Here is a 143,468-nt window from a genome sequence, read left to right on the forward strand (position 1 = left end):
ATTTGTAATGTTTAACTAACTTATAATCCTTATTTATCTTATTTTGCTATGATCATAACAGCCATACTGATGGGACAGCAGTTGAAAGGCAACAAATACACAATATTTTCTTATTATAGCTGTCACAAAATACCAAAAAAACAAATAAGACATCACCAAATGAGAAGAGAAATAAGGAGCTTGTGAGGTGACACATGAGATAGCCCCTCTTATGATATCTTTGTTACAGGGGCTGTAGCCTCCAATTTCCTCCCACAGTCCAGGTACATGCATGTTAGGTTAGCTGGTGATTGGCTGCATTAGCCCTGTGATAGACTAGCAACCTGTCCAGGGTGTACACCGCCTCTCGCCCTCAGCTGTAACAGCTTGTATCATTATACCACTCAAGCTGATGTAACGATCTATTAGAAGACACCTATTTCATGTAAAATAAGTAATGTTACTGTAGTTTCTACTAACACATTGACAATTAACCAGGCATAAAACAGTGCTGCAGACGCTATAGAGCAACACATATACATGGTGTACAGTATATACAGAGAACATGAGGCAACCTTTACCCTCTGCCTCAGCTGAGACAGGGGTCAGCTTCTTGGAGAATGTCAGGCCACCAGACAAGATTAATATTGTCTTGCTGTTATAGACACACACACACACAGTGTACATAGAGACACACACCTCAGCACCAAGGTGTAACTCAAATTCTCTGGCTTAATTAAGAGCAGCCCACTTTGGAGCTGCCATCTCATTTAGCTAATTAGTCATGAATATGAAATGCCAGGATTTTAATTAGCTTGCCATTGTCAGAGAGGGAGAGGGAGGAATATCAGACTAATTTTCCTTTCCTCGCTTGGCCACGCTTCATATTATGAAGACCTAGTAGTACGGCTGTGATTTGATCCCTTTGTAGCCATCAGGAAGTTGGATGAGCACATGAAAGCTCATTTTCACTCTCTAACTGTTTCTAACAAGGCCTGCGTGTTCAAAATTAATGCTAATATTTGTTAAATGGTCTCATTTAGAATTTAATTTAATTGGTTTATTTATAATTGACTGAATCCACTAAAAGAGAGCACTTCACAACAAAAAGAAACATGTGACGATGGCAGTTTGCGTGTTTATTAGTGATATCACTGGGCTGTGCATAAATAGTAAACAATAAAAGAAAAAAAAACATCTGATACTCGTTGAGCGATTCAGCAGGGTGGGGCTGTCTGGGCCCAAAGCAAGCACGGAGACAGCCTGGACAGACATAGGTGGACAGGTAGATGGGTCTGGGGTCTATTCTGCGGTTGGTAATTAGATTGATTAAGGCTGAGCTGGCGCTGGAAGAACGACGACAGGGAGCGGGAAATGGAGATGGATGAGCCCGTGAGGCTGCAGCTACGAGATAGGAATGGCGAATAGGGCTCATCTCGGCTGGCTGCTGTGGAGCAAAGAATAGGCCGTCTGGGTATAATCCTCCCCTCCGTCCTCGCTCTGCGTCTGAATGCAGCCGGGGCACACACTCATTCCCACCTGGACGGTGTGGATGCCAGTTTGCCCTTTTTGATTGGTGGGTGGATTTGTTTTGCGTGTGTGTGTTTTCTGTCCTCTTATCACTGTTATTTCTCTTACTGCCTCTATGGCAGAGGCAAGCTGGGGTTGTGCATGGTTTCAAACACGCACAAACAGGGCCGACGAGAACAGGTGGGCTCAGCGTGTGCCTGTCACTCCCTGCGGAGTTAATGTTTGATCAGGGACAGACTGAGAGAGAGTAACAGAGAGCGAGAGATGATTGCTTTCTGTCTACAGGCAGAGCTGTGACCAAACCACAACTTCCTCAGGCGATATCAGGTTTCACGGCTGCGACTGCTAGGTGTTTTCCAGACATTTTCGAGCTCACTGGGGAAATTCATATCCCACACATGACATTTCACACAGCCAACGCTGTCAACTATCAAACACTGTTAGCCGTCAGGCAGCATAGATTAAAGTCTCCCCCCCACAAAAAAGGATATATTGTGTACCTAATGTAAAGTTACCTGGGAAATGGCTATTTGGTATGCAGTCTCCATTGTGGTGACAAAATGAAATGGCAATTAACAGTGAAGTGACTGCGGCAGAGTGTACCCTTGGTAAAGAGTCTGCTGATTGGTGCAGATTAAAAAGGGGGTTGGAGGCAAGTCCTTATACCCAACAGAAATAAGAAATCATCTCTGAAAGTAGATTATGCAAGTTAATAAATAGACTCGGTGCTCTTTTCATTTGTGAGACACTTAGCAAGACTGGCATCTAGGGCCGTGAATGCAACTTTAAGAGGCGAAATACTAACGTCGGCATGCATGAAGGTAATGTTCACTTCATTTACTATCTTAGTTTCATCATATTAGTTTGCTACCAAAAAGCAATTAGCACTAACAACAATTTTGTACGCTTTATGTGGCCCAAGGATAAACAGTGGATTATAAAAGAGGATGTGAATGTGTTAATGTGCACTAGTCTGATTGAAATTGCAAACTTAATGGTTGTGCTAGGGCAGGGATGTCAGATATAGCCCGCTTTTATTTTAAGTTGGCTGAACGAGCGAAACCCCACTTTGTCGTTGTAAAGTGTGTAATACATATTTAATACCATTTAGTATACGAAAAAGAAGTGTTATTTCAACAGCATGTCTCGGTTTTTCTACATGATAACAAATGCTGCCATAGCAAATAGTGTAAATTCACATTTACACAATTTTTTCTCCCTCGTGGATCCACTTTAAAAAAATTAAAATTCTCTATTACATTGTGGAAAAAACAGGAACTTGTCTTTGTTTGTGGGAGAAGTCTTTATGAGTAGGAAAAGCTGTAAAATCTATGCCCTCCTTTACATTTTCCAAATCCGTTCAGTAGTCCAGATTGGAGTCTTCGCTGGGCCAATTCTGAGCCCTGAGCCTTATGTTTTGTTACCTGTGTGCTAGAGGATCACAAGGTCAAGAGGTTTTTTTTCATTCTATTGTAATCATCAAACTGTCCCGTGGATGACCCCTCTGTAAACTAGATCACTAAGTCACAGTTAAGTCAAGTTATCTGGACACAGCTCACGTCTAAACCGCCAAGTTTAATAGAAGACCCTGCAATACCACGAGTACCACAAACAAGCAAGCAGTTCATCAGGTCTGTGGGATCCGTGAATGTCTTAATAAAAATCAGTCCCTTGGAGTCTTTTGGCTTGTGGCTCACCTGTTCAATCTGGCAAAATGTTGGGCCAACAGAATGGTGCTGCATGAACTGCTCACAACCAGGTGTTTCTAATGAAGACATATGACAGGTGTACACGGTGTTTATGGATTCAGAGGATCTTTATGGGAGTTCACATTTGTAAAGTGAGAAGAAATAGTTTAGAGAAATGTTAAATGGTGTCTTCGGTGTACAGGCAGCATGTTTTGCTCTCGCTGCTCTAACAGAAGAAAAAAGATATCCATCTAAATCTCTCCCAGGAACTCTTATTCAATCATCTGAGAGAGAACTGATTTAATAGCAAGACCTCAACCTTCCATTTATCACCAGAATGAAAGGCTCTGCAGAACTGAAAATTAACACAAGCGTGTGTGTGTGTGCGTGTGTGTGTGCGTATGCTGTCTGAAGGGAGTAATGGTCTAAATATTCTCCCCTTCCCCCGTCTTGCCCTTTAACACATAGACATGCGTGTGCCAAACCCTGTTGTGGTGAAATTAGAAATGTAATGATTATTGATCTGCGGCTTATAAATAATCCCCTTATTCACCGCCCCCTCGACACTCTCTCTTCTTTTTCATTCTTCTGTTTTTACCGTTAAATTAAAAGAGTCTTTTGAACTGCACATGTACTCAATGGTTGCCTGGGCTGTGAAATGGCAAGATAAAAATGTTTACGGTGTAAATTCCAGGAATGTGCTTTGTCTTTGGGAGTGGCTGACGCTTATAGGGCAGTCATACTGGTCACTGAAAAGCAGAAGCAGAAGGTTATAATGTCACAGGTCATTCCTGATGTAGTCTGAAACCCTGACCTCTGAACTCTCCTTGGAGTTCCCAGGGGAGTTTACAGCTGTGAGGATGAAAAATTGATTTTATTGGCTTGTGTGTATCATTATAAAAAGAATTACTGAACGTTTTTATGACTCTGTTTATTTGGTTTAGATGTGAAGATTGGTACTACTCTGTGAAGTAGGCTGACATTTATATAATGATTCTCTAGTTAAACTAGTTGACCACTCAAAGCAACATTTAATCATTTTAACTACCTTACATCCATAGCCACTTTAGGACCACTGATTAACTTCACAAGCATGTTTATCGACTATGGAAGAAAGCTGAGGAACCTGGAGAGAACCCATGTGGGGAGAACGTGCAATCTCCACAGAAAGGCCTCAGCCGGGGTTTGAAGCAGGAGTCTTCTCGCTGTGAGGCAACGCCCCCTGTCTGTTAAATATAAAGCTACAGTTCAACAGCATGTCTACTTATCCTCTTAATTTTGATGAACCTCAACAGTGGTGGCTAAGTGGCTAGTTTAAGTCTGTGTCAGCTCAAGGCTCAAACATATTTTCAGCTCTTAACAGCTGGGAGATTTGTTCAAAAATTGCTCAGGGAGCCCCTGGTTTAAACGGTTCTGACGTGCCAGAACCACTAGTAATAAAAACTAAAGCTCCTGTTTGGTTTTTGTGCAGCTAACAGGAAGCCAGCTATCTGGGATTAGCGTTGAGAACCAGTGTCTTTTGCTAGCTAGCCTGCAGTTACTGTCTTTACAGTTAGCATTTGGCATTTAGCATATTTCCCAAAACGATTACTTATTCCCTGAAATTAGATGGTTAAATCAATCTTTAAGATGATCAAGGACACTGAAGATGTGATATTGCAGATATTGCAACAAGAATCCCTACTGAAGACCAAATGCTGTTTACATGCAGCTATTTTTTTCTGTAGAGTAAGTCTGTTTCATAAATTTTAACTCCTCTTTCTCTCTCGCTCATTCAAACATGTTTATTTGCCTTCCGCACTGTGGGGGAATGTGATAAGAGAGCATCCTAGTTACGTATGCAACCTGTGCTCTTTGTTAATTCCTGGTCCTGCGACTTATGGGTCATGTCATCAAATAAAGCTCCCTAAAGCAGATAACAGTGAAATGAGTATAGACTGAGGAACAAAGAGCAGTCCCGTCTCCCCTGGCCCTTTTCTTTTTCTTCTTCTGTCTCCTCCACTCTTTATCTGCTAATGAAGCACAATCCTCTCGAGCGCAAGTGCTGGGATTTGTCAAGTTATCGCAGGCTTGGTTTGACTTCCCAGCTCGACACGGTGCTACTCTTAAATATTACAGCTTCTGTCTGTCTTCACATCTTATTAGAATGTTATTTCTCCATTACTTTCCTCTACTTTAAACCACATTTTATTGTTGTTCTAAAACTGCTTCTCTTTTTTTTTCTGCAACGATGCTACTCGTGAGTATCAGAGTGAACGGTGGAGAGTCCGCTACCAGGCCCAATTTCAGTCTTAGTTTACAGTCATCAGTTGGAGTCTCATACCTATTTTTTCCCCCAGAATGTATTGTTTGCAAAAATCTGTCCCCAGGAAAACTGACTGTACAAGATTATGCATGCAAACAACGCATAATATTTGCAACTAAAAGTATTAACTCTGCTGTGGGAGATGTCTAATCACAGAAATGTGATTTTCATGGGCTGATTTCCATAAATATAATCTACTCTGTCACTGCGTCTCACACACCTCATGAATATGATTGAAGCTGGAACGGTGTAATTTCCAACAGATATTAAAAGATGCAAAATTGCGTAATTGCATTGCCTCTATAACAATAGCTTTGGTCTGAAATTATGGTATTATGAGCAGCACAATCCACCTCAGGTCTCCCCTCACCCATCTGCAATACTGTATGCTAATGATGCTATGCTAACAGCCACAATAAAAGTAATGATGATTACCAGAGGGATTGGGGTAGTAACAATAACAGACCCTGTGATGTAGAGTAAATTATAAACATCCTCCCTGCTGTAATTTCACAGCTAATCTGTATTTTTTTTTCCAGGGTAAGGAGAACTCACTCCCTGAGCTCTAAATAAGCTCTCAGCCTCACTCTCAGCTGCAGCTTCCCTTCTTTAGAGGGCATTTATATTAGGGTATTGAGCATCATGAGGGACCTCTCACACCCAGCCCATGGATTGTTTAACCCCTCTATCTGTTCTAAGTGTTCATTAATGCACCTATCCAATCAGCCAGTCATATGGCTGTAACTCAGTATATGTAAGCATGTAGATGTGGTCAAGCCAGCCAGTGAAAGTTCAAACTGATCATCAGAAAGGGAAAGAAAGGTGGCTTGAAACGTGGCATGGTTGTTGGTGCCAGGTGGGCTGTACTAGTATTTCAGAAACTGCTTATCTGCTGAGATTATCCTGCATATCCATGTTTAGCTTACAGGGGATAGTACGAAAGAAAGAATCCAGTGAGCTGCAGTTCTTTGGGTTAAAATTATGTTTGGGTGAGAATGACCAGACTGCTTCAAGCAGATTGGAAGGCGAACTCAAATAACCACTCATTACAACCAAGGTATGCAGACGAGCATCTCTGTATGTAAAACACACCAAACCTTGAAGCAGATGGGCTGCAGCTGACCAGTCTTGATGTCTTCTGCTACGTTTAGACGGTAGAATCAAAAGTTGTCATAAACATCGTGAAAGCATGGCTCCATCCTGCCTTGCATCGATGTTTCAGGCTGCTGTTGGTTCTGTAATGTAATGTCAATATAGACCAAAGCTCTGAAGAATCTGTACTGTGATGAATTAAGGCAGTTCTGCAGACAAAAAAAGAGGGTCTGGTGAGTGCATGTGGTCCTCAGTTGGGTGTCCCCTGTCACTGGCACACCTGCAGGTGGCAGTGTATCTCACTGTGCGTGTGTCTATACAAATCAATACACTGCGTGACACTCATTTAGTATAAATCTGCATCTGCAGTTTTTTGCAACTGTGCATTTATGCACAAGGCGTGTGTTCATGACTGATGGTAGTGTGTGCTGTGCTGCAGCTTCTCTCTGGTTGGAGCCTCAGCAGCTCTGTCTGATCACTTATGCAGCACAGCAACTGTTTTGTCATGTTAAATGTTCACAGTGTCTCGAGAGGGGAACCTCGCATGACAGCAACCAAGAGCTGTCCAGCGGACTGATTTGTGATGAGACACACACACACACACACACACACACACACACACACACACACACACTTTACACACACTATGCTGTCATGAGATATGTTTGTGTGTGTACACATGCACAGCTTGTCTGAGGGTGTGTCACGGTTCCCCAGAGAGGCTGCGACGTCTGGTTTTATTGCCTGTATTGATTGTGACTCAAGCCGAGTAAAAGGATCAATATGTGGATTACAGAGGGGAGTTGACTCCTCAGTGCTGCCCCAGACACCCCCCACCCCACCCAAACCCGATCTCTGACACCCTTCACAGTTGGACTCAGCACCTTATCACTGCTGCGTAAAAGGGAGAAATGAAGAGGGAGAGGCACGTTTGTGTCTGAGTGTGTGTGTGTGTCCGCGTGTGTGTGTGTGAGAGAGAGAGAGAGAAAGAGAGAGACAGTGGGTAGAGACAGATAGGAATGCGTGCTGTGCTCAGAAGACGTCTACCCCACACTCCCGGCCTGTATCTACATATCTACAGTAATTGACAGTTTCCATTTGGCAGGTTCTGTATTTTCTTCCCGTTATTTCTATGGCAACCAGCGGTGGGGGCCTTAGCTGAGTGAGTTAGCTGCTCCCCTTGGGCCAAGGCGTCTAGCCAGCTGCCTGCTTCGAAAAAGCCTACAAAAGAGCACAGGGGACTTTTTTTTTTTTTTTTAATAATAATTTTGCTGCCCATTTAATGAGGTGAATACTCAGACACTTTAATAAAAACTAAAACCTATTTAGTCCTCTGTTTGTAAGCCAATTATTCTAACACTAGTTTCAACACCTGGACGCATCTACTTTACTCAGATTTCCAGCAGTGCTAATCCACCAAATATCATTAAAGCTGTATGGTTTGTTGCAAGGAAGTACACAAGCATCTTTGAGTGTGCAGGCAGTTTATTCTTGGTATGAAGATTAACCTCTTTTGCTTGGAGTAAAAGTCATCCTTTAGGTGACTTCTTTTTTATCCTGTTTATGCGATGATACCACGTACGTAGCATACCAAGATAACTAGTCGAGTGGATTTCAAATTTCCCCCCAGGCTGATATGAAAACGTGTGTTTAAATTGAGGGCATGCACGCGCTTTTACGATGACGTTAATCATCGTAAAAGCATTGGGGCAATAATTACTTCCATCACTTACATGTCTCACAGATTTTCTTTTTTGTGCATATTTCAATATCAATCTTCTTCTCTGTCCTCTCACATTTTTCTTCTCTTGGATTTTCCCACATGAGGCTCGTTACTTCTGCCTCTTACACCTTGCATCAGTACCTTCATTCTCCCTCCTTACTTCAGTGTCTCCACCTCTCTCTCTCTTTTTCTTTCCCACTTCTATTTGAAAGAGTGAAGATGGGGTGAGGGTTTAGAGCGTCTGTCCCCACAGCCCCTGTTTTAGCGCGGCAATTAGGAGCTGAAGAGGTACTACCAAGATAACAGTGGCACTGATGTGCACATACAAAACACACACACTGTACCCCCAGACTTCCAATGAAGACATCAAATGCATTTGCACGTAAGAGAAGGGAAAGCAGGAGAGGAAGGATTGAGCTCTCGGTGAGTCGGTGCATTATCAGACAAACACTCGGGCTCCTTGAGATGGAAAAATAAGCTCCCGCATAGGTTGGAGGGGTGAGAGGATAATGGAACAGCAGAACAGCGACTGTTCCTTCTGATATCTGCGAGGTTTGTCATCTTGTGGCCTTTTGTGGCTTAATGGCGTAATTTGTTACTGTGGGTTTCACTTTTCGGTCGCTCTCCATGAGATATGATTTAACAGGGCACACATTTCTCTGCAGCAACACGATGAGCAACCATAAAAAACTAAACAAAAAAGCTGTTAAATTTTGTATCAGTGGGAATATAATGGACGGCATGCAAAAAGCCATGACTGAAATGGCTTCAGGGTGCTCCAAAAGAAAAGCTATTTGTCACTGCCATCAATGGCACATACTTTGCTCTACCCTTGTAACTCTCTGGTACTTTCCAGCACTCATCAGGTCCTGCATGCCACGCAAGCTACTGGATTTCCCTAGCAGCCAATGTCATGCACTTTAATATGAATGCCTCATATGATATACATATGCTGCTGATTGCGAGCGTATTTGTTTTCCTGCTGTGGCACAGCCATAATTGAGTGTTTTGTACAGCGATAACTGACATACCTCATATAGTGTTTTTTAATTTTTACATCATTTTGTGCTTTCATGTGTGCATATTCAGTGATTTATAAGGATATCTTACAGTATCATGACCCACAAGGGGTTTTCTTTCCTACCAAACACTTCGGCAGCTGCTGAATTGATAAAGCATTCGTGCTATTTCATTTTTTTTTTACTGTTTATTAAACAGGGGTAAGGGAGGTGGGGTGAGGTGTAGAGGAGAAACTGAGTATTTAGCTTTCTCTCAAATCAAGCCTGTCTCATAAACTGCATAACTAAAGCCTCAGTACAGACTAAATGATAACCAAACAATAATTACAAAGAGGAAAATTAGCTATAGTAAGCATGATTATGTCTGCACCAAAAGCACACATTTTAAACCGAGGATTGACTCCCTTTTTTAACCAGCCTCAAGTGGCCACTTTAGGAACAGCAGTTTTTGGCATTTTTCTGTTGGATTAATTTTTTTTTTAGATGTCCTGGTTTTCATAGCGGAGAAGTGGAAAGTCCGCACAGAGCTGATGAACGAAGGTTGACTTAAAAAATCTTTTATCCAATCCTCCCTGTCTGGCTCGAGTTTCCAACTGCTGCTTATATTATCAGAGTTCCCCTGAAAACAAAACAAAGACCTCCCTGTGAGCATGTGTGTCTGTGGTCATTCTGTCAGTACATACTTGTGTGTTGTTTCACTCAGCTCTTGCACCACACAGCCACAGGGAACAATGAATGCATTACTAGTGATTCATGTGTGATCGAGAGACTTGCTGACCAGAGTTAAGGTCTTATAAGGCTTATAAGCCAGCAGATTTCGACCTTTTTCAGAAACATCAAACTTTTGCACCGACATGGGGATTCCCAAAGAGCTATTAGCTGAAAACTTGTCATATCTCAGCAAGTTGTGCAGTTTTTCCTCAAAATATTCGAAGAAACTGGACAAATGGTAGACAAAAGATGTAGTGACGGGCCTAAATAAGTATTTACAGTACATGAATATTATTTTAAAGTCATGTCCCTATGAAATAGGAAAAATTCAGATCTGTCGCAGGATCTGAGAGATGCAACTGGCCCTTCAGATGAGTCATCCGCTGTTCACTGAAGCCTCACCAGAAATGGTCTCAGTGGAAGTATGGTTGTCAGGATGCAACTTTTAAGGAAAAGAAACAGGGAGAAAAGGCTGGGGTATGCCAAATTTCACAAGAAATGGACTGAAAATCTGGTTTGAGTATTTGGTTTGGGACCTGGATTTCGGCCAGTGGTTTTGGGGATCTGGTCGAAATTGGTGGAATTATGAATGCAGAAAAGTACCATCAGATTTTGATCCACTGCGCAACACCATCTGGAAAGCATTTGATCGGCAATAGCTTCATTTTTTAGCTCGACAGTAATCCCAAACACACTGTCAGAAAAAGTGACAGAAAAACACACAGTTGAACACTATCAGTCATGGATTGGCCTCCCCAGAGCCCTGGACATCAACATTATTGAACTAGTATGGGATCAGCTCACCTAAGAGAGCTCACATTGTGACTGTGAGAATCCTACAAACTCTCTTTTTGCCTTATATACAGTATTTCCAAGTATGTTTGCAGAAGTTTCAATAAATCGCAGCACCTTTTTCTCATTTTCTCATTAAAATACAAAGAAATAAGATGTGGCTCAAGACTTTTTCACAGTACTTACTTGTTATGAAACAATATAAATAAATAATAAATAAGTCATGGATAAACAGAGACATACAATGTCAACTCCTGGACCTCATATCAAACATACCTTGCCAGATATGGATACCACTCAAGCTACAGATAAATCTCAAGGATATTTAAAGAAGAATGCTTCTATTACTTTAAAACTACATTTAATAAATATATTTCATTAATATGAACTTTTAAAAACACCTTCCTGGTTTTGAACATTAGTTGGTCTTTTTAAAATAAAATTTACATTAAATAAAGTGTTTTATCTTTTTAGAAGTGCGGTGTTCTGAACATTTTCTAAATGCCTTGAACAAAATGATTTATTCATATATTTCATATGAAAACGGCGGACTCAGCATGTTTGACTAATTAGTAGTTCCTTCCTCCGTAACCTCTTTCCCTTAACCAGAACACTGAAGATGGGTTGTAAATAGATATTTCATCATTGCAGTGATCCATGAGACACCACCAACACAACAAAGGAGTGGCTAAAGAAGAAGCACAGTAAGGTCATGGAGGGGTTTAGCCCGTCTCCAGACCTCAGTGGAGGGAACTGAAGATTCAAGCTGCCAAACAGCAGCCAAGAAACCTTAAGAATTTAGAGAGTTTATGTAAAGAGGAGTGGGCCAAAATCCCTCCTGAGATCTGTAAGCCTGGTGACCAACTACAAGAAACATCTTACGGCAAGTCATGTTTTGCTTTGAGATCAAATAGCTATTCCACTCAATGGCATGAAAATCAATTTAATACTTTATGTAACACACATTTTTCTATAATTTTGTTTGTTATTCTGTCTCTTCATTAGAATGAAACTACTATAAATGTTAGAGACTCTTCATTTCTTTGTAAGTGAGGAAATTTTCAGCAGGGGATAACATCATTATTCCCCTGCACATCTTTTTTGTTTTACTGTCTTTATTCAATGTGGTCCCTCTTTGACTTACAAAGTGCTGGAGCTCTGTGATCAAACGACTTCGCACTTACTCTGTTCATGAACACTGTAGCTACATAAGCAGACAGACACGTCAATTAAGTAGAAAAGGAAAAGTGCTTTAGTCCAGATATGATTAAAAATACATGAAAGAAAAAATGTCTTATACACCCTATGAAAATCATCCATATCAGTCAGTCAGAGCTTATTAAATTGTCAAATGTCTTAACCGGCCTCCCAATAACATGCTTTTAATCTAATCCATCTGCTTAATCTATCGCACACTGTATTGTCTTACATCTTAACCCATTTCATTTCCAGCTTCACTCTCATAATCCTCTTCTCCCACTGTCTCTCTGTCTGCCCTCCCCTCTCTCTCTGTCTCTGGCGAGAGGGCTGAGGGCATTATGTGCTCCTATGAATGATTCATCGTCTTCTGTGGTGTGTGTGTGCTTTGACTAGAAAACAAGGAGGGAAGGAGAGGGTAAGGTAGGCGTCTGCAGGAGGAGGGGAGATGAGGTGACAGGAGTGAGAACATGGCCAGAGCTGGTGGACAGCAGCGTTGACTTTGAAAGGGGAAGCACATGAAGAAGCGATGAGGTTTTGATTACAGCAGTACAAAGAGAGGTAAATTTTTTAGGCTCCCTCTGTACACTCCGTTTATAGTCTCTACAATAGGTGACAGGAGATCTTTGAAATTAATGGTCTCATTATCACGCACTCCTCAGGGTGCTAATTGCAATACATCATCCTTTTTAAAAACTACTTCTTATTGCCCCATCAATCTAAATACATCTCAGACTATTTCACCTCTCTGACTCTCCTGCTTTATCCCTCTTTTCCCCCCAATTTTACCAATAATGCTCCCAAAACTCCTTTAATGCACCCATCATAAAAACCACTCGAGTGGAAAGCTCTCCACACTCGCACTAAAGATGGTTAGAGCCTAGCAACAACGTTATCTTTCCTTATCTAATTTCCCACGACCTGGAATAGATTATCTGCCGGATAATTAAGACCTGATGAATAATTAAGTGGACAATAATGCTAATTCATGAATAATATATGTGTTTATGATGGCGAGGCACAGATAGCGGCTGCAGCGGCTGCTGACAGGAAGATTGATGCTGTGGCCTAGATAATATATCTCCAGTGAGGGGATGCTACCGACTGCAAAGCTGCCTGTATTCATTAGGCCACTATCGCTGGCTCTGTGCACGATGGCATTCTTGTGTTTCATTTACAGGCAGAGGTGGCACAAGTGAGCCACGTGTTTTGCTTTGCAGTGCTCTGATATGTTCCCGCTGCTTGTGATCGATCAGCGTGCTGCCTGCGTCAATAACGGGACAGGTGTTACGGCTCTGTGTGCACCTTACACCGGCATGCATACTCTTTGTTCCATCAGAAGACTACAGAGAGCGTGCTCCAGCTTCAAAAACATCCCTCCCTGTTTTTTCAGCTCAGCCCACCCCACCCGGGCGCAGTCCAGCCTAGCTCAGCAGAGCCTGCAGAGTCCCAGCCAGTTTGATTACATTTGCGATTAGAGCAGCGGCCAAGCGATGGTGAATTATGCCTGAGCTGTTACCTTGCTGTTGCTGCCGGGAGGGAAATGGGCCGCATTTTTTCCCCCCCACCGCAACTGCTGACCTTGGAGGTCACTCGCAGGAAGGAGACATTCATCACTCTGACGTGTGGATGCTGCGGGGAGAAGAGGAGATGATGCGTGCGCGTGTGTACAGTATTAATCCACCAAACTAAACACTTTCGTGGTCCCAGTAGTAATAAAGCAGAAACTGAAGTAATGGATAATGTGTTTACATCATTGTTTCGTGTAATACTTTTGTTAATTGGAAGTTAGTTTACGATATGACAGCTTTAAAAACAAGACTGGTTGTCCCTTCCCTTCTCCTTTCCTCACTCTCTAAGCCTGTAGTCTCTCTTTTCTGTGCATACAATCATGAGTGGCGGACAGATATCGACCGTGGCCACTGTTGGCCCGAGCGTCTGTTTGCTCACTAAAGAAGACTCATTAAGTTACAACAGATTGATACCCCCACCTCCCAAGGACTTTAATCTCATCTCAAATGAAAATAGAAGTAATCATAGCTTTGTTGGTGGGGTAATGGTCTTTATGAGTCTCTCCGCCCCCACCACCACCACCTGAAACATCAGCAGAGTGACCTTGGCAGGTGAAGGCAGCAATGGGACGCGCTGACTTTGAAGGATGACGAACTGACAAGCTTTCATATCGCTGTGCCATCTTCTCCTCCCCCTCTATCTTTCCCCAATGTGAGACAGAGAGCCTGCGCGCCATATTCGTGGGCTCGAGTGAATACAGAAACTGCCATGTTGGGGGGGGGGTTAGAAGAAAGACAGCAAAGACAAACAGCACTGAGAAAGCAAATTAATGTTTACCAGAGATTAATTGTTCAGCTGAATCATTTGAATCCATAAAGACACACAATTATGTTTACGCACGCCATAAATCTGATTAACGCCGAGCTGCAAAAGGAATACAGTCTGTACGGGGGGTTAATGCCCACCCACACAGCACACATCTGATTAGCTGCATAGCACAATCACTTGTCTCTCGTTCAATTACAGTCTATGAAATGCAGTATAGAGATACCCCCCGTAAATTAATCGCAGCCTTTTCTTATTTGGGACACAAGCATCAGTGACAGAAGTGTTAAAACGACAGCGACTCTTAAAGAGAGACCTTCATTCTGTCAACAAACTGATTTGCCATGCTTGTCTGAACAAGCTTTGGTTCAAGCTGCGTTTGCGGTATTTTTCTAATGATAATGTACAAAATAAATTCTGAGAAAATATCCCTTCATTAGAGTCATCTAATTCTCCTTTATTGGATGCAGAAAGCACTGGGGAGAAGCACAGAATAAAAACATAAAAAACAAATGGCTGTCTTACACAATCGTGAAGAAAACATGTAATATTGTTGTGCATGAAATGTGCAGTTGTTTAGAAGTTGCTGTGCTAACATGCAAATACGTGAATAAGGCTTTTATGACAGCACACCGACCCATCTGTATGTGACTATACCTTAGGTTGTGTTTTTAATTCAAGTAAAACCTCTAACCCCTGCTCCCTGGAGGTCTCAAAGTCCCGCTTCTTCCCATAGTTTAAAAATGACACCTTGATTGACCCCTCCGCCTTTCCCACAGGGGCAGGCTGGTAACAGTCTAACCATTGAACTTCAGTCGCACCCAGACAGGCCATCTCAGCTGGCCGAGGTGATAATTGAATTTCTCACATACACACTGCCTGTCTGTGTGTATTGATCAGTGCTGTTAATGCAGAGACAGCAAGGTCAGATTCTCTTGTATGGATCACAACATACTGAGATGCATTTGTTGTTTTTCTTTTCTTTGTATTCTGCTAATTGCATAACAGCACATATAGTACTGTGTAAAAATATTTTGAGTAGGGAAATGGGAAACGGGCAAAAATAAATAGAAATACGTTACATTAGGCAAAAACGGAGTTTGTACAATGAACTTGAAAATCATTGTACAAACTCTATTTTGTTAGGGATAGGTGTGGGCATGGACCCAAATGCAAAATGCAACAATGAGAAGTCTGAAAACAAATCCAAGAATCCAAAGTAACAAACAGCAGGGGAAATACATTAGCAGACAACACTACAATGTGACAAAGAGCTATGGGAAACTGAGGCTTTAAATGGATACATGAGGTAATCAGGGATATGGGAAACACCAGGGAAACGAGACACAGCTGAAAGTAATACAAGATGATGAGACAGGGGACACAAAACTGAAAACAAGACACAAGAGACAGAAGATACCAAAGTAAAACAGGAAGTATCAAAAACAAATGAACCCCCAACACGGAAAAGGAGATTAGACAACAACAGCACAGGTGAGCAGAAAAACTAAGATTCGGGGAGTTAACAATAAACAATAATGATAATCTAAAACTGAGAATGAAATCATAGGAGATTTTAGGTGGAATACAAAACTCAAAATGACATGACAAAAACAAGCTAAGCTGAAAACAGGCAGTGGTACACGAGCTCATAATGCAGGACTGTGTGTTTCTATCCAAGTATGATTTTACTGCATTGGCAGTGTGTTTGGGGTCATCGTCCATTGTCATGCTGCCAATCAGATGCATTCCATGATGGATCACAATATGACTGTACTTTTCTGCATTCATTCTTCCATCAGTTTTGACAAGATACTCAATACCACTGGGTTAAATACAGCCCCAAATCATGGTAGAGCCTCCACTGTGTTTCGTAGATGGCTGTATACACACACTGTTGAACCTCTCTCCTGACCTCCTGACGACAGATACTGACAACAGTTTGAACCAAAACTTTCAAATTTGTTGTATTTCTTAAGGATATGACTTTAAGATACTCTTTATCTAGTATAGAAATTTAGTGGTGTGTCACTCCTTCTTTTTTCCTTTGCTTGTCCAGTTCACTCACATTTCTTTAAGGACACACTGCACGCCACGCTGAGATATGCCAAGTTTATACTGGTTCATGCTTGAAGTATTCAAATGTCAGAGTAAAGTGACTTTGCAGCCTGCCTCACTGTAGAAGCTGAAAAAAAAGCTTGCCCCCAATTTCCCGAAACTTTTTAGCAATTATTACCAATTAATAAAGGATGAGGCATGAATTCTGCTCAAAGGTGCACCAAAGTATTTTTTTTACTTCTTATTTTTCATAACCTCCATCCATGTACACTTTTGGAACCACTGCCCTGAGCAATGCTCAAGGTTTCCGCCCCTTTCTGAGGATTCCTGATTAATTATTAGCACTCCTGCTGATTCTGCAGTTATGCTAGCAGTTCTGCAAATCTACTTAGATGCTACTTTAAACTAACATGTTCAAAAAGGCAATGATCACATGCTCGCTTTTAGTAGCCATCGTGTTTACGGCCGCCATCTTAATTTGCATTGGTTTAGTAAGCAACTAAAGGGATTGCATGAATCTATGATCTACAATACTTTAGTGGTTAAGACATTTCATAACAAATCGCAGATGTCGACTTCATGGCACTGTGCTGAAATTTCGGAAGTAGTACGAGGAACAAGCATGGCATAAAAGCAGGATCACAGTATACTGTTAGAGAAATCGTTCAGTCATTTTAAATGTAATAATTGGTGAGAATATCTTCCCACAGGGAGCATAAACTTTTTTTTTTGTGGCAGCTGTTCAAGGAGATCTCCCCTCTTCACATGCATACATGCTCACACACACACACACACACACACCACGCACAAACTCGGAAAAGGATTCAGGCGATGGATTATTATCTACTGCCATGACACACAGAAGATTCATCACCATGGCGTGTGATTAGTGTCTCCCTCTCCACATACTCCCCTTGCACTCGATCATCTTGTAGACTGACTAATTGTGTTTTGCCACCGTCACTGTAATGCATTTTTCTGCGATTATCCAGATGTGGGTGACACCGTAATCTATATGGCTCTGACAGCAAGTACAGATGGTGCTGTAATTGTGAGCACACGGTGGCGATCAACCTGCTTTGTAGTCAGAATTATGGTTAGTTCATGTGGGCGTTCTCCATTTGATGTTTTCAGACTCTTTTCAGATGCCACAGATACTCAAGCGGAGTGGTCTTTTGTGGCTGCAAGTGAGATAGGAGGGCATTTATTCAGGCCCGGAACTGACTCACTGAGTGGAGACGAATTGACTCAGAAGGCACTCCAGTCATATTTGTTTCTCTTCAGTTTGATGGAAAACATAAGATTTCCTTTGAGTCACGCGCACGGGGAATTTCTCACACTAAATGACCAAAATCCTGGCTGTGTATTAGAAAAACATTCAAAATTGGCAACATAAACATGCTAGATCTATATTCTAGTGCATTTGTATTATCAATCATCACTGTCATTCAACTCAAAAATAATGTCTATAATAAACTTTCCAAGTTCTCCTGATTTACGCATTACAACTATATATTTAATCAAAGCCTTACTTAATATTTTGATGTTTTCATGTAGCCAAATTAAACCACAATTGTTTTATTTCCCTAAAAATGAAACGCACATTTTCAGTGCTGCTGAATTTATCCCAAAGAGGAAAGCAAATCATGCTGTAATTTTAGAAATAGAGTAAATAAAAACATCTCATGTAACTGCACATTGTAGTTTAATCACTTTATTTTAACTGCGTCAATCAGTATTGACTTGAAACAATTATTATTATTAATCTTATAATTATTTCTTAAAAACGGGTACTGTCAGTCTGCACAGTCTACACAGATTAAAACCTCCCTTTACAACATGCTGTTTATCTCATTGAGTGTCTTGCAAGGTCAATTTTCTCATCATTACAGGTTGTTAAGTACCAAAGTTATTGTATTAAGTGTGAAAAAAAAGATTATACCTAACTGAGATGAGACTAAAAGACAGACAGAAAATATGGAAGATTGATTCCTGAGCACCAAAGAAACAAACAAACAGACAAAAAAACAAAACAAATAAATTGCCATCAAGTCAAAATTTCAAGTTAGATATCTCAGCTTTTCAACTTACAGATTCAAACTTTTGAGAAAATAACTCAAAATTGAGAAAATGGCTTAAAATTCTAAGTTATTGTGTTAAAAGTTTGAGATAGCAACCCCAAATTTCAAGTTATGGATGGCTTTTTTTCCAGTGGGGAAAAGCTTCCATAGGAAAGGAATGCATGACTGCATTTAGTGCACATGTTTATTCGGACAGAGATGTCTACATGCCTCTATAACAATGTTATCTTAACTCTTCTTATGACCTTCTTATGACCCCCTGATGAATACACCCATCTTCTCTGGAAACTTACTAACGAAAAACAAACCTGAAATGCACATAAAAAACCATAATTCATAAAGAGATTTTGCATATTTTCACAAACCTATTACAAGCTTAAATCTTAAAGCTCTCAGATAAATGCTGTGATGCACAGTGTTTCTCTCTTTGGTTGCTTAAACTGGACACATCCATTCCTATATCATTTGTACTGCATGTTCTGTTACGTTTCCCTGCTGAACTGGTTTTAACAGCAGAAAGATTAAAATATATAAATAAATAAAACTCTCACCGCTTCATAGTGCGAATGTATATTATGATTATGACGAGGCTATCTGGTTTGTAAAACAAACTGTGCCCTCTGTTGGCGTTAAAACACAGCGCAGGTGCCAGCGCTGCTGAAACGCTGTTATGTTTCTTATTATCCCCCCAAACAGTTCACGTTTTACACGGAGCTTACTGACTTTTATACGTGCGTACTTTCTTCGTTGAATCTACACCGTATACCGTGAGGAAAAGGGGAGGTAGGAGAGGTGGGGGAGGTGAAGGGAGGCGAGTCCACGCACGGCTGCGAGCTGAAGCGTATTAGCAGCACAGAGAGGGGAGTGATGGAGGAGCTGCAGTTGTCATGGAAACGCCTGGGCGGAGCGATGTGAAGTGGGACCAGTTTGTTTTGTTGTTGAAGGTCACATGGCAAGGTGGAGCTCCGCCCCCCTTCCCCGTTACCACCGATTCAACCGTCTCGAGCTCCTGCTCCGGTCAGTTACTACAAAATGGCTGCAGAGGCTCCGCCGCTGCTGAGAACCGACTGAACGCTTCACGGTAGGATTTATCACCGAGTCCGTGAGGTTTACCGCGACGGAGATGTGCCTTGTCGCGTTTTTGTTTCTTGTTGGGGGGGAAATGTGGCGAGTTTCGATAGCAAACATGGCAGCTGGGAATCAAAATATTTTCAGCTCAGCCCACTTTGACATCAGTGCTGTCTTCTCCGTGAGTGCTGCTTAACCCCCCTTTTTGTATATTTCGCATTTGTCGAGTGCACACTGGAGCTTATTTTAACTTCTAGCGCGGTCGCTGAGGTTAGCACGGAGGTTTTCTTCATAGTATGTTCCTAACTTGAGCTAGCTCGTCATTAAAACACCGTGGCTGCACAGCTGCGGTGATTCAAGGGCGCCCTGTGTTGTCGCTTGTCGAGTTGTCGTATGTGTAGCAGCTTGGCAGACATTGGTGGGACGCTTGTTGTTGCGCTGCCGTGCAAGAGAGTTGACACGAGCATTAAAGCCGAAATATCCTCGGTGCTGCACAGAGAGGTGGCTGGATCTAGCTTGCATCACCTGACTGGGTTTAAACGCATTAGCCACCAGGGTTTTACCTATTGTACTCATGCCCTCGTACGGCCGCTCTCTGTTTCATTTACTAGGACTGCTGCTTGCACCTCATGCATCCTCATCCGCTCGGCTTTTTTTAAATAGTTGGTAACTGCTGGTCCTCACTTTCTGCCTACTTTTAGATGCAAAAACTCTCCCCCTTTCAATGCTTTGATTATAACCCCGGCGCTGTGGTTGAAATTGCTCCCAGACTGCTCAATAATTTATACAGTATATGTGTTGGAAATCGCTTCTCAGTTCTTTGTTTCCCATCAGAGACCAGTGTAACCCTTAAGATGCACCAGTTATCTGTACCTGGCTTTTTCCTGCAGCTTGACATCCTGTAGGGACACACACACACACACTCTCCATTAGAAGACACCAGTACCCCGATGCATGTAGAGGGCAGATTGATGCAAGCTTTGAGGCCCGCTTGTTTTACTAATGCGTTGGAGTCCTTAATTTGTGTGTGTGTGTTTGGACCTGGCAAAGGGTTAAGAGAAGCGGGCTGGAGGTCTTTTCTGTCCCTGCCAGGTTTGGGGCCCCCGGTCAGCACCCAGTCCTCCTGAAAGAGGCAGTGTGTATTCACAGAGAGGCGCCAAAGGGGGGCTTGATAACAAAAACAGACTACTAAATGCTGTGATTACTATACAGCTTAGGTCACAGCCTCACTTTCAGTTCAGAAGTCTTCATGGGTTATTTTGCGTAGAGCTGGACTGGAGGGATGAGGGGTTGCTTTTGCCAGATTATGTCATTTGGTTTGGCGGCTTGTTTTCTGTGTCAGCGATCAGATGCTTGCTTGGAGTCTTCAGTGGAAATGATGAGCTTGATTTCTTATGAAGGCAGTTAATTGATTTCACACACAAAACTCTACTTTTGTCTTGCAAGATGTTTTTGAGTAATTTTATCTCCCCTTTAAAAAAACAAACAAAAAGCCCCCCACATATTTGGTTTGCTTGAGTTCAAGAATTTCTTAAGAAATGTATCCCAGAGGAAATTATTATCATATCTTGGTTCTGTTATTTCTATCATTTTCAGTAAGAAACAACCTCTTATTCTCTTTCGTTCATTTGTTCTTTTTTCTTTTTTTAAATTTTGTAGTAGTAGCTGTTTTTTGTTTTTTTTTTTTTTTCTGGACAAATACTGCATGAAAGTGTTTTCCTAATTGCCTCTTTCAGAAATAAAAATCTGCAACAATCAGTGTTAATGTAGCTTGGAGCTATTTGAGTTTCCTTTCACTCATACTATTACTGCACAAAGCCTTATATAATGTTTATGAATACAAATGTGGAAACGGTGACAGAGCTGCATGATTGCATTTTAATTAAGCATTTGTTGAGGATTTTCTTTGATCTGTTGGGAGAGAAAAAAAAAGAAATTGTCAACATGCACCCTAACCCTGTGAATGTGTTCCCTTTACTTTTGGAGCAGCTGACACTGTGTGCTTTTGGAGTTTGTCCATACAAGTTATTTTAGGGCCTCTACATAGCACCAGGAGTGCAGCACAAGTTTCTCTTTTCCCCCGTCATTAGTCCGGGTCAGAAAGCATTAACATGGCTACACTGAGAATAGCTTCAAGTAGTTTACAGAGTGCAATCCTCTTTGCAGAGCACAAAGACGTTGTAAGTGCTTACCCAGCAGATTTTAAACCTTCACACAATCTGAGCGCAGTACTGACAAAAAGTTGCTCTTTTTCTTTCTCTCTTTTTTTTCCAATGCGCTTGAGGTTTTTGCATTTGAAAACCTGCTGAGTGCGGTGACTGATCAGCAGGCTTGAAAAGCTGCGTCGCCCCGGCGTGCAGGCGAGCAGAGGGCGCTACACGCGCTGCCATAGCTGTGGCGGCTGCTGCTGCGGTTGTTAGCAAGCCTTCTCCCGAGTGCTCGCCGTTCTCTTGTTTGGCTTGCAGCGATGGCATTCCTGGCTCTGTGCCCAGTGACTGCCGTCTAGCACCCCTTCCCCCAACTCTCACACACAACGCACAAGCCTGCCTCATCGTTTGTAGCACCCCCCTCCTCTTTAGTGGTACAGTGAGGGGCAGTGAGGCATTTACACATCCACGGCAGCAGCGTGTGCAGTTTTGACAGTTCATCTATTGAGTTTCCTCTCCATCTCCACTCCACATTTTCAACCAGTTTTACACCTGCTTTTGTTAGACTGCCCTTGGTCTATGTGCAGTGTGTATTGCCTTTTTTGTGTCTGAGTGTGTGTGTCTGGTTTTAAGAGGGACACCAAGCTCTAATCCTGTTGTTCTGACAGGAGGGTGTAATTCCACAACAGAGCTGAGCTTATTGAACGGTGTCCTTATTATGAGCAGTGCTTTGCCACTACAGATTCATAGCATATTTGTGTTGCACATTTGTTAAAAGTACATCCCATTAAGACTGCTTTTTTTTGTGATTTATTTGATCCAGATCTTCATTGAATCAGTGCCTATTAAGAAAGGTGCTATACACTAACAGAGACTTAAAATCACTGTTCATTTTCTTCATTCAAATGAACAGTAATAAAGAAATATTTGAAAAGTCACATTGAAATAAGTTGGTATACACAGACTAGTTTCACACCTTCAAATCCCTAAAATTAGGATCAGCTGTTTCAGATTAGGTGAGTGATTGCAGTCTCTTTAAGCAGTGACAAGTGCAACCTGAATTGGCTTCTAGGATCTGTTGATCTCATTGCTTAATATTGCTGTTGTTTTTGTTATTGATTTACCAGGTTCAGGGGTCATCATGGGGAATAAGTTTGTGGATACCTGTGTTTTTTTTTTTTTTTTTTTTTTTTTTTTTTAAAGATCTTGAAAGTAAGTGGGGTAAAAAAAAAAAATGTAAAGAAAATCAAGTTTCAAAGATTTGAGGCAGTTCCAAATTTGTTCAGGATCAGCTGCTGCAGCATGGAAATAGATTAGAGAGAGAGAAGTTTTCAAGATGCTCCATATTTCATCCCCGGATCTCCAGATAGCTCTCGTAGTCAAAGTGCATATATCTACACAAAGAATTTATGTACTTACAGAGATGAGGAGAAAGAGTTGTTTGGTCATAGTAACATTAACAAAATATCCATCCATTCTGTGATTTATGTTATGTAATGTAAAGTGTGGGAAATAATGATCTGATCCCTTGCCAAATTTGTAACTTTGCTGACTTTCAAAGAAATGAACAGTTTGTAATTTGTAGGGAGTTTTAAATGGAGAGATAATGAATATCAATCATAAATGTAGGGGAAAAAACACATTACATCTAAATTATGTGGCACACAGATTACAAGCAGTCAATCAGTCACTTAATTACAGATAATTCCTGATCTCAACTTGTGATGTGCATAAAGCACACCTGTCCATAGAATAATTTTCTTCCATTTCAACCTCTCCAACTCCATGACCAAGACCAATGAGCTGTCAAAGGACAGCAGGGATAAGATTGTAGACTTCTACAAGGCTGAAGGGCTGCACCAAGAAGCTTGGTCAGAAGTCGATAATTGATGCTAGGATTATTCGGAAATGGAAGAAATATAAAAAGGCCATCAGAAATCAAACTCGATCTCTTTGGCATCAACTCAACCTGACATGTTTGGAGGAAGAGAAATGCTAGGCATGAACCAAAGAACACCATGCAGAGTCAAGCGTGGAGGTGGGAACATTATACTTTTGGGGGGGGGGTTCTGCTAAGGGTAAAAGAACTTCAATACATTGAGGGGCCAGTAGACGTTGCCATGTACCATTAAAATCTTCAATGAGAACCTCCTTCCTTTGCAGCATGACAATGACCAAAAAACATACAGCCAAGGTCAGAAACGAGTGGCAAAAGAAGAAGCACATTAAGGTCATGGCGTGACCTAGCCAGTCACCAGACTTCAGTCCTATAGAAAATCTGTGGAGGTGGCTGAAGCTTTTAGTTTCTGAGCAGCAGTCAAGAAAGATAAAGGACTTGAGGAGTTACAATAAAGAGGAGTGGTTCAAAATCCCCCTGGAGATACGTGCAAACATGGTGACCAACTACAAGAAACATCTTACCACTTTGTAACCCTTGGAGGATATGTTTTCAAAATTACAGACCATTCATATCTTTGTAAGTGAGCTTACAACTTACAAATTCAGCAGTGAATCAAATACAAATATTATTTAGCGCACATTAAAGTCGCAGGTCACCCTAGACCAGTTACAGGTCTGTCACAGAGCTGACACCCAGAGACAACCATTCATGTTCACATTCACACCTATAGTGAGAATCAACTCTGAATTTTGCATCATAGCTATCTGAAGCATGTACAAACTGATATTCATCTTTAATAGGGCTGTCAAAATTGAGAGCAAACAAAACAACTGCTGTATAATGCCCTCTGCTATCTTAGTTTAATTGGTCACATGACTGCATCATATGACTAACCCGTGTCATCGTTTTAGAAAGTCTCAGTTTTTGCTGTCCACACTGCGACGCACAAGTCGAAAATGCTGCATCTTCCATCGGGGAAAACGCCGTCTCGGTGTGGACGGGAGGCCAAAACGGAGAGAAAACTATTAGTGTAGACGTAGCCCAAGATGCTAAGCGACAGCTCTCATTGAGGGAGACATCCTTCATCCTGCTTAGGGACCAACCAAATGTTTCTTACTTACTTTATTTTGACGCTTCGCTCTGCTCCTCATGTGGGTTGGTGGCTGACACCAGCTCACATTAACTGGAGCATCTCCCTTCTCCCATGATCCTACGTGACACAAGTCCCACTGATGCCTTTGAAACAAGCAGCACCTGCTAAATTTAGCTCGGCAGCTGCACTCAGCAGGTTCCGTATCAGCCAGTTAGAGAAAAAAATTACGTGATTACAGTTATGAATTAGTAGCCAAGTTTATGGGAGCTCTGTGTTTGCATGGTTTGGTCAGGCTCACAATCTGAGCTACAGTTTATAATACGGGGCCTTCTTGTTGCTGCTCTTTGGACACAGCCTGCCTGCCTCAGAGTCAGCTAAGGGCATGTGTTGAACTGATTGAGCGATATTATTGAAGTTGTTTGCAATTAAGTTTATAAAAATTGCATGATATTGAGGTTTAGCTCATTAAAGTGTGTGCCGTTACCTAATCACAGGATGTTTTTGAAGGCTGCTGTTGACAAGACAAATGTACTGTCTTTTTTTCTCTCTTTAAGTATAAAAAATGTTCACAGCAGCTCCTTCTATTTCACTTGTGGCTGCTGTGGTTTAAAAAAAAAAGAATGCAGATCTCTGAAGTGAGATGAGACAGCAGTTCTCTTCTCTCTGTTATGAAAGGGAAGAAAGTTTTGTTGTCAAACAATATTTGAAAGAGAGCTCAGAAAACCTGTGTTTCACAATTACATACCTAGGTATAATCTCCGGCACTGTGGTTGTTGTTTTTCTATGTTTTGGTACTTTTTTTTTGTGACATAGAGGTTAAGGAAAAAAAACATTCAGTAAAGGCAATAAGCAAGTCATTTATATAGTTACGAAGTACTCTTGAACCCATGGTTTAAAGACATGCTTTAAAATCCTCACTTAGCTGCTTAATTGGAAACTTATGTGTTACTTGCCCAAGCTCATCTTTCTTCTTTTTTTTCTGTTCTTTTCTTTTTCTTTTTTCTTTTTTTCTTTTTTTTTTTTTTTTGAAGTCCTATTGTTGAACTTCTACAACCAGACTAATGTCAGCACTGTCAGCACTTCAGGGCGCATTCTATCTCCACCTGACTGCTCACCTCGGGCCTCCGGGAGCGCTTGTTGCCAGGCAGTGGCTCATATCGCTGTCGCCTGCAGCAGCTTAGGCTTGGCAGGGGGGGAAAAAAGCTGAAGGTTTTATGTGCAGTTTCACATTTGTGGTTCAAGCAACTTGACTTTCAAATGTATATATGATTTTTTTTTTTTTTTTTTTTCCCCCAGGCTAATTTATTTTTACTATGTCCTTTTTTTTAAAACACTGTTTCTACCTGTAATTTATTTATTCATTTCTTAGTGTAGGCTGGATATAGATGCTGGATGCTTTTGTAGCTCATAGGAAATGAAGGAATCTCTGTGTGTATGTCTGTGTGTCAGTGTCATCTTTGCTTTTTCATACCAGCCGTTTATCTGATGATCTTGACACTTGCTGGGTGTGTTGCTGGGGACCTAAGGAATCAGGAAGGTTGAAATGAAATCGGTGCACATTTCCATCCTGTTTCACTCATGCTTTGAAAAGGCCACCGAACTAGTGTGAAACAATAGGCCATTGTTGGATGGTTTTCAGCTTGAGTTGTCGACATTTAAATCCTCAAGACTGTAAACTGAAAGTGCAGGGTACAACCCGAGGTTTTGAGATTTTTGTTTCGATGTAGTGCAAACACATTGTTTGTGTTAGAATCTGTTGGTCTTGTAGAGTGTGTAGACTAAAGAGCGGCAGGCTCAACTTAAGAGCACCAACATACTAAACCCCCAATGCCTCCCTAATAGCTTCCAGAAAAAACCTAAAGACAACTGAAAAACGTATGCACACATCTTTGCACACTTAAAGAAGTATGCTGCTTAAAAGTGAAATAAACCCACAGTCTTACGTCTGGGGAGTCACTCACAAGCACCTGCCTCATGTTTACCACCAAAACAAGTGCCATGGACATGGGTCCAGTCTTAATTTCATTGACCAATAATTTCTGTGATAGTTTTTGTCAGCCTTTTCTTTTTCTTTTTTTTTTTCGTAACAGAAGCAAGACGATGACTAAATAAAAATGAATGCACGAGTACAAAAACAGTGATGAATAAAAACAAGATGGAAGTGTTCTGGAGAGACTAGATCAAATCAGAGTTACAAATTAACAAATTAAATTGTTTAGAAAGGCGGGATGAGTTTGCTTCTGATTGGATCACTTTCAATCTTTTTGTGCAGTAAGATTAGAAGGGAAATTTGATCTATCCCAATAAACAGGGTGGCAGCCAGCTCCCATGCTCTTTCTCATAAAACTGCAAGAAAGAAGAGAAGAGTGGACATATGGACACATTTTGCGTTTGTTTTATTTCTCTTGATATCAATCTGTAAACGTGCCGAGTAACTCTCACCTATAAAAACACAACAAACTTTTACTCTTAAGTCAAGTGAATGAACTTTAAATTTATTCTGTCATAATCTTATGATATTTAGTCAGCTGAAGCTAAATGACAAGACTTTTGGTTTTTAGGGTTTTTACATTAGGTTGGAGTGCTTGGTACCAGGTGCTTGTTTAGTACCTACTCAGCTGGGGTTCTGTGACGTTAACAGACTGCACGCCACCAATTGGCTAGTTAGTGGCGTCACTCAATGAGTCATGAGAGCGGCTTCATGAAAATCAAAACTTCAGTTTTTCAAACCCGAGTATATGAGAAATGTCCCTGAGTCTGAGAAAAAGCCATACACTGAGAAGCAGGTATACTATAACCTCAACATCATATATATATAATTCTTTTTTTTTTTTTTTTTTTTTGTGGTTTTTTTGTGGTTTTTTTGTTTTGTTTTTCTATCCAAATGACGTCACAAATCTTTCAGCCACATTGCTGTAATGACCCCATGCACAATTGTATTAGGAAACAACTGAAACCAGGTTGGGCTAAGTAGGTACTATTAGAACTTTGGCAATGGATCATTTTGAGTGCTGTGGGTTGCAGTTAACCCTGATTGGTTTGGGGTTGTTCTGGAAGATCCTGAACAGATGTTGATTGAATTTGGATTTTGGGGTTGACGATAATCAAAACTATTCACCTCAGCTGACAGTGATTTCAGTGTGTTACTAGTCCACATATCGTCACGTGTTACAAACGCAGCTACTGACACACTGATTTCAGTTTGAAGACTGATAAAATGAACCATTCAGCTGAAAAGAAAATGTCAAGAAATCACTTTCATCTGTGTTCACTCTGCTGAGCCAAAGTACTCCTCTTTGACTGGTTCTTGGGGTAAAACCTTGTCCATCTCTCTCCATCTCTCTTTTTATTTAAGCTGTGAAAAGAAGCAAAAATACGAGAAGAGAACCATTTGATGGAAGATAAGAAAAAGAAAAAACAAGACGAGAAGAAAAAGAAAGAGGCTGCTCAAAAAAAGGTAGGCTTGCAGAGGGTTTTTGAAACCCACATGCTTTTATCATGTTGCTGTAATTGTTCCTTCCTGTTCTTTATCATATGATAAGATACTGTAAACTCCAGCTAATTGCAGCAGTTACTGGCAGTCAGCTGGATTTTGGGTAGGGATTGGAGTGATTTTATAATTATTAATATTTTATTTTTAACCAGTTTCCAGTTAACTTTGTGTTTAATGCAGGGACTCCTCTTTGTCTGTAGTCTCCATTACGAGGGCTCAAGCAACATTTGACCTGTTGGGCTGCTTGTTTTGGTTACACAGAAAATATTTTTTGTTAGTTCTAATTATAATTTTAGGATAAAATTTCTACATTTTATAGACTAAAGCAATCATAAATAATTACAGATTATTCTATGGTGAAAAGAACAAGCTTGTTGGCATTTGCAGTATTTTAGATGCTAGTATGCTATGTAGTACAAGGCCAGGCACAGCTCTACATTATAAGTGTTTTCGGTGTATAGAGCTCCTATGTCAGCATATTTATATATTCATATCCCCTAACCTTAAGTCCTCTTCTAGTGATCTGTTGTGCTTGTGCTTAAGCTTTTTTTTTTTTTGCTAGTGCTGGAAAAAGTACAAGCTACAGGCTAGTTTTCCCTCATTAACTTAATAAATAATACAGTGTACACTATTCAATTAAATAACACAGCAATAATCAGTTCCTCATCTGTCAGATGGACTTAACTCCACCGTCTTGCAATGAGGCGAGTACCAGCAGTCAAACCACGGCAAACTAAATCTTGTTTTGAACCCTTAAATGTGTCCAGCGTTAATCAATTTAGTGTTTAAATACACAAGCACTACCTGTCCCTTAGCATTTCCCTGACTAGTTTGCTTCATTACTGTTGTGTGGATCATGAGCAAAAATGTTAAAAATTATTTCATGCAAAACCGCATACTGTTTTCTGGATCTTACATGGAATGCATTACATGTTTATCTTATCATTTTAAGTTTGATCTGTTGTTAACTTGTTTGTTTGTTTGTTTGTTTGTTTGTTTGTTTGTTTGTTTTTCAGGCCACAGAGCAGATTACCAAAGGTGAGTGGTTGCTGCTTGTATTTTGTACAATTGATGCACAACATCAAAGAAAGACTCATTTGATTTCTTTACCACAGAATAAAAGGAGCGTCTGTTATGCATGTTATAATACTGGAGTTGTCAGTGTAGACCTTTGCTGCGAGTCTGTGTGATATCTTGTGATAGCAGGAAGGACACTGAATGTGTGAGGGTGTTACATTGTTGTCAGAAGGGGAACCACACAGTATATGCAGTTCTGCCTTTTTGCCACTAGGCGTCAGTTGGTTCTCAGCTCATTGCTATGCTGTTGATTATGAAGGATTTTCTTTTAAAGTTGAAAAATATATTGCAACCGAAAACATTACTGGCCGCCAGCTCTGCCGTACTACCTGAGCCTACTACCTACAACCTAATAAGAAGCATGAGAATGGTGCATCTCCTCTCAAAGCCTCCACATAGGGGTCCTCAGGCTTACCTCAGAGGGTAGAGGAGAGGCAGAAAATCTGAAGGAGAAAAAAAAAACCCAACAAATAAACCATCTGAATAAAAATGCCTAGAAATGTAGTTTTGTAGTGAAGACTGCACTTAGCTTGCAGGTTTTAACTCCTGCTTTGTGGCAGCTACAGACCCACTCTCTTCACTGTCTCCCCAAGCCAGTGGTTTTAACAATCAGAGGGAAGCAGGTAGGATGTGGTGGACAGTCAGTTAGCCTGGAAGCAGATCTTCATGTCGGCATGAGCAAGCAGATGGGAGAGGGACTTAATGTGTCATGAGGGATAGGCAGCGGGAAATCTGATTAGAACTGCTCAAAGATGCTGACAAGATGGCCTGAAGGGTAGAAAGAGAATAGTTATTAGTGAGTGTTAGCACATATAACATGCCGTTTCTTTTCATAGTATTTGTTTGACACTTCAACTCTTTATCTTAACCCCTATTAAGTACCAGATCTAAAATTCACCATTTATAACAGGCTTTTCTATTATCACACTTGACTTATTAGCACCTTTTACATATTTTTCTGTTGCACTGTGCTCATGTTGATCATTTCTGAAGAAGATCACACAGATTATAGAATAGAATAGAATTCAACTTTATTGTCATTGCACATGCACATGCTACAGGGCAACGAAATGCAGTTTGCATCCATCCAGAAGTGCTTTAGTGATATAGATATATTACAATAAATATTAGCAATAATATAGATATGTAAATATATTACAGAAGATTATAGATTGTCTTTACCTCAATATTACTGTGGCAGTTAACGAGGCACTGCAGTTATTATCTATTAATGACTGGAAAAGATCGTGAAAAGGGGCTGAAACAGCTGTCTTTTTCCTGAAAGACACCATGAATCTTAATTGACTAATCAACTAAAAGAGGCAGATTGTGTCTGATACTAGTGTAAGGTACAGTGGGAGCTAATTAGGAGAGCAGGGCTAATGCGGAGGCTGAATAAACAGGCATTCATACACAGGAGATTTCCAGGAAGACCCCAAGCACCATAGTAACACTACACCACCTCCTGTCTGGTCTAGCACTGAGGCCCGCCCTGGGACCAGAGAAGGAGGAAGGAGAGAAAAAGGTGGGCTGTAAGGAACAGAGATGGAAGAAATTGTTGTGGTTTTTATTTGTGTGAAATGTAGAGAGGTGGCTGGTGCCTCTGGTTGATTCGGGAGAGTGCAGGAAAACAGTGTTTGAGAACACACAAAAACGGGCAGAGCTATGTGAAACTGTGAGAATGCACTCCCGTTTCCTGTTTGCCGGCACAGCTGAGGGGCCCCTTTGTAGGATATTTCTACTGGCTCATTTTTATGACACACACGCTCTCACTCTTACAGTCTCCTAATGTGACCTGCAAACACAAACAGCATATATATGCTCTGTGTCTGTGCAAATCCACCGTTACACATATGGTTTTATATCACAGCTACTACAGACTCCTTTGCTTCAGCATCCTTGAAAGTGCTGTAATATTTGTTAACTAAACGTATCACATTTACTTTCAGATAGAATAATTTCACAATAGGTTCAGTTAAAACAATCTAGTGTGATTGCCTGTTTGGACATTTGGGGTTGGAGTATAAGCTGTCAGATGACCAAACACAATAAAATATCTGGGCTGAGACTGCTTGAAAAGCTGGTCTGTCCACTTGTAGGCAAATTCTATGATTTTGAAAAATGAGAACCAAATGTGAGCATTTATGATGCCAGGTATTTTAGCATATCCACACCATTTCAGTATCTAATATCAGTCACATAAATCACTATTTTTATACTTTCAAGAAGGCATCACATATATATATAGAGAAAAGAGATATGAGAGAGAGATCTATATCTGTCTGTCTCTATATCTATCGCTCTATTTTACAGTATTTAAAGTCCTACTGTATGATTGATTAATTTTGCATAACCCCAGGAAACCAGCCTAAAACATACACGTGTAACATGTGTAGGATGTATCTACTGGCATGTGGCTTTTTTTATTTATTTATTTTTTTTAAACTAAAGATGCTCAAACAGCTTTAATGGTGTGGGGAAGCCATGAAGCATGGCAGCAACGCTGTGATGTGAGTATCACAGAGACCTTTATCACAGTGTGTGCTGGGCCACACTCATGGTGTCAGCGACGCACCCTATAAAGAAAAATAATAGATGAGTCTATTAGTAATAAGCATTGTGCACATCCACCATCAACAAGCTACTCTAGAGTTCATTTCTAGGGGTTAATGAGCTATTGTGTGCCTATCCATGCTGTGCATTTTTGTCCCTATCAGAGACTGGGGACAACATGCATGCACATCAAGGCGCACATTTACATAGTGCAATAAAAGATAACATTATTACAAAGTAGTGTCGTGGCAGTAATTTCATAACAGATTAATTTGCCGTTTCACATTCGCTTAATTACGCCCAGCGCTTTGTGCTAGAGAGCCATAAATTGTGGTGCGATCAGGGGGGAATTTATACCACTGCCTGCTGTCGACGGCGTCACCGCCTCTTCTGCATGTCTTATCCCGAGCAGCACAGCTTAAATGAATGCAGTACTGGTAATGATAAGCTGCACTTTAAGGAACAACACAAGTAACAGCTGTGTTCAGCTGCATTTACACCATAAATTGTGCATATGAGCCTGTTGTCATTGCATATTGTCACTTGAGCCATTATATTTATGACAACTGACAGATGGACTTGGGTTTTGACATTACGGTACAATTTAATTAGCAACACTCAGATGTGAAAGGGTCTTTGATAAAACACTTGTGTGCTATATAATTCACGCGTGATCTTTTTTGTGTGTGTGTGTGTGTGTGTGTCTTTTCTTGAAATATACCCACACGCTGAGTTTAGCCTCTCAAAAAGTGGATGTGGAATTAAAGGCCGGACTGGTTGGTTAGTGAGCTGCAATCTGAAGGGAAGCTTTATTGGAGAAGTTGCAAAGGTCAAGTCTGTGGCAAACAAAAATGTCTAGAATGTGTTTGACAAATTAAGCATTTTCAGCCCCTGAATGTGGCGAAACAGATACTTGTAACATAAGTGCCAAGTGGCATTTCTTTGTTGCAGTTTCAGTTTGACGCTGTTATGTGAGACTGAACCATTTTTCGGGCTCAGCAGGGGCTGCCCAGGTCAGGAGGACAGGACGTTCCACTGTCTTTCACACTTCGGTTCCTGTAAATCATAACACTCTGGAATCTGGGCTGCCTGCAGCTGCTGGCACAAGAGCTGTTTTGTCTTCTGAGACCCCCCCCCCCTACTTCAACCTGTGGAGCTCTTCTGCAGGTGGGGAGTAGGTCTGGAGAGAAACACTTAAGAGCTGGAAGTGAATGTCGATCCTGAGATTATATATTCAGACCCATAGTTACCGTTTGATTAACGCTTTGACCATCACAACCTTGCGTTCTCTGCACTGTGCTGTCAGATATTAAATATTTTTTTAAAATCTTATTATTATTTATTTTTTTTAAACAGCATTTTTCTCTGTGTGGAATGTAATGCAGTGACGGGTTTCCCTCTTAACTACCGTGTCGTATTTATTCACTTCTAATTAAACCCTTTAATCTTCTCTCTTGTGAGGCTCGCTGCTCACATTTTAAAGCCCACAGGAAAAATGAGACGGAGAGCCTCAAAGACATGCCGCCGTTCCTCCCTCACGATTCACTCTTTCTGCTACTTTTTTCTAGAAATAGGCAGCGTGTGTGTTTTCTTCTATTTCAGTTCCGTTAAAGTGGTGTGCTGTGACAGTTTGGAGGCAAATGATGCAAAGGCATCACACAGGATTTCACTCTTATTCACAAGAAGGCCTGGCTGTTAGATTTAACACATGTAACATACTGGACAATAAGCAAACAGCAATCCTGTTCACAGCAGCGAGATTTTCTTTAGCTAGTTTATAAAGCTCCATTCATGGCCCAACTTGTGGGATTAAAGGCTCAGTTATAGAAGGCTTGCATTTCAGTATGTACTCGTCCAAGAGCGAGACGAACCACTTCAATGAAGGAACAGAGCAGTGAGAATGATTATTAGCATGCTAATATTATAGCATTAGGCTGCACAGTACTGTTAATATATTAATTATGTTTTTGAAAATTGGTTTGCGACTCAGAGGAACATCATTTGAAAACATTCATTCATCACGTATTGTTGTTAGGACAGTTTTAAAACTAACTTACCTTGTGATGAGTACTTGCATTCGCTAGTCTTCAGTTCTTCTGCACATTGCTATCCAAGCACCTGCACAGAAGTGTTCTTTGTCTGCAAGGTCACAGACCTTATCCCCAGACAATCCTAACCAGGCAGCCCACAACCTCTAGCTCTTAAACAGCCAGGCAAGCATACTATCATTGTTTCTGAGGAAATTAAGACCCCTTTTAAAATAGAAAATGGGATGGCTTCCTCTGCATGAAGCACACACAGCCCCAAGGCCAAGGCTTGATGTGCATCTTTGATGAAGTGGGAATTCTCCTGTGCAGTGGCACAGCTGAGGACTCTGTTATTGCAAACAGGCTGTCAGCAGGAGTCGGTCTCGTCTCTTCTTACTCTATTTCACTGTTTCGCTGCTAAGTACTGCCTGAGATACAAGCACTGTACACCACACCTGCCAGAAACATTTATTAAGCCCTGCCTTGATCAGTCTCTGAATTTTAATTGAGAATAAAAGGATATTTTTACATTAAATCATCAGTTTATCAGGATAACTGAATTTGGAGGACTTGTGTCGCTCATGCAATCTGAAGAAACCAAAGCCGCACCGGCAAATGGTGATCCAGTTGTAAGCGGATTTGGACCCAAGTTGATTTCAGGCAGTGAGTCTCGAGCTAACAGAGGAGTGCACGAGGGGGTGGAGACTTTCTTACACACACTACACTCTTCATCACTTATCCTCGCTCCCTGCCTCCTTCCCTTCCTCCCGAATGTCGATTCTCTCGTTCACTCGCTTGCTCTCCCTCCCTCCCCTGTCCCCTCCTTGTTTCTTCCCTCTGATTGGCTAAAAGAGCAGCCAGCTCTCCCCCCTCTTCAGCTTCCAGAAGAATCTACGTCACATCATGGAGTCCCAACTGTGTAACGCTCATGTTCATAACTATGATTGCACATTGTGGCATAACCTACAACAGCCTTCAGTGTTTTTTTTAAAAGAGGAAATCACCTCTTAAACTCAGCGGGTAGAATTGGGCAGGAATTATCGTGTCCATCTGCCGCCTTTAATACAGTAATAATGACAAGAGGATAATGGTAGATCACTGGGAGTGAAGGAGAAAGGGAGAGGGGAGCACAGGAAGGTGGGGAGGGATAAAGAATGAAGAGGAAATGGAGCAGATGTAGAGAGATCTGATGAGAGGCGAGCTCCAACACTAGAGCGTGTCGTTCCCCCCCCCCCCCCCCCCCCCCCCCCCCGCAACATTGCTGAGCTGCAGGGAGAGGGAGATACTCAGATTTGGGTGAAACTGGATCATACTATGACACACACACACACACACAGACACACACACACACACACACACACAAACGTGCACAGAAAAATGTTGCCGTTTGTGACGTGTGAGCGAACATGTCTGTGAGTATTTACAAGGCTGAGTGTGCTTCCACGACACCATCTCGCCCTCTCCCCTCTGTGTGGGCCTCAGCATTACATAACTCTTTGTTTTTGTGTGTGATGCCGGACTAGCCGCATGTGTGCAAGTTATTCACTGCTGCCTTGCACACACTCATTTTGTCAGCCAATCACAAGGCCCCGCTCTTTATAATACAGTTAGGCTGCAGCACAAAGATTTTCTTTTTCTTCTGGTTGGTGGTTTTTAAAGACCCCCTTCCCCCGCAGCAAGAGCTCAAATGCCATTGTGGCTCAGTGCACATTATGTCCAGTCAGCTGGTGTTTGGGGGTCTGCTCTTGTACAGTATGTGTAGCTCTTAAGCATTTTTTTTTTTTTTTTTTGCATCCTGTTTGCATTCTAGTTTACCAGCTTATTTTATTATGTAATAAAATGTGCTGAGGAGATTATCCAGTGCGCTTTGTGTCTCATGATCCATCTCATTCTGGAGCAGCTCCGTGACCCCAAGCTGACCAACATGTTTGATTTAGTGGTGGCTTCTGACCGCCTGTTTCCAAATTCAGCGACTGTAAATTAGCATCCTGGGGGTGTTTTGGACTTCACGGCTCTGATGTTTGACAAGTGGAACTTGTCGGTTATAGCAGACGTGGTTTTTTTTTTTGTTTTGTTTTGTTTTTTTTATATAGCAACAACTTTTATTTCAGTGTGTGTATATATTTTAGAGAGGTGTGATTATGTAGTGATGAAGGGATGCATCACCCATTATTAAGCTTTACATCTTCACTTTTTTTTTTTTTTGTCTTACCCCAAAAGTACTAAAACCTGCATGTGGCAAAAACACAGTTTTGGTCACTGTAGCTAATTTCTCCCTTTATAAAATCTATAATGGGAATAAATATTTTAACTAATTGTTGGTGTTTTGTGAACGCTTAAAGATGAGAGCAAATCGCCTCTTTGACAGGTGTGACGATATCTGGAGGTGTAGTTGATTGTAGTCTTAGACCCTTTACCAGTAGTTCAAGTCACTTCTTGATCATGTTTGTAGTACTCCAGTTTTGGTGAAATTCTGGTAATTTGTTAGTCTGTTACTTCTCACTAATTGGCAAGCATCATATATGCGTTGCACCCATCCAGCATATGGATTACGCTTGCTAGCCTTAACTTGGCCCTTCACTCTTCTGTCTCTAGGAAATGAAGATTGTGACAGCGTAAAACTAAACTGGCGGCTTCACAGTGGTTGCCTTTTTTTAAATACATAGTAGATGCTCTCACGAACCTTAGTGGTATTTTTTTTCCAATAAAACATCTCAAGTACACATTAGCCTGGTAGCTGCATGCAACAGTTGACACCAAGATGGTAGATATGATGATGCATTTAAGCTGCAGAGAGGCTAGATAGTTTCCTCTGGGGATGAAGAGAGTGACTATTGGAGTTTAATTTTCTTTTGTAACACACCAGTTTTATAGTGATGATATACCAATGTTTTGTTCCCAACTTCTAATGTCCCTCAATTGAAAAAAAAAAATAAAAATACGAATACATGAATAAATGTTATTGGAGGTTTTTTAAATTGTGTGCAGTTCTTAGGCTTCGCTGCTCATGTGAAACCCTGCAGGGCTTCGACCATGAGAAATGGCTGGTCAGAGCAGAGAGAGCCTCGCACTCTGTTGCTAAGGGTAACTAAAGCTAGTTGGATAAGAGCACTTGGCTTCAGCAGCCGTGCAAGCAGTTAATAACTAACGGCTTTTGTAGAGCGCTGAGAGGTGATCATTTCAGGGGCCATAACCTGCCACAAACCATGAACAGCTTATGTTGATGGTGCTCAGCGCTCTTTACAGCACCGTCCTGATGGAGACAATAGCCCACAATAATGTAGCAGGCAGGTCTAAGTCCATTTTCTGGTACTTGACCTCTTCAACACATATAATCTGTGACCGGCACCATGACAGGCTGTGAGAGAGTTGGGTGTCTTGGCCATCTCTAAAGTCATCATTTTTTCTTTTATAGTGCCACCCCGAGGTTATTACAGTCCTGTGGTTCTCCAAAGAACAACCATCTGTTTGGACTGACCACTGCCTTGAGTAAATCTTGTGCATTTATAGATTTCTGCTCCTTTAGCCTTTCTGAATTTAACTTCATGGAAATCTTCCAAAAGTATCCAGGGCTTTGAAAAGAGTCAGTGAAGGAAATGCTTAACCACAGTAGCTTTACAGAAAACATTTAAAATGAATTACTGACCGTAATTTATAGAGGAAGAGGGCAGTATCCAGCAGTTCCTTTTAGTTTTCTTTAAATGTGTTATGTGTCAGATATCATTAGAAGTCAAATAAAACAGTCTCTAGCGAGTGATTTTATTTATTTATTTGGAATATGGACCAGTCCATTTGCAACTAATCATATAGTATTTTAGTACTAGTGTGTGCTCAACAGCTCTGCTTTACCCTTCCTCATCCCTGCATTTCTGTTTTCTTGTTGTTACTTATCCCCACCCATTTCATCAGTGCCAGACTCTACCAAGCTCAACCCCAGCCCTCCTCTTCCCCCCGTCAACCCCAGTGCCATCCCATCTGTACCCCCAAGCAGTGGAAATGGCAAGCGCATCCCCTCCGGAGGTCAGCCGCAGACAGCACAGCAGTCCCAGACTCCGCTCCAGCAGCGCTACCCGCCCAGAGAGGTGCCCCCACGCTTTCGTCAGCAGGAGCACAAGCAGCTGTTAAAGCGGGGCCAGCCTCTTCCCTTGGGGACGCTGCCTCTCATCACCACGGGACGTCCCACCACTAGTGAACCTGCAGCAGCAACAGTAGCCATACACGCCTCTCTTTCCTGCTCCTCTTCCACTGCAGCCAGCTTGCCCACAGGTCTGTTGGCAAGTAATTTTCTTTGTGCAAGTTTGAATAAGTGCATTTAATGTTTTCTAAAAAAAAATCTTGTGATGTTTAATTACATAAATCGTAAGAGGTTATTTGGAATTACTTGTTTTACTGATGATATATTCAGCTTATCCACATGAAGTGGATATAAATTGAGAATGAGGAGTGAAATTCAGTGGAGTTACATTATGTTAACATATAGATGATGCACTTCCTATAATATTGTTTGACCTGCTTGTGATGGGATAAAAATGATACGCTGCTTTTATAATGTGTTGTGGGAGCAGCAATGCTTCTTCATTTTAGCCCATTGCTAGGTGGTTGCCAGGTAACCTGATGGCATCATAACATGTCATATATAATACATGTTTTGTGGATACAAATTAGATATCGTGAAATAAAATTGGATGATGCTTTTTATAGGCGCACAAATGTTAAAAACAGTTGATTTTAGCCCTGTTGCTAGGTTGTTGCTTGGTAACATGACATGGTCATAAGACTTGATATAATTAAGAACCTTCAGGGACCTAAAATGTACCTGTGTGCCCCCTCATCCTGGTCTTGTAAGAGGAGTAAATGGACAAGGAAACAAACACACATACAGATTGTGTATTATAGTAAGATGCTACACATTTTAATCAGGCTTCTGCATGGCCAACACTTTCTTGCTCTCACTGTCTGCATCACTAAAATTTAATCAAACAAGACAAAATAAAGTTGACGTTACTTAATACAATTAGAGAGTGCAGTTACTCATTGCTGCAGGATGTAAACCCTTGGTTCAGTCTGTACTCGAGCAAATTTGAGTGTATCCCATCAGTCACTGTCAAGTCTGCAGTTTTAGTTGCAACATGTAGAACACTACTCCAATAATATTAACTTTTGCTGGCTACAGCTACTTAGTCAAAAAGTATGTCATGCCAGAACAACAACAGTGTTGGTTCTTCAAACATCTTCACTAATATCTGTTTGACTTATCTCAGCTGTGCCAAAGAGTTCTGGCATTCTTAAAAAGCAATGGCTGTATCCACTCCTGTTTTTGTAAGGCACTGTGCTTGTAATCATGCGGTGTACCTGCAAGGCTGTGCAAATGCACAGGTGCCGCTGGCTATTGTTTATTTTCATTCAGCCTGTCTGGGAATTAGGGATGTGGATGCAGGAATACTGGGGTAAAGGATGGCAAGTAAACACAGCTGGCTATCTTTGTGTGTCTGTGTACTCTCCTTCCTGTGGTTTTATGTTTGGCAGTAAATCAGGTTCTTATGTTTTTTTAAGTGGCGGCAGGGAACAGTTATTTCCTAAAAAGGTGTTCTTTGGTGACACTTTAGGGGCGCTGGACACTTTTCAATGCCTGAGGAGCAGCACAAACTTTCTCATAACTGTGTCGTCTGCTGTTTGAGTGCAGCCTTATCTCCATGGTGATAAGATGTTTATCCTGTCCACGTCTCTGTCTCCACCTCCACCACCTCCTCCATTATCATCTTCCTCCTACTCTTTCTTGAGCTTTCCTGACCATCCCTTCAGTATTTCCTGCTTTTGTAGGCGGAGCAACACTGCACTAGCTAGCAAGCTAGCTGGCTGCCTCAGTGGGCCTGACCTGGCATAGATAGAAAGACCGAGTGAGAAGGAATAAAAGAAAGAAGGAGAGAACTAGCATGGCAGACATCCAGTTCTGTGGGCTGAAGTGACTCATGGCTTACGGTAAAAGCTGCTGTTTCTCCCCGCCCCTCTCTGGCAGGCTGGTTCGGCTCTGCTTTTGCTCTCTCTGCGTCTTTAAACGGACTGATTACATTATGACAGACAGACAGAACGACCTCACAACACTAAAGGCAGCTCAAATGGACAGTTTTGCACAAGCATGACTCTGCTCCATCTCCCCTTGTGATTCATCATATGTCTCTTCAGTTAACTTCAGTCGAGTTTCACTGAGTTCCCTTTTGCTCTTCTAGTTTTATCATGTTTCCATCTCATTTTACACTGTATTTCATTACCTGCCCACATGAGGCCTTTTGACGAGCATTAAAGGTAATTCTGTGTGCACCACTGTGTATACATGCAAATGTATGTTAACGTAAACAGTCATAACTTGAATGTCCCTGCTCAACTTGACTCATAACAGTAAACAGCTGGTGTGTTTAATAGTCCAGGCTCAGGGCAAGAGTTAAGACTGTATGTCATAAAGATTATTAGCTATTCTCTGGATTAAACGGCTGTCTCTATCAGGGATATGTGAGGATATTACATAGGGAAATCCTGGCCTCACTTTGACTTGACTTGTTTAGGTGAACTGTTATGACTGCATGGTTGAAAGTGCTAAAATTTATAGCTACCTCATTTTGTGTTTGTGTAATGCTCTGTGGGAAAAGCCCTTAAAACATGATCAGGTTTTTTATGCCCATAAGCTGCATTAAGACAAAAATGGCATAACATTGTGGTATGAGCAGTCTTTGTCAAGTGAAAGGACAGTGTAGCTAATGTGCTAATGGCTTGTCTGGTGGAGCAGAGAGAGAGTGAGTACATGCTTGCTAGACTTGATGTGCTCTTTAAGTCTGCTGATGATGCTGTAAAAGAGCCTTGGGAATCCCCTCAAAGAGGACTGGGACATCTTGTGATGTGATTAAACATCAGCTCTCGCTGATTTTTTTTATTTTATTTTCTTCTATCTTGTCTTTCTTGCACTGTGTCCCTGCTCCTCTGACTTTGTCTGGTGTGCTGGTTGTTCTTTTCCTCAACCTCTGCCACGCCAAAACACATGCTCACACATACTGTAAGTAAAGAATGTAAAGTATCCGTGATTAGTCAGGCTCCACGTACTATATTATATGTGTAACTGTGAGTCTTCCCATTATTATCGCTCTCTCCCTGATGTTGCTTTTTTGTTTTGTTTTTTTTGCTTTGCAACAATTCATATCCCGAGGCCCTTTCATGTAGAGAAGGCGTGACACCAAGCTATTTTAAGACTGGCATGTTGAAGAAAGACCTTGACCTGGTTTATCCTTTAGAGAGGGAGGAGAAAGAGGATACTGACAGCCAAACATGATGGCCAGATGTCTTTGCTGTGTACTTTTTAAAAGGCACAGATTGTCCTTCTGCCATTCTTTTCCCCTTGAGATAATGTTGAGATTATCGGCAAAGCAGTTGCAAAGAAAGCATCCATTAAATCAGGTTTTGCATATATATACGCACAGCTCCTGTCCTTATCTCACCCTTGTTTGTCAGAGAATTTAGCAAGCTATCTGTGCCACTTTGGCTTTGTTGCTACTACTGCGCTGCAAATATCTATTGAGGAGTGTTATGTTTGCCTTCAACAACTCTGCTGGTTATGCCCGTGGTTGATGACAGCTGGCATTGTGTCCTGTTCCACTTTGCCTTGTCAGGATATCCGGGTCACTGTTGCCATACAGTTTAACCCTTGCCTCAACTCTAACTCTTAAATCTGTAACACTAAAACTTGCCATTATTGCAGAATATCCCAAACACAGCATGCAGTGACTAAATAGCTTTGTCTTGCATCTTGTTGTGGTGTGGGTGTGCAAAAGGGCCATTTTCTGCTTGCTATCAACTGGAATTGTAATGCTTATAACAAAAATGTGTCACATTAGTGGCTACCAACCCTATTAATAGCGTTTTTGATTAACAATCATCTCTAGCTGATATGTAATTTTTAAAAAATCATTACAATTCTCTAACAATTTGTGCAAAACTGCAAACACATTTACACATTTTTCTGTCTCATGGGGAAAAAAAAAACATCAAATCAGCTCATGTGAGCTGAGCTGAAAAGTGCCTAAAAGGATTTGTAGAGCAAAGATGCTCCATAATATCGGTAATGAAATATTGGATACAGCTTGCCCCAGTTAAGGTCAGTAAGTGGGTTGCATTGTAATAAAAATTAAACTAGTTAATTCAACTTCCCAACAGTTTCTACATCACACATTCGCCGAATTTTTGAGTCCCTCTTGTGTTATTTTTGTTGCTTTGTGCAGAAGTAGAACAGGAAATATCAAAGTAGGAATGACAATTTTTTTTCTAGTTGTCTTGTTTTGCAGTACTGAGACTTCAAAATAGTGTAGCATGACGCAGAACAATTGTTTTTGCAATGTTTCTGCATCAAACCCATTCTATCAATAAGTTTGATAAAACGAACCCCATTTACCTTGCAGATGGGACTGTTGATTTTGGCGCCGCTGCTGCTGTAATGTTTTGCACTGATTACAATGCATCAAATCAAACGCAGTGTGGCGTTTGAGATCATCATAGGCAGAGGTAGCAGATTCCTGGGAGGTGCACGTTTGTGTGTTTATCAGAGAGTTCATTCATCTGGCTGGCAGCATGCATTGTCAGCTCTGTACCATCCAGTCTCTGTGCCCCTCAGGGACTTCATTAAGCCAGGATCAGTACAGCTGAGGCCCACATAGCCCTCCTAGATTATTTCCTCCTCCTATCTCTCAACATCCATCTTTGTCCTTCATTTTCTGACTTCTTTCTTTTATGTTTTCATTCCTCTGGATCCCTCCCTTGTTCTACCCTCATCTCCATTTCCTCTACAAGTACACCCTCTGAGAATACATTGGCCATGAAAGTATTCAGATTCCTATTACCAAACATCCGTCAAGTTCATAGGAGTACTTTACAGAAAATAGAAGGCATAGTTGAGCAAATTGTGCATGCCGTACATTTCTTGGGAAGGTGAAAAGGGAAACGTTAAAGCATTGTTTGCACAAAGAAGGCCACTTCAGCAAGGAAACTCGAGCTTCCCTCGGCTCTAGTCAGGTGTGTTGTACAAATGTTAAAGTGAAGGACAGAGAACAGAAGGCACACAGGCAGTCCAGTACCAGATCAGACCGCATCATTTTACAATCAAGAAAAATGAGCATTTAGCAAAATGACCCAAAGTGTGTTAACCGCTTTTTGAAAGAGAATTTTTAAAGCAAACAATCCTCCACCAGCTTTTGACCTGAATCCCACAGACCACCTAGCTTTCCAAGCTAAAGGATCACAAACTAAATACTTGAACATTTCAAATTTTAGTGATCCCACCACTGGATATCAGAATGTTTTAGCTTTCTTTTAAACTGTAGCTTTTGCTTTTACAGTTTGCTGCACGATAAAAAGTAATAGATATACAACGAAGCGTCCGAGTTGTTGTCAGGAAGCTGTTTGTTTTTTCCTCTACTTGGATGCACCATCTGTACTTTGTAAGTTAACACACAAAGCGAGCGAGTGGCCATGACCTCACCGTGCATTAAGACCTCACAGCCGAGAGGCACAGGGGGCTGAACTTCAGCCATAAAGGGACTCTGTTCTCCACTAAACATTGACTTATTGTCTTGTTGTGTGGGTGCTGGGATCATTTGTAAACAATAGCAGCCTTGATCTAGGGAGCTGCTGCTCCCTGCTCTTCCTATCCTCTTCCCTCTCTGCCTTCTATCTCATGGGTATCTTCCTCTGTTGTCTCTGTGCGCGTCACTCCAGCACCATGTTTTGAACCAGACTAAATCACACACAAATTAGCAGATCCCTTCAAGCTTGCTTATTTCATGTGTCCAGAAACCATCTCCCCAAAGTGACAGCTCTGTTTTTGATTACTGCATTTCCGACTTGCAGCCATAAATTTTGACAAAAATCGACATTTGTCATCCTGTGCATTCTTATCCTGTGTCTGTTCATGTGTGAGGAAAATTGCCATTCCAGCTCTGAAGGGCTTCTCTCGCTCTCTTTCGCCTGCTGCCGCTATTCAAGAGGCTTTCCGTCGTGGGCGGCAGCACTAATTGCAGACGGAGCTAAATGTTTAGTGACAGTTTTGAAAGGTTGAAAGATGTGAGGGCATGGGCGGGAGAGAAGAGCCCTGCTTTTTTGTTTTACATCATGGCTTGAGAGTGAATAATAAAAGTCTCCCCTCTGTTTCTCTCACTCTCATCCCCTCCCCCTCCCCGCTGAGTCGGCCGCGTCTCGGTGCTTTTCCAGAGAGGGAGAATATCCTCCATCAGGATAGGAATAGAGCACGATATAAATAAAGCCAGAGAGAAGCAATAGATAGGAGAGGAAAGACCCAGTCAGAGCAGGGTTAGTGGGAGGGGCCGAGCAAGAGGGGTGAGGAAGGAAGGGAGGTGGTGGAGGAGGATGGGGGGGGGGTTGTCTCATGCCGTGCAAGAGCTGTGCAACTTCTTGGCAGCATTTCAGATATGAGCCTCAGAAGCTTGGCGAGCCGAGCAGACATATTGAGACAAGGATGGTCGCTGCGTTGCACACAACCTAGCTCTTTACAGGATGGTCGGGAGGCACCTCTCCACAGGTATTTCATTACTGTGTTGCACACTCTTCTACTTTCTTCTTGCTCTCTGTTTTTCCTCCCATCCCTGTGTTGTTTTGGCTGATTGCGTTTGCGCACTTTTAAATATTAAAGCGACAGTACACTGTCGAGCATGCAGTGTCGTGTTACGATGTTCTGTGTGTGTTATTGTGAGGAAAGCATGTGTGCTGTTGAAGCAGGAGCACTGGTTATCCAGACAGGAGATCAGAGCCTTTTTGGCTCTAGTTCAGGACTGAGAAAATGGCGGCCCTGCACTTCTCAGTCGAGTGACGCTACAGAACGACGGCGCTGTGTGTGTCAGAAATACATTGCCCTCTTTTTCTTTCTTTTTTTTTTTTTTTTTTTTTTTTCTCCCCCTTGCTCTCTTCTGCACCCTCTCTCCCTTGTCTGTAGTTGCAAGCATTAAAGTAAGCTTGAAAACATCTTGGTGCACGCGTCCTATCACTTCCCTCCTGTTGTTGTGACAGTCGCCGTATTTGCATACAAACTATGCACGCATGTGAGGGCGCATGTAAACAACAGAGGCTTCAGTTTGAGATGTAGCAGAAATGAGCCAGTTTGGTGGCGCAAGGTTGATGATTGGAGTAGAGGAGTTTATTGTTTCAGTGCTGAAAATCGCAGCCGGATTGCTTGATCCATTCTACTCGCTCTCGGAGAAATAAGATGAAGCATTTTTGCATGCAGTTATATGGGTAGATGGATGTTTTCTGAGGTGTAGAGGTCGTAAGTAAAAGATGTTGTCATTTTTTTGCATTCTGCAACATGGTTCCCAAGTATGGAATTCCTTTTTTGACTTTTTGGTATAAGGATGCTCCAATCCAGCTTTTTCCAGTTCCTATACTACACCATTACAATGGCTTTGGGTAACTGCCAATATTGAGTACAGGCCCTGTGACAACTTTGAGCTGTAATCCACAGTCTGATGGAAAGAATAATGTAAGATAACATCATTTAGCCTAATTGTTGCTTTATGAACTTTGTAAATTAAGATGCTGGAGTTTAATATATATATATGTGTACTAAATTGGTATTTATTAGTGAAATAACTTGGGACACAGAAATGAATTAAAAAATTTAATAGATAATAATTATTTGCACTAGGGTTATTTAAGTTGAGTGTGAGGATCACTACTGTTTACTGTTTTCCTTTACAATAACGCTAACTTCTAATATAGCCCTGCTCACAACAGGAATGTGTTGAGTCACACACTTGTATCTCAGCTGGAGTAGAGCTCAAAAGAAACAGGAAATCTGAAATAACTGAGTTGACTTGCGTTACCATGAGTGAAACGAAGGCTTTAAAACAGGTGTTAAACCAAACACAAGAGGCGCTGATGGGGAAGCATTTTTGTTTATTTAGCACCTTTGAATATAAATGTCACAACAAAATGAACATTAAAAAACAAAAACTTGCCCAAAAGCATGTTTTATTTAAAATTAACTCTGGAATTAATGGGGAGCCAGTGCAGCTGAATTGATAGCTCCCTCATATTGTGTTATGCTGCCTTCCAGTTGTAGGATTTTTCCACTCAGAAAGTTGGAGAAGCCCCGCCAACCCCGACTTCATAATCCAAGATGGTGGCAGTGCACGTCAACAGTAGTAAAACTGGGAATCTGTGCTATAAATGTTGTGTATTTGTGACTCGCTAAGCAAGCTGTACACAGAAAAACGACCAAGGTATTGTGTGTTATTGCTGGCGATGGATGAATGGTTCGACCTTGCTAAAGACCAAAATAAATCCTGCTATTTCTTGCTTTTACTACTGCTACCACAGCAGTGGCGTCACTCCCAGCTTCAACTTCAGAGGTAAAATGAGCGCAGCATTAATTCAGCCTGTGCTCTGTGTGCTGACAACTGTTGTAGTAAACAGAGAGGCCCCAACAATAAAGGAATATCACATATCAGATCTGTGCGTCACTAGTTGGAAAGGTGCAGTATCTATCTGTTATGACTTCTGTTTGCAGTGTGTGTTAAATTATTTCAGCAAAAATATTTTACATGCAAATGTTTTTAATTTGATTTATTTTTAACCTTGTTTGTTATAAATAACCTTAGAAACTGAAAATTGTATTATTGATGCTTGAGCTGTATACATGCACAGTAAAATAAAGAGCAAAGGCAGCTGTCAGAAAAATTAAGACTATGTTATTTTTACCTGAAGGTATTACAAAAATAAATACATTTCAGTGCATTTGAAATACATGCAGAATTTGGTTTGTTATTGATTTGCTGATATGGGTCAGTCATTCACTAAAAAAGACATTCCCTAGATGGCAGCATATGTTGCTCTAAAGCCTGTGCACATATATCTGTCAGGATTAATGGTGCACAGGTGGAAACTTGCCATGTCCACTAAAGCACCTCTGCATCACGGTTCCTGGCTTTTGAATTGTGTGTTGATTGCAAGCTGGAATATCCCTGTCCTCTTCCGTCTGGAGCATTCCACTTCCATTATTTCTCCCAGAAATAGCTCATTTTGATTGGTCAGACCACAGAACATTGTTCCACTTCTCCTCAGTCAATCTTAAATTACCTGAGGCCCATAGAATGAGGCAGTTTTGTTTTTTTAAATGGTAGCGTAGTTTTAACTTGCATTCATGAATGCAGTGATAATGTTGACAAGTATTCCTGAGCCTGAATCTTTTTATGACCTACAATACATAATAATAATCACAATGATGATAATAACAATAATAATAGTTGTTATTATTATTATTATTATACGTAGAGCAGTTTTTTGTTTTTGGTTTTTTTTATTTTTATTTTTTTATGATAAAATATAAAATACTTCCTCTTGCAGTCTGTATGAATTTCTTCCCATCAGCCTCTCTGGAAACCTTTTTATCTAATCATGTTACCAATTAGCTTAAAAGGTTCCGAGATGGTATTCTAGCTTTGTACCACGTTTCCAATCTTTCTGTTGTTCCTTTCTTTAAATACTCATAACTTTTCAATCATTTTCAATTAGAAAAGCAATGTTATCACTGCCATTTTTTTAAAGAATTGCACTAAACTAATTGAACATTTGAGGGAAAGACGAGAAAGAAAAATATAATATCATGTTTTACTACAAATTCTTTAAACTTACTGAATGCACGGCACCTTATTTTGATAAATGACATATTTTAAAGTGTTTGTTCCTTTAGAAATGTGTAGTATACAAATAAAGTACATAATTTTTATTCATTTACTAATTAAAGCCCCCTCTGTTATCATATTAGTAATTTTTCCTTTTATTTATTTATTTTTATGTGGGTGGTATGTATTTTCATTTATAAAGCATGGTGAAGACACATTGCATGTTGCCATGGTATTTCAATCTTACTAAGCAAATGTGGGTGTGATGACGTATGCAACTTAGTCTCTCTGCTGTCATCCTGTTGCTCCTGCTTATGGCTCATGATTTTTTTTGTGTGTGTGTGTGTGTCTATTTTCCTTGTGTGTGTCTTTCACACAGAACTGCCCCCACAGAGTGGCCAGGGAGCCCAGTATGATAATCCCCTCTGGGGGCACCTGCCAGCCAACAGAAGTGCTACGAGTGCTGCATCTTCCACCAATCTCAGTGGCTGGGATCAACTAATTATCGACCAGAAGGACACAGAGGCTTGGCCTTCTATTACACTCAGCCAGAGCCAGGTCCCTCCAGGAGGATGCCCTTTGGACACTGACTCTGGTCACCTGACCAGCAGCAGCAGAAGCAGTAGTACTAGCAGTAGTTGTAGTACAGTGAGTATGGCCACGGGAGCAAATAGCCAAACAGGCCACTTCCCTGCCAACCACCTCAGCAGCAAAGCCAACAGTGGGCCCAGCCCTGCCAATCATACTGGAACCAGCATGCTCTCTGGCCAGGTTGCAGCCAGTCGCAGCTGGGGCCCTGGGGCTGTATCTTCCCATTGCCCCCCTCAGTCCTCAATGGGGAGTGAAACGAAGAGTGACAGCCCAGGAGGAGGAGGAGGCAGTACTAGGAGCTGGGGTCCTTCATCATCCTCCAGCACCAACTTTAACTTGAACCTAAACCCTAATGCCAACCCGTCTGCCTGGCCCATGTTGGGGCATGACGGAAGTGGCACAGGGGGAGGCAGCTCAGGGGGAGCCAACACCATTTCACCTCCTCACTCTACACCCAACCTCTGCAATCCACCTGGCCCCCCACCAGCCCAGACCAGCACCTGTACCGGAGCCAACACTAACAGCAACTCCTCGGGGATTGGCAATGCCTGGATTACCATGATGGCTTCTGATGCAGAGCCACACCCCTCCCCGTCCACGAATGTGTCTTTCAGTTCAGAACCTCAGAACCTTAAAACTGATGGACCAAATCACACTAATAAGCAGGAACCCCCCAGCCCCATCCGCAGTTTGCCTGGCTGGGGAAGTGCACCTGTAGGCTTGGGTTCCATGACCCAGCCACCGCCAGGAGGCTCACAGGTCAATGGTGAAGATGGTAATTCAGTATGGGGTAACAGTGGCAACTCAAAGGCAAGTTCATCTAAGGAGGCACCTGGCTGGGGCCATGAAGGAGATGGAACAGGGAACTCTGGAGGCTGGGGTGAACACCCTGAAGAGACCCAGGGAGGATGGGATACACCCAGCTCTCCCGCACAGGACTCTCAGTCCATCTCATGGAGCAGGGCTGTAAGCACAGCTGCGGCTAGTGAAGGAAGCAGTGACAGCATGGAAGGCCATCCCCAGCAAAAAGACCGGTCATCCAGAGAAAAATCAGCTCCTTTGATGCCTGCCCAGGATCTGGACCCCAGGGTGCTGTGCAACAGTGGCTGGGGACAGACTCCCGTTCGCCAGCACACTTCCTGGGACATGGACGATACCAAACGTAAGAGTGATGTAGGCACTGGATCATGGGGCTCTGGCTCAACCACTCCAGTCGATGCCCAGGGGCCCTCCAACACTAACACAGGCCCTAGCCAGATGACTGACTCTGGGAGCAAAAATGATGCGCCTGGTTCTCAGGGCACTTCTGGTTGGGGTGGTAACATAGCAGCTACCAACCAGCCAAGCTCTGGTTGGGGAGAGCCACCCAGCAACATCAAGCCCCCAGGTGGCCCTGGTGGTTGGGGAAACCCTCCACCAGGAGGTCCAAGCACCAGTATACCCAAAAATGGTGGTCAGTCCTGGGGAGAGAAGCCAAGTGGGTGGGAAGATTCTCACATCAAGTCAGGATCCCAGAACTGGGGAGAACAGCCCAAACCATCTCACACTTGGGCTACCAGTGGAGTGAGCAATAACACAGCAGAGTGGGGGGACTCAGAAGAGAGTAAAAAGAGTCCCACTAATGCTTGGGAAGGAGAACCACGAGGCTGGGGAATGTCTTCTCAAGGACCTGGAGGTAATGGTGGCTGGGGAGAGTCACTTCCTCAGCGACCCAGTGGTCCCTCTCAAGGCTGGGGGGGCAAGCCTCAAGATGGGCCTAGTGGTAACAATGGAGGAGGGAGCATGGGGTCCTGGGGGGGATCGGGCTCAGTGAAACAAGGTCCAGGTAGGGGTGGAAATAAGCAGGAATCCTCAACAACTGAGCCTACAGGCTGGGAAGAGCCTTCCCCTCCTTCCATCCGACGCAAGATGGAGATCGATGACGGGACCTCTGCTTGGGGCGATCCCGGTACCTACAACAAGGCAGTCAATCTGTGGGACAGGAACAATTCAGGATCGTCCCAAGCTAAAGTTACTACTGGAGGCAATAATCCCCCCAGCACCAACAACAACCATCCCCACCCTCTCAATCACCCTTACCACGGGCCACCTGCACCTTTACAGAACCACAGCCAAAACAGCCAGAACTCAGGCCCCACCAGCGGGCCTTTGGATCCTACTGTGCAACACCAGCCTGGAGCATCTCACAACAGAGGTCCCCTGATGGCTCAAGGTAAGGTGATATAAACTATATATTATGCAGACTGTAACATGACTTGCTCAGATTTCCCTGTTTATGAATGCTAACAATGTATAGTTAATATACACAGTCAGCATTCAAATTTTGATTTCAATGAGTTTAATCTAGTTAATGGTAAACTATAATGCCTGCCTGGGTTTCCTAGTTTCTTCATCCTTGTTCACTGTTCAAAGCAAAAGGTGCTAAAAAGCTTGTTTGGTGGTTGGCTTTGTCCGCTACTAAGCTCCAAGCTGTTGATCCACTTAAAGGTAATATCTTAACCTAGTTTACTCTCTTTGGATTTGCCTCTAATCAACTATCTAAATCAGGTGGGTAGTGCCAGGCCTGTCCCTCAGTGACACCCTCACACTTCACAACTCTCGGCTCGACTATGGGGGCAACCCTGGCAACCTCACATGGCAGAGGAAACACAAAAATGCTGTTTACAAAGGGCCTCGTGAAAATATTGATTCACCACAAACTGTTTGAGATAGATAGGAAGTGTGTGATTATATAGGAGCCACCATCTGTCAGTAGTTGAAGGGAGGAAGAGGAGGAGGAGGAGGAGCAAGACACTATGCACTGGGCAGAAGCCTCCTGCTGGCCCTCATTTGACTCTTCATGTTGAACCCTTTGGATCAATCCTGACAGCAGGCTGTTCACTGGCTGTTTAATATCGAGTTTTAGTGACTTACGATGGATAGAAACAAACTCTTCAGATGAGATTATATTTTGTTTAGATCAGTGCACCTCTTACCCAGTGACACAAGAGGGTTGAATGTTAACTATAATTTTGAAGCAGCCTTTGGGACTTGACCTTTCCCTGGGGAGAGAGCTAAACTGAGCTTGGCGCTGCTGCAGGCCTAGAGACAGCACTCTGTCTTTCTTGCCAAAAGGGACGGGACCATGCCAAATCTTAAATGGGCATCTCCTCCCTCCATCAACCTTCCTGCTAAGCCAAACCCAGGTTTCTGCCTCTCTGCATGGCTGGCATTTCACACTTCAAAGCAGAAGGCTAAATCAGTTTAGTGGTGTTAACCGGACTCAGTTATATTTAAGCCTCAGGTTATTAGGGATCAAATACTAAAATGTTTGGTTTTTCTATGTATATATGGACATTGAATATGGTCAAGACACAATCATACATCACTGTTAGATTTCCATCCCATTTTCTGTGTCTTAGGCATCTACCATGCACATTTAAACTTAGCTAGCAAAGTAAACCAGGCCGTGCTGTATGGCACAAAGAGCCCTTATTGTTGCTCTGTATGAAGGGCAAGAAATAATGATTTGGTCTCTTAACTGTCATTTAAACACACAATTTTGCAAACAGAAGTCAGTTTAATGAACAAATGGCGTATCGTAACAACAAAATCTTTGTAGTTTAGTTTGACACTGTGTGGTCACAATATTGAAAAAACGCCGCATGATCTGATTGGTTTCTGAGTAGTACTGATTGTGTTTGTGTGTCCTCCAGGTTGGGGAGAGATATCCAGCTCCCACACAAAATCGGAGAGCTCCTGGGGGGAACCTGCATCTTCCCCGGTCAGCGTGGATAATGGGACGTCTGCCTGGGGCAAACCCAGCGGGAACTGTGGGGGCTGGGGGGAAAGCAATCCGGAGAGCTATGGCAGGGGCAACCCGACAATGACACCTGCATCTTGTAAACCTGGTAAATGGCTCAGTCTCGTCCAAGTGTGGATAGCTTTGGGATACAATCATACTGTATGTGTTGCTATACTGCTTAAAAACAGAAGTTTAAAAATTCTCTCCTGGTGAGTCAAGTCAAGGACATCAATATGGCACAAGGGAAGCAGGAGTACTTGGGTTTTGCACATAAATCTACACTGACCCCTAGTGGCTATATTATGTTTTTGACGCAGTCTCTATGTGAAACATAAAACCTTCACATTTACTAGATGTAAAACATCGTACAAACAAGTTCTTAATTATGCATTATAAACATTACCAGCTTAAGAGACTCATGCATATTACCCAACCATCCCCAGTGCTTTTGAGCCAGGTTGTCAAGCGTGGTTCAAACATCCTACCCATATAGTTGAGATTAACTTGGACCAGGGAATAGTAGATAATAGAATAGAATTTACCTGTTGCTCTTATTCATACTGCTTATTTTAATAATTAACTTCTTGTTATTTATAAAGACAATAAGAATAACAATAGAATTAATAGTAGCTTTGTGCTCATGGTAACATAACTTGCATTCATGTTCTTGATGTTAACATTTTTTATTTATTTATTTTTTAACCACCAAAACGCCTCGTTCAGCTGACTAATGGTTACTTTTAGTGATTCAACTATGTTAATTTAACTAAGGCAAATTACTCTTTTGCTAAATGTTTTGACATATTGCTCATGTTTCCGTCTTGGCATATTTATATTTAAAAAAAGAAAAAAAGAAAAACTTGTTGCATGTGTAGCTTTGAGTGTTGTGAGCATTTACTCTTCAGAAATGAAACCACACTTTCGAGGGCGTATGAACAAGTCTGTTTGTTTATTTAATGCACAGTGCAGCCGTGGTTGTAAGAGACAGCTGCCCTCACACTCAGAGGCTCTAAAAGAGATAATGGGTATTAAAAACAGAACAGAACTCTGCTTTAATCAAGGTTTTTTTTTTTAATACTTTGGCCCAGTCATTGTTCTAATACTGGGTTTTAGTATCCATCCTGTTGATATGTGAGATATTGTAGTACTTTGAGCATGTTATTTTAGATAATGACAAACATCACAAATATGCCACATAAGGTACCTGTTTTGCCCTTATTATTTGTTGTTATGCGTTTTTATGTGGTTGTTTCCAGCTCCCAAACCTATGCAAGATGGATGGGGAGGTGGAAGTGAAGACCTGAGCCTGTCAGGTGGTCAGTGGGATGCAGAGGAGGTAGACATGTGGAATAGCACTGCCTCCCAGGAGAGCAACTCTTCCTGTAACTCTTGGAGCAATGCAAATAAAAAGCCCCCACCAAAGGTGTGCAGCACAAATGCTTGGATAAAGAACACTTCCTTATGCTTTTATTTGACATCATAAGAAATCAGTTAATTGCATTGACATTGTCATTTTTGATCACATCTCCCACAGGGGAAGATCCCAGGGAAGCAGGATGAGGTCTGGATCATGAATCGTCTCATCAAGCAGCTGACTGACATGGGCTTCCCTGTGAGTGCTTAGTCTTTTCTTTAAATATAAATATATAAAAAAAACATTCAATAGCCATTTTATAAACTTCTGATTAAAAGACTAGTAATTAATAATAATAAAGCTAATCATGAAATGCTTATAACAGCATAATTTTGATCCGAACATTTTGGGATTCATCTTTTTTCTGTTTTCAGAGGGATCCAGCAGAGGAGGCTTTGAAGAGCAACAACATGAACCTGGATCAGGCCATGAGTGCCCTGCTGGAAAAGAAGACGGAGCTTGACAAGCGTGGGATGGGGATAGCTGGCCACGACTACAACAACGGGCTCATCAACAAGCCCATGAGCTGCCCTCGGCCTCCGCTTCTTTCCAAAGACCCCTCAGCAGATCCCCGCCTGCCCTTCATGGATAAGGTGAGTCACTCCATTGTTAATCCATATTTAAATACGCTCTGCATGTGCAGTATTAAATTCCCAGCTGATGACAGCAGAGTGTCTAAATGTTTCCTGGGATTTCTGCGCGTTGTAGTACATCATACCTGAGCTGGTCTTATGTTTAAAAGCCACAAATGTAAATCGTCTCCATTAAAACAAGGTCACTTCAGCAGAGTAAATGCTAAAGAAAATGATCGACATGTCCTCTTTTCGGCAGGTGCAGAGTGGAATGTTTGGCGGTGGTGGAGCAGCACAAGTCCGGGCCATGCCGCAGCCGCAGCCGCCTCCTCAGCCACCAGTGCCGCCTCTCAGCTCCTCTCAGCCTAGTCTACGTGCTCAAGTGCCTCAGTTTCTCTCCCCTCAGGTACACTCATGCACACAAACATATGAACTTATTTAACACTTCCTGTCTAAATATTAGGAGAGAACGAGTTTGTATGTATACAGTGGTGAATACTTCAGACTTGTACCATAACCTTTAAAAGCAGCCATGTGAGATTCTTACATTTATTATTTCAGTTCAAATGTCTCAGAGTCTAACACGAGAAAGGTGCAGATTATACATAAGGCCAGATCCTCAGTTTTACGTCTTCATTTTGTTAAGTCGTTGCCTACTTATCTTTTTCTTCCACAGGTTCAAGCACAGCTCTTACAGTTTGCAGCAAAAAACATTGGTCTGAATCCTGCACTTTTAACCTCACCAATAAACCCTCAACATATGACCCTTCTAAATCAACTTTACCAGCTGCAACTGGTGAGTCGCATTTAGTTTTATCTGCTTTCAGTTTTGTTGGATACATCTGAGCATTTTAAATTCATCTTTAACCTCATACGTAACTAAAAAGGACATGTGGTCATATTGTTTAATCTACATTTATTGTACGTGGCATTGAGAAACTTTTAATCCTGCTTATGCCTGCACAGGCGTACCAGCGTTTACAAATTCAGCAGCAGATGTTGCAGGCGCAGCGCAATGTTTCTGGCCCCATTCGACAACAAGAGCAGCAAGTAGGTTCACTTTTTAATTCTCCTACTGGATCTGTAAAACCTGCGCATTGAATATCCATCATGTTTATTTTTTTTCCTAGGTTGCACGTACAATCAATAACATGCAGCAGCAGATCCAACAGCACCAGCGTCAGCTGGCCCAGGCCCTGCTGATGAAGCAGCAGCAACAGCAACCGCCCCCTTCCCACTCAGGCCTGCACCCTGGTGGAGCCAAATCCTCCCTGGATTCATTTCCAGGTCATCCCCAGGCTCCAGGCCTCCCTGACCTGCAGACCAAAGAGCCGCAGTCATCTCCTAACACCTACAGCCCCTACTCTCTCTGTGAGTAGTATCAGCATTGCTCTTTGAATGTGGAAAAGTAGTCCCAATCCTTGCAGGATTGTGAAGTAACATCTCCTTAATGTCCTCAGCTGGACTGAATGTAAACTGCATGGAGGTGGGAAGTCTGTCAATGAAGGAACCCCCCCAACCCCAATCGCGCCTGTCACAGTGGACACACCCAAACTCAATCGAAAGCCTCTCTGGAAACTCTTCTCCATTGGAGCCCAACCTGGGCAAGCATGGTGAGAAAGAAAACAGGGCTCACTGGCATGATTATTTCACCTAATAGCCTTTTGACACTGGAGACGAGTGTTCAATGTGTAAAATGCAGATCTGAAATGTGGACTGGAAGTTGTATATCCAGCATGATATATTCAAACAATATGTTTACGAGACCCAACGCCAGCTTGAAAATCCCTTTGTATTTGAGCGTGTTGAAAATACTGTTTCAGCAGTTTCTGCCAGTTATTTAAAAACTGTTAATGTATTTGGGTTTTAGATGTCTCATTGTCTCATTGTGCTTTTCTTAGGTGCCAACCTGGGCCCTCCTGGAAAGCCCACTCAGCTGGATGAATCTTACAGCCCCTACAGCCTGATATCCAGCTCGGAGTCTCCTTCCAGCCCTCTGGTGCCTCCAGACAGCTGGGGACAAAGCAAAGGCAGCAGTGACAAAATGGCCAATGGGACCAATATCAACTGGCCACCAGGTGAGCAGCGCTCATGTTCTCAGTTTGTCAGCTTTAAGTTTGTTATGTTCTCTGCCAAAAACTGCTTTGTCATATTTTCAGGACAGGCATTTGAATTCATGTGCAGAAAATGAGCATAATAGAAAAACCTTTACCTGTGAAACATGCCTGTTATAAGTTTCTTTGGTGTCCCGTAAGTAAGAAAATCATGCGCATGTGTTCCTTTTACTTGCAGAGTTTTGTCCTGGTGTACCGTGGAAGGGCCTCCAGAATATCGACCCTGAAACTGACCCCAACGTGACCCCCGGCAGCGTCCCCAGCGGACCCACCATCAACACAAATATCCAAGATGTCAACCGCTACCTGCTCCGGGACAGGAGCGGAGGTGAGAACAGGAGAAGTGAGTGAAGGCCGGACTACGTCGCCTCCAAATCAAGATGCTCAGTTTGAGTGTTTTGGTTCTGATGTTTAAAGTCAAATAAGTAAAGAGATGAATTGGAGGTGATTTTAAAAAAGAAAGGTGTATGAATCAGCCGTGATCCGGTGTATTTCTGCCACCTGAGAGCCTGCTTCTTTTTCTTTCGTTCTTCATTTTCCTACCTTTTTAACTGCTGCTGTAATCATTGTCATATTCTATATTCTTCTCTTCTTAAAGAACCTTACTGTCATCATTTGTTGTGTGTTTTTCTTTATGCCATTTTCTCTCTGCTGCGTTTTCCTTATTTGTTTTGTATCTATTTGTTTGTGTTGCTGGCGTCGGCTTAGGCTCCTCTCCCACCTCATCTCAGAACGAGGCTCTGCCTCCCTCCACTGATTGGCCAGTCAGTGGCTACACTAGCTCGTTCAGTCTTTCGTCCCCGGAGATGGAGGATGCAGGTACATGGTTTATCCACAACCACCCACCCCCTCGCCACACTGCAGTGGCTAATTTCACTGCAAGTCAGCATTTTCCTCTCCTTCCTGTTACTTTAACACCCAGAGCTTCAGCCATTCACTGGAGAGACGTGTCTTCTTTTCCATACGAGTCACTGCCCCTGATTAAACGTGACCTTCATTTGAGCTGTATCCCTGTCAGTTTTGTGTATCATGCAGTGCATAATCCCCTCCCTGCGATGTTAGTGTATCTCCTTCCTCCTCTGTGTGCAGCATGGAGAGTACAGCTTGTCGTGTTTCCCGTTTTTATAGCGACTCTTAACTGGTCTGTTTGAATGAAGTGATTTTCCTTTTTTGTGTCTCTCAAACACATCTCATGCATACGCTAACACACTGTGGGGTTTTGTGCCACCTGCACCACACACAAATGTGCATGAAGGCCACCAAGTTCAGTTATTTTTGGTTTATATGTAAAGTGTGTGCTTCACAGAAACAGAAGATAAATTTGTACCATGACACAAGATGAGATTATTTTGGAGTAAAATCCAGCGAAGGCTGTACTTTGTAATGCAGTCTTTACTTGCTTATTCATATTCACCTTTGGACAGTTTCTCAGAACTTTTCAGCGATTTCATCCTGCAGGACTCCTTCCTGCGGGAGCGGTTGTCTTTCGGACGAATGATTCTGCAGACCAACCTTTGCCATCCTCTTTTTCTTGTAGGTAAACTGTCAGAGATGAAATCCACTTGGTCTCCAGGCCCCATTTCTCACAGCCAGGCCTCTCTGTCCCACGAGCTGTGGAAGGTCCCACAGGGCCCTCGGAGCAGCACCACAGCCCCTTCCCGCCCCCCGCCTGGCCTCACCAACACAAAGCCTTCCTCCACCTGGGGGGGCAGCTCTCTGGGTCTGGGACAAGGCTGGAGCAGCTCTTACACCACAGGTAGTGTTACAAAGAGGTTATTGTGTCTCTAATGTTTGTCATGTTCCTCTTCATATGCTTCACGTGAATTTTGTCATGTCATTAATCCAAAAGACAGATATAACTGTTAAAATAACAAACCAACAGAGCTTCAAACTTTTGGAAGACAATGCACTTCTAATAGGAATTGTTTCCATAGGTGATTTGGAATAAAACAGCATTCATGTGAAAATACTGGACATTTAAAAAATGAAAACAGTGGAATAATTAGAAATGAAACCGTATAGCAAAGATGAAAAGTTCACATTCTGTGAGCCGTGCAGAGGTTAGTGTATTTAAAGTACTATGTGTGAGCGTGGTTGTCAGTATACTCTCATAGGAGGAGGCACTTTGATGTGGCCTACGACCGCAGGGCTGCTGTACAGGTAGAGCACAGGCAGGAATAACGCCTCGAGAAGATCTTGTGGTTGAACGTTGAAATCAACTGACTCTGGTCAGCTTTTCTTTTTTCGTGGGTGAAGTTGACACCACCCATTGAGCTTAACTGACTTGATTCTGGTTTCACACAAGCTTGGGAAGTATGAACCACATGCCAACAGACGTCTTCCTTTCACTGCTGTCTCTTTCTCGTGCACAGCAGGTACCACATGGAGTACAGACAGCTCCACCAGAACAAGTAGCTGGCTCGTGCTGAGGAACCTCACTCCGCAGGTAACAGGCTTGCGTCTCCACAGTTTTTGAAAATACGCCCATTTGTAGCTAAAATTAAATGAGCTGGCTCACCATTGGCAGCTGTTTTTTCTTTTTCAGATTGATGGTTCGACTCTGCGAACACTGTGCATGCAACACGGCCCCCTCATCACATTCCACCTCAACCTGACACAGGGAAACGCTGTAGTGCGCTACAGCTCCAAGGACGAAGCTGCCAAGGCGCAAAAGTCCCTGCACATGTACGTGCATCAGCGCATTGGTTCAAAGTGTTTCACTCAGTTGATTTTAGGGCATTTAACCATGAATCATTTGTCTTTGTGCTTCCATCTCCACGCAGGTGCGTGCTCGGGAACACCACCATCCTGGCCGAGTTCGCCGGGGAAGAGGAAGTGAACCGCTTCTTTGCACAGGGCCAGTCACTCGGAGGAACAACCAGCTGGCAGGCCACTCCAGGCACCAATCAGACAAGGATGGGCGGGACCGGGTCTGGAGCGTCTCACCCCATCGGGCACTCGCCCCACTGGAACAACAACAACAACGGCGCCGGCAGCAACAGTAGCAGCGGCGGCCTGGGAGCAGGCGGAACAAAAACAGGCGGAGAGCTGCTGTGGGGTGGTGTTCAGCAGTATTCCAGCCTGTGGGGACCCCCGAGTGGAGAGGAGGGACGGGTCATGGGGAGCCCCACCCCAATCAATACACTGCTGCCTGGGGACCTGCTGAGCGGGGAGTCCATGTAGGATAGAAGAGTCTAGGCTTACAAAAACAAACACAAACAGGAGCAAAAACCTTGCAAATCAATGTGGAGATAATCAGCGTGGATGTAAAGGTGGAAAGGAGAGACGGAGGAGGACGAGGAAACACCTTGCTGCTCGCCCTCGTCAGCCTCGTCTCCTCCTTCTGAGTTTTTACTGACATTTTTAGTTGCAGTTCTGTTGTGAATCCCAATAACGGATATTTTGATCAGTGTTCAGCTTTTACTTCACAGGAACGAGAACTTTATTTTATTTTATTTTTTCAGAAATGAACTTTTGAGAACTTTGTCGCGCGAGACGTACTTTTAGTCAAACTGACACAGTGACGAGCTGCCATCTTTAAACTAATCCCTCACTGCCTTTTTGAGGCAATCATACTGCACCTCAGAGATCCATGGAAAAAAAAAAAAAGGCGTCATTCCCAAAGTTAAAAAAAACCCTTCAATCAGAGTGGTTGTTGAACTTTCAGCTGGTCCAGACTCAACATTTGTTTCTCTCAGCACTAATAATTAGCCTTAAACTATTTCCTGCCCTGCTATCCTCACTCACTCTGTACTTGGTGAAGAAGCATACGGACACCTGCACACCCTTATTTCTGAGCCAGTGAAACCTGAGTGGAGAGTACATGCTGCTGCGGCTTAACAACCGCTTAAGCAACCACAGCTCGCGACTTCAGTGCATTGTTTTGTTTAGTTTTTTGTTTGTTTAAAAGCAGATTGAGTTCCCCTCACAGCGCTCAAAGGGAATGATGCAACTCTGTTCGCCTTGTTCAAGCCATTTATTTTTGTAGTTTTATTTTTAATTTCTCTTCTTGAACCATTGCAAACAAAGCTAAGAAATGATATTATTCAAAATGTGTCTGTCAATCTTATGTGGTGGTGTCGAGGGATGGGGTGGGTGGGGTCGTCGCATGTACAGTTAAGATGGGCGACAACGATGAACCACTGCTATTACTATGGAACTGTAAAGACGAAACACTTCGATGCACCTCAACTCACTTGCGGGGAGACACCTCGCAGTTTGGTCTCATTCTCTCAGACCCACTCACTGATGCTGTGGAGGAGGAGAAAAAAAAACTTAAGTCGTTCCCTCCTTCTGCCTCGCCCCCTCTACCGTGCGCACCCACTCCGCCTGCAAAGCAACCATTTCAAGCGACGTGCAATATTATAGCCACAGACTCTCACCGTCCAAGCACCCCTTCTCGCGGGATTAATAGAGGAGACTGTAACGAATGAACTGCAAACACTTTATCTGTCTGCCCGCCAACTTCACCACCCACCCATCCACCCGCCTGTACCGGCCCTCATCTCCTCATTGCAAAACAAAAAACAAACAAAAAAAACCCTGCCACTACAGCTTCCCTTTGTCTCCCCCAGCAGGGTGTCAGGAGAGTAGCACGCTGGCCTTCTGTCTAAAACACAAGGATGCACACACCACCCGACTCTCCACGATTATGCTTGTGACTGATTTTTGGGGAGAAGGACGGGCAGGTGCGCGCGTGCGTGTGTGTGTGTGTGTGTGTGTGTGTGTGCGCGTGCGTGCATGACGGGGAGATGGCGTCAAACCAAAACAAGAAGACCAGATGACTCCCCTTCCCTCCATTTTACCCACATTTGCATTTCAAGAAATGTCTGAATCAACGATTTGTGTGAGTTGGTGGTCTTATCACAGCACATAGCAAGAGCACGGCTACTCCTCATACCCTCAATGCCAACGAACAGAAGAAAGGAGAAGCATCACTGGCAAATAAAAATTGAAAAGACAAGAAAAGCAATCTGCTTAGTGGCTTCTCTGTATACTTATTTTTGAACTTGACGTGGATGTGAATTTATTTTTATTTTTTCCCCAATTTTTTTTTTTTTTGAGTCCTTCTTCCCTCGAGTCAGCGGGACCAGAAAGGATGTCAAACAGTAGCAAAGTGAAGGGAAACACAAAGAAGAACTAAGTCAAGCGATGATGGGTGGTGGCAGGAAAAGACCTCAGAGAACTCCACCCCTCTGCTATCAAAGTAGATATCACTGTTACATTGCAACTTTTGAAATCTTTATCCTTGGTGTCTGGAAACACTCGACGTGTTCATGTTCTACTGGGTTCAGCAGGGAGGATCGCCCCCACCCCCACCCCCGCTTTTGGGTTGTTTTTGTTGTTGGAGGTCCTGCCAACCTGTGTGATAGTGTGGCCACTGAGTGCCTGCCTGCTGCAGAGTGCAGTGCTGCAGCAGCCCTCGCCCCCTCCCTCCATCTCCCACGCTCGCTCGCTGCCTCCCTGCGGACCCTTACAGACTAGCTTCCCTCCTCTTCCTTCTCCTTTTCCTCCCAAGAGCAGCTCCTTCAGAACTGGCCCGCCACCTTGTATTGAATCTACTACTCACTACTACTACTGCTACACCAGAGTCTGTCAGCAACCTCCACTTCCACTCTCTCCTCCCGTCTCTCTCCTGCAAGGATCACTTTATCCGGAGACGGAGTCGACTGATGTTTTGTTTTATTGTATTTTCCCCTTCTTTTTTTTTTTCTTCTTTTTTTTTTTTATTGCAGTTGCTGGTGTGCATTTTAATTTTGTTTTGTTGTGAGAAGTTTGCTGATATTGTTGCTGTTATCATGAACGATTGTTATATTTGATGATTTCATGGTTTTTATGCAGTGTTCATCTTCTTTCCTGTCCCTCCCACCGCCGCTGCCTCCAAGGCAGAACCAGCGTGTAGTTTAGAGGTACGCCTCAGCCGCGTGAATCACTGAGGGAGGGGGTTCAGGATGAACAGGAGGGGGGAGGGGGTGTAGTTTAAGGTTCTCCAGGATGACAAGCCAACTTCTTCTGTGCATCCTGGGGTGACAGAGCGTCCACTGCGCTGTGTCGTAACACACCCATCGTTTTTAGTGTTGATGGGCCTCGCTCACGCTGGTGCTTTAACTCTGGGAGCACCCAGTTGTCACTTAGAACCACCTCAACTTGATGACAGCCTTCCATTTCTATGCAAAGACAAGGAGGTGTTCGCTCACAGCCATCCCCTACAGCCGCCAATTTTCCACTTAACCCTTTCAACCTTTATTACCGGGCAGCTTCTCTTGAAACCTCACCTGGATTCAAATGTAGGGGACACTGATGGAGCCTCTCTTCAGAATAGAAAAAAATAAAGGGTGGGGGCGGGGCGTGTAGTGGACAGAGCTGTTAGATGACACTAAATGACCTGCTGGAGGCACCAAGTTGAGTTTTTGTGCCAACAGATTTCTAAAAGTCTACTTCCACTTTTGGCCACATCCTGATTTATCCTTAGCAACAATGAGTGTACGTTATCGCTGCAGGGCTGTAGGAGCTGTGGGAGGCTTAAGGCCAGATGAGTGGGGCTGGTCACTCACCAGTAGGAGGAGGAAGAGGAGGAGGGAGCGTCCCTGTATGTGTCTGTGCACTGTTTATGGGTCACATCGGGTACATCTCTTTAAAAACCAAAAACATTATCGTTCTCTTTTTTCCTTTATCATCAAGGTTTTTGCAAAAACTAGAAACTACAAAAAAAACCACAGTCTGTTTCAGCTGTGCACTCTGAGGCCGAGACGCCTGATTTGTTTCTCTGCAAGCTGCCGCCTTCTCACCCTCTCTGGGCTCGTTTCTCCGAGCCACGCCTGGGAGAAGCTGTATCCTGGAGGTTCACTCTGGACCTCCAAACCTGAAGGTTGTGCCAGCCAGTATACACGCATATATATGAATATATAGAAAACAGGTCATGTCTGCACATTTGACTTTGGGGGTCCAAGCGGGGATCTGACGTATCAGCAGAAACAAGAGACGCACCTCAAGTTCGGTACCAAGTCTTAAAACTCTTTGCGGGGTGGTTTTTGACCCTCTTCCAGAGTCACTTTAGACTCGCATCATTCAACGAAACAATCACTATTGCCTGTGCTGTCTGTTTTTGTGCGATTGTTCCTGAAAAACCTGCATTTTGCTCCACACTGGACTTGAATCAACGGGAGGAGGGGGAAGTTGAACCGAGTGGGAGGGATGGGTGACCAGGACCGAGTCTCAGACGTGCCCTGGGATTTCACCAGCACTGAGAAGCCCCACCCTCTCCCACGCCTTCGTCTGCACTCTTATCTACCTGTCTAGTGTTGGAAATCACATCCTCCCCTCCCCCCTCTGATTTTTTTACGATTTATTATTGTTATTTTAAGTCACACGGACTCAAAGGCAACTGGAGCTCGAGTAAAATCTACTTCTCAGTCGTGGATCAGTCGAGGATCTGGGGGCAAAAAGAGCTGAATTAGCAAATCTCTAAAAACAAAGGTCTGGGTTGAATATGCACATGCTAGCTCATACACAGGATACAACCAAGCGTACATTTGTGGGTGTATGTGTGTCTATGGCTAGATTTCTGTTTTCCACTTAAGCCTAACGCCCCACCCACCCACACCCTTACCCTTACCTCCCCGCCCTCTGCCCTGGCATCAGCTCCTTACCCTCTGTATCCAACATCAATGTTTCCCAGAAGACAAGATCATAAACATATCAGAGTAATACAAAATAATGAAAACAAATACTTGAATCAAAAGAAGCGCCAATAATGTAATGTGAACACTTTTTTTTTTTTTTTTTGGTAGTGTTTTTCTTTTTCTTGTCTCATTCATTCACTTTGGAGTTTTTTTATTTTATTTTTAAGCATCAGTTCAGAGTGAAAAAAAAAAAAAAACAAAGATCGGTTTTAAAAAGAAATTTTTTTTTTTTTTTTAAAGGCAAATTTACATCAGTCGTATTTGAGTGTTTGCACAAGGCCGCTTGTACTGTACGTTGTGAATGAATGTCTGCGAGGTGAAACGATGCGTGAGAGCTCGTGATTACAGCGGAGGGATCTCTGCCTCACGTTTCTCTTCAGTTCAGTATCATTTTTGTTGTTGTTGTTTTCTTTTTGCTTGTCAAATACTATATTCTGGTGTTAATTGTTACTAGCCTCTAGCGTTGCACTGAGTGTCAGCCTCACCCCTCATCCAGCTATATGAACAACATGATACAAGTACTGAGGGGAGGGGGGAAGAGGTATCTGGGGGGACAGTTCATGTGTAAATGTTTACTCAAGGACTAAAAATAAGTGTGTTTTTAAAAAGAAAATGTAATGTTTATCTACCTTAGTGGCTTTCATTGTGGAATAATCCAAGAAAGTATGGATCATAATTGAGTATTGCACCATTTTTCAGACTATAAACTTAAAAAAAAAAAAAAATCGAAAAAAAAATCATATATGTCTAAAAAAAAAAATGCAGCAAAAAAAAAAAAGTATTTTGCAGACCTGTGGCCATAGATTGGGGTAGAAGGACTTCAGCTCTCCCAAATCTGAGCAACGGAGGGTGAAGGACATGACATCAGACCGAGCCTTGGCTTCTAGGGCTCATTCAGAGGTGCCTACCTTTTTATTTTTATTTTATTTTTCGGGGTTTGTTAGCTTTCGTTCGGTTTTCTCTTAGTTCACTCATCTGTTCTTCTGCAAGGCCACTGACAGTTTACAGTTTTTATTCTGGAGTTCAGAAACAAATCAGCAAAACAAAGGAATGAAACCATGTGGGGAAACTTAAAAAAAAATAAAAATAAAAAAGATTAAAAAAAAAAAAAAAGGACAAATGCTTCCATTTTTAAGAAAAAGTGCAACACTTCACAGAATGAAGATTTTATTGTGCTACTTTCAGAACTCTGGGATTGAACAGTGTTGTCTTGTTATGTTTAACCTTCTTTATTCTGTGTTAATGTTGTTCATGGACTATCTGAAGCCTGTTTTATGTTGATTATATATATTTTTTTCCTTTATATAAAAAACAGAAAAGAAGACAAAAAAAAAAGACATAATTGCTCACTATCTTGCACACACACGAAAAAGTGGATCTTGTCTCAGGAAGGCCAGGGTTCCAGAGTACCAACTCCACGCCATTTTAATGTACATTTTTATGAGTTTAAAGAAAAAAACAAAACAAAAAAAAACAAAGGATGACTTAAAAGAAACAATTCTAAGCACTGAAAGTTATGGATTTCAGAAGAAGAGAGAATACCTTTTGTTTCTAAATCCGTAGCAGTTACATAATAACCAAATAATGGACTTTAAAATAAAAATGGAGTGCTTTATATATAAATCTATATATTAAAATTGCTTTACATGGAAAAAACAAAAACAAAAATGGTCTGAGTTTGTTTAAGAAAAAAAGAAAAAAGATGGTGAATAACATGCAAAATGCTGTATGTTTGAATCTTTATTGTGTTTTCTTAATGAGGTCCCGTCCTGACTGATTCAGGAAACATTGTGCATTAATCTCTTTCTCTCTCTCTCTCTCTGTGTCTCTCTCTCTCTCTCTCTCATTCTCCCACAGCGGGTATTATTATTAATATTAATAATAGATGAATTTTGTTTTCTTTCTTTTTGTGGAGCATTTTTCACAGCTTGGAGGATGTTTGTAAAACGTGAGCTGGTTGTAAAAGGATCATGAAACTATGCACAAGTGTTTGGGGTGGGGGTGGGAGGGGTGAAGGTGGGGATTTTATGGCCTACTTGCTGTAGGTGGCTGATCTATTGCAGGGGTTTTGGGGATCCAATGTGTTTTTATTTGTTTGAGTTGTTTTGTTTTTTTTTTCTTTGATAAAGAGGGCAGAGAGGGGTTGGAGACCTCCATCTCCAGCTTCCTCCCCCCACCCTCTGATTCAGATTGGCCTAGCGCTACATCACCATGCTGTGTATTCCTAAAAACCAATGAGCGTCTCACTCTTTAGCACTGTGGGATTCTAGCCTGTCACCCTCCAAGGGTTTTTTTTTGTTGTTGTTGTTTTTGTTTGTTTTTCTCCTCAGTTAAGGTTTTACAGAGGGTGGGTGGGAAAGTTATGGGATTAGGGCTGCTTTTTTTTTCTCTTTTTTTTTTTTCTTTTGTTTGAAATATTAAGTAAAAACGTCTGTACTGAGAGTTAATGAGAAGTCAGTGGCTTGTAATGTTTTGTTTTTATTTTGTTTCTCTCTGTATATCTCTTACTCCTCATAGAATGTGATTGTTAAATGACATGCACCGAAACAAATGTTTTCATGAACTATGGAGCTTCTTTCAAATATTAATAAAAATAGCATTTTTTTGTTTCTTGGCTGTTAAAGCCGTCCCCTCCTCATGTATTGCTTCCACCAAGAAGGTTTAATGAGTGTTGTCCTGTCTGTAAACATGATAGCTCAAAGACTTTCCACAGGGTGTAGAGTGGGGTCGGGTTAACAGTCCATCGAGGTCTTTAAGGTCGACTCAATGATTTATTGGTCTAAAATTGACAAAAAGCCTTCTGACTCAGACACTATGATTCTTACAAGTGTGGTGTGTTATCAGCGTAAAAATTTATCGTGTAAACAGCGATGTTTAACTCATTTCTGTCATTGTGAAGAAGTTTAACCACACACTGAATCTCTCAGATGTAAGAAAAAGTGCAATTTCAGCAGAACATCAGAGTTCATGATGAAGAAATGCTGCTGTAGTTAATGGAAATGGGAGAGTAGATGGTGAAAAGACTTACTTTGTTTAAATATTACTTAATTACTTTGATGTAGTGTGACTGGTCATGGGGGAGGTCTTCTCTACCTGGCTGTTTCTGGCCCCCAAGCCATATAACGACACCCCTGGTATAAGGATTTAAAATATGTCATGTTTAACCTTTGACCGCTCCTTCAAGCTCAGTAGATTTAGCTGAAGATAAAAGTGATAATAATGTTATAAAGAGCTATTTTTGTTTTGCTGACTGATAATGGTGTGCAGGAATTCGAAATGTCACATTTGACCTCTGACCTCTGACCTCATTTTTACTTTTCACGTCTGCCTTTATTCCAAGTTGAGCCAAAATGAGTTACAAGTATCACTAACCATTTTTAAGTATCACCACTCAAATGTTTGATCACATATATAAAAAGGGTTTTGAACAGAGAAAATAAACTTCTTAAATTATGTTAAAAAAGAACAAAGTAAACTAAATGCATGTGTACAAAATACAATTTTAAAAGTGAATACTGCTCAGAGAGTGAGTCGCCTCAGTGGAGGTTCGTGCTATTTCTTCATCCTTTTGTATCCTGAATGCAAATCACCATCAGAGCGTGTGCAGCGCTTGTATTTTTGCAAAGGCGTCTGTTATTTCCTGTTACTGCTCGCAGCACCGTTGGCCCGATGGTGTCAGTCTCTCAGTTTGAGCTGTCTGGGACAGGCGTAGTAGTTATCCTGAAGCTGTCGGATGTTTGGGTTAGCGTACACGGGGAAGTTGACTTCCTCCAGGTGCGAGGGGGCCTCGTGGTTATTCTGGGGGCCTCTGGGGTTCTGGTGCTGCTGCTTCCTGCCCATTTCCTCATAGATCGGAGCATGAGGTTGTGGTTTGCGATGAGACCTTAACTTCACCTACAACACATCATGTTTGGGTTTTTTTTTTAGATTGTGATAGAACAAAAAGTTTCAGCTTTTGTTTTTGTAGCTTGGATGTGTAGTCTTGATTTTAAAAAAAGAAAAATAATCTCTTGGGGGTTTTCAGTCTCAAAATATCAAAATACTCCAGTAATCTCTCCTTTAACGCTCACTCCACCAGTACCTGATCACAGACCTTATAAATAACGTTTGTTACTTAAAAAAGCAAATGATACTAATTACATTAGAAACTGTTCTGTCCTTGGGTTTTGCACCTTGGCTATTTTGTGCAAAACTGATGGTATTAATAATAACGCAGCAGGAAATGAATCGTACAGTCATTTATTGAGGTTGTCTGGGTTGTTGAACACAGATCCTGCTGTGGTTCACCTCTAACTTGGGCTCCTGTCTGCTAATACCTTTTGCACATTTTGAGTAACGATGCTGCAGTCACACATCACACTTTATCAGAAGATTCCCTCAAAAAAAAAAACAGATGACTGTCAGACCAGGATCATAGCCGACACATTAATCGACAATTAGCCTCGTGTAACTCACTCGTGCAGCTGTAGCTGTTATTTTGATGGAGTTATGCAACCAAACTATCAGAGCTCTGTTAAAGCTGCATCTCTGAGGTAACTACTCACACATTTCTGGATGGCCAGCCAGGTGAGGGTCAGCAGAAGAAGCCCTGCTGCTGTGAAGATGGTCCAGAGTAGAGGGGCGTAACCAGGAGAGCAGTGGCACGGCCTCCCTGCAGCACAAACAACAGTTAAATCTCAACAAGCTTGAATCCTGCACTGTGAGGTGGTGTAACCACATACCTGCCACCTCAACCAGCACGAAGGTCTTCTGAGCGCAGAGGATCATCTGATCAGAGCTGTTAGTGTCTCTGTAGCTCAGATCCCACATGTACAGCCCTGTGTCGCTCAGCTCTAAGCGAGAAATGGTCACGTTGACCTTCATGGAGCTCAGGTCTCCACGGAGCACCAGGCGAGCTCTGTGATCCGTGGCGACCGTGACCTCACTGGCCTCAGTCACGGACACCAGGGTCGTCTGGCTCTGGACACCGCGGTGGTACAGGTGGAGGCCCATCAGGCCTCCGTGGGCCTGCCAAGGGGAGCAGGAGATCACCACAGCCTGACCCTCCGTCAGATGTTTTAAGATCACCTCTGCGTTGGCTGAAGGAGGGAATGATAGACGTTAACTCCACACGGAAATATGTCTCAACATCCCTGAGGATTAACCCTTCTGTCTATCACATGTCCAAACAGCTGGAGAAGGAGCCATCAGATTTTCCACTTTCTTTACAGCTTGTTGTGGAGGTTGATTTTTTTTCCCCCCATCATGAGATCAAATGTTCCTTTTATTCATTACCAAGGTTTATGATTTCAAACCTTCTCTTACAAACTTTTAGTTTAAGTCTATACACACACACATTATTATTATTAATATGATTCAAATGTCCGTATTTCTTACCTTTGAACAGCTGAAAGAAAATAAGAATCCAGGCCGGCCTCGCCTTCATTGTCCGTTCAGTTACAGAAGCTCTGAGATCCACCGCAGCTCAGTCATAATGTGTCTTTCCTCTTTGTTTCACACTCTTGTGAGTCTCTGCGGACAGCCTCACCCTATTTATTGTTCTTCACCTCGAAGCAGGAAGACTACTTCAAAGTGAGAGCAGCTGTTAAAATCCTCCCCTTGGTCTCCGAGCTCCACGCTGAGATTTTCTAACTGACTTTTAAAGGTTGTCACGTGCTGGGTGCACACCCCTCTGAGTAAAAAACTACAGTGAAAATGAATCCTCAACATCCTCAAGAAGTTTTTTTTTTTTAAATTAGTCAAGTAAAAACAAATATAGAGTTCTAACATGTGAATCTTCTGACTGCCTCCAACAGTCAGGTTACAACATTATCAACTAAACACAGATTAAATAAGAAAACTAGTTTGTTTCTGTGTGACTGTGTGAAGTTCCTGCAGTCAGGAGGCCATGCTTGGTGGAGCAGAGTGGGGGAGGTGGTTTTATAGCTTCCTTAACACAGAAAGATCTAACATACGTAAAACAATACAGAACATAAATCTGTGAACGTTACTTACATACTCACAGGAAAATTATCTTCTGGCTTCTCCCTTCAGGGGTCACCTCAGCAGCCCTCTGCATGCCCCCCTTCACTACATCAATGAATCTCTGAGGTCTTCCTTTTTTCCTCCTTCCTGGCAGCTTCATCTTCAACATTCAGCTGTCCCTCCTCTGCACATGCCCAAACTATTTCAGCCCTCACCTCTCTAACTTTGTCTCCAAACCCGAGTTGTCCGTGTGATGTACTCATTCCTAATCCTGTCCATTATCGTCACTCCCAATTAAAATCTTAACATCTTCAGCTCAGCCTCCTGTCTTTTTGTCAGTACTACTGTCTCAAAACTGTACATAATAGCAGGTCTCACTACCATCTTGTAACCTTCCCTTTCAGTCTTGCTGCCACCCTTCTGTAACAAAATCATCCCTGACACTCGTCTCCAAGAGTTCCTTTTCATTCTCTTTACCCACACACAGAAAAAGAACTTAAAACAACCTGTGCATATGGAAATATATATGATGTGATTCATTTAATGAATTTGTTCAGTAAGTTTTTTTCAGTAAGGGCCATTCATTAGAAAGCCTCAGAAATAAAATATCACCTAAAAGTGTATGTAAATGAAACTAAAGCAAAGAAAGACAAAATAGGAATTATGTTCTATAGGACCACACACAGCACCAGAGAACTACCTTATACATAAAGAATAAAATGTAAATAATAAATCATTAGTAAAAAAGAAATATGATGCATTTTATTTGAATGCATCATATTTCTCATCTCTGGGTGTAACAGTTGACCTGTATATTATTCACTATCAGATCCGGAGCTCTGCCTTTGTTAATAATGAAGGTTACTGTGCTACTGGGCCACGTGCGTAAATGCGCTCATCTCTTTTGCTTTCGGGTTTTTTGTTTTGTTTTGTCTCTTTGTTGCACATTGCAATATTCACACATGAACATCTAACAAACATTTCCTCAATCTCTAACATCGTTACTAAATCAGTACAGTGAAATCTGCGCACTGCTCAGATAAAGACAGCGCAGATCAGCTGATTTCTGCCCCGTTTCATGACGATCTGAGCCAGGGGCGATTTTAGCCCATTTTGGGGCTGAAGCACCCCCAAAGATTTCTTACTTTTTTTGACAATATTTGCTGTTTTTGTGACACACTACTAAAAATATAAAAAGCATACAGTACGTAACATTTCAACAACAAAAGTATAGCTACCTCCCCCCCCCCCCCCCCCCCCCCCCCCCCCCCCCCCCCCCCCCCCCCCCCCCAAAAAAAAAATGGTTTGTTCCAGCTCGCCTCTCCCCTACTGTGAGATGCAGCGGAGCGGAGGTGTAAGTGCCTGGCTGAAAACAGGACATGTTAGCTGCATTTAACCTGCAGTTACTCTTTATATAGTTGGGTAGGAGTCAGACCATGTTTCCTTTTAGCTGAAAAACATTACACCAGGTAACCTGCAGTGTTGAAAACTTGTTTTCCGACTATGTTTGCTACCCTACAATCCGTCCTGCTCTGTAGTAAAATCAGCGACATTTGACCGTCCTGTTGCTCCCGTTGAAATGTATACAGCCTATTTTAAAATCTAAAACTTAAAATTCTCCGTAGCCTGCTGTTGTTACCACTGTCCTGTTTGAAATGGATACTAACTAGCTAACTGACTGAATTCCCATTAACATTATAACTCCTGTTGTGTGTGTGTGCGCGCGTGTGTGTGTGTACAGAGAGACAGCCAGGTTCATAATGGATATAAGGAAGTTTTTTTCAAAAAAAGGAGCAACATTCAGGTAAAAGTGTACCTGTGTACCAAATGATCCGTCAATAAAGGATAATGTTGGATCAGTGTTTCAATATTTATATCTTTTATTAGATGTTCATGTGGTTTGGTTATTTGCCTTTTGGTTGAAAGTACACTGAAAGAGGACTTTTTGTTAGTGATCTTAATAGTATTTTTTTCATATTAATTTAATTTTTCATCTAATTGAATACAATCTATTTGTGTATGATTGTCAGTCCAAAGAGGGAGAGAGGAAAGAGGGGAACATGAGAAAGTACAAGGTCAGGAAGAACCAGGTAAGAAAACAGACAGGGAACAGTGACAGGCAAAACAGAAACTGTTAAACTGACAAAGAAAAAAAAAATTTTACTCACACAATCAGGAAGTTGTGTCCTCCCTATATTAAAGCTGCTATACAGAATCTGCTAAACAAACTGGGTTGAAACATTTTGACCCTCTTTAACAACATTCCAACATAACATTATCATTGATTAGAGAGATTAAAATTAATGATATATTTTTATGTGGTTCAGCCACAACTCTACTGAAACCTCAGCCAGTAATAGGTAGGCCAACTTTTGGACCGTCCAGTTGTCTGTATGACTGCCGCAGTACGTACATCACATTTGCACACTATCAGAAAGTGCCAAACAGCCCTGGTGGAGTGAGGAGCTGTAAAGAGAAGCAGATGCTCTGTTTATATTCTAAAAATGTTTTAAGCTTGTTTCAAAGATTCTGTACTACAGCTTTAAATGTTTTCCAAAAGCACACATACACTTATCAGTGTTTCTCAAACTTTTTACAGTGTGTACCACCTGAGAAAATGTCAAGCTCTCCCAAGTACCACTATGAAAGCATGAAACTCATAAATCTTACAACACAAAATTAGTATTATTAAATTAGTCAAATTAGTATCTGCAGATTTTTTCAAACATTGTATACATTCTACCACAGGCAAAGTTGCCTCCATTTTATATTTTTTTATTAATATTTTGTAATAATTTATTTGTAATAATTTATTCTGTTTTGGGAGTGTTTTTTTATGTATCTGTATTATATTATACATACACAGTAAAAGTGAATCTCTGTCCAAAATGCACTCAGTTTACTTTTTACTCACTATGAGCATCATTCATTATTCTCCCACAGTAATTAAGGTTAGGATATGTATTTTTTCTATTCCAATCCATTCATCTTTTGCAGCATTTAAATAAACTTTATCAGATTTGATGGTTTTGTTACAGACTTTTCAAAATTTGGGGATTAAATTGTGTTAAAATGTACAGTAACAAAAACAGTGATGTTGTGTTTTGTGACGAGGATCCAGGCACAGAGAGACTTGATGAATTTAAGAATCTTATGATGTAATAAAGAAATTTGCAGACTTGCACAAAGATGGTAAAATTATGATGACTGATAACAGAGACGAAGACAACAGATGACGAGGACAGGGAGGAACAGGGGTTTAAATGCACCAAGGAGACAGTCATAGAGAACTTGGGACAACTGGAGACATTTAAGGATGCAGGGACTGACAGAGACAGGGAAGACGTGTAAAGTTTATTTTGCCTGGCTGGGCAGCTCTCTGGGTGCTCAGCACCCCCAAAGCTCTGATCCTAGAATCGCCCCTGATCTGAGCAGTGTCGTCGTTGAGCATCAGTGAGTGGGCGTCAGCTCTAAACACTCATCGTGAACACTGAAGAAGAGTTTCACGACAGAGCCATGTGGGCACCTCGCTCACAGCTTTGAGCCACTCATCCAATGTGCCAGTTACGCGCTCGTTCGCTCCCTCTCAGTACAAGTAAATTAACACTCACATAGAAGCAACTACTACAACCACGAGGTACACAAAGCACCCTTTTTCGGTGTTAGATCTTTGTACAGTTGCAACGATTTCTCACAGACTGCTCTCGTTAACACGATCTGCATAAAGTACGTAGTTATATCTTTTCCCAAATCCATATGAAGCCTCCTACCCGTCTTTCCTACCCACTTTTCCTTAACCTCAATGAGGTTTCTGTGAAGGAAGGGAGTTTAGGAAAGGAGGCAAGAGGAACCCCGAGACTGCGTGGATGCAGGTAGAAGCTCATTAGTGTTTGAGTGGACTCAGGTGTGCGGGGGTACGCTGACGAGGCTGATTGGTTGAAGCTTAAAACGCTCCTCGTGTCAGCCTAGAGCGCTGTCTCGTGGGTCAGACAGGAGCGCTCGCGGTCCGAAGCTGGTTGCCTCGTTTTTGTTTTCTTTATGGAGCCTTTACATTTTTGGGTTGACCTCCTCGTTGGGCTCTTCCTGTCGGGACTCTGCGTTCAGTCATCTTTAGTTTTCCCGCCGCCACCACTTCATGCTTTCTTCCAGAGGGCTCCGCGTTCGTGGAGCCACAGCCACACTCACAGCGCGCACCAGGAGCAAAAAGAACGGGAGCACGTGAACACCGTTGGCGTGATCTGCCACCCGGACTCTCTGGAGGTCGTGATCAAGGCAGACATGTTTGCTATTGGAGCTCCTGTTAACAGCGACGACCTCCGCCTTGGAGTGGAGGGCGGCGACGACTGCAGAGCCGCAGCGGCCTCGGAGGATGAGTACAGGATCCACGCTGGCCTCGCGGACTGCGGCACCAAACACATGGTAACTAATCTGTGCTGCAGCTTATACACGTATTAAATCTAACATCGTCTACTTATAAACACACCTGCTCTCCACAGATGACTGAAGGATGTCTAGTCTACACAAACCTCCTCATTTACGCTCCTGTGGCCTCTCCTCATGGCGTAATCCGAATGGAGGAGGCTGTGATTCCAATTGAGTGCCATTATGAAAGGTCTGTATTCCCTATTTATTTTTTGATTAAAAAAAGTACACCTTCAAAGATTATCAATATATTCTTCACTCTTTTTTTTTTTTTTTTTTTAAATTAAAACGTGCTTTGTATTTTAGGAAGTACAGTTTGTCCAGCTCTCCACTCCAGCCTGCCTGGATCCCCTTCACATCTAGGCAGACCGCAGAGGAACGCTTGGCGTTTGACCTGAAGCTGATGACAGGTGAGTTGACTTCCATCACTGACTTCTTGGCCTTGATTTTATGCTCACCGCTCTGCTCTCTGTGCAGACGACTGGCAGCACGAGCGTGGGGTTAATGTGTTTTACCTCGGTGAGCCCATCAGCATCGAGGCCTCAGTCAGAGTTGGACATCACGTGGGACTCCGGGTGTTCATGAGCAGCTGTGTGGCCACTCTTCACCCAGACGTGAACACTCAACCCAGATACAGTTTCATTGAAAATGGGTAAGCACACAAAGGCCTGGATTTGGACTACGTTAGAGTGGATTTTAAGCCTGAGTGGGAGTTGCAAAGTAATGAGGGGCTTAAGTGATGAGCCATTTAGGGAGTGTAACTGTTGATGATGAAGATGGTGTAAAGGCTGGCTAGAATGGTTTGAGTTATGCAGACTTGAGGTTTATTAAAGTTTCTACAGTCAATGCAAGTTAAGTGTAGTTTATCTGATGCTCTCATTACCCTAAAATCTTGTTTAGGTGCTTGGTTGACTCAAGGCTTCCAGGGTCGAGGGCCTTCTTCCTACCCAGGGCACAAGACGAAAAGCTCCACTTGGTGATCGATGCCTTTAGGTTCCACAATGCCGACAACGGGGAGGTGAGAATGTATTGTGGCAGTAAGTTGTACTCTTGCAGATGTGCTTTCTTTATCTTCCTGACAAATTCTCTTGTTAGGTCTACATCACATGCCATCTGACTGCTGTCCCAGTGAATGATGCAGAATCCACAAATAAAGCATGCACCTTCATAAATGAAAGGTGTGTCTGAAAGTGTCCAACAGATGATTGAAAGTCAATGCATGTGGGACTGACTAAAACGTGCCAATGATTCTCTTCAGATGGCGGTCAGCTGATGGGAACGACTACCTCTGTGGGCAGTGTCAAAGCCAGAATGAAGTCGTCCAGCCCCGCAGTAAGCCCATCAGCCAAGGAAGATTTGGTCCCCGTGGGTTTGGGAAACCAGTGGAACCTGAACCGCTGAGGAAAAGTGGACTGAGGACTAATCAGGGTAGAGTTTCCAGTCTGTCCATTGTAGCTGCTGTTTAGTTTTGTGCATGCTGGTCACCACTAGATGTCAGCATTAACCCAGTTTTGTGCTCGAAAGTCTGATGGTGTCCTATTTTCTTTGGGAAGTGTGGGAACATGAAGCTAAACTAGGACCAGTGAAGGTCCTGCACTCACAGAAGAGCAGGCCTCTACCTGTGGAGAAACTGCCTGTGGGTCTCAATAAAATCGGCGGACCTGTGTATGGCAGCCAGTGGAGAAGTGGAATACACAAACTTGGTAACCAGAAGGGCAACAGTAATTACTAATTTTTAGTCTGGTTTTGTTATAAGTGAAGCTTCTTAAAATAATAGATTTGGAGAAAGGACTGCTTCCTGACTTGTCTGCACCAGACCTTGATGAGACTGATGGCAAAAGTGAAATGACTGGAAAAGGTAAACTAAGGTCTTGTCAAGTCTTTTAAAATTTGAACAGTGATAATGTGGGGTTCTCTTTCCTCCAATTACAGATGGGGAAGAAGATGCTCCTGAGTTTAAAGTGAACGTTGAAGAATCCTCTCTGGACAACAGCACCACTGCAGCTCCCCATGTCAACACCACCTCAGAGTTTGAAGTGGAGGAGACCATGCTGTCTAATGCAACTGCTACAGTCTGACCCTAAGAAATAAACTTAACTATACATTGTACTCTGATCTGACTAATCTGTTCTGTCACAGTTACACAATCTTGCAAATGGACTGCAACAAGGCACATTTCTTTGGAAACACGGGGGTCACTGGTCAAGATGAGACTTTTGGAAGGAGATCATGATGTAGAGTAGCAGGCAACATGGAGAAACCTTAGATTATGGGAGACTGCTGCACTTAACATGTTGCTGGTTCTAACTCCTATAGCTGTGGGAAGAACTGACGAGTGCATTTGCATTTTGATACTGGACTTGTCTTCTAACATGAGGTTGCGAGATGGTGCTGGTCTGTCTCGAATGAGGGTTGTATATGGAAGGAGATCCAGTTTTGAGTCTGACTTGCAGCTCATCAATAAGACCAACAATGCACAGGTGGACGGCAGGATTATATTGAATATGGAGCTGTCAGGCAGGAGGAAGACAACACAAGTTCTGGGATGTAGTGAAGGACGGAGCAAAATGGCAGCACTAACATGAGATTTTTAGTGATGATTGTGTATTATATACTGCTTTGGGGGGAATCAAGGAACTTAAAAATTTAGATCTGATTTGAAATATTCGAGCTGAATCTGAAATGTGCTGTTTGTCCATCAATAAAATGACTCGTCAGCAGACATAATCAACCCTTTGAGGGCCAGCATCAAAGTCAAGGCAATACATAAAACATCGATCTGTAGAATAAACGAACTGCTTCATGCAGTGCCAACGTCTAATAGTACAAAAAGGCTGAATTAAGACATGATTCAGTTTAATCTGCAGTAACTGAGCTGGTCTCTGAGACATGCTGTCTGTCATGCCTGATTCCAGCACTGGAGGAAACTAGATTGCTCACTGTGGTAAATGAATTTCATTTAGGAACTTATTTCTCTACTTACAAGACAATCAGTTGGGGTGTTGGGTGGACAAATGTGAATGTGTCATCATGGCCACAATTTCTGCTGCTCCCAATCTCTATATGAACATTTTGGTGGCTGACCAAAGTTGCATGAGTGTCTTTGCAACATGAGTGACATCAGTTCACTGTCAAAACAAAACATGATTATAAGTTCAGAACCCTTGGCATTAATGTCATCGTCCTCTTTTCTTTTTTTTCTTTCAAAAAACCCTACTGGAAGAAAAGCTCCCTGAGGATACTCGTTCACTCGTTCTCATTTCCATGCACCACATCTCTTTTCTCGTAGAGTTGCATGGTTTTCTTTCTGCATACTGTACACATCTGAAGCTTGAGCGTCGATGTAAACTCCGGATTTGCACTCATATAAAGCTCCGTGTGAGTCAGACGGGTAGATCAGAGTAACTCTGGGGTTTTTGCACTCTCAGATAATGCGAGGGTGTGCTTCCAGTTGCAGTTCCAGTCCTCTGCAGGTGATGCGATTGATCTGGACTGGGAGGTCCCTTAGAGGGAACATTGACAGGAGCGTTTAAACCTTTAATAGCTTCAAAATCTTTCCCACTTAAGTCCGTCCTTGATATGAGAGCATATTGGCGATAACAGCTCCTTCAGCCTGTCTGGCTCTTTTCATTATGTTTATATTATAACCTACATATATCTGAGAATAAGGATGACCTCTGCTGTAGTTCCTGTTTCCTGCCGCTATAAAAGATAACATTTAACTCATTATCTTGTTCAAAGAGGAGAGCATGCACTTCAGCATAGCCTCTTATTGGCTGACCTGAGACAGATGTTGATTCAGGGTTTTTATTTTGTAGGAAATAAACCATTTAAGCGACAAAAAATAATAATAATTTGATTTAGTAGCTCCATAAAATAGAGAATACATCTAGGCCTGCATTGTTGGCACCTCCCCTGGATTTTAAAATGTCTTGAATTGAGGTACAGATCACCAGACCCCCATCCTAGCTGGGCTTTATGTTTGACACCCCTGATCTACAGCGACTGTAAAGCTTTACAGCTTGGAGATGCTTCATGAGGAATGTTGTAAAGCTTATAGTTAGAAGAGGCTTAATCCTGTAACATTATGTTGGCAGTTTCAGATGCCGTGCGTTGTGACACCCTGAGGTCTGAGAACTTTGATGATTTTTCCCAGTAGGTTTGAAAAGAGCAAACACCTGGAAAACAAACTTCTCCTCCCTTATGGTGTCATGGTGCAGTTGTAACGGGTGTATTAAAAAATAATTTATATTTCACCAAAGATCCATCCTGTAGTGTTATTTTGCTTTGTCAGTATTGGTTATGAATATGTGTTTATTTATATTATATTTATTTTCTGTATTTATTTTTTGGGGAGCTTTTATTTGGTTTGTGTGACCTTTGACCTTTGATGCATTTTTGTCTCACAGTTTTTGTCAGATGTTTTAGGTGAATTGTTGTTTCTCTGTCGAGTACAGCACTTTATTGCAGCATGCTAATTAGCCGATCTCAGGTTAGGGCACAGGAGCATGCAGGTGGTTTCTCATGTGGTCGCTATTCTTCTCTCTCCCTTGAAGGTGTGCGGTGCCGAAGCCCAGTAAAATGAAGTTGCTGTACTGATTTATTTTTTCTTTTGAACAGGTATGTGAGCTCCCTCTTTTACTTTTGTGTCATGTGTACTGGTTATATCTTTTAGTTGTTTGTAATTCATGTTCACTGCTTCAACTTATTGTTAAATATATGTAACTAAAAATATGTAAAATTGCCACTGGTAAATGGGGTCTCCCTAGAGCTTAATTTTGTTGTTGATGAGGAAATGTCACAATTCGGTGCAATTTAATTTCTTATATATGTTTAAAGATGTATTCGAGTATTTTAGTAGATCAATTTGTTATTGTGTTGCACCTCAGTCGCCTAGAGGCCCCGCTGACGAGAGGTGTGCGTGCAGAAGCCCAGTAAGATGAAGTTGCTGTACGGATTTATTTTTACTTTGAACAGTCGCCTAGACGCACCGCTGAGGAGAGTTATGAGAGAATAAATCCGCCCCAGCTGCCAAAGTGAGAGTTGACTCCTCTGGTCATTCGCACAGCACAACGCAGAGAACACGGCGATCGGAGTTTCAGGCCAGACCGGCTACACAGTGTTAAAGGTGGATTAATATAACATAGAAGAGAAGCACTGTAAGTCCTTAAAAGTGTTTTAAAGTGTTAACTTCTGTTAAAGTGTTAACTTCTGACTCGTTGGTTCAACACACACATTCATTGCTTTCTTGTGTCTCACACATTTCTTAAAATAAATAGACTCAGTGAGCCTGCTGCTGGAGGCAAATAAGTTAATCATCCCTGCTGACACGATCTCCAGAAGGCTGAATTATTCTAATACACCTCTCCCCCTACAGTCGACATGTCCATATTGAAACTTTGGACATAAAATGGTCTTTTACGTGACTGCTAAGCTAGAAACCCTTAAATTCATGATGGTGTTGCTCTTTAATAGCCTCATCCAAATATTTGGAATATCAAACTTCCTCTTCACGACTAGCAGAGCTTGTTTCTCTGGTTTCATTTACAAGAAAAGCAAAACATAAAAGGAGCTACGACTGTCCTCACACAAACAACAGCAGCAGACTTACACAGGTACGTTCTCTCATTTCCTTTTGGATTCATTTTTGCTTACTTTCACTCACATGACTTTACCCTCGTCTCTAATGCAGCATTTATTTTATATTTAAAGATACAGTGAAGTGGGTTTAACATGAGTGGATTACACTGCACTTAGTCCGCCTTCTCTTAACTTACAAACATACTCATTCACATGAAAATGATTCTATTAGTCTGCAATATTACACGTTTTGACAAACGTAATCAGTTTAACTTTCTGACACAGGGAGAGGTGAGTATCATGAAACCTGTTTGTTGTCGTGTCGCACGCACTGCTTTAGATACTGGACTCGTTTCTGAGCCACACCTGACAACATAAATAAAATTTCTGGTTTTAAAAGCAGTGTAATGAATTAAAAATGAAATAAAAGGATGTTGTCAATGGCTATAAAATATGCTTCACTTCTTTGTTAAAGAATTATTTAGTTTGCTTTGTTTAATTAATCCTCTGTAAACTGAGTGTTGAGCGATCCTTCCCTGTATTATCTGAAGCTGACAGAGGCTTCAGCCAACAAGTTACAGATACAAGTTATTAGTGTGATTTTCTCTCTTTATGTCACAAAGTTAAAGCTGTTTGAGAAAACAACATTCTCACTAACAAGCCTCTCTTAACAATCTCTTAATTAAAAGTAAACTCTAATATTAAAAAGTAACTTTTGATTCAACTGAAGAAAGCTAAATTTTAAAAGCAATTCCAAACCATGATGGATGGTATAAACCAGAGAGGAGACAAACAAGTAAAACCTGTTTCAGGTGTTTGTTGTGGCTGAATGACTATCAATTATAAACTAGGAATAAATTTAAAACTGTGTTAATCATGATTATCTATTAATCACAATTATAATTAATATATAAAGTATGCATGAACAATTTAAAAAACAGTGACTTCTTAAAATCTCTCCAGGATTGAAGATGTCTGGAAGAAGATGAGCTGCTGTGTGGCTCTCCTCCTGACCTTCAGCTCTGTGTCAGCTGTTAAGAAAGCTCAACTCAATCACTGATCTTGAGGTCAGTAGGCTTTGGCCAGTCTGTGCCTGAGCAGAGCCTCTGGTTGCTCCATGGTTGCCAATGAAATTGACAGTGACGTAAACGGTGACATAAGTCTGACCTTTGACCCAAATAGTGAATGGATTATGGCTCACATCCTTATCACAACGATGAACAGCTGTTAGACCACTGCCGTGGGGATATCAATACTACAGTCTTGGAATATCCATCAACAAGGATCGTTGCGACTTCCACATCATATCACTCACTTCCAATCAGAGCACAGGAGGACGGCAATAGGGCTCAGGATTCATATCAGAGTCTGGGAGCACGACCATGGACAGCGAACTTCACAGATTAATAGGACCGAGGTCTCATATCACACAGCATATTGAGACATCTGAACATCGAGGGACAGATTATGATCCACTACATACATATCGGGTCACTTACTAACCTCTTAAGAGCATTGAGAAGGTTTTTCTGGACCCTAATAACTTACTGATGTCCTCTCAGAGGACCAACTTTGAAGTAGTGCTGATGATTCCCACAGCTATCCAGAGGAAAGAACCACAAGAAAACACGTGGGCTACGTTGCACTGTCTTGAACCTATTGCTGTTAACTTTGATGCAGGAGAACCATTCCTCTCAACAACCAGACGTCAGAATGATTGGTTCACTTCGGTCGGTTATTCAATCTGTTTTGATTTTCATTATTCTTTTTTTTCGTTGTTTTTGGTCTTCTGTATCTTGAAAACTTGCCCCAAGTATTAATTTAATTAAAATCAGTATCAGCACACAGAATGTGCTGTGTTTGCATCGCTAAAACTTCCCGTTTGTCAAATCCCTCTTGAATAAAATAATATAATATAATATAATATAATATAATATAATATAATATAATATAATATAATATAATATAATTATTATGATTATATGGATTTGAAATTTTCCATAATTGGTACGATTATGCGAAAGAACTTTTTAAATCAAAATAGTTACTATTTGAATATTAATTGCAACTATGGTGTTTTTCCAGTCAAGCCTTCATCACTGTGAAGACAGTGATCTTATTAAAGGGGTTTAAATTATATCTGCCTGAATACAGGCCACTGGCATTATTGGGTCTTATGGGAACCATTCTCAGATTGTTAAATAAAACTTAGAAGGTGGGGATTATTTACCATGTTGAAGTTCACAATGCAGAGGACATCTATATTTAAGGCTGTAACCGAATTAGCTTTTTTTTAAAGAACAGCTGATTTACTGATTTATTTTTTGGTTGACTACTGCAACATATTTTTATTAAGAGCATATCACTCTGATTCTTAGCTCACTGCACAGACTTCCAGTAAGATATTAAAAAAAAATTTTAAACTTACTTCAGATAAATCACTGAGAAAGTTTGGGCCCTAAATTTATACCTGACATGTTTAATTAATATGAACCTGGCAGGTATCTGCAGTAGAGCCGCTCATCCTGTGGTGCCTTGATGTGAAAATAAAGAGGGTGATATGACATTTAGTAGCTCTGCTGCCTGCTGCTCAAACAAACTGTCTTAGATCGTCTCCAACTATATCCATTTCTATTTCAATAATCGTGTAAGTTTTTAAATTAACACCACATGGTCTCAATTTCATGCCTTTCCTTACAATGGGTTTATTCATCATCCATTTTGGGGAAATGTGCTTATTATCATCAGTCATCTTTGTGTCATTGGAACAGCAATAAATGAACATTTCAGCATCATCTGCTTGACTCGTGCACATTCGTCACTGAGCATCACTTTCATCCAAACATCCACAGTCAACAATGGTTCTTCTTTAGGAGTCTCTAAACTTGTTGTCTCCTCTTTAGATTTTCATTTGGATTATTATGTACATCAATTTCATTTATTACAGTTCTGTCACAACGCTGGCTCCTGTTGCTGCCTGTTTTATGCATTCATTTTCTATTGGGTGTGTTTGATGCCCCTGATCCACAGTGACTGTTTCTTTACAGCTTGGAGATGTTTCATGAGGAATGTTGTAAAGCTTAGAGTGAAGACCTCAGAGAAACTCCACCCTCTGCATAGCCAACGTAAATCACTGTTTAGCATGCAACTTTTGAAATCTTTATCCTTGTGGTCGGAAACATCGACGTGTGCATGGGTTCTACTGGGTTTCAGGAGGAGGATCGCCCCCAACACCCCACCCCCTGCTTTTGAGTTGTTGTTTTGTTGTTGGAGGTCCTGCCAAACCTTGGAATAGTATAGTGGCCACTGAGTGCCTGCCCTCGTGCAGAGTGCAGTGCTGCAGGCAGCCCTCGCCCCCTCCCTCCATTCTCCCACGCTCGCTCGCTGCCGGCCCACGGGGAACCTTACAAGACTAGCATTCCCCCCTTCCTCTGCCTTTTCCTTCCCAAGAAGCAGGCTCCTTCAGAACTGGCCCGCCACCTTTTATGGTTGAATCTACTACTCCACTAAGCTACGCTACACCGAAGTCGTCAGCAAACCTCCACTTCCACTCTCTCCTCCCGTCTCTCTCCTGCGGATCACGTTTACCGGAGTACTGAGTCGACTGATGTTTTGTTTTCATTTGTATTTCCCCTTCTTTTGTTCTTTCTTTCTTTTTTTTTTTTATGGTAGAATTGAACTAGATTAAAAGTAAGGCATTCTTAATTTTGTTTTGTTGTGAGAAGGTTTTGCTGATATTGGTTGCTGTAGTTAATTGAAACGGATTATGTTAAAAGGTTTGGATGATTTCATGTTTTTATGCAGTTGGTATCATACTCTTTCTGTCCCGCACCGCGCTGCCTCCCAGGCCGAACCAGCGTAGTTTAGATGGTACGCCTCAGCGCGTGCATCAGGCTGAGGAGGGGGTTCAGGATGAACGGAGGGGGGAGGGGGGGTGTATTTAAGGCTCTCCAGGATGACAAAGCCAAACTTCTTCTGTGCGCGCCTGGGTGACAGGAGCGTCCATGCGCGTGTCGTAACACACCCCATCGTTTTTAGTGTTGATGGGGCCTCGCTCACATCGGTGCTTTAACTTGGACACCCAGTTGTCACTTCAGAACTCACTCAACGTGATGCAGACCTTTCCATTTCTATGCAAAGACAAGGAGCTGTGTCGCTCAAGGCCATCCCCACAGCCCGCCAATTTTCCATCTGAAACCCTTTCAACCTTTATTACCAGGGCAAGTTCTCTTGAACCGCACCTGGATCAATGTAGGGGAACACTGATGGGACCCTGCTCTTTCAAAATAGAAAACAAAGAGGGTGGGGGGCGGGCGTGTAGTGGACCAGCTGTTGATGACACTAAATAGACCTGCTGGAGGCACCAAGTTGCGTTTGTTGTCGCCAACGATTTTCTAAAAGTCTACTTCACTTTGTGGCCACATCCTGATTTGCCTAGTAACAACAACAATGAGTGTCGTTATCGCTGGGAGCTGCTGGGGAGGCTTAAGGCCAGCATAGTAGGGGGCTGGTCACTTACAGCAGTAGGAGGAGGAAGGGCGGAGGGAGCGTCCGATGTGTCTGTCACTGTTGTAATGGGTCCACGGGGACATTGCCTCTTTTAGAAACCCAAAAACATTTCGTCTCTTGTTTCGCTTATACTGCAAGGTTTTGCATAAAACTTAGAAACTACAAAAAAAACCACAGTTCTGTTTCAGCGGGCAACTCTTGAGCCGAGACGCCCGGATTTGTTTTCTCTGCACGTGCCGCCTTGGCCCCCTCTGCGGCCTCGTTTCTCCGAGCCGCACTGGGAGAAGCGTATCACTGGTAGGTTCACAGTCTGTCCTCCAAACCTGAAGTGTCTGTGCCGCCAGTATACACGCATATCTAGATGAATATATATAGAAAAACAGGTCATGTCTGCACATTTGACTTTGGGGGTCCAAGCGGGGATCTGACGTATCAGCAGAAACAAGAGACGCACCCAAGTTTCGGTACCACCGTCTTAAAACTCTTTGCGGGGTGGGTTTTTGATCCCTCTTCCAGAGTCACTTTAAGACTGCATCATTCAACGACAATCACTATTGCCTGGCTGTTCTGTTTTTGTGCGATTGTTCTGAAAACCTGCAGTTGGCTCCAACCATGGAATTGAATCACCGACGGGGGTGGGAGGAGGGGGAAGTTGAACACGAGTGGTAGGGATGGGTGACCAGGGACCGAGTCTCAGACGTGCCCTGCGGATTTCAACCAGCACTGAGGAAAGCCCCACCCCTCCCACGCCTTTCGTCTTGCACTCTTAAGATCTACCTGTTCTAGTGTTGGACAAATCCATCCTTTCCCCTCCCCCCTGCTGATTTTTTTACGATTTCAGTATTGTTATTCTTCAGTTCACACGGACTCACAAGGCAACTGGAGCGCCGAGTACAAATCTACTGTCTCGTCGTGGATTTCAGTCGAGGCCTGGGGGCACAACGTAGCTGAATTAGCACAGTCGTCTAAAACCACGAAGTCGGGTTGAATGCACTGCTAGCTCCATACACAGGATCAACACCAACGACATTTGTGGTGGTGAGTGTGTCTATGGCTAGGATTGCTGTTTTCCACCTTAGCATAAGCCACCACCCCCCACCCCTTACCTTACCTCGCCCGCCCTCATGCCCTGGCACAGCTCCTTACCTCGTGTATCCAACACAATGTCCGCAGACAGTCCTAGAAACATATCAGCGTATACAACATAAATGAAAACAAATCTTTGAATTCAAAAGAAGCGCCAATAGTATGTGAACACTTTTTTTTTTTTTTTTTTGGTAGTGTTTTGTCTTTTTTCTGTGCTCATCTTCACTTTGGGAGTTGTTTTTTATTTTATTTTTTTAAGCCACAGTTCAGAGTGAAAAAAAAAAAAAAACAAAGATCGGTTTTAAAGAAAATTTTTTGTTTTTTTAAAGGCCAAATTTACATCAGTCACGTATTTGAGTGTTTGCACAAGGCCGCTTGTCTTGGTACGTGTGATAATGAATTTGACGAGGTGAACGATGCGTGAGCAGCTCGGTATTACAGCGGAAGGGAACTCTGCCTCACTGTTCTCTTCAGTTCAGTAATCATTTTTGGTTGTGTTTGTTTTCCTTTTTTGTTGTCAAATACCTATCGTTCCTGTGTGTGAATTGTTACTAGCCTCTAACGTTGCACTGATGTCAGCCTCCCCCTCTACCAGGCGTATATGAACAAGCATGATACAAGTCGAGGGGAGGGGGCAGAGGTATCTGGGGGGACAGTCCATGGTAAATGTTTATCAAGGACTAAAAAGAGTGTGTTTTTAAAAAGAAAATTAATGTTTATCTGAACCTAAGTTAGGCTATCATTGTGGAATAATCCAAGACGTAGGATCATAATTGAGTATTGCACCATTTTCCGACTATAAACTTAAAAAAAAAGAAAAAATTCGAAAAAAAAATTCATATGATGTCTTCAAAATAAAAATAATGCAGCAAAATAAAAAAAAGTATTTTGCGACCTGTGGCCATAGAATTGGGGGTAGAGGACTCAGCTCTCCCCAAATCGAGCACGGAGGGTGAAGGACATGACATCAGACCGAGCGCGTTGCTTCTAGGGCTCATTCAGATGTGCCTACCTTGGTTATTTTTTATTTTATTTTTCGGGTTGTGTAGCTTCGTTCGTTTTCTCTTAGTTCACTCCATCTGTTCTTCTGCAAGGCCACGAACAGTTATCAGTTTTATTCTTGAGTTCAGCAAAACAAATTCAGACAAAACAACGAGGAATGAAACCATGTGGGGAAACTTAAAAAAAATAAACATGAAAAAGGATTAAAAAAAAAAAAAAAGGACAAATGCACTCATTGTTAAGAAAAAGTCAACACTTCAACAGAAGTGAAGATTTATTGGCTACTGTTCAGAACTCTGGGATTTGAACAGTGTTGTCTTGTTTTGGTTTAACCTTCTTTAGTCTGTTATACATGTTTGTTCATGGAGTTCTGAAGCCCTGTTTTAGTTGATGTATAATAGGTGTTTGTTCCCTTTATATAAAAAAAACGAAAGAAGACAAAAAAAAAGACTTAATTGTCACTATCTTGCACACACACGAAAAAGTGGATCTTGTCTCGGAGGCCAGGGTTCAGAGTACCGAACTCCACGCCATTTTAATGTACATTTTATGGTTTAGAAGAGAAAAACAACAAAGAAAAACAAAGGATGACTTAAAAGAAACATTCTAAGACTTGAAAGTTATGGATTTCAGAAGACGAGGAGAATCCTTGTTGTCTCTAACTCCGTGCAGTATACTCAATACCAGAATAATGGACTTCTAAAATAAAAGGAGTGCTTTATATATAAATCTATATTTAAAATTGCTTACTGGAAAACAAACAACACAAAATGGTTGCTGAGTTTGTTTAAGAAAAAAAAGAAAAAAGATGGTGAATAACATGCCAAAATGCTGTATTGTTTGGAATCTTTTATTGTGTTTTCTAATGAGGTCCGTCCTGACGATTCGGAAACATTGTGCATTAATATCTTTCTCTCCTCTCTCTCTGTTGTCTGCTCTCTCTCTCTCTCTCTCATTCTCCCACAGCTGGGTATTATTATTAATATTAATAATCGAGAATAATGTTGTTTTCTTTCGTTTTGTGAGCTTTTTCACAGCTTGGAGCGTTTGGGTGAAAACGTGAGCTGGCTTGTAAAAGGATGATGAAACTAATTGCAACGTGTTTTGGGGTGGGGGGTGGGAGGGTGAAGGTTGGGATTTTATGGCATCTCCCTTGCTGTAGGTGGCCGTTGAATCTATTGCAGGGGTTGTGGGGGATCCAATGTGTTTTTTTATTTGTGTTGAGTTGTTTTGTTGTTTTTTTTGCTTTGATAAAGAGGGCCAAGAGGGTGGAAGAACATCCATCTCCATGCTCCTCCCCCCACCCTCTATGTCGATTGGCCTACGCTCACTATCACCATGCTGTGTATTTCTAAAAAAAATGCGACGTTCTCACTCTTGTTAGACGGTGGGATTCTAGCCGTCACCCTCCAAGGGTTTTTTTTTGTTGGTATGTTGTTTGTTTTTTTTCTCCTCAGATTAAGGTTTTACAGAGAGGTGTGGGTGGGAATGTTAATGGGATTAAGGGTGCCTTTTTTTTCTTCTCTTTTTGTTTTTCTTTGTTTGAAAATTATAGTATTAGTAAAAACGTGCGTACTGGAGTTCATGAGAATGTCCTGGCGTGTAATGTTTTGTTTATTTTGTTTCCTCTGTAGATCTCTTACCTCCTCATGAATGTGATTGTTACCATGACATGCACCGAACACAATGTTTTCATGAACTCTGGAGTCCTTTTTCAAATAATAATAAATTAAGCATTTTTTTGTTGCTTGGCTGTGAAAGCCGTCCCCTGCTCTAGTATGCTTCCACCAAGTAAGGTTAATATGTTGTCCTGTCCTGTAAAAATGATGAGCTCAAGACTTTTCCCACAGGTTGTAGAGTGGCCGGTCGGTGTTAACAGTCCATAGAGGTGCTTAAAGGTCGATCTCAATGATTTATTGTGTCTAAATTGACAAGAAGCCTTCTGCACTCAGACACATGAATTCTTACAAGTGTGGTGTGCTTATGCGTAAAAATTGTTATCGTGTATAAACAGTCGGATGTTTAAAACTCATTTCTGGTCAGTTGTGAAGAGAAGTTTAACCACCTGCACTGAATCTCTAGATTGTAAGATAAAGTGCCATTTCAGAAACATCAAGCTTCAATGAAAATGTCATGCTTATGGAGCTAATGGATATTATGCGGAGAGGAATAGATGGTTGAACAAGTACTACTTTGTTTGAAATATGACTTAATTACTTGATGTCGTGGGTGACTGGTCGATGGGGAGGTCTTCTCTACCTGGCTGTTTCTGCCCCCTAAGCCAGTACGACACCCCCTGGTATAAGGATTTAAACCTGGTCTAGTTTAACCTTTGACCGCTCCTTCAAGCTCAGTGATTTTAGCTGAGGATAAAAGTGGATAATAATGTTATAAGGAGCTATTTTTGTTTGCTGACTGATAGATGGTGTGCAGGACTTCGAAATGTCACATTTGCACCATCTGTACCTCGGACCTCATTTTTACTTTTCACGTCTGCCTGTTTATTCCAAGATTGAGCCAAAATGAGTTACAAGTATCAATACCATTGTTAAGTAATCACCACTCAAATGGTTTTGATCACATATATCAAAAAGGGTTTTGAACAGCGAAGAATAAACTTCTTAAAATTATGTTAAAAAAAGAACAAAGGAAACTAAATGCATGTTAATCACAAATACCAATTTAAAAGTGAATTGACTGCTCAGAGGGGGGGTGGGAAGTTTTGGGATGGTTTCAGCCTTTTTTTCCAGCGTTTTTGGGAGGTTCGTGACTATTTCTCATCACTTTTGTATCCTGAAATGCAAAGCACCATCAGAGCGTGGATGCAGCGCTGTGTATTTTTGCAAAGGCGTCTGTATTTCCTGTTACTGCGCGCAAGCGCACCGTTGGCCCGATGGGTGTCATGTCTCTCCAGTTTTGAGCTGTCTGTGGACAGTGCGTGTTAGTTATCCTGAAGCTGTGGATGTTTGGGTTAGCGTAACACGGGGAAGTTGAATCCTTCCAGGTGCGAGGGGGCCCGGGTTGATGCTGGGGGCCTCTGGGGTTCTGGTGGCTGCTGCTGTCCTGCCCATTTCTCAATAGATCGGCAGCATTGAGTTGTTGTTGTGCGACTGAGGACCTTAACTTCACCTACAACACTTCATGTTGGTGTTTTCTTTTTTCGATTGGTGATAGAACAAAAAGTTTGCTTTTTTGTTTTTTAGCTTGGATATGTAGTCTTGATTTAAAAAAAGAAAAATAATCTCCCCGTGGGTTTCCTCGCAAAATATCAAAATACTCCAGTAATGCTCTCCTTTAATCGCTCACTCCACCAGTACCGGACACAGACCTTGATAATAACGTTGTTACTTAAAAAGCAAATGATACTAATACTAGGACACTGTTCTGACTGTCCTTTGGTTGTGCACCTTGGCTATGTTGTGCAAAAACTATGTATTATAATAACGCAGCAGGAAATGAATCGTACAGTCCGTTATTGAGGTGTCTGGCGGTGTGACACACAGATCGCTCTGTGGTCGCACCTCACTTGGGCTCCCTGTCTGCTAATACCTTTTGCACATTTTGAGTAAATGCGATGCTCGCAGTCACACCTTCACACTTTATCGAGAAGATTCCCTCAAAAAAAAAAACAGATGACTGTCAGACCAGGACATAAGGGGCCGACACATTAATCGACAAATTAGGCCTCGTGTAACCTCACTGCGTTTGGCAAAACACAAGGGCTTTGTAAAAAGGCTTTTTTTATTTTGATGGAGTTTTGCAACCAAACTATAAGCGCTCTGTTAAAGCTGCAATCTTATGTAACTACTCCACATTCTGGATGCGCCGCCAGGTGAGGGTCGCAGAAAGCCCGCTGCGTTTGAGATGGTCCAGAGTAGAGGGGGGCGTAACCAGGAGAAGCAGTGGACGGCTCCTTGCGAGCATATAAACAACAGTTAAATACTCAACAAGCTTGAATCCGCCACTGTGAGGTGCCGTGTAAACCAAATACCTGCCAACTCAACCAGCATCGAAGGTCCTTCTGAGCGCAAGAGGATCGATCTGATCAAGCTGTTAGTGTCTCGTAGCCTCAGATCCTCCATTACAGCCTGTGTCGGCTACAGCTCTAAGCGCGAAATGGTCACGTGGCAACCTCATGGAAATCTCAGGTCTCCACGGTAGCACCAGGCTAGGCTCTGTGATCCGTGGCGCCCCCGTGAACCTCACTGGCCTCAGTCACGGACAACCGGGTCGTCTGGTTCTCTGGACACCCGCGGTGGTACAGTGAGGCCCATCAGGCCTCCGTGGGCCCTGCAAGGGGGGCAGGGAGATCAAACAGCCTGACACCTCGTCAGCATGGTTTTAAGATCCTCCTGCGTGGCTGAGGAGGGAATGATAGACGTGTAACTCTCACACGGAAATTATGTCTCACACATCCTTGCAGGTTAACCCTGGTCTGTCTTCCGAACAGGTCCAAACAGCTGGAGAATCGAGCCAATCAGATTTTCCCTTTTTTACACCTTGTTGTGGGTTGATTTTTTTTTTCCCACCATATGAGATCAAATGTCTCCTTTATTCATTAACCAAGGTTTTATGATTTCAAACCTCTCTACTACAAACTTTTAGTTAAGATCTAACGACCACACATCTTTTTATTCATATGATTCGAAATGTCCGTATTCTCACCTTTGAACAAGCGGAAAGACAAATAAGAAATCCAGGCCGGCCTCTGCCTTGCATTGTCCGTTCAGTTCAAGCGCTCGAGGTATCCACCGCAGCTCAAGTCCATAATGTGTCTTTCCCCTCTGTTTCACACGCTTGTGAGTCTCTGCGCTGACAGCTCGACCTATTCTATGTTCTTCACGCTCGAAGCAGGAAGACTCCTGTCAAAGTAGAGCAGCTGTTAAAATCCATCCCCGTTGGTCTCCGAGCTCCTCGCTGAGATTTTCCCCTACTGAACTTTTAAAAGGTTGTGCAGTGCTGGGTGCACACCCCTCTGAGTAAGAAACTACAGTGAAAATGACATCCCAACAACATCCGCAGAAGTTGGTTTTTTTTAGAATAGTCAAGTAAAAACAAATATAGTGCTAACATGTTGAAGCTTCTGACTGCCTCCAACAGTGTCTAATTAGGGTATCAATCAATTATCAACTCAACACATAACACCAATTTTAAGGATATAATACTATATATTAACCACAACCACTAACTCGAACTCAGTGTGTTTCACTGTCGTGCCTGTGCGTGAAAGTTCCTCGCTCTGCAGTCAGAGGCCATGCTTGGTTGGTTCGCAGAGTGCCGTGGAGGTGGTTTTATAGCCTTCCGTTAACACAGAAAGATCGCTAATCATACGTAAACCAATACAGAACATAAATGCGTGAAACGTTACTTACAATACTCACAGCGAAAATTATCTTCTGGCTCGTCCCTTCAGGGCCCCTCCGCATCCCTGCTGCATGCCCCCCTTACACTACATCAATGGATCTCTGGGTCTCTTCCGTTTTCCTCTTCCTGGCAGCTTCATCTCTTCACACATTCACTGTCCCTCCTGCCACAGCGGCCAACTATTCTCAGCCTCCACTCATCTAACTTTGTCGCCAAACCGCGAGTGTCCTGTTTGATGTACTCATTCCTAATCCTGTCATTATCGTCACTCCCCATCAAAAGCTTAACATCTTCAGCTCAGCTCCTGTCTTTTTGTCAGTACAACTTTTCTCGAAAACCTGTACATATAGCAAGGTCTCACTACCATCTTGTAAAACCTTCCCTTTCAGTCTGCTGCCACCCTTCTGTAACAAAATCATCCCTGACACCCGTTCTTACCAAGAGTCCTTTCATGCTCTTTAACCCACACAACAGAAAAAGAACTGTAAACAACCTGGAATATGGCAATATGATATTGATGTGATTCATTTAATGAATTTGTTCGTAAGTTTTTATCTCATAAGGGCATTCGTTAGCAAAGACTCAGAAATAAATAATATCAACCTAAAAGGTGTATGTACTGAAACTAAAGCAAAGAAAGCCAAACCATAGGGAATTATTTTCTATGAGACCCATCACAACAGCCACCAGAGAATACTATACATAAAAAAATAGAGGTAATCATATAAATTCATTAGTTAAAAAAGAGAATAGATGCATTTTTATGTGAAATGCAATCATATTTCTCATCTCTGGGTGTAAACAGTTGCACTGTATATTATTCACTATCAGGATCCGGAGCTCTGCCTTTGTCTAATGGGACAGTTACTTGCTACTGGGGCCCGTGCGTAAATGCGCTATCTGCTTGTGCTTTCGGGTTTTTTGTTTGTTTTGTCCTCTTTGTTGCACAGTTGCAATTATTCAACATGAACATGCTAACAAAAAATTTCCTCCAATCTCTAACATCGTACTAAATCAGTCCAGTAAGTGAAACTGCGCACTGCTCAGCATAAAGACAGCGCAGATCAGCTGATTCTGCCCGTTTCATGACGATCTGAGCCAGGGGGCGATTTTAGGCCCCATTTTGGGGCTGAAGCACCCCCAAAGATTTCTTACTTTTTGACAATTTGCTTTTTTGTGACACACACTAAAAATATAAAAAGCATACAGTACGTAACTTTTCAAACAACAAAAGTATAGCTACCCCCCCCCCCCCCCACCACCCCCCAAAAAAAAATGGTTTGTTCCAGCTCGCTCTCCCCTACTGTGAGACGCAGCGGATGCGGAGGGTAAGTGGCCTGGCTGAAAACAGGACATGTTAGCTGCATTTAACCTGCGTTACCTTTATAAGAGTTGGGTAGGAGTCAGACCATGTTTCCTTTAGCTGAAAAACATTAACACCAGATGTAACCGGCAGTGTGAAAACTTGTTCCGACGATGTTTGCTACCCCTTACAATCCGTCCTGCTCTGTAGTAAAATCAGCGACATTTGAACCGTCCTGTTGCTCCCATTGAAATGTAAAAAACAGCCTATTTAAAATCTAAAACTTAAAATTGTCCGTAGCCCTGCTGTTGTTACAACTGTTCCTGTTGAAATGGATACTAACTAGCTAGTAACTGACTGAACCATTAAACATATAACTCCTGGTGTGTGTTGTGCGCGCGTGTGGTTAGTTGGGGTACAGAGAGACACAGGTTCATAATGGATATAAGGAAGTTTTTTTCAAAAAAGGGAGCAACACTTCAGGTAAAGTGTACCTGTGGTACAATGATCCGTCAATAAAGGATAATGTTGGATCAGTGTTTCATAGTTTTACTTTTATTAGATGTGCTGTGGTTTGGTATTTGCCTTTTAGTTGAAAGTAAAACGGAAAGAGGACTTTTGTTTGTGATCTATAAGATTTTTTTTCCATATTAATTAATTTTTTCATCTAATTGAATACATCTATTTGTGTTAGATAGTGTCAGTCCAAAGAGGGAAAGAGGAAAGAGGGGAACATGAGAAGTACAAGGTCAGGAAGAAACCAGGTAGAAAACAGACAGGGAACAGTGACAGGCAAAACAGAAACTGGAAACTGACAAAGAAAAAAAAAGTTTTACGCACACAATCAGGAAGTTGTGTCCCCTAATTAAAGCTGCTATACAAAATGCTAACAAACTGGGTGTGAAACATTTTGACCCTCTTAGACAACATTCGCAACATAATATCATTGATTAGAGAGGATTAAAATTAATGATATTTTATGTGGTTCAGGCCACAACTCTACGAAACCTCAGCCAGTAATAGGTGGGCCAACTTTTGGACCGTCCAGTTGTCTGTATGACTGCCGCAGTACTTACATCAAATTTGCACACTAATCGAAAGTGCCAACAGCCCGGTGGAGTGAGGAGCTGTAAGAGAGAAGCAGATGCTCTGTTATATTCAAAAATGTTTTAAGCTTGTTCAAAGATTCGTACTAGCAGCTTTAAATGTTTTCCAAAAGCAACATACACTTATCAGGTTTTCTCAAACGTTTTACAGTGTGTACCACCTGAAAAATGTCAAGCTCTCCCAAGACCACTAAGAAAGCATGAAACTCATAAATCTTACAACACAAAATAGTATTATTAAATTAGTCAAATGAAGTATCTGCAGATTTTTCAAACATTGTATCATTCTACCACAGGCAAAGTTGCCTCCATTTATATTTGTTTTTAAGAATATTTTGTAATAATTTATTGTAATAATTATCTTTTTTTGGGAGTGTTTTTTTTTTATGTACTGGTATTATATTATACATACACAATTAAAGTGAATCTCTGTCCAAAAATGCACTCAGTTTACTTTTACTCACTATGAGCATCGATTCATTATTCTCCCCAGTAATAAGGTTAGGAATATGTTTTTTCTATCTCAACCATTCAGCTTTTGCAGCATTAAATAAACTTTACAGATGTGAATGGTTTTGTTACAGACTTTTGCAAAATTTGGGGATTAAATTTGTTGTGAAAATGTAACGTAACAAAAACAGTGATGTTGTGTTTTGGTGACGAGGATCCAGGCACAGAGAGACTTTTGATGAATTAAGAATCTTATAGAGTAATAAAGAAATTTGCAGACGTGCACCAAGATGGTAGAAATTAGGTGACTGATAACAGAGACGAAGACAACAGATGAACGAGGACAGGGAGGAACAGGGGTTTAAGCACCAAGAGACAGTCATAGAGAACTTGGGACAACTGGAGACATTAAGGATGCAGGGACTGACAGAGACAGGGAAGACGGTAAAGTTTTTTGCCTGGCTGGGCAGCTCTCTGGGTGCTCAGCACCCCCAAAGCTTCTGATCCTAGAATCGCCCCTGATCTGAGCAGTGTGTCGTTGAGCATCAGTGAGTGGGCGTCAGCTCTAAACACTCATCGTGAACACTGAAGAAGAGTTCACGACAGAGACATGGTGGGCACCTCGCGCACAGCTTTGAGCCACTCATCCAATGTGCCAGTTACGCGCTCGTTCGCTCCCTCTCAGTAAAGTAAATAACACTCACATAGAAGCAACTACTACAACCACGAGGTACACAAAGCACCCTTTTTCGGTGTTAGATCTTGGTACAGTGGCAACGATTTTCTCACAGACTGCTCTCGTTAACACGCTGCATAAAGTACGTATTTATATCTTTCCCAAATCCATATGAGCTCCTACCATTCGTTCTACCACTTTTCTTAACCCAAATGAGGTTTCTGTGAAGGAAGGGAGTTAAGGAAAGGAGGCAAGAGGAACCCCGACGGCGTGGATGCAGGTAGAAGCTCATTAGTGTTTGAGTGGACTGCAGGTGTGCAGGGTACGCTGACGAGGCTAATTGGGTTGAAGCTTAAAACGCTCCTCGTTGTCAGCCTAGAGCGCTGTCTCGTGGGTCAGACAGGAGCGCTCGCGGTCCGAAGCTGTTTGCCTCGTTTTTTTGTTTTTCTTTATGGAGCCTTTACAATTTTTGGGTTGACCGCCTCGTTGGGCTCTTCTGTCGGGACTCTGCGTTCAGTCATCTTTAGTTTTCCCGCCGCCACCACTTCATAGCTTCTTCCAGGGGCTCCGCGTTCGTGGAGCCACAGCCCACTCACAGCGCGCACCAGGAGCAAAAGAACGGGAGCACGTGAACACCGTTGGCGTGAATCTGCCACCCCGGACTCTCTGAGGTCGTAGATCAAGGCAGACATGTTTGCTATTGGAGCTCCTGTTAAACAGCACGACCTCCGCCTTGGAGGGGGGGCGGCGACGACTGAAGAGCCGCAGCGGCCTCGGAGGATGAGTACAGGATCCACGCTGGGCCTCGCGGACTGCGGCACACAAACACATGGTAACTAATCTGTGCTGCGGAGCTTAACACGTTTAAATCTAACATCGGTCTACTTATACAAACACACTGTTCTCCACAGATGACTGAAGAGGATAGTCTAACAACACAAACCTCCTCATTTACGCTCCTGTGGCCTCTCCTCATGGCGTAATCCGAATGGAGGAGGCGTGGATTGCCAATTAGTGCCATTATGAAAGGTCCTGTATTCCCTATTATTTTGATTAAAAAAAGTACACCTTCAAAGATTACAATATACTTCAACTCTTTTTTTTTTTTTTTTTTTAAATTAAAACGTGCTTTGTATTTTAGGAAGTAAGTTTGTCCAGCTCTCCACTCCAGCCTGCCGGATCCCCTTCACATCTAGGCAGACCGCAGAGGAACGCTTGCGTTTGACCTGAAGCTGATGACAGGTGAGTTGACTTCCCATCACTGACCTTCTTGGCCTTGATTTTATGCTCACCGCCTGCTCCTGTGAAGACGACTGGCAGCACGAGCGTGGGGTTAATGTGTTTTCCAATCGGTGAGACCATCAGCATCGAGGCCTCATCAGAGTTGGACATCAACCGTGGGACTCCGGGTGTTCATGAGCAGCTGGTGGCCACTCTTCAACCCAGACGTGAACACTCAACCCAGATACAGTTTTCATTGAAAATGGGTAAGCACACAAAGGCCTGGATTGGATCTACGTTAGAGTGGATTTTAAGCCTGAGTGGGAGTTGGCAAAGTAATGAGGGGCTTAAGTGATGAGCCATTTAGGGAGTGTAACTGTTGATGATGAAGATGGTGTAAGGCTGCTCAGAATGGTTTGAGTGTATGCAGACTTGAGGTTTATTAAAGTTTCTAACAGTCAATGCAAGTTAAGTGTATTTATCTGATGCCTCATTACCCTAAAATCTTGTGTAGGTGCTTGAGTTGACTCAAGGCTTCCAGGGTCGAGGGCCTCTCTCCTACCCAGGGCAACAAGACGAAAAGCTCCACTTGGTGATCGATGCCTTAGGTTCCACAATGCCGAAAACGGGGAGGTGAGAATGTATTGTGGCAGTAAGTTGTATCCTTGCAGATGTGCGTTCTTTACTTCCTGACAAATTCTCTTGTTTAGGTCTAACATCACATGCCATCTGACTGCTGTCCCAGTGAATGATGCAGAATCCACAAATAAAGCATGCACCTTCATAAATGAAAGGTGTGTCTGAAAGTGTCCCAACACAATGATTGAAAGTCAATGCATGTGGGACTGACTAAAACGTGCCAAATGATTCTCTTCAGATGGCGGTCAGCTGATGGGACGACTACCTCTGTGGGCAGTGTCAAAGCCAGAATGAAAGTCGTCCAGCCCCGCAGTAAGCCCAATCAGCCAAGGAAGATTTGTCCCGTGTGGTTTGGGAACCAGTGGAACCTGAACCGCTGAGGAAAAGTGGACTGAGGACTAATCAGGGTAAGTTTTCCACGTGTCCATTGTAGCTGCTGCTTTAGTTTTTGTTGTGCATGCTGGTCACCACTAGATGTCACATTAACCAGTTTTTGCTCGCGAAAGTCGTGATGGTGTCCATTTTTTTGGGAAGTGTGGGAACATAGAAGCTAAACTAGGACCAGTGAAGGTCCTGCACTCACAGAAGAGCAGGCCTGTACCTGTGGAGAAACGGCCGGTGGGTCTCAATAAAATCGGCGGACCTGTGTATGGCAGCCAGTGGAGAAGTGGAATACACAAACTTGGTAACCAGAAGGGCAACAGTAATTACTAATTTGTTAGTCTGGTTTTGTTATAAGTGAAGCTTCTAAAATAATAGAATTTGGAGAAAGGACTGCTTCCTGACTTGTCTGCACCGACCTTGATGAGACGGATGGCAAAAGTGAATGACTGGAAAGGTAAACTAAGGTCTGTGTCAAGTCTTTGAAAATTTGAACAGTGATAATGTGGGGTTCTCTTTTCCTCCAATACAGATGGGGAAAGATGCTCCTGAGTTTAAGTGAACGTTGAAGAATCCTCTCTGGACAACAGCACAACTGCAAGCTCCCCAATGTCAACACCACCTCAGAGTTTGAAGTGAGGAGGAGCCATGCTGGTCCTAATGCAACTGCAGCAGTCTGACCCTAAGAAATAAACTTAACAACATTGTACTCTGATCGGACTACTGTTCTGTCACAGTTACACAATCTTGCAAATGGACTGCAACAAGGCAACATTTCTTTGGAAACACGGGGTCACGGGTCAAGATGGAGACTTTTGGAAGGAGATACATGATGTAGAGTAGCAGGCAACATGGGAAACCGTTAAGTATGGGGAGACTGCTGCACTTAACATGTTGCTGGTTCTAACTCCTATAGCGTGGGAAGAAACTGACAGTGCATTTGCATTTTGATACTGGACTAGTCTTCTAACATGAGGTTGCGAGATGGTGCTGGTCGTGTCTCGAATGAGGGTTGTATATGGAAGGAGATCCAGTTTTGAGTCTGACTTGCAGCTCATCAATAAGACCAACAATGCACAGGTGGAGGCGGAAGGAAAGATTGAATATGGAGCTGTACAGGCAGGAGGAAGACAACACAAGTTCTGGATGTAGTGAAGGACGGAGAAAATGGCACACGTACTCATGAGATTTTTATGATGATTGTGTATTATATACTGCTTTGGGGGGATCAAAGGACTTAAAAATTTAGATCTGATTTGAAATATCTGGAGCTGAACGGCAGAAGGCTGTTGGTTGCCGATGACAATAAAGGACTCGTGCAGGGGCAGACCATGAAAAAAAAATACAAACCAACCGTTGGGAGGTCACCAGGCAGACAAAAAGGAAAGTAGTGCGTAAAGAGCAAATAGGTGAAAGAAGCAAGACAGATCGGTAAGAACACCACAGCGCACCGACGGGCGACATGGCATGGGGCCCAACGTCTAGCACGGTCAGGGACACAAGAAAAAAGGGACAGGGCGGAACATAGCAAGACAGGTACTATCAGGTGCTCGAATCATAGCAGTAAAACTGTAGCACAGTCTCGGGAGACGGGCGGTTGGTGAGAGCCGGAAGGCCAGCGCGGCAAGGTCAAGCGAGAGGTGCGTGCCCGGGGGAATGGACGTTCGCGTGGGACAGGAAACGGGTTAGTCGGGCTAAGCGGAGCAAGACTAGGCAGGGTGAAGGGGGGTTATAGATGGTGCCGCGATGGAAGTGTGGTTCATGCAAGGAGCCACAAGGGTAGCAGCGGCGTGGGCGCCCAAGGCGTTGGTGGCAATGAATATGGTTGGCGGGGTGCGGAACCAAGAGATCTGCAGGAGATGTGCGATGGGAGGAGTAGTAACACATAGGTACAGACACATAGACAATAACACCAGGAGGGGACAAGCAAGGTGCACGGGTCACAAGGTGCAAACAGGATGGGGGATGATAAGTTCAGACACAAACATATATATGCAAGGTGAAGGGACAATACAGTCGCGCTTATACTTATATATTACTAGCTATCAGAAAAACCCGACTGGAAGAAAGCTCCGGGGGGATACTCGGTCAGCAAACAAGGCTAGAGTCTCAGTATCGCAATGCCACAAGGGGCACACCACGGGCGGCGGTTAACATCGACAACAGGTGGGCATGGTGAGGGGTGCTTGCGGCAGACGGGAGGGACAGGCACATAGAAGCTTGAAACAGGCAGAGAGTAACGGCGCGGAGAGGACTACTACATAGAACAGCGCGCGGGGTAGGACAGACGGGTAGGCGCATCGAGGGAACGGGGGGCGGGGGTGGTAGGCAACGCTGCGAGACATACAGGCTGACAGGGTGAGGGCTACCAGGGGCAATATCCAGCCTCATGGGCAGGGGGAGGCGAGGAGCTAACGGGTGAAGGGCCCTTACATACGGGAATGCATATGACAGGAGAGCGTTTAAATCTTGTAATAGCTCATATCGGGGCACGACGGAGGCCGGGCGTTGTGTGTGTGTGTGTGGGGTGTGGGTGTGGTGTGATGCAGCACACGGAAGGCGGGGGGCGGGGGGGGGGGGGGGGGAGGGGAAGAGGAAAAGGGGAGAAAAGAAAAATGTGATGTTCGGGAGAAGGAAGGGAGGGGGAGAAGGGGGGGGAGGGAGGAGGGGAGGGGGGGGGGAGGGAGGGAGAGGGTGTTTGTTGTGTACGTGAGATGAGAGCAATTGGCATTGTATCATATAAATGAGGTGAATAGAATTTAAATGTATTAAACGAGCTCATTCAGGGCCTGTCTGGCTCTTTTCATATGTTTGATTAGAACTAGCATAGATGCTGAGAATAAGAGACCTCTGCTGTAGTTCGCTGTTTCCTGCCGTCTGTAGAAAAGATAACAGTTAGAGCTCATTATCTTGTGTCAAGAGAGGAGAGCATGCACTTCAGCATAGCCTCTTATTGGCTGACCTGAGACGAGTATGTTAGTGCAGGGTTTTTATTTTGTAGGAATAAACGGCAGTTAAGCGCAAAAGATATAATCATAATTTGATTAGATAGCTCGCATAGAAATAGAGAATACATCTAGGGCCGGGCATTGTTGGGGGCACCATCCGGGCCTGGATTTTAAAGTGTCTTGAGTGAGGGTATCAAGATCACCAGAAGCCCCATCCTAGGCTGGGCTTTATGTTGACATCGCCTGATCTAGCAGCGACTGTAAAGGCTTTACAGGCTTGGAGATGCATTCATGAGGAAAAAAAAAAAAAAAGAATGTTGTAAAGCTTATAGTTAGAAGAGGGCGTAACCGGTAACATTATGTTGGGCATATGCAGATGGGGGCCGTGCAGGTGTGCAGCGACTGAGGTCTGAGAACTTTGATGATTTTTCCGCAGTAGGTTTGAATAGAGGCAAACACCGGATAAAGAACCAAACTGCTCCTCCCGTATGTGTCATGGTGCAAGTTGTAAGGGGCGGGTGGTATTTAAAAGAATAATTTAGATTTCACTCCACGCAAAGATACCATCGCTGTGAGTGTTAATATTTGCTTTGTGGCAGTATGGGTTATTGAATATGTGTTTATTTATATAATATTTATTTTCTGTGGATTTATTTTTGGAGGCGTGTATTTGTTGTATGACCTTTGACTTTGATGGTCAGGTGTGTCTCACGAGTTGTGTCAGATGTTTTAGTGGAGTTTTATTTTTTTTTTTGGATTTATTGTTGTTACTCGATCGGAGTAGCAGGCACTTTATTGCGAGGCAGGCTTAATATAGGCCGATCCAAAACAAGAAAAAAAAAAAAAACAAAAAAAAAAAAAAAAAAAAAAAAAAAAAAAAAAAAAAAAAAAAAAAAAGAAAAAAAAAAAAAAAAAAAAAAAAAAGAAAAAAAAAAAAAAAAAAAAAAAAAAAAAAAAAAAAAAAAAAAAAAAAAAAAAAAAAAAAAAAAAAAAAAAAAAAAAAAAAAAAAAAAAAAAAAAAAAAAAAAAAAAAAAAAAAAAAAAAAAAAAAAAAAAACAAAAAAAAAAAAAAAAAAAGAAAAAAAAAAAAAAAAAAAAAAAAAAAAAAAAAAAAAAAAAAAAAAAAAAAAAAAAAAAAAAAAAAAAAAAAAAAAAAAAAGGAAAAAAAAGACACAGGTTGTTTCAGGCAGGAGCATGGGTGGCATGGTTGTTTCTGCAGTGAGTCAGGGCTTAGTCTTTCTCTCGGGGCGCTTGAGAGGTGTGGGCGTGCTAGAAGCCCAGTGAAAATGAAAGTTTGCTGTGGGAAAGACTACGATTTATCTTTTGCTTTTGAACGATGTAGTGAGCTCCCTACTTTTACTTTTGTTTCATGTGCTACTGGTATACTTTAGTTGTTTGTAATTCATGTTCACTGCCTTCAGAACTGTATTGTTAATATATGTAACTAAAAATTATGTAAAATTGCGCACTGTCAATGCGGGTCTCGGCCTAGAGGCTTAATTTTGTTGTTGATGAGGAAATGTCACAATTCGGTGCTTGGCAATTTATTTTCTTTATATATGTTAAAGTGTTATTCGAGTTTTTAGTACATCCGATTTGTTAATTGTGTTGCACCTCAGTCCCTAGAGGGCCCGCTGACGAGGAGGTGTGGCGTGCGAGAAGCGCGCATGTGATAGATGAAGTTGCCTGTTACGAGATTATATTTTTACTTGGGATCGTCGGCGTAAGACGCCACGGCGCTGAGGAGCGTTATAATGAAGAATAAATCCGCCCCAGCTGGCCAAAAAGTGAGAGTTGACTCCTCTGGTCATATCAGCCAGGCACACGCAGAGAGAACACGCGGGGGATTTTCGGAGTTCAGCGGGCCAGACCGGCTACACAGTGTTAAAGGTGGATTAATATCACACTAGACAGAGAAGCACTGTCAATGTCCTTAAAAGTGTTTTAAAAGTGTTAACTTCTGTTAAAGTGTTAACTGTCTGACTTGCTCTTTGGGTTCAAACAGGCAACAGGTGGTCATTGCTTTCTTTGTGTCATGCACCACATTTCTTAAAGATAATATTATGACTCAGTGAGCGCTGCTTGGCTGGCGAGGCAGACATAAATTATCATGCAATACCCTGCTGACACGATCTCCCGAAGTGCTGAATCTTCAATACAGCCTCTTCGCACTCCTAGGCAAGTCGTACTATGTCCGATATTGAAACTTGGACATGAAAATGGTCTTTTCCGTGCCAGCTAAGGCTAGAGAACGCCTAAATTCATAGATGGTGTTGCATCTTTTAAAGGCCTCATCCAAATATGTTGGATATCAAAACTTCCTCTTGCACGACTAGGCAGGGAGCTTGTTTCTGCTGGTTCATTACAAAGTAGAAAAGCAAAACCATAAAATGGCCAGATATCGACTGCTCCTCAAGCTACCACAACCAACAGCAGCGAGACTTAGACACAGTACGTTCTCTCATTTCGCATTTTGGATCTCATTTTTGCTTTACTTTCACTCAGCATGACTTGTAGCGGCGTCGTCTCTAATGCAGCATTTTTTTATATTTAAAGATACCGGAGTGGGGGGTTTGTAACACATGAGTGGATTACACTGCACTTAGTCCGCCTTCTGCTTAACATTACAAACTACTCATTCACCATGAAACTGATCTATTAGTCTGCATATTATCATGTTTTGGACAAACGAATCAGTTTTAACCGTTTCTGACACGGGGAGAGGTGCGTATTCATAGAAACCTGTTGTTGTCGTGTCGCACGCACGGCTTGAGATACTGGACCGTTTCGGAGGCCGAACAACGGGCATGGAGCGTACATAAAAAAATTCTGGTTTAAGAACAGTGGTAGATGGAAGAAATAAGGAAATAAAAGGATGTTTGTCAATGGGCTATAGGGAAAATATAGACTTCACTCATTTGTTAGAAGAATTATATTAGTTTGCTCTGTTTATTATCCTCTGTAAACTGAGTGTTGAGCGGATCCTTTCCCTGTTATATTAATCTGAGGCTGACAGAGGCTTCAAGCCATACAATGATATACAGTATAGGCAAGGTGATAGGGTGGATTTCTCGTGAAGCTGCCAAGGCGCAAAAGTCCCTGCACATGTACGTGCATCAGCGCATTGGTTCAAGTGTTTCACTCAGTTGATTTTAGGGCATTTAACCATGAATCATTTGTCTTGTGCTTCATCTCCACGCAGGTGCGTGCTCGGGAACACCACCATCCTGGCCGAGTTCGCCGGGGAAGAGGAAGTGAACCGCTTCTTTGCACAGGGCCAGTCACTCGGAGGAACAACCAGCTGGCAGGCCACTCCAGGCACCAATCAGACAAGGATGGGCGGGACCGGGTCTGGAGCGTCTCACCCCATCGGGCACTCGCCCCACTGGAACAACAACAACAACGGCGCCGGCAGCAACAGTAGCAGCGGCGGCCTGGGAGCAGGCGGAACAAAACAGGCGGAGAGCTGCTGTGGGGTGGTGTTCAGCAGTATTCCAGCCTGTGGGGACCCCCGAGTGGAGAGGAGGGACGGGTCATGGGGAGCCCCACCCCAATCAATACACTGCTGCCTGGGGACCTGCTGAGCGGGGAGTCCATGTAGGATAGAAGAGTCTAGGCTTACAAAAACAAACACAAACAGGAGCAAAAACCTTGCAAATCAATGTGGAGATAATCAGCGTGGATGTAAAGGTGGAAAGGAGAGACGGAGGAGGACAGGAAACACCTTGCTGCTCGCCCTCGTCAGCCTCGTCTCCTCCTTCTGAGTTTTTACTGACATTTTTAGTTGCAGTTCTGTTGTGAATCCCAATAACGGATATTTTGATCAGTGTTCAGCTTTTACTTCACAGGAACGAGAACTTTATTTTATTTTTTCAGAAATGAACTTTTGAGAACTTTGCCGCGAGACGTACTTTTAGTCAAACTGACACAGTGACGAGCTGCCATCTTTAAACTAATCCCTCACTGCCTTTTTGAGGCAATCATACTGCACCTCAGAGATCCATGGAAAAAAAAAAAAAGGCGTCATTCCCAAAGTTAAAAAAAACCCTTCAATCAGAGTGGTTGTTGAACTTTCAGCTGGTCCAGACTCAACATTTGTTTCTCTCAGCACTAATAATTAGCCTTAAACTATTTCCTGCCCTGCTATCCTCACTCACTCTGTACTTGGTGAAGAAGCATACGGACACCTGCACACCCTTATTTCTGAGCCAGTGAAACCTGAGTGGAGAGTACATGCTGCTGCGGCTTAACAACCGCTTAAGCAACCACAGCTCGCGACTTCAGTGCATTGTTTTGTTTAGTTTTTTGTTTGTTTAAAAGCAGATTGAGTTCCCCTCACAGCGCTCAAAGGGAATGATGCAACTCTGTTCGCCTTGTTCAAGCCATTTATTTTTGTAGTTTTATTTTTAATTTCTCTTCTTGAACCATTGCAAACAAAGCTAAGAAATGATATTATTCAAAATGTGTCTGTCAATCTTATGTGGTGGTGTCGAGGGATGGGGTGGGTGGGGTCGTCGCATGTACAGTTAAGATGGGCGACAACGATGAACCACTGCTATTACTATGGAACTGTAAAGACGAAACACTTCGATGCACCTCAACTCACTTGCGGGGAGACACCTCGCAGTTTGGTCTCATTCTCTCAGACCCACTCACTGATGCTGTGGAGGAGGAGAAAAAAAAACTTAAGTCGTTCCCTCCTTCTGCCTCGCCCCCTCTACCGTGCGCACCCACTCCGCCTGCAAAGCAACCATTTCAAGCGACGTGCAATATTATAGCCACAGACTCTCACCGTCCAAGCACCCCTTCTCGCGGGATTAATAGAGGAGACTGTAACGAATGAACTGCAAACACTTATCTGTCTGCCCGCCAACTTCACCACCCACCCATCCACCCGCCTGTACCGGCCCTCATCTCCTCATTGCAAAACAAAAAACAAACAAAAAAACCCTGCCACTACAGCTTCCCTTTGTCTCCCCCAGCAGGGTGTCAGGAGAGTAGCACGCTGGCCTTCTGTCTAAAACACAAGGATGCACACACCACCCGACTCTCCACGATTATGCTTGTGACTTGATTTTTGGGGAGAGACAGGACGGGCCAGGTGCTGCGCTGTGCGTGTGGTTGTGTGTTGTGTGTGTGTTGTGTGCGCGTGCGTGCATTGAAGGGGGAGATGGCCGGTCAAACACAAACCAGAAGACAGATGACTCACCTTCCTCCATTTTACCCACATTTGCATTTTCAAGAAAATGTCTGAATCAACGATTTGTGTGAGTTGGTGGTCTTATCACAGCACATAGCAAGAGCACGGCTACTCCTCATACCCTCAATGCCAACGAACAGAAGAAAGGAGAAGCATCACTGGCAAATAAAAATTGAAAAAGACAAGAAAAGCAATCTGCTTAGTGGCTTCTCTGTATACTTATTTTTGAACTTGACGTGGATGTGAATTTATTTTTATTTTTTCCCCAATTTTTTTTTTTTTTTGAGTCCTCTTCCCTCGAGTCAGCGGGACCAGAAAGGATGTCAAACAGTAGCAAATTGAAGGGAAACACAAAGAAGAACTAAGGTCAAGCGATGATGGGTGGTGGCAGGAAAAGACCTCAGAGAACTCCACCCCTCTGCTATCAAAGTAGATATCACTGTTACATTGCAACTTTTGAAATCTTTATCCTTGGTGTCTGGAAACACTCGACGTGTTCATGTTCTACTGGGTTCAGCAGGGAGGATCGCCCCCACCCCCACCCCCGCTTTTGGGTTGTTTTTGTTGTTGGAGGTCCTGCCAACCTGTGTGATAGTGTGGCCACTGAGTGCCTGCCTGCTGCAGAGTGCAGTGCTGCAGCAGCCCTCGCCCCCTCCCTCCATCTCCCACGCTCGCTCGCTGCCTCCCTGCGGACCCTTACAGACTAGCTTCCCTCCTCTTCCTTCTCCTTTTCCTCCCAAGAGCAGCTCCTTCAGAACTGGCCCGCCACCTTGTATTGAATCTACTACTCACTACTACTACTGCTACACCAGAGTCTGTCAGCAACCCTCCACTTCCACTCTCTCCTCCCGTCTCTCTCCTGCAAGGATCACTTTATCCGGAGACGGAGTCGACTGATGTTTTGTTTTATTGTATTTTCCCCTTCTTTTTTTTTTTCTTCTTTTTTTTTTTATTGCAGTTGCTGGTGTGCATTTTAATTTTGTTTTGTTGTGAGAAGTTTGCTGATATTGTTGCTGTTATCATGAACGATTGTTATATTTGATGATTTCATGGTTTTTTATGCAGTGTTCATCTTCTTTCCTGTCCCTCCCACCGCCGCTGCCTCCAAGGCAGAACCAGCGTGTAGTTTAGAGGTACGCCTCAGCCGCGTGAATCACTGAGGGAGGGGGTTCAGGATGAACAGGAGGGGGGAGGGGGTGTAGTTTAAGGTTCTCCAGGATGACAAGCCAACTTCTTCTGTGCATCCTGGGGTGACAGAGCGTCCACTGCGCTGTGTCGTAACACACCCATCGTTTTTAGTGTTGATGGGCCTCGCTCACGCTGGTGCTTTAACTCTGGGAGCACCCAGTTGTCACTTAGAACCACCTCAACTTGATGACAGCCTTCCATTTCTATGCAAAGACAAGGAGGTGTTCGCTCACAGCCATCCCCTACAGCCGCCAATTTTCCACTTAACCCTTTCAACCTTTATTACCGGGCAGCTTCTCTTGAAACCTCACCTGGATTCAAATGTAGGGGACACTGATGGAGCCTCTCTTCAGAATAGAAAAAAATAAAGGGTGGGGGCGGGGCGTGTAGTGGACAGAGCTGTTAGATGACACTAAATGACCTGCTGGAGGCACCAAGTTGAGTTTTTGTGCCAACAGATTTCTAAAAGTCTACTTCCACTTTTGGCCACATCCTGATTTATCCTTAGCAACAATGAGTGTACGTTATCGCTGTAGGAGCTGTGGGAGGCTTAAGGCCAGATGAGTGGGGCTGGTCACTCACCAGTAGGAGGAGGAAGAGGAGGAGGGAGCGTCCCTGTATGTGTCTGTGCACTGTTTATGGGTCACATCGGGTACATCTCTTTAAAAACCAAAAACATTATCGTTCTCTTTTTTCCTTTATCATCAAGGTTTTTGCAAAAACTAGAAACTACAAAAAAAACCACAGTCTGTTTCAGCTGTGCACTCTGAGGCCGAGACGCCTGATTTGTTTCTCTGCAAGCTGCCGCCTTCTCACCCTCTCTGGGCTCGTTTCTCCGAGCCACGCCTGGGAGAAGCTGTATCCTGGAGGTTCACTCTGGACCTCCAAACCTGAAGGTTGTGCCAGCCAGTATACACGCATATATATGACTATATAGAAAACAGGTCATGTCTGCACATTTGACTTTGGGGGTCCAAGCGGGGATCTGACGTATCAGCAAGAAACAAGAGACGCACCTCAAGTTCGGGTACCAAGTCTTAAAACTCTTTGCGGGGTGGTTTTTGACCCTCTTCCAGAGTCACTTTAGACTCGCATCATTCAACGAAACAATCACTATTGCCTGTGCTGTCTGTTTTTGTGCGATTGTTCCTGAAAAACCTGCATTTTGCTCCACACTGGACTTGAATCAACGGGAGGAGGGGGAAGTTGAACCGAGTGGGAGGGATGGGTGACCAGGACCGAGTCTCAGACGTGCCCTGGGATTTCACCAGCACTGAGAAGCCCCACCCTCTCCCACGCCTTCGTCTGCACTCTTATCTACCTGTCTAGTGTTGGAAATCACATCCTCCCCTCCCCCCTCTGATTTTTTTACGATTTATTATTGTTATTTTAAGTCACACGGACTCAAAGGCAACTGGAGCTCGAGTAAAATCTACTTCTCAGTCGTGGATCAGTCGAGGATCTGGGGGCAAAAAGAGCTGAATTAGCAAATCTCTAAAAACAAAGGTCTGGGTTGAATATGCACATGCTAGCTCATACACAGGATACAACCAAGCGTACATTTGTGGGTGTATTTGTGTCTATGGCTAGATTTCTGTTTTCCACTTAAGCCTAACGCCCCACCCACCCACACCCTTACCCTTACCTCCCCGCCCTCTGCCCTGGCATCAGCTCCTTACCCTCTGTATCCAACATCAATGTTTCCCAGAAGACAAGATCATAAACATATCAGAGTAATACAAAATAATGAAAACAAATACTTGAATCAAAAGAAGCGCCAATAATGTAATGTGAACACTTTTTTTTTTTTTTTGTAGTGTTTTTCTTTTTCTTGTCTCATTCATTCACTTTGGAGTTTTTTTTATTTTATTTTTAAGCATCAGTTCAGAGTGAAAAAAAAAAAAAACAAAGATCGGTTTTAAAAAGAAATTTTTTTTTTTTTTTTTAAAGGCAAATTTACATCAGTCGTATTTGAGTGTTTGCACAAGGCCGCTTGTACTGTACGTTGTGAATGAATGTCTGCGAGGTGAAACGATGCGTGAGAGCTCGTGATTACAGCGGAGGGATCTCTGCCTCACGTTTCTCTTCAGTTCAGTATCATTTTTGTTGTTGTTGTTTTCTTTTTGCTTGTCAAATACTATATTCTGGTGTTAATTGTTACTAGCCTCTAGCGTTGCACTGAGTGTCAGCCTCACCCCTCATCCAGCTATATGAACAACATGATACAAGTACTGAGGGGAGGGGGGAAGAGGTATCTGGGGGGACAGTTCATGTGTAAATGTTTACTCAAGGACTAAAAATAAGTGTGTTTTTAAAAAGAAAATGTAATGTTTATCTACCTTAGTGGCTTTTCATTGTGGAATAATCCAAGAAAGTATGGATAATAATTGAGTATTGCACCATTTTTCAGACTATAAACTTAAAAAAAAAAAAAATCGAAAAAAAAATCATATATGTCTAAAAAAAAAATGCAGCAAAAAAAAAAAAGTATTTTGCAGACCTGTGGCCATAGATTGGGGTAGAAGGACTTCAGCTCTCCCAAATCTGAGCAACGGAGGGTGAAGGACATGACATCAGACCGAGCCTTGGCTTCTAGGGCTCATTCAGAGGTGCCTACCTTTTTATTTTTATTTTATTTTTCGGGGTTTGTTAGCTTTCGTTCGGTTTTCTCTTAGTTCACTCATCTGTTCTTCTGCAAGGCCACTGACAGTTTACAGTTTTTATTCTGGAGTTCAGAAACAAATCAGCAAAACAAAGGAATGAAACCATGTGGGGAAACTTAAAAAAAAAAAAAAAAAAAAAAAAGATTAAAAAAAAAAAAAAAAAAGGACAAATGCTTCCATTTTTAAGAAAAAGTGCAACACTTCACAGAATGAAGATTTTATTGTGCTACTTTCAGAACTCTGGGATTGAACAGTGTTGTCTTGTTATGTTTAACCTTCTTTATTCTGTGTTAATGTTGTTCATGGACTATCTGAAGCCTGTTTTATGTTGATTATATATATTTTTTTCCTTTATATAAAAAACAGAAAAGAAGACAAAAAAAAGACATAATTGCTCACTATCTTGCACACACACGAAAAAGTGGATCTTGTCTCAGGAAGGCCAGGGTTCCAGAGTACCAACTCCACGCCATTTTAATGTACATTTTTATGAGTTTAAAGAAAAAAACAAAACAAAAAAAAACAAAGGATGACTTAAAAGAAACAATTCTAAGCACTGAAAGTTATGGATTTCAGAAGAAGAGAGAATACCTTTTGTTTCTAAATCCGTAGCAGTTACATAATAACCAAATAATGGACTTTAAAATAAAAATGGAGTGCTTTATATATAAATCTATATATTAAAATTGCTTTACATGGAAAAAACAAAAACAAAAATGGTCTGAGTTTGTTTAAGAAAAAAAGAAAAAAGATGGTGAATAACATGCAAAATGCTGTATGTTTGAATCTTTATTGTGTTTTCTTAATGAGGTCCCGTCCTGACTGATTCAGGAAACATTGTGCATTAATCTCTTTCTCTCTCTCTCTCTCTCTGTGTCTCTCTCTCTCTCTCTCATTCTCCCACAGCGGGTATTATTATTAATATTAATAATAGATGAATTTTGTTTTCTTTCTTTTTGTGGAGCATTTTTCACAGCTTGGAGGATGTTTGTAAAACGTGAGCTGGTTGTAAAAGGATCATGAAACTATGCACAAGTGTTTGGGGTGGGGGTGGGAGGGGTGAAGGTGGGGATTTTATGGCCTACTTGCTGTAGGTGGCTGATCTATTGCAGGGGTTTTGGGGATCCAATGTGTTTTTATTTGTTTGAGTTGTTTTGTTTTTTTTTCTTTGATAAAGAGGGCAGAGAGGGGTTGGAGACCTCAATCTCCAGCTTCCTCCCCCCACCCTCTGATTCAGATTGGCCTAGCGCTACATCACCATGCTGTGTATTCCTAAAAACCAATGAGCGTCTCACTCTTTAGCACTGTGGGATTCTAGCCTGTCACCCTCCAAGGGTTTTTTTTGTTGTTGTTGTTTTTGTTTGTTTTTCTCCTCAGTTAAGGTTTTACAGAGGGTGGGTGGGAAAGTTATGGGATTAGGGCTGCTTTTTTTTCTCTTTTTCTTTTTTTTTCTTTTGTTTGAAATATTAAGTAAAAACGTCTGTACTGAGAGTTAATGAGAAGTCAGTGGCTTGTAATGTTTTGTTTTTATTTTGTTTCTCTCTGTATATCTCTTACTCCTCATAGAATGTGATTGTTAAATGACATGCACCGAAACAAATGTTTTCATGAACTATGGAGCTTCTTTCAAATATTAATAAAAATAGCATTTTTTTGTTTCTTGGCTGTTAAAGCCGTCCCCTCCTCATGTATTGCTTCCACCAAGAAGGTTTAATGTGTGTTGTCCTGTCTGTAAACATGATAGCTCAAAGACTTTCCACAGGGTGTAGAGCGGGGTCGGGTTAACAGTCCATCGAGGTCTTTAAGGTCGACTCAATGATTTATTGGTCTAAAATTGACAAAAAGCCTTCTGACTCAGACACTATGATTCTTACAAGTGTGGTGTGTTATCAGCGTAAAAATTTATCGTGTAAACAGCGATGTTTAACTCATTTCTGTCATTGTGAAGAAGTTTAACCACACACTGAATCTCTCAGATGTAAGAAAAAGTGCAATTTCAGCAGAACATCAGAGTTCATGATGAAGAAATGCTGCTGTAGTTAATGGAAATGGAAGAGTAGATGGTGAAAAGACTTACTTTGTTTAAATATTACTTAATTACTTTGATGTAGTGTGACTGGTCATGGGGGAGGTCTTCTCTACCTGGCTGTTTCTGGCCCCCAAGCCATATAACGACACCCCTGGTATAAGGATTTAAAATATGTCATGTTTAACCTTTGACCGCTCCTTCAAGCTCAGTAGATTTAGCTGAAGATAAAAGTGATAATGTTATAAAGAGCTGTTTTTGTTTTGCTGACTGATAATGGTGTGCAGGAATTCGAAATGTCACATTTGACCTCTGACCTCATTTTTACTTTTCACGTCTGCCTTTATTCCAAGTTGAGCCAAAATGAGTTACAAGTATCACTAACCATTTTTAAGTATCACCACTCAAATGTTTGATCACATATATAAAAAGGGTTTTGAACAGAGAAAATAAACTTCTTAAATTATGTTAAAAAAGAACAAAGTAAACTAAATTCATGTGTACAAAATACAATTTTAAAAGTGAATACTGCTCAGAGAGTGAGTCGCCTCAGTGGAGGTTCGTGCTATTTCTTCATCCTTTTGTATCCTGAATGCAAATCACCATCAGAGCGTGTGCAGCGCTTGTATTTTTGCAAAGGCGTCTGTTATTTCCTGTTACTGCTCGCAGCACCGTTGGCCCGATGGTGTCAGTCTCTCAGTTTGAGCTGTCTGGGACAGGCGTAGTAGTTGTCCTGAAGCTGTCGGATGTTTGGGTTAGCGTACACGGGGAAGTTGACTTCCTCCAGGTGCGAGGGGGCCTCGTGGTTGTTCTGGGGGCCTCTGGGGTTCTGGTGCTGCTGCTTCCTGCCCATTTCCTCATAGATCGGAGCATGAGGTTGTGGTTTGCGATGAGACCTTAACTTCACCTACAACACATCATGTTTGGGTTTTTTTTTTTTTTAGATTGTGATAGAACAAAAAGTTTCAGCTTTTGTTTTTGTAGCTTGGATGTGTAGTCTTGATTTTAAAAAAAGAAAAATAATCTCTTGGGGGTTTTCAGTCTCAAAATATCAAAATACTCCAGTAATCTCTCCTTTAACGCTCACTCCACCAGTACCTGATCACAGACCTTATAAATAACGTTTGTTACTTAAAAAAGCAAATGATACTAATTACATTAGAAACTGTTCTGTCCTTGGGTTTTGCACCTTGGCTATTTTGTGCAAAACTGATGGTATTAATAATAACGCAGCAGGAAATGAATCGTACAGTCATTTATTGAGGTTGTCTGGGTTGTTGAACACAGATCCTGCTGTGGTTCACCTCTAACTTGGGCTCCTGTCTGCTAATACCTTTTGCACATTTTGAGTAACGATGCTGCAGTCACACATCACACTTTATCAGAAGATTCCCTCAAAAAAAAAAAACAGATGACTGTCAGACCAGGATCATAGCCGACACATTAATCGATAATTAGCCTCGTGTAACTCACTCGTGCAGCTGTAGCTGTTATTTTGATGGAGTTATGCAACCAAACTATCAGAGCTCTGTTAAAGCTGCATCTCTGAGGTAACTACTCACACATTTCTGGATGGCCAGCCAGGTGAGGGTCAGCAGAAGAAGCCCTGCTGCTGTGAAGATGGTCCAGAGTAGAGGGGCGTAACCAGGAGAGCAGTGGCACGGCCTCCCTGCAGCACAAACAACAGTTAAATCTCAACAAGCTTGAATCCTGCACTGTGAGGTGGTGTAACCACATACCTGCCACCTCAACCAGCACGAAGGTCTTCTGAGCGCAGAGGATCATCTGATCAGAGCTGTTAGTGTCTCTGTAGCTCAGATCCCACATGTACAGCCCTGTGTCGCTCAGCTCTAAGCGAGAAATGGTCACGTTGACCTTCATGGAGCTCAGGTCTCCACGGAGCACCAGGCGAGCTCTGTGATCCGTGGCGACCGTGACCTCACTGGCCTCAGTCACGGACACCAGGGTTGTCTGGCTCTGGACACCGCGGTGGTACAGGTGGAGGCCCATCAGGCCTCCGTGGGCCTGCCAAGGGGAGCAGGAGATCACCACAGCCTGACCCTCCGTCAGATGTTTTAAGATCACCTCTGCGTTGGCTGAAGGAGGGAATGATAGACGTTAACTCCACACGGAAATATGTCTCAACATCCCTGAGGATTAACCCTTCTGTCTATCACATGTCCAAACAGCTGGAGAAGGAGCCATCAGATTTTCCACTTTCTTTACAGCTTGTTGTGGAGGTTGATTTTTTTTCCCCCATCATGAGATCAAATGTTCCTTTTATTCATTACCAAGGTTTATGATTTCAAACCTTCTCTTACAAACTTTTAGTTTAAGTCTATACACACACACATTATTATTATTAATATGATTCAAATGTCCGTATTTCTTACCTTTGAACAGCTGAAAGAAAATAAGAATCCAGGCCGGCCTCGCCTTCATTGTCCGTTCAGTTACAGAAGCTCTGAGATCCACCGCAGCTCAGTCATAATGTGTCTTTCCTCTTTGTTTCACACTCTTGTGAGTCTCTGTGGACAGCCTCACCCTATTTATTGTTCTTCACCTCGAAGCAGGAAGACTACTTCAAAGTGAGAGCAGCTGTTAAAATCCTCCCCTTGGTCTCCGAGCTCCACGCTGAGATTTTCTAACTGACTTTTAAAGGTTGTCACGTGCTGGGTGCACACCCCTCTGAGTAAAAAACTACAGTGAAAATGAATCCTCAACATCCTCAAGAAGTTTTTTTTTTTTTAAATTAGTCAAGTAAAAACAAATATAGAGTTCTAACATGTGAATCTTCTGACTGCCTCCAACAGTCAGGTTACAACATTATCAACTAAACACAGATTAAATAAGAAAACTAGTTTGTTTCTGTGTGACTGTGTGAAGTTCCTGCAGTCAGGAGGCCATGCTTGGTGGAGCAGAGTGGGGGAGGTGGTTTTATAGCTTCCTTAACACAGAAAGATCTAACATACGTAAAACAATACAGAACATAAATCTGTGAACGTTACTTACATACTCACAGGAAAATTATCTTCTGGCTTCTCCCTTCAGGGGTCACCTCAGCAGCCCTCTGCATGCCCCCCTTCACTACATCAATGAATCTCTGAGGTCTTCCTTTTTTCCTCCTTCCTGGCAGCTTCATCTTCAACATTCAGCTGTCCCTCCTCTGCACATGCCCAAACTATTTCAGCCTCACCTCTCTAACTTTGTCTCCAAACCCGAGTTGTCCGTGTGATGTACTCATTCCTAATCCTGTCCATTATCGTCACTCCCAATTAAAATCTTAACATCTTCAGCTCAGCCTCCTGTCTTTTTGTCAGTACTACTGTCTCAAAACTGTACATAATAGCAGGTCTCACTACCATCTTGTAAACCTTCCCTTTCAGTCTTGCTGCCACCCTTCTGTAACAAAATCATCCCTGACACTCGTCTCCAAGAGTTCCTTTTCATTCTCTTTACCCACACACAGAAAAAGAACTTAAAACAACCTGTGCATATGGAAATATATATGATGTGATTCATTTAATGAATTTGTTCAGTAAGTTTTTTTCAGTAAGGGCCATTCATTAGAAAGCCTCAGAAATAAAATATCACCTAAAAGTGTATGTAAATGAAACTAAAGCAAAGAAAGACAAAATAGGAATTATGTTCTATAGGACCCACACACAGCACCAGAGAACTACCTTATACATAAAGAATAAAATGTAAATAATAAATCATTAGTAAAAAAGAAATATGATGCATTTTATTTGAATGCATCATATTTCTCATCTCTGGGTGTAACAGTTGACCTGTATATTATTCACTATCAGATCCGGAGCTCTGCCTTTGTTAATAATGAAGGTTACTGTGCTACTGGGCCACGTGCGTAAATGCGCTCATCTCTTTTGCTTTCGGGTTTTTTGTTTTGTTTTGTCTCTTTGTTGCACATTGCAATATTCACACATGAACATCTAACAAACATTTCCTCAATCTCTAACATCGTTACTAAATCAGTACAGTGAAATCTGCGCACTGCTCAGATAAAGACAGCGCAGATCAGCTGATTTCTGCCCCGTTTCATGACGATCTGAGCCAGGGGCGATTTTAGCCCATTTTGGGGCTGAAGCACCCCCAAAGATTTTCTTTTTATATTTGCGTTTTTTGACCACTACAAAAATTGCATACAACTGTATTTTTGACACACGTATAGCTACCAACCCCAACCATATCCCACCCATACATACCTAACACCCCCCCCCCCCCAACAACCCCATACCCCCCCCCCCCCCCCCCCCCCCCCCCCCCCCCAAAAAAATGGTTTGTTCCAGCTCGCCTCTCCCCTATGTGAGATGCAGCGGAGCGGAGTGTGTAGAGTTGCCTGGCTGAAAACAGGACATGTTAGCTGCATTTTAACCTGCAGTTACTCTTTATATAGTTGGGTAGGAGTCCGACCATGTTTTCCTTTTAGGCCCTGAAAAACATTACACCAGGTAACCTGCGTTGTTGAAAACCTTGTTTTCCGACTATGTTTGCTACCCTACAATCCGTCCTGCTCTGTAGTAAAATCAGCGACATTTGACCGTCCTGTTGCTCCCGTTGAAATGTATACAGCCTATTTAAAATCTAAAACTTAAAATTCTCCGTAGCCTGCTGTTGTTACCACTGTCCTGTTTGAAATGGATACTAACTAGCTAACTGACTGAATTCCCATTAACATTATAACTCCTGTTGTGTGTGTGTGCGTGTGTGTGTGTGTGTGTGTGTGTGTACAGAGAGGCAGCCAGGTTCATAATGGATATAAGGAAGTTTTTTTCAAAAAAAGGAGCAACATTCAGGTAAAAGTGTACCTGTGTACCAAATGATCCGTCAATAAAGGATAATGTTGGATCAGTGTTTCAATATTTATATCTTTTATTAGATGTTCATGTGGTTTGGTTATTTGCCTTTTGGTTGAAAGTACACTGAAAGAGGACTTTTTGTTAGCGATCTTAATAGTATTTTTTTCATATTAATTTAATTTTTCATCTAATTGAACACAATCTATTTGTGTATGATTGTCAGTCCAAAGAGGGAGAGAGGAAAGAGGGGAACATGAGAAAGTACAAGGTCAGGAAGAACCAGGTAAGAAAACAGACAGGGAACAGTGACAGGCAAAACAGAAACTGTTTAAACTGACAAAGAAAAAAAAAAATTTTACTCACACAATCAGGAAGTTGTGTCCTCCCTATATTAAAGCTGCTATACAGAATCTGCTAAACAAACTGGGTTGAAACATTTTGACCCTCTTTAACAACATTCCAACATAACATTGTAATTGGTTAGAGAGATTAAAATTAATGATATATTTTTATGTGGTTCAGCCACAACTCTACTGAAACCTCAGCCAGTAATAGGTAGGCCAACATTTGGACCGTCCAGTTGTCTGTATGACTGCCGCAGTACGTACATCACATTTGCACACTATCAGAAAGTGCCAAACAGCCCTGGTGGAGTGAGGAGCTGTAAAGAGAAGCAGATGTTCTGTTTATATTCTAAAAATGTTTTAAGCTTGTTTCAAAGATTCTGTACTACAGCTTTAAATGTTTTCCAATAGCACACATACACTTATCAGTGTTTCTCAAACTTTTTACAGTGTGTACCACCTGAGAAACTGTCAAGCTCTCCCAAGTACCACTATGAAAGCATGAAACTCATAAATCTTACAACACAAAATTAGTATTATTAAATTAGTCAAATTAGTATCTGCAGATTTTTTCAAACATTGTATACATTCTACCACAGGCAAAGTTGCCTCCATTTTTATATTTTTTTATTAATATTTTGTAATAATTTATTTGTAATAATTTATTCTGTTTTGGGAGTGTTTTTTTATGTATCTGTATTATATTATACATACACATTAAAAGTGAATCTCTGTCCAAAAATGCACTCAGTTTACTTTTTACTCACTATGAGCATCATTCATTATTCTCCCACAGTAATTAAGGTTAGGATATGTATTTTTTCTATTCCAATCCATTCATCTTTTGCAGCATTTAAATAAACTTTATCAGATTTGATGGTTTTGTTACAGACTTTTCAAAATTTGGGGATTAAATTGTGTTAAAATGTACAGTAACAAAAACAGTGATGTTGTGTTTTGTGACGAGGATCCAGGCACAGAGAGACTTGATGAATTTAAGAATCTTATGATGTAATAAAGAAATTTGCAGACTTGCACAAAGATGGTAAAATTATGATGACTGATAACAGAGACGAAGACAACAGATGACGAGGACAGGGAGGAACAGGGGTTTAAATGCACCAAGGAGACAGTCATAGAGAACTTGGGACAACTGGAGACATTTAAGGATGCAGGGACTGACAGAGACAGGGAAGACGTGTAAAGTTTATTTTGCCTGGCTGGGCAGCTCTCTGGGTGCTCAGCACCCCCAAAGCTCTGATCCTAGAATCGCCCCTGATCTGAGCAGTGTCGTCGTTGAGCATCAGTGAGTGGGCGTCAGCTCTAAACACTCATCGTGAACACTGAAGAAGAGTTTCACGACAGAGCCATGTGGGCACCTCGCTCACAGCTTTGAGCCACTCATCCAATGTGCCAGTTACGCGCTCGTTTGCTCCCTCTCAGTACAAGTAAATTAACACTCACATAGAAGCAACTACTACAACCACGAGGTACACAAAGCACCCTTTTTCGGTGTTAGATCTTTGTACAGTTGCAACAATTTCTCACAGACTGCTCTCGTTAACACGATCTGCATAAAGTACGTAGTTATATCTTTTCCCAAATCCATATGAAGCCTCCTACCCGTCTTTCCTACCCACTTTTCCTTAACCTCAATGAGGTTTCTGTGAAGGAAGGGAGTTTAGGAAAGGAGGCAAGAGGAACCCCGAGACTGCGTGGATGCAGGTAGAAGCTCATTAGTGTTTGAGTGGACTCAGGTGTGCGGGGTACGCTGACGAGGCTGATTGGTTGAAGCTTAAAACGCTCCTCGTGTCAGCCTAGAGCGCTGTCTCGTGGGTCAGACAGGAGCGCTCGCGGTCCGAAGCTGGTTGCCTCGTTTTTGTTTTCTTTATGGAGCCTTTACATTTTTGGGTTGACCTCCTCGTTGGGCTCTTCCTGTCGGGACTCTGCGTTCAGTCATCTTTAGTTTTCCCGCCGCCACCACTTCATGCTTTCTTCCAGAGGGCTCCGCGTTCGTGGAGCCACAGCCACACTCACAGCGCGCACCAGGAGCAAAAAGAACGGGAGCACGTGAACACCGTTGGCGTGATCTGCCACCCGGACTCTCTGGAGGTCGTGATCAAGGCAGACATGTTTGCTATTGGAGCTCCTGTTAACAGCGACGACCTCCGCCTTGGAGTGGAGGGCAGCGACGACTGCAGAGCCGCAGCGGCCTCGGAGGATGAGTACAGGATCCACGCTGGCCTCGCGGACTGCGGCACCAAACACATGGTAACTAATCTGTGCTGCAGCTTATACACGTATTAAATCTAACATCGTCTACTTATAAACACACCTGCTCTCCACAGATGACTGAAGGATGTCTAGTCTACACAAACCTCCTCATTTACGCTCCTGTGGCCTCTCCTCATGGCGTAATCCGAATGGAGGAGGCTGTGATTCCAATTGAGTGCCATTATGAAAGGTCTGTATTCCCTATTTATTTTTTGATTAAAAAAAGTACACCTTCAAAGATTATCAATATATTCTTCACTCTCTTTTTTTTTTTTTTTAATTAAAACGTGCTTTGTATTTTAGGAAGTACAGTTTGTCCAGCTCTCCACTCCAGCCTGCCTGGATCCCCTTCACATCTAGGCAGACCGCAGAGGAACGCTTGGCGTTTGACCTGAAGCTGATGACAGGTGAGTTGACTTCCATCACTGACTTCTTGGCCTTGATTTTATGCTCACCGCTCTGCTCTCTGTGCAGACGACTGGCAGCACGAGCGTGGGGTTAATGTGTTTTACCTCGGTGAGCCCATCAGCATCGAGGCCTCAGTCAGAGTTGGACATCACGTGGGACTCCGGGTGTTCATGAGCAGCTGTGTGGCCACTCTTCACCCAGACGTGAACACTCAACCCAGATACAGTTTCATTGAAAATGGGTAAGCACACAAAGGCCTGGATTTGGACTACGTTAGAGTGGATTTTAAGCCTGAGCGGGAGTTGCAAAGTAATGAGGGGCTTAAGTGATGAGCCATTTAGGGAGTGTAACTGTTGATGATGAAGATGGTGTAAAGGCTGGCTAGAATGGTTTGAGTTATGCAGACTTGAGGTTAAAGTTTCTACAGTCAATGCAAGTTAAGTGTAGTTTATCTGACGCTCACATTACCCTAAAATCTTGTTTAGGTGCTTGGTTGACTCAAGGCTTCCAGGGTCGAGGGACTTCTTCCTACCCAGAGCACAAGACGAAAAGCTCCACTTGGTGATCGATGCCTTTAGGTTCCACAATGCCGACAACGGGGAGGTGAGAATGTATTGTGGCAGTAAGTTGTACTCTTGCAGATGTGCTTTCTTTATCTTCCTGACAAATTCTCTTGTTAGGTCTACATCACATGCCATCTGACTGCTGTCCCAGTGAATGATGCAGAATCCACAAATAAAGCATGCACCTTCATAAATGAAAGGTGTGTCTGAAAGTGTCCAACAGATGATTGAAAGTCAATGCATGTGGGACTGACTAAAACGTGCCAATGATTCTCTTCAGATGGCGGTCAGCTGATGGGAACGACTACCTCTGTGGGCAGTGTCAAAGCCAGAATGAAGTCGTCCAGCCCCGCAGTAAGCCCATCAGCCAAGGAAGATTTGGTCCCCGTGGGTTTGGGAAACCAGTGGAACCTGAACCGCTGAGGAAAAGTGGACTGAGGACTAATCAGGGTAGAGTTTCCAGTCTGTCCATTGTAGCTGCTGTTTAGTTTTGTGCATGCTGGTCACCACTAGATGTCAGCATTAACCCAGTTTTGTGCTCGAAAGTCTGATGGTGTCCTATTTTCTTTTGGGAAGTGTGGGAACATGAAGCTAAACTAGGACCAGTGAAGGTCCTGCACTCACAGAAGAGCAGGCCTCTACCTGTGGAGAAACTGCCTGTGGGTCTCAATAAAATCGGCGGACCTGTGTATGGCAGCCAGTGGAGAAGTGGAATACACAAACTTGGTAACCAGAAGGGCAACAGTAATTACTAATTTTTAGTCTGGTTTTGTTATAAGTGAAGCTTCTTAAAATAATAGATTTGGAGAAAGGACTGCTTCCTGACTTGTCTGCACCAGACCTTGAAGAGACTGATGGCAAAAGTGAAATGGCTGGAAAAGGTAAACTAGGGTCTTGTCAAGTCTTTTAAAATTTGAACAGTGATAATGTGGGGTTCTCTTTCCTCCAATTACAGATGGGGAAGAAGATGCTCCTGAGTTTAAAGTGAACGTTGAAGAATCCTCTCTGGACAACAGCACCACTGCAGCTCCCCATGTCAACACCACCTCAGAGTTTGAAGTGGAGGAGACCATGCTGTCTAATGCAACTGCTACAGTCTGACCCTAAGAAATAAACTTAACTATACATTGTACTCTGATCTGACTAATCTGTTCTGTCACAGTTACACAATCTTGCAAATGGACTGCAACAAGGCACATTTCTTTGGAAACACGGGGTCACTGGTCAAGATGAGACTTTTGGAAGGAGATCATGATGTAGAGTAGCAGGCAACATGGAGAAACCTTAGATTATGGGAGACTGCTGCACTTAACATGTTGCTGGTTCTAACTCCTATAGCTGTGGGAAGAACTGACGAGTGCATTTGCATTTTGATACTGGACTTGTCTTCTAACATGAGGTTGCGAGATGGTGCTGGTCTGTCTCGAATGAGGGTTGTATATGGAAGGAGATCCAGTTTTGAGTCTGACTTGCAGCTCATCAATAAGACCAACAATGCACAGGTGGACGGCAGGATTATATTGAATATGGAGCTGTCAGGCAGGAGGAAGACAACACAAGTTCTGGGATGTAGTGAAGGACGGAGCAAAATGGCAGCACTAACATGAGATTTTTAGTGATGATTGTGTATTATATACTGCTTGGGGGGAATCAAGGAACTTAAAAATTTAGATCTGATTTGAAATATTAGAGCTGAATCTGAAATGTGCTGTTCGTCCATCAATAAAATGACTCGTCAGCAGACATAATCAACCCTTTGAGGGCCAGCATCAAAGTCAAGGCAATACATAAAACATCGATCTGTAGAATAATCGAACTGCTTCATGCAGTGCCAACGTCTAATAGTACAAAATGGGTGAATTAAGACATGATTCAGTTTAATCTGCAGTAACTGAGCTGGTCTCTGAGACATGCTGTCTTTCATGCCTGATTCAAGCACTGGAGGAAACTAGATTGCTCACTGTGGTAAATGAATTTCATTTAGGAACTTATTTCTCTACTTACAAGACAATCAGTTGGGGTGTTGGGTGGACAAATGTGAATGTGTCATCATGGCCACAATTTCTGCTGCTCCCAATAATCTCTATATGAACATTTTGATGGCTGACCAAAGTTGCATGAGTGTCTTTGCAACATGAGTGACATCAGTTCACTGTCAAAACAAAACATGATTATAAGTTCAGAACCCTTGGCATTAATGTCATCGCCCTCTTTTCTTTTCTTTTCTTTTCTTTTCTTTCAAAAAACCCTACTGGAAGAAAAGCTCCCTGAGGATACTTGTTCACTGGTTTTCATTTCCATGCACCACATCTCTTTTCTCGTAGAGTTGCATGGTTTTCTTTCTGCATGCTGTGCACGTCTGAAGCTTGAGCTTCGATGTAAATTCCGGATTTGCACTCATATAAAGCTCCGTGTGAGTCAGACGTGTAGATCAGAGTAACTCTGGGGTTTTTGCACTCTCAGATAATGCGAGGGTGTGCTTCCAGTTGCAGTTCCAGTCCTCTGCAGGTGATGTGATTGATCTGAACTGGGAGGTCCCTTAGAGCAGCGGTCCCCAACCCCCGGGCCTCGGACCGGTACCGGGCCGCGAGAGTTGAGGCTCAGGTGTGAAATGTATAGTTTTCAGGGTTTTTAATTGGTTTTCAGCGTTATTTTGTTATCGTTTTTATCGTTAACTCAGTTTTCCTGGGTCTTTTTACGTATGTTATGAATAAATCTTCTTTTTTTCGGTACCGGTGCTAGTTTTATTTTTGTTGTATTTATCCGCGACACCTTAAACGCCGGTCCGTGAAAATATTGTCAGGCACAAACCGGTCCGTGGCGCGAAAAAGGTTGGAGACCGCTGCCTTAGAGGGAACATTGACAGGAGCGTTTAAACCTTTAATAGTTTCAAAATCTTTCCCACTTAAGTCCGTCTTTGATATGAGAGCATATTGGCGATAACAGCTCCTTCAGCCTGTCTGGCTCTTTTCATTATGTTTATATTATAACCTACATATATCTGAGAATAAGGATGACCTCTGCTGTAGTTCCTGTTTCCTGCCGCTATAAAAGATAACATTTAACTCATTATCTTGTTCAAAGAGGAGAGCATGCACTTCAGCATAGCCTCTTTTTTTTTTTTTTTTTTTTTTTTTTTTGTGTCCCATTTGGATCTTTGGCCATCAGAATTGTTGTCTTAAGGCCAAGAAAGATGCCAAGCGGATTTATTTTACCAAGTGGATCATCATGGCCTTGCCATATTGGTCCATTTGATTGACCTTTATTATAATTATGAATTTATTTTATTTTCAGTTGCTACAAACGGGACAGACATGACTGGGGGATAGGACAGGGAGAAAGAATGAAAGAAAGAGAGGGAGAGAGAGAAAACCAAAGGGGAGAAGAGACGGTGAGAAGGGGGGGAAGAAAGAAAAAACAAACAAACAAAAAAACAAAACACCTGGGTCACCTGTATGGAGAAAAAAAAACAGAAGAGAAAGCAAACAACAAAGAGCAACATAATAAGAAAAAACGGCACCATCACAATAAACTAGCTAGCAGTAGATAACAGTAGATACTAAATAATAAACGATATTGTGCAGCACGCAAGATAGACAGCGCGCAATGTGCTTTGAGGCAGCAGCCAAGAAAGGTGTAGTCCGCGTCTGTGAATACCCGTGTGTACACCTGTGTGCATACCTGTGTGGATCAGCATGCTTGCATTCCAAAGGTTTCTCCATGTAACGATCTGCTAGGGAGTGTGGGGAGCCACAGCCCCGTCCTCCAGGGTATGAAGCAGGTATGGAGGAGATCAAAACTCCAGACATCCAGAGGCCCCCAGAACACAAGAGACCAAGGAAGACCAACAGAGGGGCAGCCGCGCCACTGTCCCAGTAAGAGCTGAGGAGAGTCCCAGATGAGGGCTCACTCAGCAGCCGCGGAGCAGAAGCCAGGGGGAGTTGCAGTGATGCGCCCGTGAGCTCCGCCGGCAGCCAGCTGTGCCTGAGTGACCGAGCCCCAGGCCGAGAGGCCGGGGGCACCCCACCTCCGAAGTGGCCCGAGCGAGCCCCAGGCTCCAGGCCCCGATAAGCGGCCGCCAAGGAGTGAGCCGGTGTGTACCCGGACGCCCACCCCCAGACACAAAGAACCACCAACGCACCGACACCTGAGGGAGTCCGCCACTGGCAGGGGAAGTGGTGGTGGGTGGAGATAGGCCTCCAAACCTTGGAGGGCCTGAGATGTCCCCAGAGAGGTGGCGTCTGATACCCAACCTGACAGCATAGCCTCTTATTGGCTGACCTGAGACAGATGTTGATTCAGGGTTTTTATTTTGTAGGAAATAAACCATTTAAGCGACAAAAAATAATAATAATTTGATTTAGTAGCTCCATAAAATACAGAATACATCTAGGCCTGCATTGTTGGCACCTCCCCTGGATTTTAAAATGTCTTGAATTGAGATACAGACTCTACCAGCTGATTCAGTAATTCTCCATTAAGCTGGTTCCAGCTTTCTTCAACAGTAAGTGATGGATCAGCTCTGCGGGATGGAGCCACAAAACCAACTTTCCATCAATGAAAAGACAAAAGTGTCCAAAATCTGAGTGCAGACTGGCCCTGTGTGTTTACTGTGATGACCCCCCATTTCCTCTGTTCCTATACTTCACATGCAGCCTCCTCTCATGTGTGTTTTAGAGAAATGTTCTTGTTATCTTCAGTCATCTTTGTGTTATTAGAACAGCACTGGATGAAAGTTTCAGCATCATCTGCTTGACTGGTGCAGATTCATCACAGAGCATCACTTTCATCCAGACATCCACAATTTTAATCAGCACGGAAGTAAAATTGCTTCAAAGTTTCCTTCCTTACATCCTTTATTAGAAGATACTCTGGAAAGTAGTTGAGGGGATCACCAGATACCCCATCCTAGCTGTGCTTTATGTTTGACACCCCTGATCTACAGTGACTGTAAAGCTTTACAGCTTGGAGATGCTTCATGAGGAATGTTGTAAAGCTTATAGTTAGAAGAGGCTTAATCCTGTAACATTATGTTGGCAGTTTCAGATGCCGTGCGTTGTGACACCCTGAGGTCTGAGAACTTTGATGATTTTTCCCAGTAAGTTTGAAAAGAGCAAACACCTAGAAAACAAACTTCTCCTCCCTTATGGTGTCATGGTGCAGTTGTAACGGGTGTATTAAAAAAATTATTTATATTTCACCAAAGATCCATCCTGTAGTGTTATTTTGCTTTGTCAGTATTGGTTATGAATATGTGTTTATTTATATATATTTATTTTCTGTATTTATTTTTTGGGAGCTTTTATTTGGTTTGTGTGACCTTTGACCTTTGATGCATTTTGTCTCACAGTTTTGTCAGATGTTTTAGTGTGAATTGTTGTTTCTCTGTCGAGTACAGCACTTTATTGCAGCATGCTAATTAGCCGATCTCAGGTTAGGGCACAGGAGCATGCAGGTGGTTTCTCATGTGGTCGCTATTCTTCTCTCTCCCTTGAAGGTGTGCGTGCAGAAGCCCAGTAAAATGAAGTTGCTGTACTGATTTATTTTTCTTTTGAACAGGTATGTGAGCTCCCTCTTTTATTTTTGTGTCATGTGTACTGGTTATATCTTTTAGTTGTTTGTAATTCATGTTCATGTATATTTCACCAAAGATCCATCCTGTAGTGTTATTTTGCTTTGTGAAGAATAAATCCGCCCCAGCTGCCAAAGTGAGAGTTGACTCCTCTGGTCATTCGCACAGCACAACGCAGAGAACACGGCGATCGGAGTTTCAGGCCAGACCGGCTACACAGTGTTAAAGGTGGATTAATATAACATAGAAGAGAAGCACTGTAAGTCCTTAAAAGTGTTTTAAAGTGTTAACTTCTGTTAAAGTGTTAACTTCTGACTCGTTGGTTCAACACACACATTCATTGCTTTCTTTGTGTCTCACACATTTCTTAAAATAAATAGACTCAGTGAGCCTGCTGCTGGAGGCAAATAAAGTTTAATCATCCCTGCTGACACGATCTCCAGAAGGCTGAATTATTCTAATACACCTCTCCCCCTACAGTCGACATGTCCATATTGAAACTTTGGACATAAAATGGTCTTTTACGTGACTGCTAAGCTAGAAACCCTTAAATTCATGATGGTGTTGCTCTTTAATAGCCTCATCCAAATATTTGGAATATCAAACTTCCTCTTCACGACTAGCAGAGCTTGTTTCTCTGGTTTCATTTACAAGAAAAGCAAAACATAAAAGGAGCTACGACTGTCCTCACACAAACAACAGCAGCAGACTTACACAGGTACGTTCTCTCATTTCCTTTTGGATTCATTTTTGCTTACTTTCACTCACATGACTTTACCCTCGTCTCTAATGCAGCATTTATTTTATATTTAAAGATACAGTGAAGTGGGTTTAACATGGAGTGGATTACACTGCACTTAGTCCGCCTTCTCTTAAATTACAAACATACTCATTCACATGAAAAATGATCTATTAGTCTGCAATATTACAGTTTTGACAAACGTAATCAGTTTAACTTTCTGACACAGGGAGAGGTGAGTATCATGAAACCTGTTTGTTGTCGTGTCGCACGCACTGCTTTAGATACTGGACTCGTTTCTGAGCCACACCTGACAACATAAATAAAATTCTGGTTTAAAAGCAGTGTAATGAATAAAAATGAAAATAAAAGGATGTTTGTCAATGGCTATAAAATATGCTTCACTTCTTTGTTAAAGAATTATTTAGTTTGCTTTGTTTAATTAATCCTCTGTAAACTGAGTGTTGAGCGATCCTTCCCTGTTATTTATCTGAAGCTGACAGGAGGCTTCAGCCAACAAGTTACAGATACAAGTTATTAGTGTGATTTTCTCTCTTTATGTCACAAAGTTAAAGCTGTTTGAGAAAACAACATTTCTCACTAACAAGCCTCTCTTAACAATCTCTTAATTAAAAGTAAACTCTAATATTAAAAAAGTAACTTTTGATTTCAACTGAAGAAAGCTAAATTTTAAAAAGCAATTCCAACCCATGATGGATGGTATAAACCAGAGAGGAGACAAACAAGTAAAACCTGTTTCAGTGTTTGTGTGGCTGAATGACTATCAAATTATAAACTAGGAATAAATTTAAAACTGTGTTAATCATGATTATTCTATTAATCACAATATAATTAATAATATAAAGTATGCATGAACAATAAAAACAGTGACTTCTTAAATCTCTCCAGGATGAAGATGTCTGGAAGAATGATGAGCTGCTGTGTGGCTCTCCTCCTGACCTTCAGCTCTGTGTCAGCTGTAAGAAAGCTCAACTCAATCACTGATCTGAGGTCAGTAGGCTTTGGCCAGTCTGTGCCTGAGCAGAGCCTCTGGTTGCTCCACTGGTTTGCCAATGAAATTGACATTGACGTAAACGGTGACATAAGTCTGACCTTTGACCCAAATAGTGGTGATTATGGCTCACATCATTATCACAACGATGAACAGCTGTTAGACCCACTGCCGTGGGGATATCAATACTACAGTCTTGGGAATATCCATCAACAAGGATCGTTGCGACTTCCACATCATATCACTCACTTCCAATCAGAGCACGAGGACGGCAATAGGGCTCGGATCATAATCAGAGTCTGGGAGCCGAACCATGGACAGCGAACTTCACAGATAATAGACCGAGTCTATATCACACAGCATTATGAGACATCTGAACATCGAGGGACAGATTATGATCCACTACATACATATCGGGTCACTACTAACCTCTTAAGAGCATTGAGAAGGTTTTTCCTGGACCCTAATAACTTACTGATGTCTCTCAGAGACAACTTTGGAAGTAGTGCTGATGATTCCCAGCTATCAGAGGAAAGAAACACAAGAAACACGTGGGGCTACGTTGCCTGTCTTGGACTATTGCTGTTAACTGTGATGCAGGAGAACCATTCCTCTCACAACAGACGTCAGAATGATTGGTTCACTTGGGTCGGTTATTCAATCTGTTTGATTTTCATTATTCTTTTTTGTTGTTGTTTTTGGTCTTCTGTATCTTGAAAACTTGCCCAAGTATTAATTTAATTAAAATCAGTATCAGCACACAGAATGTGCTGTGTTTGCATCGCTAAAACTTCCCGTTGTCAAATCCCTCTTGAATAATATAATATAATATAATATAATATAATATAATATAATATAATATAATATAATATAATATAATATAATTATTATGATTATTATGGATTTGAAATTTTCCATAATTGGTACGATCATTGCGAAAGAACTTTTTAAATCAAAATAGTTACTATTTGAATATTAATTGCAACTATGGTGTTTTGCAATCAAGCCTTCATCACTGTGAAGACAGTGATCTTATTAAAGGGGTTAAATTATATCTGCCTGAATACAGACACTGGCATTATTGGAGTCTTACGGGAACCATTCTCAGATTGTTAAATAAAACTTAGAAGGTCGGGATTATTTACCATGTGAAGTTCCACAAGGATCAGTTACTGGGCTAATCTCTTAATCTGTCGATGCTTCCTTTAATACAGAGTGATTTATCATAACTATACAGATGACATCTATATTTAAGGCTGTAACCGAATTAGCTTTTTTTTAAAGAACAGCTGATTTACTGATTTATTTTTTGGTTGACTACTGCAACGATATTTTTATTAAAGAGCATATCACTCTGATTCTTAGCTCACTGCACAGACTTCCAGTAAGATATTAAAAAATTTTTTTAAACTTACTTGAGATAAATCACTGAGAAAGTTTGGGCCCTAAATTTATACCTGACATGTTTAATTAATATGAACCTGGCAGGTATCTGCAGTAGAGCCGCTCATCCTGTGGTGCCTTGATGTGAAAATAAAGAGGGTGATATGACATTTAGTAGCTCTGCTGCCTGCTGCTCAAACAAACTGTCTTAGATCGTCTCCAACTATATCCATTTCTATTTCAATAATCGTGTAAGTTTTTAAATTAACACCACATGGTCTCCTATTTCATGCCTTTCCTTACAATGGGTTTATTCATCATATAGTCCATTTTGGGGAAATGTGCTTATTATCATCAGTCATCTTTGTGTCATTGGAACAGCAATAAATGAACATTTCAGCATCATCTGCTTGACTCGTGCACATTCGTCACTGAGCATCACTTTCATCCAAACATCCACAGTCAACAATGGTTCTTCTTTAGGAGTCTCTAAACTTGTTGTCTCCTCTTTAGATTTTCATTTGGATTATTATGTACATCAATTTCATTTATTACAGTTCTGTCACAACGCTGGCTCCTGTTGCTGCCTGTTTTATGCATTCATTTTCTATTGGGTGTTATGTTTGATGCCCCTGATCCACAGTGACTGTTTCTTTACAGCTTGGAGATGTTTCATGAGGAATGTTGTAAAGCTTAGAGTTAGATGACATTTGATCCTGTAACATTATTTTGTCAGTTTTAGATGCTGTGCTTCGTGACACCCTGACTCTGAGCTCTTTGATGATTTTATTTCCACAATGTAAGCAAAGAGCAAACACCTTGAAAACAGACTTCTCCTCCAGTATGGTGTCACGCTCCAGTATTAAAAGTGTACTAATATAACTAAAGAGAGAAGTACTGTAATCCTAAACAAAGTTCTACAGGGTCACTCACTGCTAAAGTGTTGACTTCTGACTCACTGGTCGACTGCACACATTCATTCATTAAAATACTTTTATGCCAACATTTACATTGTTTTCTTTGTGTTTCACAGACTTTTAGTACAAATCAAATCAAAAATGAAACTCAATTTTAGTTACAGTTTGAGATAATGAAACTAAAAGTTTGAGTTGTAACTAGAGATGGCACGATACCACTTTTTTATGTCCGATACCAATATCATAAATTTGGATATCGGCTGATACCGATATGAATCCGATATAGTGTCTTTTTTAATCAATAAAACTGTTTTTTTTTTTATATCTTGCTGCATTTTGTATAAGTTCAAACTCAAGTTTAAAAGCCAAAAAACACTAAAGCTAGTCTGTTATACCTGTATGCAAAAAATACACTGCACCCAAAATATTTCACGGTTCAGCAATACTGATCAATCTAATAAACTTAAACTTACTGCATCCTCCCTATTCTGGTATTTTAAAGAGTAAGCAACCTAACTAATAGGGCTGCAAACTCCCAGCAAAAAAAAAAAAAAAAAATAGGGAACCACCTCATGATGCTTAATCGATGTAATCAACTTTAATTTGATGCAGTGTGAAAAAAAATGCACAGAAATCAATTATTAATAATTAAATAGATTCAACATCTTTCTTCAACAGAATTGCAGACTGCACAGATGGTACCTTCCCAAAGGATAAAGTACTAGCTTACTAGGGTATATTCGACTTAATAGTCACTATATACAGTAATGGACTTCTATACATTTTACATCAGATTAAAACTTTGGGTGTAAGATTCAGATAATTATTTATTAAAAACTAGACATTCTAAATGAGAATAAGAAAGAAAAGTATGTCTTTGTGCCCCCTTTTCCCTGTTAATGCCCTATCGGGCCACCTGGCTAAACTTTGCTAGATCCGCCCCTGCACAGTTACCAGCAGTCAGCTACGTAGAAAAAGATCCTGGTGTAGAAAGTAATATTAAATAAATTCTAACTACAGCTTATCAAGCTTAAACGTGCTGCTGTTGTTCAGCCGCTGGTTTCCTCTTTCTGGCGCGAAGTGGGCGATAAACAAACAAGAGAGACTGACTTGTGACAGAAAAGCTGATCAGCTGATCATTGATCAGTTTCATGATTGAAGTAGCAGCAGGAGAGGGAGGGAGAGAGAAGAGGCAGTCGCTCCATATATCGGTTGTTAAGCTTAAGGCTGGAATGCTTTACAAACATTCAGAGATGAACTTGATTTACTTCTCTCTGGGATGATTTACTTCTCTCTGGGATAACTTTCTCGGAGATGAAATGCCGGTTTGGTAGCGAGGCTCCAAATGCTGAACCAGACCCCGACAGGTCTTGCACCCCACAGCCGCTCTATCACGTGATGCACACTGCTCCGACGTGCTACGGTTATGAGCCGAGTTATGCCATGTCAAATCAAATCAAATCAAATCAAATCACTTTTATTGTCACATCACATGTGCAGGCACACTGGCACAGCACATGCGAGTGAAATTCTTGTGTGCGAGCCCCACAAGCAACAGAGATGTGCAAACACAACAACACAAACGAGCAAAATACAAGAATGGCCAACCTGAAACTAATAAATATATGTACAATATATAATAGTGTATGCATTTCTGGATGTGTATACTAAATATTTTCCTACGTGTGTGTGTGTGTGTGTGTGTGTGTGTGTGTGTATACACATTTTTACAAATTAAATAGTAAAAAAAAAAAAAAAAAAAATAATAATAATAATAATAATAATAATAAAATATATAAAATATACAGAGTTGAATATGTGCAAAACAAGTGGCATTTATATACAGTGTGGAGTGCATAATGTTGAAGTTCCAGTAGTGAAGCTGAGGTGTCTATGATGTCGCAAGTTTTGTGAGGTGCTTTTCTTCTTGGATCGGATTACATTTTTTATTTCTCTCCTATATCCGATCCAGTAATTTAGGTCAGTATCAGACCGATTGGTCCATCTCTAGTTGTAACCCAATCACATCTTTCTATGTATGAATGATCTCAAAGTTTGTTAATATAATGACAGTAACTATAGAACGCCTTTAAATAAGGAAATTTGAATGACCAAACAAATCATACAAGAAAACACTGCCACTGAATAAATGTGTACACTATTTGAAATTCATTTGTAACCAGCTCCTATACAGACACTACTGCAACCTCTCACCCTACAGTGGGGCAGACACGCCCATATTCAAACTTTGGGCATCAACTTGCTCATAAAATGATCAATAATTTTCTTTCACCTGACTGTTAAACTAGAAACCCTTAAATCCATGATGGCGTTGCTCTTTAATAGCCTCATCTAAATATCTGGATTGTCAACCTTCATCTTCGCCACTAGCGGAGCTTATTGCTCTGGTTTCATTTACCAGGAAAGCAAAACTTAAAGGGAGTTACGACTGTCCTCACACAAACAACAGCAGACTTACAAAGGTAAGTTTCCTGGTGGATTCCTTTTCACTTACTCACATGATTTTTGCCCTAATGCAGAATTTTTTTTTTCCTATATTTAAAGATACAATGAAGTGGCCACTTGGGACATGAGAGAAAAATAAGATGAACTTTTGCGAGATCGCAAAACTATTGTGAGAATAAGTAGTACTTTTAATAAACTTATAAGATAAACGTTTAAGATGTTTTCTGGCACGAATGTAGCTGTGTAACCTTCAATTATCTGATCGGTTCATCAAGACATATTTTCGCTTATTTGTAAAAGTGTTCGTTTTTGGAGACGTCTGTTACCCACCAGCTCGAAGCTGAGGTCGAGCATCGGGAGTGCGCTCCCGATGTGCCGGGAGTGCGGGGGGAACACCGCACTCCCGGCACATCGTGCCTCGACCTCCTTGTTTTGTTTTTAAACTTGATATAAAAAGTTAAATACATTCAAATAATTTGTAATTAGTACAAATATTAATAGTTTTCATAGCCTTTTTATTAAGTAATTCACGAATCAATTTTATGTAAGATACAGTATCATTATAGTAGTGTTTAAAATTAGGCTTTTGGCTACTGTATTTGCATTTGTGAAAATAAAAATTAGCTAAGAGACAACTAACAAGTTTATTATGGTGACAACTGCGTCACTCACCCTGCAGACACCTCCATGTTTAAACTTTGGACCTAAACCTGCTCATAAAATTATCAATAATCCGCTTTTACGTGACTGTTAAACTAGAAACACTTAAATCCATGATGATGTTGCTCTTTAATACTCTCATCAAAATGGCTGGATCATCAAGCTTCATCTTATCAACTAGCAGAACTTGTTGGTCTGGTTCTATTTACAAGAACAGCAAAGCATACAGGGAGCTACGACTGTCCTCATACGAACAGCAGCAGCAGACTTACACAGGTTCTCTCATTTTCTTTATTTTCACTCCCATGACTTTACCCTCTTTTCTAATGCTCCATTTATTCTACCAATGACAAAATATTTAAAGATACGATGAAATGGATTGTACTTTGTCCACTTTCTCTTAAATTGGAAGCATACTCATTCAAGTGCAAAATGATCATGAAACCACCTGACAACATAAATAAATAAAATTATGGGTTAACAGAAGTGTAATGGCTAAGTGGGAAAAAATAAAAAGATGAATGAAAAAGCACTCAAATATGTAGTTGTTTCAATTTGCTAATGGCTATAAAATATGCATCACTTCTTTGTTAAAGAATTACTTGGTTTGCTTTGTATAATTAATCCTCTGACAACTTATTGTTGAGCGATCCTTCCCTGTTTATCTGAAGCTGACAGGAGGCTTCAAGTTACAGATACAAGTTATTAGTGTGATTTTCTCTCTTTATGTCACAAAGTTAAAGCTGTTTGAGAAAACATTTCTCAATAAAAAGCCTCTCGTAACAATTAATCAAAAAACTAACTTTTGATTTCAGTTGAAGAAAGCAAAATTTTAAAATGCAATTCCAACCCATAATAGATGGTATAAACCAGAGAGGAGAAAAACAAGTAAAAGCTGTTTCAGAGTTTGTGTGGCTGAATGGCTATCAAATTATAAACTAGGAATACATTTAAAGTTGTCTTAATCATGATTATCCTATTAATCACAATATGCAGTCATCACATAATCGTTTCACTTGGTCATAAATCACGTAATGAGTGTCAGAATATAAAGTATGCATGAACAATAAAAACAGCAACTTCTTAAATCTCTCCAGGATGAAGATGTTTGGAAGAATGATGAGCTGCTGTGTGGCTCTCCTCCTGACCTTCAGCTCTGTGTCAGCTGTAAGAAAGCTCAACTCAATCACTCATCTGAGGTCAGTAGGCTCTGACACATCTGCCCAAGAGGACTGCCTCCGGTTCCTCCACTGGTTTGCCAATGAAATTGACATTGACACAAATGATGACATAAGTCTGACCTTTGGCCCAAACCATCGTGATTATGGCTCACATCAATATCGCAACGATGAAGAGCTGTTAGAGCCACTGCCGAGGGGATACCGATACTACAGTCTTGGTAATATCCATCGAGAAGGATCGTTGCAACTTCCACCTCAGGTCATCCAATCGGAGCAAGAGGACGGTAACAGGGCTCGAATCATAATCAGAGTCAGGGAGCAGAATGTGAGACGGCGAACTTCACGTATAATAGACCAAGTCTATATCACACAGCATTATGAGGCAGCTGGATATCATCGGACAGCGTATGATCCACAACATACATATGGGATCACTACTAGCCTCTTAAGAGCGATCAGGAGGTTTTCCATGGACAGTGATGACATCAATTTACTGATGTCTCTCAGAAACCGCTATAGAAGCAACGCTGATGACTCCCAGCTATCAGAGATAAGAAACACGTGGGGACACCTCGCTTGTCTGGGACTGTTGTTGTTTATTGTGATCCAGTAGAAAAAATTCCTCTCACGAATACAACACACATCAGCATGATGTGCTCCATAGCTCACAGAGTCGTCAAAACGATGCTTTTGCCTTTTCAGAAAGATACTCTAATTTGGAGGACAACACCTGTGTTTATTGTTTCATCTGTCTTGTTGTGCTTCTTGCTTCAGTCTTTTTTGGTCTTGTGTATCTGTCATAGTCATCTAAATATTAAATCAACTAAACTCAATGTCAATGTAACTGGGCCATAAATTACATATTGTTGTAATTACACAAAATGTGTTGTAGACCACATATTTTATTTGCCAGTTTATACCTGACTTTTAGGACCTTCAAGCCTGTAGTTATGTTCTTTATCAGTTAGAGCCCCTCCTCATTGTTCTTCTTCTTTGGTGCAACCCTATAAATACAGTGTACCCCTTTGGCCTCTCCCGTTTTCTACAATTCGCCTGTGAGAAAGGTTGGTGTGATTTATTTCCAGACACTGTACAACACACATATAATGTATATTTATCCATCCTGATGTTTCTGATTGTGATTTTAGTTCAGTTATTGTCATCATTATGCCTGTTTTTGTTAGATGCTATAAATGTGTAGTATGTGTGTGCCACAAATGTGTTTTGGGCGCCGTTAACACTAGCATGAATATATAATTCTGGCTAGCTTGTGTGGAAAATACATTATTAGATAAGAGGGCTTTTATTAGTAACATGTTAATCTAGAAGCTATTGAACGCGCAGAGCCTTAAAAAAGCATTTTGCTTGTAACTTGTAGACGTGCCTGCTTAGCTACAGTTAAGGACAGGATGTGCTCCGGTCGGGTACGAAAAGAATAGAACGACAGGAAATATCTGCAGTCTAAGACGACTGAAAATAGTTCTTTAATACATACAGATATAGGAAGTGTTTAAATGTCACTAACTGTAATGGACGTATGATATGATATGATGTGTTTTTTGCTTACGCATTAAGAGGCTGAACCTGATATACAAAAACAGTCTGATGTGTTTTTTAGTTGAGATCTATGCAGACGGTGACGTTGTGTGCTTCTCCCACACGTGTGTTTAATACATCAGTTTTTTGACTCTACTTGGCTGGTGTATTGGTGGTTTTGTTCTCAACCCCACATCAAAGAATCGTAACACTTGGAAGATGTGATGGGTTGAGCTAACCCTCTTCCCCACTGTTTGTATTTGGTCGTAGGAGCTGGAGCGGTCAGGTTATTTACTTGGAGGTCTTTCTTTCTTTTACCTTTCTTTGTCAGACACAACGCAGGAACACACCCGTTACATCAACGCAGATTAAATTGAGCTTTTCGTTTTTGATGTATTGCCACTTACTGCAAAACGCTTAGTAAACTGTGTTACATCGTTCATCTTCTTCTTCATGTCCTGCCAGGGTTTTTCTTCCCTTAGTCATTTAGCCCCTGCAGTCTTTTTCCTGGTATTTTCCCTGAATCACTGAAAACTTCGGTTATGAAGCTCTTTGTGAAAAAGAGAGAAATTGACGTATTTTAACATTATAACACAGCACAATAATTATTGACTTTATTATTGGTCTATTTATTCTTCAGATTGTTGAAAAAGCAGATATTAACCAAATTAGTGAGTACTTGAGTATTAATAGCTACCATGAAATCTTCCAATCAGGCTTTCATCAATGTCACAGCACAGAAGCTGCTCTCATGAAAGGTGTGAAATTACATTTGGTGTACTGGTATTGTTAGTTCTTAAAACAGTATTCAATACTGTTGATCATAATATGCCATTATCATCTTACAGGAATCATTCTTAGACATAGAAGGTGGGGATTGTTTACATTTTGTCTCTATTGACAAAGCTGATTCATGGATTTATGTATTGGTTGACTACTGCACTTCTTTTCTTGCAGTAGAGCGCGTCATGTTGTCTTAAAATCACAGCATCTCGTATTTCATGATATTTCCTAAAACGTGTTTATTCGTCACATGTTGAATTTTGTGTGGGATAAAAGAGAAACAAATTACAACCACTTATACCTAAAACTGCAGGGATATAGTAGGTATACGTAGTAAAAAGTAGTACAAACTGTCAGTGATCAACACATGATCACCAGGAGCTGAAGAAGTCGTCAGAATATTACAGTGAAGTGGTGTTTGCTTGCTTGGACTGAAATCCTGAAACACTCAGATGCCTGTGCTGCATTTTCCTATTAAAACTGCCAAGAAACAACAAGAAACAACAAGAAAGTGTGATGTTTACTTAGAGTAAAAAGTTCAAAAGTTCAATAACAGTTTGTGAATCAGTGTGGCTCGTTTGAGGAGAATGCACAATTACTCTGATGGATAAATGACACGTGTTGATTGAGAGTCTGTTTCACTGATGAGTTTGTTACTATTATCCATCGCTCGCTCTGTTTTCACTGACTGGAAAAACAGAGCGAAAATAGAGACCGGGGTGACTAGACATGACACGTGGGACACGGGAACAGAAACTAAACAAAAAGATGAAAATAGAGGGAGGGAGAACTAAGATTGCTGAGAGCTTGAAAAATAAGAATAACCAAAACCAAGAACAACAGTAATCAAAGAATATTAAACCAAAAACACAAACACTGGATCATGAGACCCATTACCATGACAACTATGACAGATAAGAAACATGTGGGGTGACTGGTCCTGATTCAGGACAGAGAAGAGACTTCATTGGTTGCTGTGCTGGCACACTCACACCTGACCCAACATCAGGCCCAGAAAATGGGCAGATTCACTTAAGTTGCAGCTCGTTACCTGTTTCAAAAGGATCCAGTGTTGTTTTTTTACACATATATAACTTGGCTGCATAAATAACTGGAAGCTGAAACTACAATATAGAGAATCAGCCCAATTAAAAAGCCCTGCAATTACATATACTCGAGGTTATGTTTTTATTGTAAATGAAAGGAAATAATCAGGAAATGAGTGTTTAGCAGTCATAATAAGAGCTGACTGAATTCTTTAAATACTAAGTAAAACTGCTTCAAAGCTTCCTTTGTAACCTTCTTAACAAGAAGCTAGTCTGGTAAGTAGATGTGGGAATCAACAGACACCCCACAATACGACATCTCACTGTCACTCATGATTCAACCCTGGTGACACGATTTCTAGAAGGCAGAAATACTGACATTGTTCCTTGCAGCTGTCGAAGGACTTTCAAAACACAGAGATGTGATGATTGAAGAAGCATAGATTCATTGTGGGCATTACAGTAAGTTTATCAAAGGGTTTTTGTGCAGTGTATGACTAATAATTAATCAAAATGATAGCTGGAAGACAATCAGTATCGGGTGCATGTGGAGTGTTTGAAGTTCTGCCATAAAATATCTTAGTTTGATAAATGATGACAATAAAAAAAGGGTTGAGTTGTAACACAATCACATCTTTCTACATATGAACAGAGGTGTGGACTCGAGTCACATGACTTGGACTCGAGTCAGACTCGAGTCATTAATTTTATGACTTTAGACTTGACTTGAAAAAATGTTCTAAGACTTGTGACTTGACTTGGACTTTTACACCAGTGACCTGGGACTTGAATTGGACTTGAACCGGTTTACTTGAAAAGACTTGATATTTTACCCCAAATATAAAATTTAACATGCATATTATATAGAGATTGAAAATGTGACGTCATTCACGGGTAGAACCGCAAAGGATTCTGGGAACTCGTGGCAAGAGGTACTAGCGCACGCAGGCTTTCAATTGAAATCAGTTATACAGCGATAAAAAGAAACACAAAAATGTCAAGAAGCTGTTGTATTATTAACTGCAATAGCCGGTCGCATGACAGCCACGGGAAGCCGACGGGTAAAGAGATCGGTTGTTATCGGATTACGTCGTTGAAGAGAAATTGTTCGAGCCATGTTTCCGAAGTAACAAAGAGGCGACGGGTGGCCTGGATTGCAGCCATTCAAAGATCAAATATAACGTCCCAGAACACTCCAGCTCACAAGTTAGTCTGCTCCAAGCATTTCCACACAGGTCAGTCTGCTGTTGTAGTTAATGCGTCATTTTCATAACATAATTGGTGATATAGGTTACAAGCAAGTCTGGCGCTGAACAGAAATTGTCGCGCTATGCTCCTTTGTTTATTGTGCATAAATAGTGAATTGTCCTGACACAATATTGCGTTTCGCTTCTGTTATTATGGTACATTGACAAAAACATATACTTTTATTCACAGGGTAAAACAGTTGTTTTGTATCACTAATTGTCCAGTGCGATTACAGCATACAATATTATTGTCACTGCTACATTTCTGTGATGCTACCAGAAATTATTTCCACTGCTAATTAATTACCATTGAGCTCAAAGGTCCTATTAATAAACGGTTAACGAATGTGTATTTATGACGACGATTTGTGAGACTGGTAAACTTATGATATGTACGATGGTCTGTACTTTCTACACAGTGCATTTCAAGGTCCTGTACCCATCCGTCGGTAAACTGTACCTGGGCTTGTTGCAGTGACCGGAAGTTACTAAACTTCACGAGTGTATGCACTCACTCCAAGAACCGTATGATTATAAATATGCATATAAATATGCTACGATGAGATAGCTGACTTTATCTAACTAGCAAATGTTGTCCAGGCTACGTTGGTGATGCAGTTTTTTTTAAATGTGTATGATATTTTTGTCATGCGATTTTAAAGCCGGTCCTACAAGCGCATCCAAGAATAACATGCAGCTTATCTCAGAACTGTTGGTGAAAATTATTCTTGGAGCTAGGTTTAATTGAGCTGCATTTTAAAGAGGTGCAATTTCACAATTTGTGTATATTTTCTAAGTTCACTATTTTGTCATGTGTTGAGAAAAACACAGATTTAAAAATTACATGGTCTAATATTTACATTTAGCATATAACTGCAACATTCTTTTTTTTCGTTTTTTTTTTAAAGACTCGAAAGGACTTGAAATTCAAAATTTCAGACTTGTGACTTTACTTGGACTTTTACACCAGTGACTTGAGACTCGACTCTGACTTGCCTGACATTACTTGAGACTTGACTTGAGACTTGAGGATAAAGACTTGAGACTTACTTGAGACTTGCAAAACAATGACTTGGTCCCACCTCTGCATATGAATGATCCCAAAAGTTTTATAGTATGATGGTAACTATAGAACAACATTAAATGGATTAAATAAAACCTGAATTACCAAACAAATCGTACCAGAAAACACTGCCATTAAAAACATGTACACGCTATTTTAAATTTATTCGTAAGCTTTGACATTGGAGACTCTACTACATCTCTGACCCTGGACTCTTTTGCTGGCTCATTCTTACTTTCATTTAGGTTCAAGTTCTACAAATGCTTTCTGCACATTTAGACTGTTACGACCCCCTCTGCTAGGGGCCAGGGGGAGAGTAACAGCTCTTACACAGGAATCTAACAGAAACAGGGATTTTATTACCAATTGTATAACTGAAAACCATGAGGGCTGCGCACAGCAAGCCACTGGGCAACGTCACATACACACACAAAGGGCATTCTAGATAAGCAAATGAGGCTTGAGGAAGGGAGGAAGAATAATTCAATACAACAAACCCTACTCAGCTAACCTCGGCTTTGCACACACAGTTTAACTAGTAGGCATTCACAGCGAGTTGAAAAGGCAGACTGTGCTCTCTGTAAAGCAGGGAGAGTGGGATCACTGGTGACGTCTGAAACCTCACATATTACAGAATGTAAAACCTGCATATGTGTAAAAAAAAAGAAAAAAGGCTTTGATTTTGCCACCCTAAGAAAGTTTCTCTAGATCTGCCCCCTTTTGGTGTCATAATAAGAGCTGACTGAATTCTCTAAATACTAAGTATTCAAAGTTTCAAAGCTTCATTTCTAACCTTCTTTATTAGAAGACACTCTGGTAAGTAGATGTGTAACTGTTGATGATGAAGATGGTGTAAAGGCTGGCTAGAATGGTTTGAGTTATGCAGACTTGAGGTTTATTAAAGTTTCTACAGTCAATGCAAGTTAAGTGTAGTTTATCTGACGCTCACATTACCCTAAAATCTTGTTTAGGTGCTTGGTTGACTCAAGGCTTCCAGGGTCGAGGGCCTTCTTCCTACCCAGGGCACAAGACGAAAAGCTCCACTTGGTGATCGATGCCTTTAGGTTCCACAATGCCGACAACGGGGAGGTGAGAATGTATTGTGGCAGTAAGTTGTACTCTTGCAGATGTGCTTTCTTTATCTTCCTGACAAATTCTCTTGTTAGGTCTACATCACATGCCATCTGACTGCTGTCCCAGTGAATGATGCAGAATCCACAAATAAAGCATGCACCTTCATAAATGAAAGGTGTGTCTGAAAGTGTCCAACAGATGATTGAAAGTCAATGCATGTGGGACTGACTAAAACGTGCCAATGATTCTCTTCAGATGGCGGTCAGCTGATGGGAACGACTACCTCTGTGGGCAGTGTCAAAGCCAGAATGAAGTCGTCCAGCCCCGCAGTAAGCCCATCAGCCAAGGAAGATTTGGTCCCCGTGGGTTTGGGAAACCAGTGGAACCTGAACCGCTGAGGAAAAGTGGACTGAGGACTAATCAGGGTAGAGTTTCCAGTCTGTCCATTGTAGCTGCTGTTTAGTTTTGTGCATGCTGGTCACCACTAGATGTCAGCATTAACCCAGTTTTGTGCTCGAAAGTCTGATGGTGTCCTATTTTCTTTTGGGAAGTGTGGGAACATGAAGCTAAACTAGGACCAGTGAAGGTCTTGCACTCACAGAAGAGCAGGCCTCTACCTGTGGAGAAACTGCCTGTGGGTCTCAATAAAATCGGCGGGCCTGTGTATGGCAGCCAGTGGAGAAGTGGAATACACAAACTTGGTAACCAGAAGGGCAACAGTAATTACTAATTTTTAGTCTGGTTTTGTTATAAGTGAAGCTTCTTAAAATAATAGATTTGGAGAAAGGACTGCTTCCTGACTTGTCTGCACCAGACCTTGATGAGACTGATGGCAAAAGTGAAATGACTGGAAAAGGTAAACTAGGGTCTTGTCAAGTCTTTTAAAATTTGAACAGTGATAATGTGGGGTTCCCTTTCCTCCAATTACAGATGGGGAAGAAGATGCTCCTGAGTTTAAAGTGAACGTTGAAGAATCCTCTCTGGACAACAGCACCACTGCAGCTCCCCATGTCAACACCACCTCAGAGTTTGAAGTGGAGGAGACCATGCTGTCTAATGCAACTGCTACAGTCTGACCCTAAGAAATAAACTTAACTATACATTGTACTCTGATCTGACTAATCTGTTCTGTCACAGTTACACAATCTTGCAAATGGACTGCAACAAGGCACATTTCTTTGGAAACACGGGGTCACTGGTCAAGATGAGACTTTTGGAAGGAGATCATGATGTAGAGTAGCAGGCAACATGGAGAAACCTTAGATTATGGGAGACTGCTGCACTTAACATGTTGCTGGTTCTAACTCCTATAGCTGTGGGAAGAACTGACGAGTGCATTTGCATTTTGATACTGGACTTGTCTTCTAACATGAGGTTGCGAGATGGTGCTGGTCTGTCTCGAATGAGGGTTGTATATGGAAGGAGATCCAGTTTTGAGTCTGACTTGCAGCTCATCAATAAGACCAACAATGCACAGGTGGACGGCAGGATTATATTGAATATGGAGCTGTCAGGCAGGAGGAAGACAACACAAGTTCTGGGATGTAGTGAAGGACGGAGCAAAATGGCAGCACTAACATGAGATTTTTAGTGATTGGAAACAATACTTGTGTATTATATACTACTTGGGGGGGGGAGAGATCAAGGAACATTTTTAAAAAGTTTAGATCCGATTTGAAATATTCGAGCTGAATCTGAAATGTGCTGTTTGTCCATCAATAAAATGACTCGTCAGCAGACATAATCAACCCTTTGAGGGCCAGCATCAAAGTCAAGGCAATACATAAAACATCGATCTGTAGAATAAACGAACTGCTTCATGCAGTGCCAACGTCTAATAGTACAAAAAGGCTGAATTAAGACATGATTCAGTTTAATCTGCAGTAACTGAGCTGGTCTCTGAGACATGCTGTCTTTCATGCCTGATTCCAGCACTGGAGGAAACTAGATTGCTCACTGTGGTAAATGAATTTCATTTAGGAACTTATTTCTCTACTTACAAGACAATCAGGTGGGGTGTTGGGTGGACAAATGTGAATGTGTCATCATGGCCACAATTTCTGCTGCTCCCAATAATCTCTATATGAACATTTTGATGGCTGACCAAAGTTGCATGAGTGTCTTTGCAACATGAGTGACATCAGTTCACTGTCAAAACAAAACATGATTATAAGTTCAGAACCCTTGGCATTAATGTCATCGCCCTCTTTTCTTTTCTTTTCTTTTTTCTTTCAAAAAACCCTACTGGAAGAAAAGCTCCCTGAGGATACTTGTTCACTGGTTTTCATTTCCATGCACCACATCTCTTTTCTCGTAGAGTTGCATGGTTTTCTTTCTGCATACTGTACACATCTGAAGCTTGAGCTTCGATGTAAATTCCGGATTTGCACTCATATAAAGCTCCGTGTGAGTCAGACGGGTAGATCAGAGTAACTCTGGGGTTTTTGCACTCTCAGATAATGCGAGGGTGTGCTTCCAGTTGCAGTTCCAGTCCTCTGCAGGTGATGCGATTGATCTGAACTGGGAGGTCCCTTAGAGCAGCGGTCCCCAACCCCCGGGCCTCGGACCGGTACCGGTCCGTGAGTCGTTTGGTACCTGGCCGCGAGAGTTGAGGCTCAGGTGTGAAATGTATAGTTTTCAGGGTTTTTAATTGGTTTTCAGCATTATTTTGTTATCGTTTTTATCGTTAACTCGGTTTTCCTGGGTCTTTTTACGTATGTTATGAATAAATCTTCTTTTTTTCGGTACCGGTGCTAGTTTTATTTTTGTTGTATTTATCTGCGACACCTTAAACGCCGGTCCGTGAAAATATTGTCGGGCACAAACCGGTCCGTGGCGCGAAAAAGGTTGGAGACCGCTGCCTTAGAGGGAACATTGACAGGAGCGTTTAAACCTTTAATAGTTTCAAAATCTTTCCCACTTAAGTCCGTCCTTGATATGAGAGCATATTGGCGA

At 41.9% G+C, this 143,468-nt stretch overlaps 5 protein-coding genes, 1 long non-coding RNA gene and 1 pseudogene across 16 annotated transcripts; 6 read left to right on the top strand and 1 right to left on the bottom strand.

Annotated features, from left to right (window-relative positions):
- The first annotated feature begins 19,427 nt into the window (after positions 1-19,427).
- tnrc6c1 (trinucleotide repeat containing adaptor 6C1) lies at positions 19,428-65,175 on the top strand. Of its 9 annotated transcripts, none has more exons than XM_040052082.1 (21): positions 19,428-19,593; positions 28,076-28,177; positions 29,230-29,251; positions 37,780-38,136; positions 47,920-50,343; positions 51,827-52,021; positions 53,172-53,338; positions 53,450-53,527; positions 53,704-53,922; positions 54,167-54,307; positions 54,578-54,697; positions 54,868-54,951; positions 55,032-55,272; positions 55,362-55,514; positions 55,803-55,979; positions 56,194-56,343; positions 56,724-56,834; positions 57,553-57,771; positions 58,388-58,461; positions 58,561-58,700; positions 58,799-65,175. In XM_040052082.1, exons 2-21 carry the CDS (start codon positions 28,115-28,117, stop codon positions 59,196-59,198), a joined length of 5,535 nt encoding a protein of 1,844 aa, XP_039908016.1. In that variant the 5' UTR covers positions 19,428-19,593; positions 28,076-28,114; the 3' UTR covers positions 59,199-65,175. The 9 variants fall into 9 exon arrangements, with proteins under 9 accessions (XP_039908016.1, XP_039908007.1, XP_039907999.1 ...); XM_040052073.1 differs by having other exon boundaries at positions 19,429-19,593; positions 54,161-54,307; positions 58,391-58,461; XM_040052065.1 differs by having other exon boundaries at positions 19,430-19,593; positions 54,161-54,307.
- Positions 65,176-73,623: 8,448 nt separating this feature from the next.
- LOC120746696 (zona pellucida sperm-binding protein 3-like) lies at positions 73,624-76,192 on the top strand. The gene is made up of 10 exons (XM_040052128.1): positions 73,624-74,080; positions 74,158-74,273; positions 74,390-74,493; positions 74,561-74,735; positions 74,984-75,101; positions 75,179-75,261; positions 75,342-75,511; positions 75,637-75,786; positions 75,861-75,941; positions 76,016-76,192. The coding sequence occupies exons 1-10, from the start codon at positions 73,700-73,702 to the stop codon at positions 76,159-76,161; spliced, it is 1,524 nt and encodes a 507-aa protein (XP_039908062.1). The 5' UTR covers positions 73,624-73,699; the 3' UTR covers positions 76,162-76,192.
- A 14,203-nt stretch (positions 76,193-90,395) lies between these two features.
- LOC120739313 lies at positions 90,396-98,552 on the top strand (annotated as a pseudogene).
- A 4,829-nt stretch (positions 98,553-103,381) lies between these two features.
- Positions 103,382-104,058, top strand: LOC120739320 (trinucleotide repeat-containing gene 6C protein-like). The gene is made up of 2 exons (XM_040041060.1): positions 103,382-103,455; positions 103,551-104,058. The coding sequence occupies exons 1-2, from the start codon at positions 103,382-103,384 to the stop codon at positions 103,930-103,932; spliced, it is 456 nt and encodes a 151-aa protein (XP_039896994.1). The 3' UTR covers positions 103,933-104,058.
- A 7,873-nt stretch (positions 104,059-111,931) lies between these two features.
- Positions 111,932-114,093, bottom strand: LOC120746701. The gene is made up of 4 exons (XM_040052136.1): positions 113,819-114,093; positions 113,165-113,521; positions 112,988-113,094; positions 111,932-112,332 (listed from the first exon to the last, which is right to left on the bottom strand). Exons 1-4 carry the CDS (start codon positions 113,865-113,867, stop codon positions 112,114-112,116), a joined length of 732 nt encoding a protein of 243 aa, XP_039908070.1. The 5' UTR covers positions 113,868-114,093; the 3' UTR covers positions 111,932-112,113.
- Positions 114,094-118,404: 4,311 nt separating this feature from the next.
- LOC120746708 (zona pellucida sperm-binding protein 3-like) lies at positions 118,405-141,620 on the top strand. Of its 3 annotated transcripts, none has more exons than XM_040052160.1 (10): positions 118,405-118,860; positions 118,938-119,053; positions 119,167-119,270; positions 119,338-119,512; positions 140,411-140,528; positions 140,606-140,688; positions 140,769-140,938; positions 141,065-141,214; positions 141,289-141,369; positions 141,444-141,620. In XM_040052160.1, exons 1-10 carry the CDS (start codon positions 118,480-118,482, stop codon positions 141,587-141,589), a joined length of 1,524 nt encoding a protein of 507 aa, XP_039908094.1. In that variant the 5' UTR covers positions 118,405-118,479; the 3' UTR covers positions 141,590-141,620. The 3 variants fall into 3 exon arrangements, with proteins under 3 accessions (XP_039908094.1, XP_039908091.1, XP_039908082.1); XM_040052157.1 differs by lacking the exons at positions 140,411-140,528; positions 140,606-140,688; positions 140,769-140,938; ... (1 more) ...; positions 141,289-141,369; positions 141,444-141,620 and adding exons at positions 119,757-119,874; positions 119,952-120,034; positions 120,115-120,284; ... (1 more) ...; positions 120,635-120,718; positions 120,793-120,966; XM_040052148.1 differs by lacking the exons at positions 140,411-140,528; positions 140,606-140,688; positions 140,769-140,938; ... (1 more) ...; positions 141,289-141,369; positions 141,444-141,620 and adding exons at positions 119,757-119,874; positions 119,952-120,034; positions 120,115-120,284; ... (1 more) ...; positions 120,635-120,715; positions 120,790-120,966.
- LOC120746730 lies at positions 131,635-135,352 on the top strand. The gene is made up of 2 exons (XR_005698927.1): positions 131,635-131,940; positions 133,681-135,352. It is a non-coding gene; the product is annotated as an uncharacterized LOC120746730 (long non-coding RNA).
- Positions 141,621-143,468: the final 1,848 nt, after the last annotated feature.

The sequence above is a fragment of the Simochromis diagramma genome, unplaced genomic scaffold, assembly GCF_900408965.1.
Source record: "Simochromis diagramma unplaced genomic scaffold, fSimDia1.1 OVJJ01000321.1, whole genome shotgun sequence".
NCBI classification, from domain to species: domain Eukaryota; kingdom Metazoa; phylum Chordata; class Actinopteri; order Cichliformes; family Cichlidae; genus Simochromis; species Simochromis diagramma.

Bases quoted from the DNA above. Each gene is read 5' to 3' on its own strand.
- tnrc6c1 (XM_040052065.1), top strand. From the start codon at position 28,115: ATGGAAGATAAGAAAAAGAAAAAACAAGACGAGAAGAAAAAGAAAGAG. The intron at 38,137-47,919 runs GTCTGTTGGCAA...TCTTTCACACAG, and splicing joins TGCAGCCAGCTTGCCCACAG to AACTGCCCCCACAGAGTGGC. The intron at 58,701-58,798 runs GTACGTGCATCA...ATCTCCACGCAG, and splicing joins GCGCAAAAGTCCCTGCACAT to GTGCGTGCTCGGGAACACCA.
- LOC120746696 (XM_040052128.1), top strand. From the start codon at position 73,700: ATGGAGCCTTTACATTTTTGGGTTGACCTCCTCGTTGGGCTCTTCCTG. The intron at 75,262-75,341 runs GTGTGTCTGAAA...GATTCTCTTCAG, and splicing joins TGCACCTTCATAAATGAAAG to ATGGCGGTCAGCTGATGGGA. The intron at 75,512-75,636 runs GTAGAGTTTCCA...TTCTTTGGGAAG, and splicing joins TGGACTGAGGACTAATCAGG to TGTGGGAACATGAAGCTAAA.
- LOC120739320 (XM_040041060.1), top strand. From the start codon at position 103,382: ATGATATACAGTATAGGCAAGGTGATAGGGTGGATTTCTCGTGAAGCT. The intron at 103,456-103,550 runs GTACGTGCATCA...ATCTCCACGCAG, and splicing joins GCGCAAAAGTCCCTGCACAT to GTGCGTGCTCGGGAACACCA.
- LOC120746701 (XM_040052136.1), bottom strand. From the start codon at position 113,867: ATGAAGGCGAGGCCGGCCTGGATTCTTATTTTCTTTCAGCTGTTCAAA. The intron at 113,095-113,164 runs GTATGTGGTTAC...TTTGTGCTGCAG, and splicing joins CGTGCTGGTTGAGGTGGCAG to GGAGGCCGTGCCACTGCTCT. The intron at 112,333-112,987 runs GTGAGTAGTTAC...GATGTGTTGTAG, and splicing joins GGCTGGCCATCCAGAAATGT to GTGAAGTTAAGGTCTCATCG.
- LOC120746708 (XM_040052160.1), top strand. From the start codon at position 118,480: ATGGAGCCTTTACATTTTTGGGTTGACCTCCTCGTTGGGCTCTTCCTG. The intron at 140,529-140,605 runs GTGAGAATGTAT...TTCTCTTGTTAG, and splicing joins ACAATGCCGACAACGGGGAG to GTCTACATCACATGCCATCT. The intron at 140,689-140,768 runs GTGTGTCTGAAA...GATTCTCTTCAG, and splicing joins TGCACCTTCATAAATGAAAG to ATGGCGGTCAGCTGATGGGA.